General features: G+C 37.3%; 5 protein-coding genes across 8 annotated transcripts in view; 2 read left to right on the top strand and 3 right to left on the bottom strand.

Moving 5' to 3' along the window:
• Positions 1 to 23,040: 23,040 nt before the first annotated feature.
• ca5a (carbonic anhydrase Va) lies at positions 23,041 to 44,766 on the bottom strand. 2 transcript variants are annotated; one of them, XM_059334783.1, is made up of 7 exons: positions 44,339 to 44,766; positions 40,592 to 40,789; positions 38,999 to 39,117; positions 34,165 to 34,260; positions 33,890 to 33,952; positions 30,290 to 30,448; positions 23,041 to 26,663 (listed from the first exon to the last, which is right to left on the bottom strand). In XM_059334783.1, exons 1-7 carry the CDS (start codon positions 44,478 to 44,480, stop codon positions 26,493 to 26,495), a joined length of 948 nt encoding a protein of 315 aa, XP_059190766.1. In that variant the 5' UTR covers positions 44,481 to 44,766; the 3' UTR covers positions 23,041 to 26,492. The 2 variants fall into 2 exon arrangements, with proteins under 2 accessions (XP_059190766.1, XP_059190767.1); XM_059334784.1 differs by lacking the exon at positions 44,339 to 44,766 and adding an exon at positions 40,936 to 41,144.
• Positions 44,767 to 48,197: 3,431 nt separating this feature from the next.
• Positions 48,198 to 70,891, bottom strand: uba2 (ubiquitin-like modifier activating enzyme 2). The gene is made up of 17 exons (XM_059334398.1): positions 69,835 to 70,891; positions 68,718 to 68,801; positions 68,466 to 68,536; positions 67,302 to 67,366; positions 67,113 to 67,213; positions 64,511 to 64,632; positions 63,133 to 63,200; positions 60,393 to 60,514; positions 59,618 to 59,717; positions 59,251 to 59,402; positions 58,049 to 58,142; positions 57,841 to 57,953; positions 55,945 to 56,100; positions 54,678 to 54,774; positions 53,347 to 53,452; positions 53,070 to 53,212; positions 48,198 to 50,294 (listed from the first exon to the last, which is right to left on the bottom strand). The coding sequence occupies exons 1-17, from the start codon at positions 69,973 to 69,975 to the stop codon at positions 50,092 to 50,094; spliced, it is 1,938 nt and encodes a 645-aa protein (XP_059190381.1). The 5' UTR covers positions 69,976 to 70,891; the 3' UTR covers positions 48,198 to 50,091.
• A 2,536-nt stretch (positions 70,892 to 73,427) lies between these two features.
• Positions 73,428 to 84,936, top strand: lcat (lecithin-cholesterol acyltransferase). 2 transcript variants are annotated; one of them, XM_059334402.1, is made up of 8 exons: positions 73,428 to 73,536; positions 74,277 to 74,468; positions 79,184 to 79,340; positions 79,609 to 79,724; positions 79,937 to 80,032; positions 81,894 to 82,118; positions 82,329 to 82,524; positions 83,666 to 84,936. In XM_059334402.1, exons 2-8 carry the CDS (start codon positions 74,318 to 74,320, stop codon positions 84,027 to 84,029), a joined length of 1,305 nt encoding a protein of 434 aa, XP_059190385.1. In that variant the 5' UTR covers positions 73,428 to 73,536; positions 74,277 to 74,317; the 3' UTR covers positions 84,030 to 84,936. The 2 variants fall into 2 exon arrangements, with proteins under 2 accessions (XP_059190385.1, XP_059190386.1); XM_059334403.1 differs by lacking the exon at positions 73,428 to 73,536 and having other exon boundaries at positions 74,137 to 74,468.
• A 1,310-nt stretch (positions 84,937 to 86,246) lies between these two features.
• pla2g15 (phospholipase A2, group XV) lies at positions 86,247 to 111,687 on the top strand. The gene is made up of 7 exons (XM_059334404.1): positions 86,247 to 86,565; positions 93,633 to 93,786; positions 101,506 to 101,624; positions 102,656 to 102,754; positions 103,489 to 103,713; positions 106,618 to 106,730; positions 109,791 to 111,687. The coding sequence occupies exons 1-7, from the start codon at positions 86,415 to 86,417 to the stop codon at positions 110,190 to 110,192; spliced, it is 1,263 nt and encodes a 420-aa protein (XP_059190387.1). The 5' UTR covers positions 86,247 to 86,414; the 3' UTR covers positions 110,193 to 111,687.
• A 3,413-nt stretch (positions 111,688 to 115,100) lies between these two features.
• usb1 (U6 snRNA biogenesis 1) overlaps positions 115,101 to 119,047 on the bottom strand; it is a 9,339-nt gene continuing 5,392 nt past the window's right edge. For both annotated transcript variants that reach the window (XM_059334411.1, XM_059334410.1), the window contains exon 7: positions 115,101 to 116,485. In XM_059334411.1, coding sequence (XP_059190394.1) covers positions 116,378 to 116,485 — 108 coding nt within the window. In that variant the 3' untranslated portion in view covers positions 115,101 to 116,377. The remainder of the gene's footprint in view (positions 116,486 to 119,047) is intronic.

Here is a 119,047-nt window from a genome sequence, read left to right on the forward strand (position 1 = left end):
TTGCAAATTTACTAGATTAAAGGGGCAAATCTACGAGAAAAAAAGTCGCAGATTTAACAGATTTAAAGTGGCAAATCTGAACAAAAAAAGTTGCAGATTTAAGAGAAAAAAGTGTGTGTGTGTGGGGGGGGGGGGGGGGGGGGGGGGACTTTTTTCTCACAGATTCACCACTTTAAATCTCATAAATCTGCAACTTTTTTTCTCGTAGATTTGCCACTTTAATCTCGTAAACTTCTTTCTCAAAATATTAGGCTACCCCCCTCCCCTGGGTCCGTATGTTGTTGTAATTTTTACACATTCTGGCTCTATGTAATATCCTCCAGGGTTGAAATTTTGAATTTGCAAGTATTTCAATGAGTGCCCTATTAAGAGTTAAACAATAAACTGGACTGGACTAAGAACTCTGAAGCTGTCTACAGGAAGGGCCAGAGGAGGCTGAGGTCCTTTAACATGTACAGGATGATGCTGAGGAAGTTTTATGAGTCGGTGGGGGCCAGTTGTCTTTGCTATCGTGTGCCTGGGCAGCAGTTTGATGGTTGCCGATGGCAACAGGATCAGCAGACTTTTCCATAAGGCCAGTGATGTTGTTGGGGTGCAGATGGACTCGCTGACTGTGGTGTTGGAAAGGAGGGTCCTGTCTAAGGTGCAGGCCATCTTGGACAATGACTCCCAGCCACTCCATGAGGAGCTGGACAGACTCAGGAGCACCTTCAGTCAGAGACTGCTGGCACCAAGATGTTCCACAGAGAGACACAGGAAGTCTTTCCTACCTGTGAGCATAAGTCTCTCCAACCCCTCCCTCCTCCTCCCCATCAGACACTCCAAATCAGCTCCAATAGCTTCCATCTTGTTTGTGCAATAAAATAGGACAATTCCCTCACATGAATACTGCACTTTAAACAATCAGTGTCTCTGCTCTGTATAGTCTCCCATAAACACAACTATCTTATAAGGTTTTAGATTTATATATTGCTCGCACAGATTTTCTTTCTTTCTTTTTTATTTATTTAACAGTTACTTGGTTTTTCAGTTTAACGTTACTTTGTCTTTATTTTAATGTCACTGGTTTTATTTAACTGTTATTTATACCCCCATGTACATAGTGTTACATTTTAAAGTGTATAGTGTTAAAGTTTTTTCTCTTTTTGATGTGACCATATGTATGGTGTTCAAATGTTTTTCTCTTCTCTAGCCATTTCTGTCTGATTTGTAGTTTGGGAGCTGCTGTTACAAACACAATTTCCCTGCGGGGATAAATAAAGTATTTCTATTCTATTCTATTCTATTCTATTCTATTCTATTCTATTCATAGTGCGGTCTTGCAAATGTCCCACTATATTACAAAGATCAGAAAGATCAGTGCCGGCTTTTCGCCTTAGGGCGTTCATAGTGATCACGCAAAGGCGTGTTATCCGTGCCCTTTCATAGTGCAGTCCGACATCGCGAAACAAGATGACAGGAGACGATGGTGACGTGCTGCACAGTTGCACAGTGCTAATAAGCTGCACAGTTAGCTTTGTTTAACGGTTTGTTTACGATCAGCGGCGGACACCACATGTACAGTTAGCATGCTGGTTTGTTTACAATAAACGGCAGACGCTGTGCACAGTTATCAAATATTCCGCCTTGCCAGGATGTCCGGTTCATCATGGTCCTGGTTCCAACAGTCCCACCAATTTTCCGCCTCTGTGACTACCTCTGAAGACGGAAAATTGGTGGGATCACTTGATTCCGGCATCCCGCTTCTGGTGTGTTCACCGCATGAAACGGTTTCATGGCTCAAGGCCCATAGAGTAAGTGCAACAGAGAATCCCAATTCCAAAAAAAGTGGGACAGTGTGTGAAATGTAAATACAAACAGAATGTGTTAAATTCAGAACTCAGAGTGCATGTTTACAACATTGAACAGTCTAAACATAAAACACAACTTCTTTGTACAGCTTTTAACTGAATATATCATGACTATTAGCAAATGATCACATTCTTATTTATAACATTTTTGTCCCTACTGTTTTGGAATAAGGGTTTAATCCTCTTCTTCTGTGGCATAGAGCCTCATTGTTGGCCAAAAAAATGTAGTTTATTTGCAGTCAGTTCCAAATAGTCTCAAAGAAATATACTATTTATGTTTATTTCGGTAACGTTAGCTAAACACTACTGTGCCCAGGTGTTTTAGGAAATTCCTAAGCCTTTTTTAAAATAATGAAACCATATATTTGTTGTCAATGGAAACAAGTTCTCCCATTGTTTCTCCATTCCAGATTTTAGTCTTTTTGTACTAACCAAGGTTATAATAGTTTTTTATTTTTTATTTCGTTGTGAATTTTTGTTTTCAAATTCAGTTAGTTTTAATTCATGTTTAGAGTGAGTTGCTAGTTTTAATTTGTTTACATTTTTTTTGGAAAATGCTTAGTTTTAGATTTTATTAGTTTTAGTTTTAGTTTTTTTGTAATGGGGTATTTGTTGGGTGCGAGAATCAAAAAGGTCAAAATAGATGTTGTCTTTATTTTCTTTACCTTATCCATCTCAGCCCCAATAAGGTGATTAACTCTTGTAGCTCCGGGTAAAGTTCTGAACATTCTGAAGGCGATCAACTCACATAGTCGTGTAACTTAATATTAAACAATAAACATAGTTACCAATGCTTCCTGTATGAAAAAAGTCGACAAGGCAAAAACGAAGGACATTTTTATTTCAATTTTAGTTAGATTTAGTTAGTTTTGTAACCAAACAATATAGTTTCAGTTAGATATTGTTTTTTGTTTTTTTTTACTTTTTTTTTAAATTTCAGTTAACAAAAATGTTTTTTCAATTGTAGTTTTTGTTATTTCGTTAGTTTTCATTAACTATAATAACCTTGGTACTAACCAGTGGACTTGGGGCTGAGAGCTACAGACAGAGTGGGAACTACTGAGAGATGGTTTTTGTTTTTCATGGGATTTGCTGACAATAGTAATAGTAATATAGTACAATAATGTCAGATTCATTTTATTTATACAAACCACAATGTTCTAGATGGCTCATTTGGTTTCTGTCTCTTGCACGGACTAATGCAGTTTTTATGTAAGGGACAGTCTTATACAGTGTCTCACAAAAGTGTACTCACTCTTGTTGCCAGTGGGTTAGACATTAATGGCTGTGTGTTGAGTTATTTTGTGGGGACAATGAATTTACACTGTTATACAAGCTGTACACTGACTACTTTACATTGTATCAAAGTGTCATTTCTGACTGGAATCCAGAGTAACTTTGTTTCACTGCATGTGGCAATGCAGAAAGATTAAAATATTGTGGGAAGAGGTAAGAGCTATAGTTGAGAAGATAATTTCAAAACAAATTTTACTGGACCCTAAACTTTTTTTGTTTGGCTTATACCCAGAGAAACATAGCTATAGTAGGAATGAGTGGGCATTTATAGACCTCAGCTTGCTTTATGCTAAGGAATGTGTTGCATTATTGTGGAAAAGATAGACCAAGTACGACTCAATGGATAAGACAGATGTTAGCAAGCGAGAGAGAATAACTGACATATTAAAGGCTAAACAGCATGTATTTGAGGACATATGGAGCGTTTCATCAACAACATTAAAGACTTAGATTTAACAGATGAAGAAGTGGATAACTAGTCTTTGTGGACAATGCTATTTCTGCTGGGGGGTTTTTGTGTATAAATGTTTAAAAAAAAATCCATAGACACCTGCCTCTTTTGTTTGTATTTTGGGTTTCTGGCAGCTTTATACTTTTGTTAATTAAAATAAAATGAAAAATCTGACTGATTGCCAAGTTTGTGTTGAGAAAAAGGAGCCGTGCATGTGATGTAAGGACAGACTGAAAGATGCTAAACAGACAGAAATTAATGCATAGGAAGTTGACAAATTTGAACCAAAATCTCCTGGAGGTTTAAATTAGCCCTATTTTATTTTTCTAAAAAAGCTCATTTTAACACATCTAATGGATTATTGACTTTGACAGATGTAGGATATTTTTTTTAATTCTCTTTAAAAAAAAAATCTTTACATATACAGAGAACATGTAGGACACTAATGGCACTCTGAAGGACACTTTATCACATACAAGCTGGTATTTGGTTTGCCCCAATGAAAAATTCCTCTTTTTTGTTGTGTAAAATATATGTATAACCATTGTTATCTGCAAACAAGGCCAATTGTTTATGAGCTACATTTTAAATGGGAGATTCACATATTAGTGTGTATCCAAGTGTGCCAGAATGTGCATGTTTTTGTATTGTTACCAAACCAACCTTGACTGCAGATGCCACAAGGCTGCAACACATTCTGCAATACTGGCACTATTACAAGTGTTAGAGTTTGTCAAAATTGAGACCATATTTCATACATTGTTGCTTTATGATGCAAGATTTGATGGATGTTTCTTCTTGCAACTTTAGTTTTCCTTTTCACTGCAGATTTCCCCCTATCTACAGGTATGAAAAGTTTAGAAGTTTATCACTCCATATTGTAGTACACTGTAAAAAATGTCTCTAGATTTTACGGTGAAAAACTGCTAAACCATGACAGTAAAAGACCGTAAAATGATAGATGGGTTTATTAGTTAATCAGTTTCAGTAACAATGAAACATCATAAATGTATGTATCAGCTAAAACAGTATTTTTTACTGTTGTTTTATTTTGTTGAAAAATAAATAACTCCACTGTAAAATACACTGGCACCGTGTGTGTAACAAAGATCTCTGTAATATATATACAAGCCATCACTGTAATTTTTGCATTTATCTTTTGTAAAAAGTACTTTTTCTGTTTAATGTACTAAACACCATATCTCTAGCAAAAGTATACTGTCATATTTAACGTTAAAATCTTTAATTTATGCAGCATTAAGTATTTTCTTTTCAATTCTATGGTAGAACAGCGTTTCTTTTGATGGAAAAACTTTTTATTCATAAGGTGAAATATGGAATAAAATTGCAGTCTTAAATGTGAAATCATCAGTGCTAATATCTTTTTACCGTAATATTAAAAAAAGTTCTACTGTATTTATTACAGTAAAGTTCTGGCAACAGCTGACATTTTTTTACCGTGAAAACAACAGGGTTTTTTTTTTTTTTTTACAGTTTATGTTTTGTGTCATCAAAAAAAATGACAGGTTTCCACAAAGTCACACTGAATTGAGGAGTATCGGTTGACTGTTCTACTCATAATGGTTGGAACAATGGCTTGTGTTTGCTAAAATTCTTCACATGGGACCTTTTTCAAGAGTCCCAGATATGAGAGGGAACGCTGCTGATGGGAAAAGGTTTCTAAACAAAGCTGTGACTCTGTGCTGTGGGAGAGGTCCTGTCCTGGCAGCTATAGTAACATCCACTCTGTCCCCAGCTTCTCTCCCAGGGAATCTGCATGTGGGCTGAATTCAACAAACACAAACATATCAACCCCTCAACACAACTCTTGGCAATAGTGCAAGGCCTTTTCCTAAAACCGCTTATCACTTCTGCTGATGTTTTTGGAAAGCCTTAGATGCGAACATAGAAACAGTAGCATTTAATGTTCTTGCTGAGAATAAAGCGTTTGCTTTTTATAAGTCCACGTTTATTCAGTGATTTCAAGTTGCATTCATCAAAATGATACAGTAACCCTCCTGTTATGTTCGTTTCCCAGGAACAGCAAAATGTTTAATCATCCAAAAGTGTCAGAAACTAAAAATTCCCAGTAAACATTGTTTATATTTCATGATTAACTCCCTAACTAACCATTCCAATCAATATTTAGTGCAATGGTGTTATTTACCTCTCACAGATCAGGTTCAATGAGGAGAATTCACTTGTTTTTCTTTGGGGTTTTTTTTAAATGCATGTTAAAAAGAATTTATGTACACTGGAAGGACCAACATATACGTTTTTGAATAAACATTTTTTTTCTTTCATTGAGTGATGTTGAGTGAACACGAATCACCTCAGTATCTATGTAATACAAACATGCAAATATGTGAAATGAACCATTTTCATTTTGTATTTTGATTAAACTTATTAAGCCAAGCAGAATACATTTCATCCCAAAAAAACTACTTTTAAGTACTTTTATTTTCAAACCCTGAAATGGGTCAATTTGACCCACAACATAACAGGAGAGTACAGATCAAATAACTATGTGTAAAGTAAAAGGAGTTGTTCATAGTGAAGCTACAGAGATTAATCACTACTTCCCTAAGCTAAGTGTTTTTGCACCTTAAGCTAACTTTAACCTGAAACTTTCGTGTTTTCCACAAATAGCCAGCAGCGTGTGTGCACTTCTACAATTGAATACTGTAGTGCAGGGATGGGCAACTGGTGGCCCGGGGACCGCATACGGCCCGCACCCTCACTTGAAGTGGCCCTCAGTACAACTACATGCATTTGAGCATGAAATCTTAAAAGTGCAGTGTAAAAATGCACAAAATTACTTCTTATTATTAATGTTGGTCTGCTGTTCTTGCACTGAAAAAAAAAAAATCACTGTAAGTGGTTATTTTTTATTTGCTTCAAACCTTTTGTATTCCCATTTATACTGTCATACATGCATTTGAGCATGAAATATGTTAAGTTACTGCACTGTAAACATATTTAAAATTGCAGTTTCATCATATCTGGTTATGTGCACGGTGTCCATGAAATATTGTGGCCCCCTCCAGCATTTTAGTTGCCCATCCCTGCTGTAGTGTATGGCATAGTATTGCACGCTGCCAAAATCTGGGTTGATCGAATACTGGTAAGGGTGCTTTCACAACAAAAGCTTAGTCCGTTTCAATCGAACTCTGGTATGGTAAAATCTTTGTTAGGTTTGTTTGGTTTGTTTGGTTCGTGTGGATTGACCTAAGAACGTAATCCGACCCAATTACAGGAAATGTAATCAATCAAATGGTAAGGTCCCATCATAGCATTAAGATTAAACATGTGTCCTTCAGTTTCACTCTGTAGGCTCCACTGAGCTAAAGCTAATTTCAATGTCTCAATGTATTGCTCAGAATAATGTGATATTTTTATTTTTTTTTTAAACATTTGTTTATTGATTTTTCAGTGACATAACAAAATCAAGAGATGACATTACGAGAGTCAAAACAGTGTCAAGTGTAACAAGTAAAATAATAATAATAATAATAATAATAATAAAAATAATACATAAAATGAATATAAAATAATAAAATAAAATAAAATAAATAAAAATGGAAGCGAACAACAAATACACAGAACAAAACAAAAACACAAATAGGTCACCCACTGCTAAATAAAAGTCTAATAATATGTTCACTTAAGCAGAGATAAATAAAAAACATTCCCAGCATGCTACAAAATCACACAAGAAAAACTCACAACTAGTAGACAATCAGGGTGGTTACTCAGGAATAGCCGTAAAAATCAATCCCTCAACATGTGCAAAAAACGGACCCCAAGTTTTATCAAACTTTGCAAGAGAACCATGTATGGAGCACCTAACCTTAGCTTCAAAGCTAAGGTTAAGCTACAAAGTCTGCTTTACATTTAGGAAGCTGCAGGTAGGAGGTAAGACCCCAAACAAAGCGGTACATGCTGTTGGATCAAATTGAACCCCTGTACAAACAGAAATAGAGTTGAATATCTGTGTCCAAAATTATGTAGTGAAGGACAAGACCAAAATATATGGACATGTGTAGCTGGAGCCTGATGACATCTTATGCACGTGGGATCAACATCATTAAAGATTTTGGAAAGCCTTACTCGAGTAAAATGGGTACGATGTAGAATTTTGCACTGGCTCTAGCACAAATAGATGAGGAGTGAACACGATGCAAAATGGCATCCCACAGCTCCTCCGAGATCTCCTCCCCAAGATCCTCCTCCCATTGGGTTTTTATTTTGTGCTGCGGGGTTGAATAATGTGATATTTACCTTTGTGGTAAAAGTGCATCAAAGTTTGCCTTCTCTGATTATATAATACAGGTATCTGATCGCAGCACGCTGGAAATAATGGATTGACACATTATTGATGACCCGGAGCCTCAACAGGAGCTCCTTCTGACCATTTTTCTCTCTCTTTTTTAAAAAAAAGATTTTTCTTGGCCATTTTCAAGGCTTTATTGACAGTTGAGAGACAGTGTGAAAGGGGGAGACAGAGGGAAAGGACACCGAGTCGGATTCGAACCCGGGCATTTCTGAGCATTTCTTTCTAAATGTGTTTGGTAGGAACACCAGAGCAGGATTATGGTATAATTAGAGGTACTCAGGGTGCGTTCAGCTCCTTGTTACTTTGTTCATTTTAATTTTTCACCACCAACCAATCAGAAGTAAAATTGTGAGTATATTTCCAGCTCTCTGTCTTTGTACACGCCCCTCTGCAAAACTTTTTTTAAAATTTGGTCCGCTTACATTTTGCACTGTGAAAGCAAACCTGACTAAATACAAAAAGAATCAAAAGTATCAACTTTGCTCTGATTCGGACTAACCAAACAGACTTGGGTTGTGAAAGCACACGAAGAGGCCCACAGGTTGACCCAGACCACACTGGAGATATTATATATCTTGTCTGGCATGGGAACGCCTCTGGGTCCATCAGAGCTGGAAAACATTGCTAAGGGGAGGGACAACTGTTATACCTTGCTTAACCTGCTGCTCCCTCGACCCGGTGGAAGAAAATGGATGGATAGATGCAGTGGTGGACTCAGAGGGGGGCAGGAGGGGGGACCACCCCCCCTAATGCCTCCATGGTTGAAAAAGTGCACTAAAGTGCTTAGAGAGTGCTGAAAACGAGAGGAAGTGGCTTATTGGCTGTCCTTTACACATGCAAAAAATGAATGGGTGCCCTCTAGGGCAGTGGTTCCCAACCTTTTTCTTGAGGGACCCACATTTTTACCATTGTAAACTTTGGCGACCCCCCCATTGTCCATTGCTTCTATGAAACCGAACTCAATGTGACTTTCATGGTACCCTCTCTTTTTCTTTTTGAGATATTCAGCATTTTCATCTCCCTGACGCTTCGCCATTTTCCCTTAGCTCTGTGTTTCTGTTGTTAGGCGAGGTTACTGCTAGGTGAGGTTACCACTAGGTGAGGTTACTGCTAGGCGAGGTTACCGCTAGGTGAGGTTACCACAAGGTGAGATTACCGCTAGGTGAGGTTACTGCTGGGTGAGGTTACCTGTGTATACTGCAGGAGGGATGTTACACATGTCCTTATTCTCGCGATATAGCCTTTATTTTTAAACTTTTCTATAGTGATTTTTCTATTTAAATAAATGAATAAACGTTTAATGTAGCCCTTATTTAGTTGTTTTTGTCCCACTAATGAATTAAATGCTGACTCATCTATATTTAACACATTAGATTTATTACATCCCTTAAAATCAAGAGGGCTTCGCAACCCCCCATGGATCTTTGGGGCCCCCCCTGTTGGGAATCACTGCCCTAGATGGTTCAGTTCAATGGTTTTAATTGTCAGTACCATATCATTAATTACCCTGCCCTTCAAACTGTCTGAGTCTGCCACTGGATAGATAGATTGGTTGAGTGAATAAAAAAAAGTTTGTGCAGGATGTCCCATGTTGCTAGTGACAATTCACTCTGACCAATCAGTGGTCTGCAGTGTTTTAACTCCACCTTCTATCGACTCAGCTCGCTTGGATCCTAGACTGAGGTGATACTAAAACAGCTGCTGGGTACTTTTGACAACTTTTGCTCGTGAAAAACCAAAAGAAAGCAAGTTGAGCTGTCTTATACCATGCGGTGAAAATTCATTAGAGGCAGCTGAGTATGTGTTTGATTCTAAAATTAAATTAAGAGTAAACTGTCTGCCTATTAACTGTTTAAACCCTTTTAGGGAAAACTGAGAGCTACACTAGGTTTATCAGCTTCTACTTAATTACTATTTATTTATTTCAAAAACTCTCTCAACACAAACCACAAACTACATAATGGTGCATCAAGCCAGTTGTAACTCCATCAGACATTTTTACACTAATTTAAAACTGTGCAGACATATGCCTTTTTGGATCCAGGGAGTTCAGGAACATTCTGTACCGAGAACCTGGCAAGAAAATTGAACCTGAGAGGTGAAAGGACAAGTATTCTGTTAAAAACAATGGGTCAAAAGAAGACTGTAACTGCTCATATTCTGTCAGGTCTTGAAGTGTCTGGTGTGAATGCAGATTTGTCAAGAATTACTACTAACCATGCAGCCTGTGTGGACATGATATTGTGCAATTAGGTAAAATCTCAATGCATTCAAGCAAACCAGTTTAAAAGTGGAATTAAAGTCAAAACATGGATAGCAAGTCCTTTGTTTGAAATATCTGAAGCACCAAACAAACACATCAGAGAGGCTGAAGATGAGTAAAACAGGAGGAGGAGGAGCTGGCTGGGAGTTCAGAAGGAAAAGGGGCCTCTCATTGTATGTTCCTGTTTATATCTGTGGCTGTATGGAGGACTGGAGGGGATCTTGGGTTGTTGTTCCAAACGATTCCCCTCCCCAGAGAACAGAAGGACAGCAGGAAGACCAGCTCTCTAGAGTCTGGCTTCCTCATCTGCTACTTTCATCTTTCTGCTTCACCGATGGTCAGTAAACAGGTCACCAGTATAAAACGTACACATGTACGTATATGGTAAATGTAAATTATATAGCGATTTTATCCAAAGTGCTTTACACTACACTCTACGCTCATTCACCCGTTCACACACACATTCATACTGGTGGCTGAGGCTACCAGGGCACACTGGTGCCACCTGCCACTATTGGGAATTCATTCTCACACCAATGAACGCAGCATTGGCAGGATACATTGACATGTCATGTAGGCGGCCATGGTCGGGGATCGAACCATACTGATACCATTCAATCTCCTTCAAACCATTTCCTCGGCAGTAAATACCTCAATCACACACATCATCAACTCCTCACTTACAGCTGGCGTTTTTCCCACCACCTTCAAACGGGCCCAGGTGACTCTTGAACCAAGTCTCCAGGTTCCTTTCCGAGAACAACCTGTACGATCCAAATCAGTCTGGCTTCAAACAGGGTCACTCTACTGAGACTGCACTCCTGTCTGTAACAGAATCACTGCGTCTGGCTCGAGCAGCTGGTCAATCATCAGCCCTTTTGTTGCTAGACCTCTCTGCAGCTTTCGACACGGTTAACCACCAGATCCTCCTCTCTTCACTCACAGAACTTGGTTTCTCAAGTTCTGCCCTCCGATAGTTTTAGTCCTACCTATCAGGGAAATCTTTTTAAGTATCTTGGAAGGGAAAAGTGTCCAAACTACAAAACCTTTCCACTGGGGTGCCTTAAGGATCAGTGCTAGGCCCCCTTCTCTTCTCAATTCACACCACTTGGCATAATCATCCGCAATCATGGCTTCTCATACCATTGTTTTGCCGATGATATTCAGCTGTTCTTTTCTTTCCCACCAAACGACCCTACAGTCTCGGCTCGTATCTCTGCTTGTCTTGTGGACATCTCCACATGATGACAGAACACCGCCTTCAGCTTAACCTTTTAGACAGAGACGGAGCTCCTTGTCATCCCACCTTGTCCAACCTTATATCAGCCTATCAATCTCCTGCTTGGATCCATGCAACTTGTACCCACAAGCTCTGCACAAAACTTGGATGTCATGATTGATGACCAACTGACTTCCAAGGTTCATGTGTCTTCTATTGTCCGATCTTATGGATTCTCCCTGTACAACATCAGGAGGATCAGACCCTACCTGACCCAGCAATCGACACAACTCCTGGTTCAGGCCCTTGTGTTATCCCGTTTAGACTACTGCAACTCTCTACTGGCAGGTGTTCCTGCTGCACCACCAAGCCTCTGCAGATGATCCAGAACGCGGCTGCACGTCTGGTCTTCAACCAGCCCAGGAGAGCACATGTCACTCCGCTTCTCATCTCTCTGCTCTGGCACCCGGTCTCAGCCCGCATCAAATTCAAAGCCTTGTCTCTTGCCTACAAAATAGCAACGGGCACAGCCCCTTCTTATCTGAACTCCTTTGTTCAGATTCACAAACCCTCCCCTCTCCAGTGAAAGACGTCTGGCTCCTCCACCGCTGAAGGCCTCTACGTCTCAAACCAGACTCTTCTCCTCTGTAGTGCCCCAGTGGTGGAACCAACTTTTAAACTCCGTCCGTTCTGCTGAGTCCTTCTCAATCTTGAAGAAGAGACTGAAGACCAACTCTTTACTGAACACCTTCACTCTTGATCTACACTGACGACTATTACAAGTATCTCACTGACCGCTCAGATACCTAAAAGCACTTGTGTCCTAATGGACTCTGTTACGTGTCAGGCAGCAATGTGTGTTTTTGTATTTCTCCTCCCTCCTTTTCCTGTTTTCAGGTGATTCCTGTCAGTGATTGGGATGACAACCTGCAGGTGATTACTAATGAGCTGCTAAATGTGGAACCACGCTGTGCTGCCCATTGGCTCCCTGCATCCCCAGCTGGCCAGTCACAATGAAAGAGACCCTTTTAAATGGAGGACATCTTGGGCCTTCATTCTCTCTTGATTTTTCGATGCATTTGCTGACTTTGATTGAGAAAATTGGTTTGTGTGGTGGGAGGTTGGGACTAGGTAAATTTGGGGTACCCTGTACATTTTGCATCACGTAGATTATTCACACACAACACCCCTCCTCCGCTCCCTTTCACACACAACACCCCTCCTCCACTCCCTCCACTGGCTACCAGTGGCTGCGCGGATACGCTTCAAGACTCTAGCTCTGGCGTACTCTGCTGCTAATGGTTCAGGTCCTACTTACATCCAGGACCTTGTCAAACTCTACACCCCTGCCCGTCCTCTCCGCTCTGCATCAGCCAAACAGCTGGCGACTCCCACCCTCCGTAGGTCAACTTGCCTCAAAACCTCTTCCAGACTTTTCTCTGTCTTGGCTCCCAAATGGTGGAACGAGCTCCCCACCGACATCAGGACCTCAGACAGCCTGTACATCTTCCACCGCAGGCTGAAGACCTATCTCTTCCAACAATACCTCGGTTAAGCCATGGTCACCTAACACATATATATATAAAAAAAAATAAAAAAAAATTGCTCTTCTTCTTCTTCTTCTTTTCTATTCTTTTCTTCTTTAACATATAGCACTCCTGTAGCAATGACAGTTAGCTCTTAAAGTTATGTACTTACTTGATTCCTGTGGTCTATGTCTAGTACCATCAGGTTGAATGCACTTATTGTAAGTCGCTTTGGACAAAAGCGTCTGCTAAATGACATGTAATGTAATGTAATTATTCTCTGTTACTCCATTAGGTTATTGGTTGTGCCACCCCTGTATTGTTTTGAAAGCCTCTTTGTAGATAAGTTAGTTAGGCCTTTAGTTTGTTTGTTTTTCTTCACAGCTAGTTTAGATAGGCCTTGTTTTGTTATATTTGTTTCACCTTTCTTTTGGCACAATCACTTGTCTCATCCTCCCCCACCTTAGTGTGTCTTTGTTTGGTTATTATAAAATAAATCATCATTTGTTCACATCACTTTTGACTTTGTCTAATTTTCTGATTGTTGTTATTGTCTGCTGGCTGGGTTAAGTCAGTGGACGTAACAAATGGGGGCTCGTCCGGGATCCTTTTTTCCTGAGCTATAACAATCAAAGAATTGACGAGTTGTAGTGGTGTGACTGAGAGCAAAATGAAATTTAATTTGGAAAACTTTATTGATAACCCTATGATTATCATAGGGTGTGATGATTTGCTTTGTATTGCAGCACATTTTAACATCCCTGTACAGAAATATGGTGTGGAAAGGGAAATAAAAAATAAAGTTATTGATAAACTTATTGAGTTACAGGTCCTAATGGACCCTGTTGACTCTGTTCAGTCAGGGGCTGAGGTTTCTCCAGGGAGAGTTGCTGTGGCTGGACCAAGTGTTTCCCCTGTTCAAGCTGAAGGGGGACAGCAGGTTGTACAGGCCACACCCTTGGGGGATAAGGCTGTTCGTGAGGCTCTTCCTGCAACGTTGCCCCGTTTTGAACCTTTCTCCCCAGAGTCCAGTGGGTCCAGTGGGAACGCTAAATTGAAGGTTCGTTTAACTCGCCTACAGCTAGAAGCAAAAGAGAGAGAAAATGTGCGGGAAGCTGATTATGAATTGAAATTGCAGGTTTGCAAGTTAGAAATAGAGGCTGAAAGGGATATAAAGTTGCAGCAGCTTGACATAGAAGCTCTCAGAATCTCTTCTGGCCAGACTTCGACACATGCTACTGACAATTCTGCACCTTCATGTGCAGAAGGTCACAAAAACAAATTTGATGTCAGTAAGAATATTGCCCTTGTGCCAACTTTTCGGGAGACAGAGGTTGATTCCTATTTTAGTGCTTTTGAAAGGATTGCCACTGCATTGGAATGGCCGAAGGACATGTGGCCTATCCTCCTTCAATGCAAGTTGATCGGTAAAGCACAGGAAGTTGTGTCATCTCTTTCCTTAGAAAATAGTTTGAATTATGATCTGTTGAAAGAGTCGATTTTGCGTGCATATGAGCTTGTGCCAGAGGCTTACAGGCAGAAATTTAGGAACCATAAAAAGTCAAGTGGTCAAACCTTTGTGGAATTTGCACGAGAAAAGGGGGTTCTTTTTGATAAATGGTGCGGTGCTAATGATGTCAAGAACAGTTTTGAATCCCTTCTTGAGCTCATGTTGTTGGAAGACTTTAAGAATGCTTTGCCTGAGAAGATGGTTATTTTCTTAAATGAACAAAAAGTGGCTACTCTGTCTAAAGCAGCTGTCTTGGCCGATGAGTTTGTTCTTACACATAAAAATGTGTTCATGTCTTCTTCCCGCCCTGACAGAGTCTCAATGTCTCGACCGATGAGACCTGAGTCTGGCCACACTTCTTTTGAAAAGGCAAAGGGACCACAGTCACCTCCACGTGACACTTGTGAGTGTTTCTACTGTCATAAGAAGGGTCATGTTATTGCTGATTGTATTTCTTTAAAGTGTAAGCAACAGTTTCCCATTAGCTCCTCACAATCAAAAGGCATGGGGCTAATTAAGACTGTTTCCCTTCCAGTCACTGAAGTGGCACAAGATGATGCTGATGAAAATGATGACCCTGATCCTTGTTTTAAACCCTTTATTTCTGAGGGCTTTGTTTCACTGACTGGGGATCCAAAAGATCAACAGTCCGTAAAAGTTCTTAGGGATTCAGGAGGCGCTCAGTCCATTATTCTAGAAGGCATCTTACCTTTAACATCTGAGTCATCATGTCACTCCAGTGCAGTTATTCAGGGTGTTGAAATGGGTTTTGTACCTGCTCCTCTGCACAACGTTCATCTTCAGTCTCCCCTGATCAGTGGATTATTTAAAGTTGCTGTTCTTCCCGCCTTGCCCATTAAAGGTGTCGATTTCATTCTTGGCAATGACATAGCTGGAGACAAGGTTGTACCTGTACTAGATAGACCCGATCCGAACCTTGAGTCTGACAGCACAGCCCAGAGATCTGATATTTTTCCTGCTTGTGTGGTAACCAGAGCCCAGTCAAAGAAATATGGTGTTGACTTGTCTGACTCTTTTATGGTTGTTGAGCAGGATCCTAATGCTGTGTTAGCTGAGTCCGAAAGTAAGGTAACAGTCAAACCTACTGATGCTGCGTCATCCTCTTCCAGTTCGGAGGTGATGGACCTGCCAGCCACCCGAGAGGAATTCATTGCAGCACAACAAGGTGATAGCACACTTACAAAATGTCATTCTTCTGTTCTCGGCCAACTTGAAAATCAGATGAAGAAAGTGGCCTATGTTTATGATGATGGCCTGTTGATGCGTCGCTGGGTTAGCGATTCTTCGGAAGAAGATGCAAGCTGGAATGCAGCATACCAGGTCGTTGTGCCTACGGCTTATCGTTTGCAGGTGTTGTCCTTAGCTCATGACCATCCATGGTCAGGACATATGGGTGTAACCAAAACCTACAATAGAGTCCTTAAACATTTCTTTTGGCCAGGACTCAAATCTGATGTTGTTCATTATTGTCGTACTTGTCATGTGTGTCAAGTTACTGGGAAACCAAACCAGGTTATCCCCCATGCACCCCTTTGTCCCATTCCAGTTATGGGACAGCCATTTGAGAAAGTCATTGTTGATTGTGTGGGACCACTACCGAATTACTTAAAAATAGTAATAGTAAAGTGCGACGCTCACAGCCAGTTCCCAGTTCGCTCTTGGACATACAGTTCATTACGCATCAGCTGTAATGTACAAATTGAATATTAAGTAGCCATGCGGACCTGTCCAATGAATAAGGATGCTTTTTGAGTAATTTTATGCGCTTGGACATACAGTTCATTAAGCATCAGCCGAGGCGTGTACTTAAATTGCATTTAGGTAGACTGAAACAGCCTAAACTGTGTAATAGGTCTCTCTTGGTAAAACATGGATTGCTTTAATTGTGAAGCGAAGCGGCTGTTAAACTCAAAATTCGCCATCATAGTTTGATAAAAACATATTTTGTTACAAAAAATGTAAACAAGTATGTAAGAAAGGATATAAATGTATAATTGCATTTGTAACTCGGCCCTTGTGACCACCCTGGAACTCTTCGTTGATGGGTGGTCGTTATATTTGCGGCTCGCACCGCGTCACGCTTTATTTCTCACAACGGCTGGCGGCTCAACCTTAAACAGTACAAGTAAACACTGGCGTGAGACAACAGAAAGATTAAAGGGCGGTATTGTGTCCTTACTGGTTTCCACACTAACTGGTTGCTGTAGGATATGCTCTGCGCATGTTCTGTTACGCATGAGCTGTCCGTGGTACTGAAACAACAATCGCCGTTAATGTGAGGATTCTGTCTGATGTTGTGCTGTTCCTTAACACCTTATCTACTGTTTGGGTTCATCTGTAGTCGGCACTTTGTGCAATAAAATGATTTATTGTGCCGTGCGATAGAGCCGATACGCATGTTTTGTCTTTACTGTTGTATTGTGTACAGCCTTTATAGAGCTCTGTTGGGAGAGCTTGTGTACGGAAGCGCATTGCATTCACTGGATTGAAAAAAAATAGACACCTTTTCTCGTAATTACGAGATCCTGATCTCATAATTACGAGATCCTCGTAAGATAAAGAAAAAGGAAACGTCTGTTAATCCTCTCTCAGTGGCAATGATGGCGCGATCGCAGTTAATCTGCTACTACTACCTTCTCGGTTTGAGACACTGGGAAATACTGATGTTTCTTAAAAATGAGGATGGCATTAATAATAGTAGCCTATGTCAACACTGCGTGACAAAAAAGAGAGAGAGAGAGAGAGAGAGAGAGAGATTTCGTTAACAAGAAAATAAAAACGGGCCTGAAAATAAGAAATATCCTGACAGCTCTGTGGGGGCTTGGAGTTCATCTATAAGTTCTGCTTTCTTATAAACAATACCATATGAAGCTGAGACTCTGTGTAACAGCTGAACTGTTATAGGCGTACACGTGTTACACACACACACACAGGCGTCTGCTACGTTCGCTCATGGCAGTTTTCACCCCTCACCTATGTTATCTGGTGTACTCGCAATACGCGTGTCTGTAAGCACGCCTATTAATCAGACTTTATGCTGGCACAGGCGACGCATTCTAGGCGTTTAAGTATAGTGTGCTGGCATAAAATACCCCTCATACACGCACGCACGCACACACACAAAACATGTACATGTGAATCCCAGTGTAAGTCCCATTTAATTCAGCCCCTACAAAACCTCCTCCAAAGATACACGTGCATGCTTAGAGTCACATTGTACAGTTCAAAGCTTCGGGGTCTCCAGTCAGTCTGTCCATTCATACAATCAGGGGAAGCCCAGTAGAGAATGGTGTGTCCCAGTACACTCAGGCCCCTCTCCCCTGCAGCCAAGCACAATAAACACCCCCAGAGGTCGTTTCTGTGGTTTGAATCAGGTGGAGACCAAAATCACACCCGGCTGTAGTTAGCGTATAAAAGAGTATAAACAAGCCACCCTCCCTCAGGACCCCAGGTGTCTGGGTGGAGGCCACTAAACATCCCCTCTCCGTGTCAGGGGGCTTCAAAGGTTTGGGACTGGATAGGGTGGGGGTTGAGACAGAAAAGCAGTGGCCAAAGTTTTTTATTTAACTTGTTTTCGGCCCTGGTTCATGCTTGGAGAGAATTTAGGTCAAGTGGGAGTACAGGAGGAACAATGGGGAGTAAAGTACATTTTTGTTACAGTTTATATAGAAGCACATTTAAATGTTTCAGACTTCTGTTTGCTATTTTATAGCATTTCAGGTTTGCTTCCAAGTTTAAATGGAAAAAAAGGAAAATGTATCACACTGCATAGCAAAGCACTCCCACTTCATTTCTACAACCTTGACCACAAAAGAAGTTGGAAGAGTGTAAAATATAAATTAAACGGAATGTGAGCGTGTATCCTTTGTGATATATTCAACTTAAAACTGCACAAAGACAATGTATATAATGTTTTACCTCACCATCTTTATGGATGTTTGTAAATATATGCTTATTCTGAATTTGATATCAGCAAAGCATTTTAAAAAAGCTGGGACAGGGGCAATAAAAGACAGAGAAAGCTGCAGAAAGCTCAAAACACATGTTTGAAACATTCCACAGGTAAACAGGTTCATTGGTAACAGGTGAGAGTATCACTATTGGGTATAAAAGAGGCATTCCCAAAAGGCTCAGTTGTTCACAAGCAAGGATGGAGCAGGTTCACCACTGTGAAACCACAATTTAATTTAAGAGCTGATATCTAGACATTTCCCATGGTTTTCTTGATAATTATTTTGTTTCTTATCAATAAAACCATGTTAAATGTCTAGATATCATCTCTTAAATTAAACTCTTATCAGCTATTTGTCCAAACAAATGTAACTTTAGTTTTACCAGACATTAAAATGAAGAAATTGAAGAAAGCAATGGTCTAATCATTTTTGCATGACTGTACACTGTAAAAAAAAAAAAAAAAAAAACCCTGTTGTTTTTACAGTAAAAAACCGGCAGCTGTGGTTGCCAGAACTTTACCGTAATAAATATGGTGCAACTTTTTTTAATATTACGGTAAAAAGATATTAGCACTGTTGTTTCATGTTTAAGATTGCCATTTTATTCCATTTTGACTGTATAAATATAAAGTTTTTCCATCAAAAGAAACTCTATTCTGTCATATAATTGACAAGAAAATACTTTATAAATGCAGTATGAATTAAAGATTTTACCATTAAATATTACAGTATATTTTGTTAGAGATATGCTGTTTAGTACATTTAACAGTGAGAATTTTTTTTTTTTTTTTACTAAAGATAAATGAAAAAATGACAGTGGTGGCTTGTATATACAGTAGTGTTCAACATAACAGCAGTCCAATGTCTCAAAATAGTTTTGAGTTTTCAAAGTCAACAGCAGACACTGCTATATTTTTGAACACACCCCTAATTGCCCAATGTCACAGCCTTAAGAGCTGCATATCATGAATGCTGGGTCTTGTTGGTTTTCTGAGAATCTACTGCACCTACTGGTACCTTGTTAGCCATGTAGCAATAAAAAATATACTAAAAACCTGGATTAATCTGGTTTGTCACATTGGACTGCAATTGTTTTGAATACTGTATATTACATGAAATACATATTACAGTGAGTTTTACAGTGGAGTTTATTTTTCAAAAAACAAAACTGTAAAAAAATACTGTTTTGGCTGATATATACATTTACGGTGTTTCATTGTTACTCAAACTGAATTAACCCATTTATCATTTTATGGTCTTTTACTGTCATGGTTTAGCAGATTTTCACCGTAAAATCTACAGACATTTTATGTCAGACAGACAGTGTATGTCAAACTTTCTTAACAAATTGCACGGTTTTATTTATGTGTTAGACAACTTGGTAACACTTTACATTAACCCTCATTTATAAATGGTAAACAGATAGTTTGTTTAATCATCATTTATAAACCATATATAGGCCATTTAGAATGGTAAATACATAATTTATTAATGTTTAACTAACTACATCATTTATAAATGACAAATAGATGGTATATTAATGTAAGTTAATAGTTACTTTACCATTAACAAACAGTTAAATTATGATTAATAGTTTATCAATAGTTAAGTTGCACTCATTTTAACATTTTTAACACCATATTAAGTATGTTAATGATTTTTTAAATGATTCATATACCTTTTTGTTTTAAACCAATACCTAAAGATTAAATATGTATAGCACTTTGTAAATGGTTAATATTTGGTCTATAAACCATCTATAAACATCACTTAGTTGTTATTGTAAAGTGTTACCTTTGTTTAAAATCAGGGTTGTACTCCCGTCATGTGTCCAAAAATATTTAAAAAAAAACACACTGAGCAATACATCCTTTTCACATCACACAATACTTTATTGTTACATATCATCTATTAATATATCCATTTCTTTAAAATCATCTTTACATCTAGACCATGTGACCCCTTTGGGTGGTTTTCAACAATCCCCTGGTGAGGAGCAAGGGTCTCTGGGAGTAAACACATCCTGGGTCCACAGCTGGATGGAGCCTATAAGGAGCCATGCAGGTGGAGCAAAGTATGTTGGGAGGGGAAAGGGGCCTAGTGAAGCCCTGCAGGGCAGGAATGTCTTCAGCTAGAATATGTACTGCATACAATACACCTGCTAAAACATCACACTGAGAAGGCAAGGAGACATGTACCGAGGGAGTAAAACATCAGGAGGAAAGTACAGCACAAGGACAGTATTCTGGAAAACATTTATGTTAAGAAAGGCAGACAGTGACTTTAAGCATCACTCATTTCCAACAATCTACGAACATCTTAAACTGATTTTGGATGGCGTATCATTGAGTCCAGCTTTGACATAAAAGGCCATGTAGACGAACATTTTCCAGACTGAACATTTGGGATATAATGATATTCATTGCTTTAAAAGTAAAAAAAAAAAAGGCATAAAAAAGTAAAATATCATGAGTAAAATGCCATGAAACATGAAGGCAGATCATGGTGCACAGTTCAAATACATTAATAAAATACAGTTGTACAAGATGAAGGCAGCACTGGGTCCCTTGTCTCCATGTTAGTATCACACATAGAACATAGATTCTGTTTTGCATCATCTGGAAAGAAAAAAAAAACATTCCCCAAAATGATATTGATGCACATCATCAACTTCCACACCAAGTTCACTCCTTCAGCGTTAAACCTGTAACCCTGCACGCTGCAAAAAGGTGTGTCTAAAAACAAGATAAAAACACTAAATCTGAGGGAAATGATCTTGCTGCATGGACAGATAATTTACCTTGACAAGATTTCTTAAATGAAGATTGTTAAATCTAGAAATAAGCATGTTGAACGCTTAAAATAAGGAATTAACTCTTAAAACAAGATAACTTAAAGCTGCAAGCAGCAATGAACTGGCCCGAGCACAGTGCACTGACATTTATTTGTTTCTTACCAAGATAAAAAACGTTTTGTGTCTTGTTTTGGTGGGTTTTTTTTGTCTTTTTGTGTCTTTTTTGTGCTGTGATTTTACGTCTTCTGTGTCCTTTTTTTTTTCTTTTTATGTTTTTTTTGTGTGATTTTTTCGTCTTTTGTTTCTTTTTTGGTCATTTAATGTATTTTTTTGTCAGTTTTTGTGTCATTTTACATCTTCTTTTGGTCACAAAAGGACCAAAAAAGACAAAAAAAAATGTACAAAAAAGATCAAATTAAAGCTGCAAGCAGCAATGAACTGGTCCGAGCAGAGTGCACTGACAATTATTTGTTTCTTACCAATATTTAAAAAAAACTTTAGATTTAGAAGTGTTAGATAATGTATCTGTTTTTAAGAGTTAATTTCTTATTTGAAGTGTTCAACATGCTTATTTCTAGATTTAACAATCTTAATTTAAGAAATCTTGTCAAGTGAAATTATCTGTCTATGCAGCAAGATCATTTCCCTCAGATTTAGTGTTTTATCTTGTTTTTAGACTCATCTTTTTTGCAATACAGCCTTCTACATGAATTAACATCACTCAGAGCACATGGCATAATGTCAAATCCTTTCAAAAGACATCCAGTAAGTCTATTGAGTGTGTGGCTACGTGCTGGGACTCCACAGGGGAGGCGGAGCAGGGCGTGTATGCTTGATGTGAGCGTCTGTGCAGAGGGAGAGGAACGGTTATTCTAAAGAGGTGGAGGGCCTCTTTGGACAGTTGCATTGTTCCTCTGGGATTATATAGACAGCCGTGACCTCTCACCCCTGCCTCAACTCCACTGTATGTCCACAGAGGAAACTTTAACAATTTCTTATTTTAAGCGTTCAACATGCTTATTTCTAGATTTTATAATCTTCATTTAAGAAATATTGTCAAGTGAAATTATCTGTCCATGCAGCAAGATCATTTCCCTCAGATTTAGTGTTTTCATCTTGTTTTTAGACACATTTTTTGCAGTGTAACTTTTTTATCTCTTCCGTGTCTAATCCTCAAACCTCCCATTCTCTTTCTAACTGTGCTGCATAGTAAGAATCACCAACCATGCCACAGCTACTGGACGTGAGCCAAAGCAAGAGGACTGCCAGACTTTTTATATGGTGCAAGATTGCATCATGTAACAGTGGTTGCAGCGGTGTTGGATTAAGTGAAAACACACAGAGGAGCGCTTCATTTACCTTAGGAAGCTCTGGATATGGTACAACGAGCGTATGTTAAGTAGCTGAATGAAAGGTGAACATCTGCTCCAGGAGTAAGAAATCCTCAGCCAAAGCCCCACTGACATTTGGAACTACGCTCTGAACTAAAAACAGGCCTTACAGCTTTTAAAGTGGAAAATTCAAGCCGTTTTCAAACATTGTCAAGGCACCCAAGCCAAAACCGAAGCCTATATCATCACTTTGAATTTCTTTTTACAAATTCCTTTTGCCTTTTGTCACCCTGTCATCTATCTAGCTCTGGTCTGCTCTGGAGTCAATTCAAATTCAAGCATATTCCTCATCTTGAAAACGTAACTGTTTATCAGCTTCTTCCAAACTTTGACGAACTGTTAAACCCAACTTCAGAACAGGGGCTTCCTATAGTAGGGGCCTTTAACGGAAACCATTTCCCATAAGCCCTCAGCTCACACATAATTAAGAAGTGGAAGAAACTTACTTGCATGTTGTTGTTTATTTGCTGTGCTAAAGGAAGACATTTAACCTTAATACAATTACACAGGCCTTGATTCCTGAAAGCAGCTGCTGTGGTGGATGCCAATTTGACTTTGAATGTGGAAAGTAAACAGACTTAATTTTCATGACCCCATGACTTCAGCTCTCTATAGTGAAAGCCAAACATATTTTTAGACATTACTAGACAGGCGACATGACACACGAGGCTGCTGTTTGTTAACAGTATTTGGAACTCTTGAAGCACTTTCCCAAACCAAAACAGTAAAAGTTGATGTCTTATAGTGTTATTTTGATCAACATTAACACACAAACAGACTAATGAAGACATCAGTTCCCTCCACACATGGTTTAGAAGTTGACTCGGTATGTTGTGGAAGCTCTGCTGATGAATCAGGTGAGGGAAATAGTAAACGTCAGCTGAGCCTTGGCTGTTACTACGGGCAGCCACAGCTTTTTGCAACAGTCGTGGCTCGGAGATACTTTTCGTGCCTGAACATGCGCTGCGACCTGTATCACGGCTGTGCCAATAGCAGTGAGTCACACAGAGAATATTTAAGGCACTGTGGGTATAGTGCTCCTAACGAGAACTGCTTCCATCAATCACAATATTCTTAAAATGAGTGTGCTACAGAAACCTACCCTGTGTGCATATTAGTACCATCTATTATCCCATTTAGCCCTAAAAACCTGTAAAACCTCTGGGCGATTTTCTTCCGCCATGATTTATAAGTTCCCATGTTGCATTGCGACACTCCCACATGTATTCTGATGCATTTCATTGACCAAGAGACCGAAAATAGGTGGAAAAAACTACAAATACTACAAAACGACGTATCCGCTTTCCCGGCTTTAATGGTAGAATAACACAACAGCGCCCCCGGTTTTAATGGTAGAAATGAGATAATGCTTTCCCGCCTTAAATGTGTTTAAGAGGAAAGTAGAAGAGCCAAGGCTCAGTAGAGCTGCTTTGAAACTCTACTGTATGTGAAGGATGTTTGACACATACTGTCAAGAAACAATGATTCATGAATGCTCGGATGGTGTATATAGAAGGTGTGTAACAGTTCTGAAACAGAGACATGGTTCTCAGATGGTTGTAATCCCAAGCTCTTTACTTTTCAAGAAAGCCTCTGTAAAAGGAGTATTGAACACACTCCATCCATATTATCTGTGGACGGAGATTAAATGCACCATCTTTGTTATTGTTTATATCCCATCATCAGCTGCCGTATATGTAATGTGTGACTAGGCTTGGGCGGTATCACAGTATACCAAGATATTATAGGAATGATAGGATATTATTTAGGAATACAGACGCTGCTCCTTCAGTCTGTATATCGACACAACTGCACCCACCACCAGAGGTTAGTCTCTATACAGTCATGGACAAAAAATATTAGACCATTGTTTTCTTCAGTTTCTTGTTCATTTTAATGCCTGGTACAACTAAAGCTACATTTGTTTGGACAAATATAATGATAACAACAAGACTAGCTGAGAAGAGTTTAATTTAAGAGCTGATATCTAGACATTTAACATGGTTTATTGGTAAGAAACAAAATCATTATCAAGAAAACCATGGGAAATGTCTAGATATCAGTTCTTAAATTAAATTGTGGTTTCACAGTGGTGAACCTGCTCCATCCTTGCTTGTGAACAACTGAGCCTTTTGGGAATGTCTCTTTTATACCCAATAGTGATTCTCTCACCTGTTACCAATGAACCTGTTTACCTGTGGAATGTTTCATCAACATGTGTTTTGAGCATTCTGCAGCTTTCTCTGTCTTTTATTGACCCTGTCCCAGCTTTTTTTAAATGCTTTGCCGATATCAAATTCAGAATAAGCATATATTTACAAACATCCATAAAGATGGTGAGGTAAAACATTATATACATTGTCTTTGTGCAGTTTTAAGTTGAATATATCACAAAGGATACACACTCACATTCTGTTTAATTTATATTTTACACTCTTCCAACTTCTTTTGTGGTCAAGGTTGTAGAAATGAAGTGGGAGTGCTTTGCTATGCAGTGTGATACATTGTCATTTTCCTTTTTTTCCATTTAAACTTGGAAGCAAACCTGAAATGCTATAAAATAGCAAACAGAAGTCTAAAAACCTTCAAATGTGCTTCTATATAAACTGTTAAAAAAAAAAGTACTTTACTCCCCATTGTTCCTCCTGTACTAAGAGCTGATATCTAGACATTTTTCATGGTTATTTTTATAATAACCAAAATCATTATCAAGAAAACGATGGAAATGTCTAGATATCAGCTCTTAAATTAAACTCTTTTGAGCAATTTTGTGTCATTATATTATCATTATATTTGTCCAAACAAGTGTACCTGTAGTTGTACCAGGCATTAAAACTAACAAGAAACTGAAGAAAACAAGGTGGTCTAAAATATTTTCCATGACTGTAGGTGTAACAGGCAGATGACCTGAGGAACGACACGCAGGACTATTAAAAGTAAAAAGCCTCTGTCCCCGTTTGGAAGTATTGGGTTATTCCTGATGATAAAGGCTAATCCAAAATGAATCTGCCTGAGATTGGGGGTTCTTTAGTGTTGTTAAAGTGTCTTGTAGTTGCCTTAATAACTCCCCCTCCCTCATTTGCCAAAAATAAAATAAAATAAAAAGATATGGACCAAACCATGGCTCAGGGTCTGAGCTGGGGTTTGCGATTGGAGAATCATTCCCCCCCCTTGCCTAGAATACAGTATAATCTCTTTGTGACAGATTAGGAAAATATACATTCTAATCATCGTATTAATGCATTGATGAAAATAAAAATCAATGATAAACCCAACAATCCACCATGCAGTATTTTTTTAAAAAGCCCTTGATGATTGAAGATATATCATGTATTGTTGTGGAGAGACACACTCCAGTCTGTTCAAATCTCCTGTGCTTTCTGCTGTAAACTAGCAGCAGCTGCAGCCTCCTTATATGGATAAAAACATCCCCATCACCGTTAAGAAGTCAGAGCAGTAATACTGACTGTGGCCAGCACACAGTGTTGTTCACTTACTACCTCAGTTCAGCTCTCCTCTACACTGAGCTGCAGCTACACACTCCATGTAAAGTACCTACATGAACTGTAAAATGTACAATAAATACAATGAATAAAGTCAGTAAAACTACAGATTTTCCCCACAGCACCCATCCCTTATTGGTTAATCGCCAGCAACACTCAAACCAAAATCTGAAATAAAACTCTTAAAATGACTCAATTACCCAGAACCAGAAGAATCCCTACATCCTCCTTGTAAAATGGTTAACTTTTTGTTAAAATAAATACAGTTTGTTTTAATTGCAGATCTGCAGTAAGTGAGGGGGTCTGGACAGTTGTGGTACGGTCACTGTGTGTAGCGGTGGTCATGCTGTGTGTTACTGTGTGTTGTGGCTCCAGCAGGTCAGTGTGTGTGCTGGTCGCCTTCAGCTGACGGCATCTCCTGAAGGAACGGAGAGAAGGAAGAGCGGACGGTGCGGCCGCAGAGAGACTGCTGCACACGGAAGTTATTCACCATGCTCTTCTGTACTTCCTCCTCAGCCGAGGTGAAAAGAAGGCTCCGGAAGACCGCCAGCTAAAGGCCAGGGCAGAAGAGACAGTCAGGAAAAGGGATGCTAAGTCTTAAACTGACAGTAATAATAAAGGCTGCAGTCCTTGAGGTAAAAGAAGTTGCCATGCAGGTTGGTTCAGCTTTCTGAATTGTTCAAATAGTTTGACACAGGGTACTGAAAAGGACTGTACTATAACAGGCAAAAGGAGCCCCCTTGTGGCTGGTCTCAAGTCCAGCTCAGCTTAACTCTATGGAGTTTTGGGCTATTTTGTCCATTTCTGAATCCTTTTCATCCTGCCTGTATACACCACTTAAACAATGTTTAAATGCCATGTTGGTATATTTTTTTCAGCACAACTTCACCTATATGACCTAATAATAATAGATTTTTTATTCTGACTTACTGGATCAACAATTTGAACCAAAAAGAAACAAAGAAAAACCAACATAAATGTGATCTTGTGATTATGTGTGATCCTGTCATCCAACTCTGGTTTTTATTCTAGTGGGACTCTATTTTATTTGTGTCTTGTGTGTTTAGCCTATCAATTTTGGTCATTTTGTGTCTTTGTAAGTCATTTTGTGTCTTTTTTTAGTTATTTTGTGTCTTTTTTTTGGTCATTTTGTGTCTTTTTTTTGTCATTTTGCATCTTTTTTAGTTATTATTTGGTAATTTTGTGTCTTCTTCTGTGTGTTTTTGGTCATTTTGTGTCTTTTAGTAATTTTGTGTCTTTTTTTGTTATTTTGTGTCTTTTTTAGTCATTTTGTGTCTTTTTTTAAGTAATTTTGTCTTTTTTAGTCATTTTGTGTCTTTTTTGGGGCATTTTGTGTCATTTTTAGTCCAAAATAAAATGTGATTTTTAATCTTTTTTTTGACTTTCTAAACACTATCATGCTCAATAAAGAATTTTAAATGTTGCAAATGTGAACAAAGGTTGCAAATATAACATATAAGAGGGTTACATCCAGTTCTATCATTTTATACTAAATATATTTGAGCTTGTCTCCAGTTTTACTTGGTATATCATCATCAAACTGAAACTGGCCTCATGGAGTTTACAGCCAGAACTTTAGAGGTAAATTTACAGTAGGGCTCCACGCTGCTTTGTTTTCTAGTATGGATGGAGTCAACAAGTCATGATTTGGTGCTTTTGGAGACTCCAGAGGGTTAAAACTGCATGAAGTGATTTCTTTGGCCACTTGGGGGCAGCAGAACAACATCTGATATAATCCTCTAAATCAATAGTTCTCAACCTTTTTGAGTCGTGACCCCCAATTTAACATGCATGTTGTCTGCGACCCCCGCTCACTGAAGATAATCTCACACGCACAATTCAGATCACCCAAAAAAGAAACAAAATGACCACAAAAAGACACAAAATGACAAAAAAAAAAGACACAAAATGACCAAAAAAAGGACACAAATTGACCAAAAAAGACACAAAATTACCAAAAAAAGGGACAAAATTACCAAAAAAGACACAAAAAGACTAAAACACATGAATACTTTCACACAGTGGAGACAGAGCTGGCTTCCAAAATAATTTGGCGACCCCCGAAAAATCATCTCGCGACCCCAACTGGGGTCCCGACCCCAAGGTTGAGAATAGCTGCTCTAAATGATGGTATGTTATGGTGAATGTGTTAGCAAATGGTTGTCTATTTTAGCTCCACTAAGTCCATCTGCTGTTTGGTGTGTAGAGGGTTTATCAGAGCGTATAAGCTGAACGCAGCTCCCTCCTGTGTCTGGAGAGGTTGATCAGAGACAAATAACAACAATTCTACTCCTTAAAGTATTGTCACGAGCACTTATTGCTGCACTAATGGCTATTATCACACTATAGCTTGATTGTTTCCCCCTTTTCTGTAAGTTGCTTTGAATAAAAGCGTCTGATAAATGACTTAATGTAAATGTAAATGTTAAGACAATGAGCTTAAAAAAGGCTGAAATCCCACAGAGCTACAGACAGCTACCAGATTTTTCACATTACACATAGTCACTTTATCTATTATTGATATAAAAAAAACCTTTAAGATCAACTAAACCAATAATATTAAGGATGTAGCTCAATAGTAAAGGGGACATAAACTCCTTTTCAAGTTCATACTTTCAAGGTTCATACTTATTTTTCGTTTTTTCTGTGTATTTTTGTGTCCTTTTTGGTCATTTTGTGTATTTTTGTGTATTTTTTGTCATTTTGTGTCTTTTTTGGTCCTTCAGTCCAACATAAAATGTGATTTTGAATCTTTTTTTTGCAAATGTGAACAAAGGTGTCAAATATAACATATAAAAGGGTTACATCCAGTTCTATCATTTCATACTAAATATATTTGAGCTTGTCTCCAGTTTTACTTGGTATATCATCATCAAACTGAAAATGTCCTCATGGAGTTTACAGCCAGAACTTTAGAGGTAAATTTACAGTAGGGCTCCACACTGCTTTGTTTTCTAGTCTGGATGTGATGAAGAAGTCATGCTTTGAAGCTTTTGATGACTCCAGAGGGTTAATAGAAGTTACAAACTCTAGCTTGAAGTTCCCCTGTTGAAAAAGACTGTTCTCTGCGCTGTCATTGCAGCTGGGCAATGACTGTAACCACACCGTAGCACTTTCTATACCTTCTACATAAACACATGCATATGCAAACTTTTGTCTGCTTTGAGTTATGTTATCAAAATAATATTAGTGTATGTTAAATCTAAAAAAATATAATCATAACACATGTAATGGAATAATCAAAAATCTGTATAAACCCACCTAGTAACATATTTTGGTCTGCATTTTAAATTATTATTTTGCAGCCCACACGTCTGTGACCTCTGAATCTCTGTAAGGAGGTCACATATGTGTGTTAATATTGAGTTTAATGTTTACTTGTTGATAAGAAGTTTCTCTTGATAAGATAAATATTTTATTAATGTCCTTGAATTATTTCTATGAGTGTATTTTGTACACTAGTGATAAACTTCATCTATATACAGTCATGGAAAAATTATTAGACCATTGTTTTTTCAATTCCTTGTTCATTTTAATGCCTGGTACAACTAAATGTACATTTGTTTGGACAAATATAATGATAACAACAAAAATAGCTTTAGTTGTTAATTGTTAAAGGAACAAGAAAGCAAGGAGAAAACAAGAGTGGTCCTATCATTTTTCCCATGACTGTAGATGCTGATATATCATAATCCTGACCCTGAATCAGTATCATTCTTTTGTATGGAGGTAAACAAGGAAAAATGTTAACTTAATGTTTAATGTTTACATTCTCGATAATTTAATGTCCTTGTATTATGGGGGAAGAAAACAGAAGACAGTAGTAGGGTCCAAGCAAAGTTGGGAACTACCGCTGTATAGTATAGTATAGTACAATATAGTATAGTATAGTATAGTATAGTACAGATTTTAGTATATATATATATATATATATATATATATATATATATACTATAGTACAGTATATATACTATAGTACAGTATAGTAATAGTAGAATTAGTAGAATAAACCCTGTGTAAACCCTCATTAATGTATGTGTCATGTTAATTATAAAAACCCAATAAATATAATTTTCAACACACACACACACACACACACACACACACACACACACACACACACACACACACACACACACACACACACTCACTTACCTGGTCATGGCTGACTTCTATATGCTGCTTCATAACGATCCAGGACACAGACTCTGTGAGGGGGGGGGTGGTCAGAGAGCCGTGGTAGGTCCAGTAGTCGTCAGTGTTGGTGGGTAACAGACAGGCCGGGTCGAACCTGTTAAACTCCACCACACTGTCCTACACACACACACACAGCATGTTTTATTATTTTATGTTACGAATAAAAGGTAAACAAGACCAGCGCCTACATTTTCTGCAGTTTACACAAGTTCATATATTTTAAACATCATACAATTATTTATTTATAATAAAACATTTTCTAAAACGTGAAAAATATAATTACACCGACTAATACAAGAATTTTGTGAGAGTATATTATCTTAATACTACAACCATCGTTATCTAATCATTATCCAATATAAAATATGTCATATACACATTACACAACTGTGGCACTTCCTCTTATTGGACAAACACAAGCACTATCAGACATTATTAGAGATAAGCAGTGTAGTAGCAGTGATGTGGAAGAAAGGCAAACATTGACATTCAGTCAATCACCTTAGCATGTACAACCACTAACCAAGGTTACAATAGTTTTGGATTTTTCATTAGTTTTAGTTTTTAATTTTGTTGTCAATTTTTGTTTTCAAATTCAGTTAGTTTTAATGAGTTTTTAGAGTGAGTTTGCTAGTTTTAATTTTTTTCTTTTTTTTTGGAAAATGCTTAGTTTTAGTTTAGTTTTTATTAGTTTAAGTTTTTTTGTAATGGGGTATTTGTTGGGTGCCAGATTAAAAAAAGTCACAATAAATAATAAAGATTATTTTCATATAACCTCTATTAGTAACTAAAGCATGACTATTTACGTTTACTTTATATTTTTGACACAAAACATTACATAGTCGACCAAATGAAATGAGTGAATAGAGTAAAAAATATGGATAATATATATAAATGAACACCAGCAGTGCATTTTCAGTATCAGCTAACCATTTAAATAAAGAATAAATACAAATTACATTATTCACACACTATTTCAAAATCAGCCAAAGCATTGTTTTCTGTACTAAATACTGTAGAAAAAATGTTTTTATTCAAGTGCATAATGGATGTGATATGCCAATATCAGCCAATGGTCAACCAATAAATCAGTCGAGCTCTATTAGTAACTACCAGTGGTGAAAGAAGTATCCAGATCTCTAACTTTAGTAAAAAGTACTAATACCACACTGTGAAATTACTCCACTAGAAGTAAAAGCCCTGCATTCAACTACTGTTTTTTTTTGTACTTTTACTTTTTTACTGAAGTAAAAGGACAAAAGTATCAGGGTCAAAATGTTCTTAAAGTATCAAAAGTAAAAGTACTCGTTATGCAGAATGGACCCACTCAGATTGTTTTATATATTCTAAATATTAGAGGTGGGGGGAAAAATCGATACAGCATAGTATCGTGACATTTTGCGTGGCGATATAATATCGATTCATGGCCGCCAAGTATCGATACTTTTTTTGTCATAATTAATGGAAAAAATGAAGTGAATTCTTTGGTACTTAAAATGAAATCAATTGCTTTTTTGATCCACTAGATGGTGCTGTTGAGTATTATTCTGGTGAGGTCAGTAGAGGTGATGGTCAGCGTGACAGAAGAAGTTGCTACAACAAAGATGGCGGCACCGGAGATAATAAATAAGGAGAGCCCCGTCCGCGTTAATGTCAAGCGTGTGGATTTATTTGGGATTTTTTTTTGACAAGGAAGGGACGAATGAGATAGAAATGACACATGGAGTTTGCAAGGAGTGCCGCATGAAAATAAAATACTCGGGGAATACAACGGACTTGCAGGCTCATCTAACTCGGCACCATCCCGAGATCTCATTAACTGATGACGCCAAAGCTAACGCTACATCAGCGCTACCGAGAAACCAGCCGACAAAACTGCCTCTCAATTCAGAACGCGCAAAGGAAATAACACAATCCATTGCTTGCTTCATGTGCAAAGACTTGAGGCCATACAACGTTGTGGAAACGATGGTTCTAGCTACATGGTAAAGACACTGGAACCAGGTATGTGACTCCGTCGCAACGTTATTTCACGGACACAGCCGTATCAAAGCTATACACAGCAGTAAAGCTTGAAGTTGAGGATAAGTTTGGGAACAGCAGATATACTTGCGATAACTTGTGTTGCGTGGACGTCGCGGGCAGCAGATTCATATGTGACTATAACGGCTCATTGTGTGACAGATGACTGGAAGCGTCTGTCTCACGTTCTTTAGACTCGAGCAGAACATGAAAGTCACACCGGAGCAAACGTTGCACTGCATGTTTGATATCAGTTCAGTTCAGTTTGACTGAATACTTTGTTGGTCAGTCTGTGGGTTTGACTCTCATTGTGGAGAAATAAAAAGACTGTCTTATTTGACAAAACAATTATTGCTTTAATTTAATTTTGTGGACACAAAATGCAGTTAAATAAGTAATTTTAAACAGTAAAATCGCAATATATTGTATCGCAATACTCACCATATCGCGAAATGCTTAAAATCACAATAATATCGTATCGTGACTCAAGTATCGCGATAAAATCGTATCGTGGGGCCTCTGGTGATTCCCACCTCTACTAAATATATTATTAGATTATTATTATTGTTACATTTATGTAAGCAGTATTTTACTGCTGTCAATGTAGTGCTCAGTTTAACTATTTAATATACTGTCATGTGGTTTAATTTATAAACATGAGTAATCACTTTAAATGTATCATGTTGTTATGTTGAATCTCAGACTGAAAAGTAACTAAAGCTGTCAGCTAATTGTAGTGGTGTAAGAAGTACAATATTTGTCTTTAAAATGTAGTGAAGTAGAAGTACAAAGTTACAAATGTGGAAATACTCAAGTAAAGTACAAGTATCTTGAAATTGTACTTAGGTACAGTACTTGTATTAAGATGTGTCAATCCTAAATAGGAAAATTATTCAGTAATAAATGTACAATAATGTATGTAATATATCTTTAGCACTTTCCTTCCCACTACTGAGCTGGGACGCTGTGTAGCATGCAAGATTTACATCTCAAACATGTCATGTTTTTTAATCCATGGTTGATCTAATTTGTCTCATCGTAGTTATGGAAATTGGATTTTGTTTGATAATGATTTAGGATTAAGTTGGTGGACAGGTGTAACACACCAGTCCTGTAGTTTCTCTACTGAACCACTAGAGGGCGTCAGTTTATTATTGTGTACATTTTAGGGATCAGCAGGTCGCAGGTCATCTGTAAGAAAACAAAAGGGGTGTGTGTGTGTGTGTGTGTGTGTGTGTGTGTGTGTTGTTGTACATTCTACATAGTGAGGACCGGAACACGTTTTTAACCAACAAAGTGAGGACTTTTTTGTGAAGTGACGACATTTCGGCCGGTCCTCTGGCTTGTTTTAGAGTTCAGTCTTTGTTTTAGGTATAAGGTTACAATTAGGCTTATGTTAGGGTTAGGGTTGGGCATTTAGTTGTGATGGTGAAGGTTAGGTTAAGGGGCTAGGGAATTCACTATTCCAATGAGGGCCCTCACAAAGATAGCAGTACAAGGATGTGTGTGTGTCTGTGTGTGTGTGTGTTGACCAACCTTGTGTCTGATAGCAGGCAGAGCATCTACCAGTTTCTGCAGCCCCTCGTGCCTCTTTCCCACCTACACACATACAGATTAGACATTAATCGGGACTCACAGTTTAATCTGCATATACAACACATACCATCCAGCACTGCCTCACAGAAACAGGTCAACAGACTGTACATGTCCATGTGTACAGTGTCAACAAGGTAATACAGCAATCAGTGTTTCTTCTGCATTATGGAAAGGATTTAAAGTGTGTGTGTGCAGTGCACTAGTGTTTGCTGTACCTTGAGAAAGACTCCGATAACAGCCAATCCGTTCTCCTCCATCACTGCCTCCTCAAACAAACTGTACTTGTCAGAGTTCCAGTGGACCAAGTGGAGCTGAAAACATACACAGTGAACAAACACATTATGAGACTGTGTGTGTGTGTGTGTGTGTGTGTGTGTGTGTGAGAGAGACTGTAAACCCTAACCTTGATCTTTTTAACCCCTTCTGTCATGATCCCCGGCCCACTAATTCTGCCCTTCAAATGACCCACTAATTCCTTCTTGCCTTCATTTTTCTTTTCAAACAAGTTTATTCTTTTGCCTGACTATTTCTAAGTGTACACAACATAGAATGTGATGTAAACTAAGAAAAAAATTCATTTTTACTTTTTTTTTTAACAAGAATTTTAAATTTTGATACAATACTAGTACAACGTCTTTAATTAACAACCTGCACATAGCGTGGGTCTAAAAGCCACTGAATACATACGGAGTTGAGTTTCTTTGGGGTAAAAATCTGATTGTAGATCTGTTTCTTTAGAGCTTCAGTATTTCTGATATTGTATCATTTTAAACATGTGGCATTGAAAAAGTATTAAAAAATTTGACAACCTGAGTGCAAAATTGTTGAAACACGTACAGTCATGAAAAAAACATTAGACCAGCCTTGTGTTCTTCATTGCATTTGTTCATTTTAATGTCTGGTCCAACTAAAGGTACATTTGTTTGGACAAACATAATGATAACAACAAAAATAGCGCATAAGATTATAATTTAAGAGCTGATATCTAGACATTTTATATGTTGGTTTTTTTGTTGTTTTTTTTTCAATTTTAAAAAGTATGTTTAATATGGAATTTGGAATGGAATTATTTCCCACATAAAGCACTCACATAACAAACCACAGAAAAGGGGGAAAATAAACAAATAGCACAGCACACAGACAAGTAATACACCAAAAATAAAAATAAAAAATAAAAATATGTATATATATATATATATATATATAAAAATTAAAAATAGTAAGTTACCACTGTGTTACCTATACATCTTTCATTTACTGTCATGGTTTTCTTAAAAATGATTTTGGTTATTATCAAGAAAACCATGGAAAATGTCTAGATATCACCTCTGAAATTAAACTCTTATCAGCTATTTTTGTTTTTAATCATTGTATTTGTTCAAACAAATGTACCTTTAGTTGCACCAGGCATTAATATGAACAAGAAATTGAAGAAAAAGGGTGGTCTAATAATTTTTCCACGACTGTATATTAGTTGTGGGGCATTACATACACAAACTTAAGCTTTGTGGTGCTTTATTTTGAAGCCTTAACTCATCTAATACGCGTTAAATGAAGAAGTGTAAATGAAAAGCAGACATTTGGTGCATATTCAAAACTTTCTGCGGCTGACAAAACAGCTGAAAATATTAATAAGTCATTTTCTCTGATCAGAATGAATACATGGAGTTTAACAGGTTTAGATCCAACCACAGCTTTAATCATTTGCAAATTGTCACTGACAGCAACAAATATAGCACAGGGCTGTCAGTCAGGACTGTAACTTGATACTCTGCGCACACACACAACACAACCACACACACACACACACACACAACCACACAACCACACACACACACACACACACACACACCACACCACACCACACACAAAAGACTGCTGAGTGGTGACAACAATGACATGAACACATTCCAACCATAACCAACAAGGGCCTGGCAGAGGACACACACACCCACAAAGAGTCAGTGGAACCTGTTGTTACATAAGTGTGCTGACATTAATGGAACAACATAGAAATAGATGGTCAAACGTGAGGAGGGACAAGGATACCATTTTCAATTCCAAATATACACTGCCCGTGTTTGAATTTAGCTTTAATGACAGAAAGAAAGAGAAATGGAGACATGCCTCTGGATCACAGACCCTGGCAGCATGCCTGACACCAGCTATACCGTCCTACAAAGTCTAACTGCAGTAACTACATTTTTGGTCGAAATTGAGTTATAACTAAAAATTAACTCCTTGATGTCTGTTTTATCTTGTGATAAAACCTGGCACGGCATGTTTTCTTTAAATCACAGCATGTTAGACAAAGGTAAGGATTAGGGATGGGGATAATTAATTGATGATCAAATTTTTAATCAATCTGTGAATTTTTAAATTTTAACCCATAAGAACCCAGACCCAGTTATCCTTAGAGGAAAATTTTGGGAGATATACAACAGAACAAGTGGACCACATAGAATACATTTATGATGGGGTTTTTTAAAATACTACCCCTAAATGTCAAAGATCTGTGATGTGACATATACCTTACATTGGGCGTTTATGGTATTTATCTTATATTTCTTATTTTAAAATAATACAAAAATAGACAAATTTTCTGCTGACAGAAACACAAATTTGTGTTTTTCTTTGCATCTCCACAATATTTATCACAATTGTGGCATTAATAGTGCTGTTCAACAACAAATTATTTTTCAGATTTGTTTTTAAGTAACAAAATAATAATACAATAATAAATAAAATCTCCATAACATATCAAAATTGTGACTTTAATTTGTTCAGGAAATATGGTCAGAACAAGTTAAATGTAATACAGGACATCCTATTAACAGATTAGAATTGTTAAATGGGTTTAAACCTCGTAACAAAAAATAAGCTTTCTGAAATGAGCTACTTTTTCACATTTGTTTCCAGTCACACAGACATTTTGGAGAAGTCACTTCTTGTCAAAGTCACATGACCACCACACCAGGGTGTTGAGTATACGTCGCTTAGGGATTTAATGAGTTAAGGTGAAGCATAAAGCTGAACATGGGAGATTCTAGAAGATTTAAAGTGTTTGTTACACGGGTGTCACCCTGGGTTCTTATGGGTTAACTGTCTCTGACTGTGTATCAGTATCACTGAACTGAAACACACTGAGTGTTCAGTTCTGTGGTCGTACGTCAATCAGCCAATGAGCTGAGAATGAAGTTGATAAAGCTACAGTTTGCAAACTGAAAGTTGCAATAACAATTATAGAACACAGATAAATAGAATAGTATCAATTTGAGCAGAACTACCTTACATTATCAAACCTTGTTAGCATGAATTACTAGGTTTAATTTTACCCAAAACTTATTTAAACACAAAACACATTTAAATATGAAGATTACTGTGAAAACTAACCTCATGCCTTGTAGAACCTGATAATGTAATAACTTCCCAATAATGTAATAAAGTGCATTTCCCAATAATGTAACAATTTTTACCAATAATGTAATAAAGTAAAACAACAAGCACCTTTAGATTTCAAGAAGCTGTTGAATGCATCCGTGTGTCATGGATACCTCGTTTGTGAAAAACGGATGAACGGATCAAAAGTTAATAAACATTCAACTTTGACCTGTTGGTAGCGCTAGAGCTCTTGAGCTAGAGTTGCCTACACAGTATTGCTGTTAAGTTATTACAATATTGGGGAATTATTACATTATCAGGACTTGCGAAATGAAGGCTAACCTGATAATGTAATAACCTCCCATTAATGTTATACTTTATTACATTATTGGTTAAAAAAAAAGTGTATTACATTATTGGGAAATGCACTTTATTACATTATCGGGAAGTTATTACATTATCAGGTTTTATTACATTTTCAATGGACTCAAGTGCAGATTTTTATTACATTATCGGGGTTATTACATTATGGGGAATTTATTACATTATCAGGTTCTACATGCCTCTTCAGGGGCTAAAACATAAAACATTGAACTCCTTGACGTTATCTTTACAGTTGTATCTCACTTTAGTGTTACGATCACCAGGAAATCTTTTTTCGTCCTTTCAAAATAAAAGTGTCCCTTATCAAAACAGGCTTTTACATAGTACTGTATAGATATATTTTATTTTGCCCATGTATGCATGCAGCGAATAACTGATTAATTAATCATTAACATTATAGATGCTCCAGCTGGCAGGTTTCTTCCAAATGCCCATCCCTAATAAGGATACCAAAATACTGCGGTTACATGTTGTGCTGCACCATCAGTCAGCCTTGTTATAAAATAAATATTAAAATATATTATATGTGGGTTTTCTTTAATAGTAATACCAAGTGGCAACCTCGGGGGGTTAAAATTAAGCAAATGCGCATGAGTCAAAAACAGCAATTCTTCGATTGGCCACTTGGGGCTGGCTCCAAAAGCTAGTCAATCCCTGTAGACCTGATATTTTGTCAATGCATTACATTGTCAGTCAATTCTATAACTGAGAAAATAAATGAGTAGGAATAAAATAAATTGCTAAATAAACATCATTACTGTTCAGTTTCAGTCAATTGCTGACTATTTTATAAAAAAGAATAAAAAATGGATAACCAACACTGTTTCTAAGCAACATTTGCTGCATTATTTTTATATATGTATTTATATGTTTTTATGTATGTCACATTATTTTATGGTTTATTTTATCTGTTTTATATATAATGTTAATGCAATGTTTAGTGTATGTATATTGTATATTTCTGTCATGTATGATTTTTACTTTGAGCACATTGAGTATATGCCTGCTGTATGAAATGTGCTATATAAATAAATCTGACTTGACTTGACTTACTTATTGTGTTAAAAAAGTCTTCATAATGGCACATATTGGACAGCATAAACACAAAGCTGGCTTTGATAGACCGATAGTAGCCGATAATATCTGCCGACTGATAAATCTGTTGGGCTCTAACAGAGATATTCCTCTTCCTGTCTCATTTATGTTCCTGACAATAATACAGAAATATGCAGCATCCCATTTTCCCTGCAGGAATGATTTAAGTTTCATGTTACAGCACAGTACCTCTGCAGGGAACAGCTTCCTGTCCACGGTGTGCTCTGACCCCCAGGCGTTGCTCTCACCCCAGTGAAAGTGGAACTGGCACAACCTGTATTTGTCTTGCAGGGGGCCTCCTTTCAGCGCTGCACCAGGAAAGCAAAAAAGCACATAAAGATCAGTGTATCATTACTGTGACTTTCTCAATACTTTTAAAACAATGACATGTCTGTCCTCCAAAAGAATCAGATTACATCTCTGTCTAGTATTTGTTTCCTCCTTCAGAAAGAGGAAATGACACCACAGAGGACATCTTGTTCAGGTTCTTCAGGCAGTGACACTGACCCAGAAACAACCAAGAAACATTATAAAGCTATGCATTAATTACTATCTTTTTATTACGACACTTTATAACCCTTTATCAATGCCGGTAACTCTACTTAGAGATAAGTAAATGACACGGCAGCATAATATTGTTAGAGTGAGAATCATCCATCTGAAAACTGAATCTGTACGTGCCGTACGTTCTGTTTATTTTATTGGTAATTCAATACTGGTCTCAACACTTAACCCTTTATCGGGCGAAGAACTATATTTGGTAACTTCAGTGGATATCTCTGGGGGGGGGGGGTAATATTTCGAGAAAAAAAGTTGCAAATTTACTCTAAATCTAAAAGAAAAAAGTCGCAGATTTAAGAGATTTAAAGTGGCAAATCTGCGAGAAAAAAGTTGCAGATTCCCGAGAAAAAAGTGGGGGAAAAAAACAACCTTTTTCTTCCAGATTCACCACTTTAAATTTCATAAATCTGCACATTTTTTTCCTCGTAGATTTGGCACTTTAATCTAGTAAACTTTTTTCTCAAAATATTACCCCCCTCCCCCGGGTCCGTATGTTTTTTGTTTTTTTTTACACATTCTGGCTCTATGTAATTTCCTCCAATATTCCCTAGGGTTGAAATTTGGAATTTGCAAGTATTTCAATGAGTGCCCTATTAAGGGTTAACTGCAATAAACCTGTTTTTGTTCTCTTACTGACAGACTAAGCTCAAAATAATACAAAGACTGAGGGCATGTGACTATAAAGTGGTACATTTTTACAGCTTTAAAACATTTGAAATTTATTTGGAGGCTTTGTAAAGTTATATTGTTGTGTAGTTTCATTTTGGTGTTGCCCAGTAATTATACCAAGATGACCAACACTTTAAAAACAGACTATATAGTAGGTGGTAGCAGTAAGAGAGGCACGCGAATCACATGACAGTCACCAGATCCATGACTGTTGTGGTTTTTATCAGCAGCTCTAAGTGTAGCATTGATTACAGGATTTACCAGCAGACAGAGGGCTCTTTAAGGAAGAGGGCTGGACGTGTACTGAAGGGGATAATCTCCTTGTGTAGATGAAAACATGCATTCCCCTCACTGAAATAACTTCAAATCCACTCAGATTTCATGGGAAACTACTCACTTGCTCCATGTCTAGTTGTTAATAATGAGGAACTTACATGGATGAAACCATTCTTTTATTTTTTAGCTTTCCCCAGGGCAATTAAGAAAAGACTAGAGTTAGAATTTGATTTTCTCTGACCATAAAGATATAGAAAGACATAAAAGAGTACTTACTGGACTTGTCTGTAGTGTCATCATACTCCACCAGAAAGGAGTAACCGTTGTTCCAGATCTGTTGGCAGGTGTAAGGGTCATAATTGGTGACCAGAGGCTTCAGCTCCGAATCGAAGACGCTCTTTCGCACAACGATGTCGATGGGAGACTGACAAGCCCCTCCTGGTACCGCGAGGGGTCCCTGCCACATGGGATGCACTGGAGAAAGGAAGGGAGGAGAGGAGAGGAGAAGAAGACGGAGGAGAGGAAGTAAATCAAAGAGAAACTCAAACTCTCAGAATTTACACTGCAAATGTAAGAAAAAACAAAAAACAAACTGGAAACTGGAAAATGCTGACACCTACTTTTCATGTTGTATTCTGCTGCCTCCTGCATTTTAAGACAGTCCATTTTGAAACAGAAAAATCAGTTGCCTTATTAAATGTATACAAAAGCTACACGTGTAAGTGCCAGGGTGGCACACACTATCCTTCTTCCTTCAGCCGTTTCAAGGAACTGAATGAAAAAGGAGCAAGTGAGCAATTGTACTTCCTTCTAGTCCTGTTACTTTTTTTTTCCTAAAAGGAAATTACAAAATATGAGGGCTGGCTGTACAGAAAGTGACACGCGGAATGTCCTGGCACGCCCCCAGCTCCCCTCCACAGCGGGGGAATCAGACCAGGACCTCTGGCCGGTCAAACCCCCAGCTAAGGCCAACCACTGTCAACCAACCTGACTTATAATTACCCCAAGTTCCGCTGGCTTCCCTTCCCTCCTTCCTTCTTATTTTTCGTTTACCCTTGAAATCCACCCAAAAAACATTAACTGCACATATAAAATGTTCTACTTATAAAAACTGGAAAAGCTTAATTATTTAAAAAAAAAGGTTTTCCACCCCTCATGACCAACATCTAGAGAAAAAAAGTGTTGTTGTCAAAGGGCACAAAAGCAGCGCAGTCTTTTGTTTTCCTCTCCATTCATCCGGCACGGGGCTTAAGGTTTCCAGTGAGCTAAGCTGAACAGGTCTGACTGGGAGATGACCTTCATCTTCATCAGATTTCAGCGGCTCCTCCTGGGGGAGTTGGCTGCCTGACTCTTATTGCATGGACACACAATAACTACTTTCAAAGCCACTCATGCTCACTCACTGAGAAACTGTCAGCTGTGAAGTTATTGTGATTCGTGGCAAGTCACTGTGTCACTCTTTAGTGCTACTCAAAGTGTCACATAATCACCAGATGTAACCAATCAGATAATGATGTGTTAGATGTAGGGTTGCCAAAAGTATCGATACTCAAAAAAGTATCGATACTAAAACGTTGTAAAGTTTGAAATGATGCCAGTATGCCTCACTATGCACTGTATCACTTCCCTAAATTTTCTGCGAAAGAACATCCGGGTAGTTGAGGCAGAGCAATCGAGCACAGATACACAGAGCGTCTCAGTTTTCTGCCCTCGATTGCTCTGCCTCAACTACCCGGATGTTCGTGGCAGAAAATTGAAATTGAATTTTGCTAACTGAATTTGAATTGTGAGAACTGAATGTTCAGTTCCAAACTAAAAAAAGTAAATTCCAAAATACTATTCAGATTCAGTTTTTCAATGCAATGATTCGAATTGAACAATTCAAATTCAAATTATGTGATTCAAATTCAGTTTTTTAATGCAATTATTCGTGTTAAGCAATTCAAATTCAGATATAAATAATTCAAATTCAGTTTCTGGTGGCACATATTGCAGCCCATAAATTTACCCTCTAAAATTGGTATCAGTCTCAAAAACCCCATATTGGTGGGCCCTAGTTTTTACCTGGGGGATGGGGAAAGCAGAATGTCTCCTTACAAAGAAAATTAGCATGAGGCCAGATCAAAGGTCAGTAGGTTGACCTCGTTTTTAATTGACCACTTCAATGCAAAACCAAAAGCTCTATCATAAAGCCTTGGGCAGACAGTGAATACAAGCTTGTTAAAGTTAAATATGAACTCTGTTTATTGTCATGGTTGAACATAACAGCTCTACTGCCCTGGCCTATTTTTCCACTTTCAACCACTTCTTTGGCATGTCAACTCTGAGGCTGATGTTTCTGGGTGTGGTGAGGAAACTGTTGGGACTCGTCAGACAGGTTTGTGTGTCTAGATTATTCCATAGGCACATCAAGCTCAAGGGGATGACTCGGGATTGTGAACATGTTAATTAATCCTATAGCGACTCACTAATACAGCAAAGATGGCCTAATATTGATGTCTGACAAAACTTCAGCCTACTCAAGTACTGTACTAAGACATTTACCAGTTTTTTTACTTTGGAAAGTGAGACAAACAGAAATTCCCAAAATCATCGTATGTCAGAACTCTATTCTGTGTGATCTTCTGAACTAATTTAATATTTTTTCACTTCCAGTCACTAAGCTACCCCCTTTAACAGCCTCCCACTTTGGAAAGCTCTGATCTATTGATGACCACATGTCCCAAATTCTGGAGGGTCACAAACTGTGAGCAGTTGTCCTGAAACTGGAATTCTGTCAGTTTGTCCAGAAAATGAGACTTAACCAAGTTTTGATAATATGACTTAATAACACATCAAATTGCCCAGAGATGGACACTGTTATGTCCTACATGAATTACAGATTCAGTGGTGAGTTTTACATTTGACTGATATTATTTGATGACCTGTAATGTACTGGAGCTCTTTTCTCGTCTGGTCACCTTAGGTTTACCCTATAAAATTTTATGTTAAATATTTTATGTTGCACCTATCATATGTCAGTCTGCTGGAGACATGTAACAGACAGCAATAAGGATATAACAGTGTACAGTCATGGAAAAAAATTATAATATATATTACATAATATAATGATATTAGTTATCATTATATTTGTCCAAAATGTACCTTTAGTTGTACCAGGCATTAAAATGAACAAGAAATTGATGAAAACAAGGGTGGTCTAATAATTTTTTCATGAGTGACACAAAAACTACTTACAAACTGAGAAAAACAGCTTTAAAGTTCTTTAACTTGTTTTAACTGGCCAGCCAAGTTATATGTAGATAAGTGATATGACACTTATTTCTACATGTATTGATGATGTCATTTTTATGCTCAAAAGTCATGATGATTTATTTGACCTTTGACCGCAAAAAAACGTTGTTACTGCACTTTGGTTTTGCTGTAAAAGGTTCTAATAGTAATGATAAACAGAGTGCAGTAATTACAATGTTGTGGGTGGGCTAATCATTTTTTCCCTGACTGTAGATGTGATGAAGACAATAAAGGCGATTAAAGACACAGTCTGTGTGGAATGGATGTATACATTATGTACACACCTGTACATATGCAGTGACCTGACATAGCCTGACATAGCCTATGTAGGTCAAAGGACTCCAATAATCTCAATGGCCCCTATAGTGATATCACTGTGGAAAAACTGGAGCTGGTGGTCTGTCTCAAAAACAGCCCACTAAACTGAATGTGTTTGATCCAGATCCAGTGATGACGGAATCCAGTCCGGGCTTTCCAAAGCTCTCCATGCACGTTTTCGGACGACAACAAAAGTGAACATTAACAAATACTGTGTGACCCATAATGAGAGGCCTGGTAACCTCAAAGGGACCCAAAACCAACCCGCAGCCGTGCTGACACACACACACAGGGGACATTTAAATGTTTTAGCCGTTAAAATGTTCCCTTTGAGGCTGAATGACAATGAGCTGCAGTGTGGACACGGTGGAGACACGATAAACAGACACACAGCTGGGACACAGTACTCACTCTGAGACAGGACATATTTGCTGGAGCACGCCGAGAGGTTGCATCTCCTGACGGCTGTTATCCGGTGACTCCTGGCCCGTCTGACGAGCTGTCGGTGGAGCTGAGCAGCGAGGGGTCTTATTGCGGATGTCAGAGACACCATGGTGGTTAAGCTAACGTTCAGAGCGGCTACACCAAGCGTCTTTTCGCGGCACTGCTTTAGATAAGCTAGTGGTTAGTAAAACCTGTTTAACCCCTTTTAAAGTTGGAGGTAAAGAGAAAGTTCCGCGAGGAGCCTGTTCAAAACAACTATCGGCGGCTGGATCTGCTCTGTCTCTGCCCTCTTACCGTGAGCCTGGAGGCGGGGAGGAGGGGGCAGGCTTTAGTTTAGCACACATTCAAAATGTGACCGCAAAAACAACAACGTTCCTCCTGAAGCGATAGCGTCACTTTAACCCGGTTAAATAGTGCCCCTGCCTGCGTAGACACACGATAAATGATAAGATGGGGTCGCTGTTTGAACACTGTTGACTCTGCAGGACTGACGGGGGAGAGGGGGGTCACAGCGCCGACCAATTAGCGGCCTCCTCTGAGGGGCGTTAGCGATGATGATGATGATGAGGATGATGATGGGTCAGACAGACTTCATACATCTGTGACAGACGAAAACAATCACATTTTGCAATGATCAGTGGCGGTTCTAGACCCGTTTTACTGTGGGGGACAAGGAGGGGGCAGTGTTTAATCAGAGGGGCCCATTAAAAAACGGCAAAGATTATATTTAGGCATTCATAGCCTTTATTTTAGCCTCACATAAAATTTATAAAACAGAAATTATCCAAGTCTAATTCTATCCTTTACAAAAACAAGTGATTTGCTAAATAAGAACTGCCTTCATTTGCCTAGGCTTCAGCCTAGTCCTTTTTCTGTTGCTGTCTGATGGATTCTTTTGTAAAAAACATGGTTGTATTTATTATTATTTTTTTAACCAAAATAAAGCATTCATTTATTCATTCTTTCATATATTAGCAATGTAATGATAATACAAAAGGAAATGTTACAGCTGTTGTAATGAAGCAAATCTGATCTACGTCGTAGATTAGAGGGCAGTTCAATCAAAATAATAGAATATAGTTGTAAAAAGTATGAGTACAAAGTAGTATAGCATATAGTACTATAATGTAGCATATAGAGTACAAGTACCTCTAAATTGTACTGAATGACAGTACTTGAGTATATGCAGTGCTTCAGAAAAAGATTGGCCAAATTTATATCATAGGCTATTTTTAATTTAAGATATGTTTTTATTTAAATGTGCAATTTATGGAGCTTTGATTTAAAAAAGGTACGACTGTTATACAGTATTTATGTTCACTTAAATAAAACAGTTTCAATAAAACTACTTGTGACATGTCATATTTGGCTTTGACTTTGACTGAAAATTTGCTCTTACTTTGTGATAAAATATCAGGATATATATCTTATATTGATATTCAGTGTAAATATATCAGCATATGACTTTTGGTCCATATCGCCCAGCCCTAACTCAAGTACTGTACTCAAGTACAGCTTTGAGGTACTAGTTCTTTCTTGAGTATTGATAGTGAAGTGACATTTGTTTAAATTAAACCTCATAACAGTATGTTAAGAATATAATGCTGATTGCCGGCAACTGTATGGTAAGGCAACAGTGCCTGCCATGAAAAAGGTCTTCTCTGAATCATGTTCTGCCTGGGTCTTTCAACTGTTCATGCAGATGCTGCACCTTTAAACTTCATTTTTGCTTCCATCATCTTCATTCTGTATCTTTGCCCATCATCCTTTGGGGATCATTGCACTTTCATCTTATTCAACATTTCGACATTCAGCTTGTTAGTAAAGTCCTGTGTGTGTCTCTGTGTGTGTGTATAGTGTTGCAATATGGTTACTGTTGAGAATGTCACATTGTGTACAGAGCTGACCACATGACTGCCAGACTAAAACCCCTGAACTGGGAAAACAATATAAACAACAACATGGGACATGGATTTTCTATGTAATTTAACCCTTTGATGCACAACATGGGTCTAAAGTGACCTGACTAAGTTTTTATATTCTATATCTTTGCAATAAATTAATTTCATCATTCAGTATTTCAGGTTTTCCTCAAATTTTTGATCATCATAAATCCAAATTTTTTGTTTTCATTTCTTACTTTTTGAATAAAAACCCTTTTTTTTTAACACTACGCTTCTAATGCACAAGTTCATTTTTGACCCATGTTGTGCATTAGAAGGTGTTTATATGTTGTCACCAATTCAAAACCTGACAAAGAAGACACAAATAATAACTATCCTATTTTGTTAAATTGGTGTTTTTCCAATGGAAATTATTATTTGGTGGCTCTAATAAGTCTCAAATGTTAAAATATGTGATTTTCCAATGTAGTCTGGTGGTTCTAACAAATAAGACAATATAGTTACACAAATACTCAAATTGTTCATTTAATGTATCACTTTTTGTATCTCTACGCGTCTAACGCAATCTAATGTCATTTTTGACTCGTGTGTAAACTTGATGTAATAATAGAAAAACTATTTTTCTTCATAAAGTATGAAACTAAAATTGATATAATGATCTGTTGTCATAAAAAAAAAAGATAAAGATATTCAAACACACAGCCAGCATTAAATAACATGGGGAATGAATGCAGGGCATTTTTTACCTATGTTGTGCATTAGAAGGTGTTTATATGTTGTGCATCAAAGAGTTGTTAAGTGTTAACTTAAGAGGATTTTGTAAACTTTCAGATATTCATGATAAACAGGCCCTCAAAACAATTCCAAACCTAACATTCTAAAATTATATTAACTTAACATATAGATAAAACATTTGTTTGAGTTATTCCCCTTATACAGGCTTCACACAGGGTTCCTATGATTTTTCAGAAGTGTAACTCCAGCACTTTTCAGCCATTTTATAGCACCTTTCAGTTGTGGTAGATTACATATCTATATACAGTATGAACAATAAACGGGTGATTCTCATGAACATGGTACAGCTCATAGCAAAATTCCAAGAGCATTGAATACATATTTTCTTTGACCCTTTATAACATATACAATCTAAAGTCACTGTTTAATATGAATTTATAATTATTTAAAATGATTTAAGGTATTTTCTGACATTACTGTTAAAATTCATTACTGTAACACATTTTTAAATAAAAAAGGAAAGGTTTTTTTCCTTGGCAAGCACTTAAATATGTTAAAGGGTAGCTGTTATCACCAAAATGTATTTTATTAAAATATACACATATTTTAATTCAAAAGATTCTCATCAATTTTTCATTCAGATTTTGTTCTTTATACATTGTTAAAAAACATTGTTTGATTACATTCTGTTCAATTATAAATGTTTAAACAAATGTATAATTATTTTTATGAAGTTTATAAAATATGTATTGTATACGAGTGTGGGGAAACCATGATATTTTTATCTGGATGCATTACAGTAATGAATTTGTGAATCAAAAATATGTTAAAAAATATAGAAAATATTTTAACACAAAACAATGAACTATGCCTCATTAAGGCTATATTGTTCATTAATATAAAAGTGAAATATATTTAGTTTAATAAAGTATGTCCTTATAATCTCCACAGACATAACTTAGACTGGCTTCATGACAATCACCCAAACTGAACTTACCACATAAAATTAGATGTTATTGTATTATAAACAACCACAATTATGGTATGTGACATCATTCTACAGAAGGGTGACAAATTAAAACTGTTTTATATGTTCCACCTGTTTAAGTAGACTTAACATGCAGAATGATTGTATGCAATAATTTTTTGAATCAACACGAAAGAAAAATAACAAGACAACACAAAAAGCCTCTGCATTTGTGAGTTTATTGTCTTCACCAAATTGGTCCAAAGGGCTCTCATAGCCTTTCAACAAGTCAGATCACAATGAAATATGCAATATGGACACTGACACAGGAGTTCGACTGGTGTAGTCAACAGGAGCCCAACTGCTCCACTTTGTGCAGGAGGTTCTCATGTTATTTCAGTGCAAGACTCCACTGCCATCAGATTAACCTCTGCTCTATGAAAAAGAATGTCTGGTTCTGGTCAAACCACTACTCCATCTCCGTTTCTGTCTTTAATAGTCTTAATAAACCGTGGCCTCTTTGCTCAATCATACTAAAGCAACTGTAACATGTAATCAGGCAGCTTAGGAACAGATTTTAGAAGAAAAGGGGACATGCCGGACAAAAGCACCACACTTTTTCCACATGCTCTCTATCACTATAGATTTCAGTTTTTGGTAGGAGCCACTTCATCAAGATTGCAGATCAGAGATGGCAGTCATATAAAATCTATGAGAACCAATCTATCTTCCAAGCCACTTTGAAGGTCAATTTTAGTGTCAAAATATACTTTATTTTTTTTTTATTTTTTTATTTTTTTTAAATCAAGGAATCATTTAAAGCTATTTAAAAGACCACTAGATGATTATATGATCAAATAGATATGTTCATTTTGGCCATGTATTAACTTAATTTTCAACTCAGTTTCTAATTGGTCTGACATATATTAATATAGTTCATATACAGTGCATGTATTCTGAAAAATTGATAACATGAATACATTTAAACTTTATTAGCTTCACTTATCATTTATTACATTTACAACCACAAAGATCTTTGTAATTCCAGTGTGCCAGTGAATACATGCACTGTATGACCCATTATAATAATCATCTAGTGATATTCTCAATAGCTTTAAATAATACTTTGACCCAGAAAATGTATATTTTGACACCAAGATTGACCTTCTAAGTGGCTTGGAAGATATATTGGTTCTCATAGATTTAATATGGCTGCCATCTCCGATCCACATTCTTGATGAAGTGGCTCCTACCAAAAATTGAAACTTATGGTGATGGAGAGCACATGGAAAAAAATTGGTGCTTTTATCCGGCGTATCCCCTTTATTTATCCAAGCCGCCTGACTTTGTTATTAAACTACGACTAGCCTGGATCTAAGCAGCTTGTGCTTAGCCACAGCCTTGAGGATACAGTGCAGTCATTGCAGATTCAAAGGAAGCCATCGAGTGACTTTTTCTTCATTCTCTAAGAGCTGGTCGCCTCACTGTGGCGGTGTTATGGAGGGCATGGTTATGAATTTGCAGCCAAGACATGTTAGTTCTAGAAAAGAGGTAGCAAACTAACCCCCATGGCACAATGTGGCCGAACTCTCCATCAGTGCCTCAGATCACAGACAACAGCATCTACAGACAGACACGTGGGTTTGAGTACCACAAGCTGCAGACACCGCCTGTTAGCTTCCCTTCATAATGACTGCGCTCAATATTACAACCCAAGAAAATGTTTTGGTTTTTAAAACTTCTGTTACCTGACCACAAAGCACAAAAACACCCTGACTTGTATAGCATGAAAAATACAGTACGTTTATAAAAAATACAAAAAAAGCACTTTTTTTTTAACCATCAAGAGAAGCATTTTATAGGGACCAGAACTGAATAACAATAACAAAAGAAGTTGTATGTATCTTTTTCCAAAACATTTTAAAATGTAGAATCTATTTACAGCAACATGTCAGAGCAGAGGGAGTATGAAAGCACAGGGGGGGGGCAGGAAGTGACCAAAGACGAACCAGGGCAGTAAAAGAGGCGTTATATTTAAACCTACTGTCAATCTTGGGTCAAAACGATAAGCGTTCAAAGAGTTCTCAGTCCTTCAGGAGGCCAGGGAGGAGGGGTTAGTCCAGAGCAATGATGTCGTCATCAGTGGGGGCAGCTGCTGCACTTGATTGGTCCGTCCGTGGGCGCTTGGTGGAGGTCTCGCCAGTTTCGGCATCTGAATGCTTTCTCTTAGTGCCGCTGGACGCTGCTGCAGAACTAGACGACGCCCCTTCCTCTTCATCCGAGTCAACGATCATAACATCATCCTCCTCTGCTGGAGCTGAAAGAAGGCCGACAACATCGTTTACAATTGAAAAAGAAGCAGATACAAATTCAGTTTAGAACAAATATTCACATCAAGGTGAGGTGAAAAACTGAAAGAAGACAGAAAACATTCTGAGCTATGATTTTGTGTCGATCTTATAGGTAACTTAAAGTGGATGCAAAGCAGCAGGCCCAGCAAATATCATGTAATAAAAGAGCTGGAGAACCAACAGGTTCTAACATGCAGGTCAGGTCAAACTGCACCACCTACTGGCAATGAAAGTTACTGCAGCAGCATTTTAAAACTGCACCAACTAAAAAGATTAAAGGCTTTTAACTCTATGTAGTTTTGGGCTATTTTGTCCATTTTTGAATCCTTTTCATCCTGCCTGTATACACCACTTAAATATATAAATGCCATGTTGGTGTATATTTTTTTCAGCACAACTTCACCTATATGACCTAATAATAATAGATTTTTTATTCTGACTTACTGGATCAACATTTTGAACCAAAAAGAAACAAAGAAAAACCAACATAAATGTGATCTTGTGATTGTGTGTGATCCTGTCATCCAACTCTGGTTTTTATTCTAGTGTGACTATTTTATTTGTGTCTTGTGTGTTTAGCGTAACAATTTTAGTAATTGTCTCTTTTTTAGATCTTTAGTCCAACATAAATTGTGATTTTGAATCTTTTTTTTGTACTTTCAAAACACTATCATGCAGTACAGTAGGGCTCCACGCTGCTTTGTTTTCTAGTCTGGATGTGATGAAGAAGTCATGCTTTGGAGCTTTTGGTGACTCCAGAGGGTTAAAGAGGACACATTATGCTTAATTCTCAGTTCATGTATTCAACGACTGCTACAATATGAGTAACCTCAACAAATTCAGCCCAGAGTCACCAGATAACACTGTCACTCACCGAAAAACTGGCCAACATTGTACACGTTTTTCTTTGTGATCTCGATTGATTGGTTTATTTTGTGGTCAATAGACTGCCATTCTTAGAACTATTACATTTCACAATAACCCCACTGTTAGTAGACTGAGTAGATTCATTTTGTGAAACTCAAGGAAGCATCCTTGACTTCGAGAAGCACCAACTGTCTCAGGGCTGCTTCTCTAAGTCAAGGATGCTTCCCTGACTCATTGGTATAACACACAGATGGAACGAGTGTGCAGGTGTGCATCATTGCAATGGGACAGGTCCTATGTTCAATTCAGCTCTACAATTTCAAAACCAGTGCATGACATGGATGTGGCTTTGGCATCAGTGCTTTTTAATATTCATTATCTTTAACCACTTATCCGCACTCGGGTCACATGGGGCTGGAGCCGATCCCAGCTGACATTTGACAGAGACGAGGTACACCCTGGATAGGTCAGCAGACTGTCAGAGCTGACACATAGAGACAGACAATCATTCACGATCTCATACACTCCTACGGGCAATTTAGAGTCTCCAATTAAACTTAGGCTGCATGTCTTCTGAATGTGGGAGGAAGTACCCGGAGAGAACCCACTACTTTATACATGTTTTTTACTAATTAAATTCTAAAAAATTAAAAAATAATTATTGTTTTCTTAATAGTATGCTGCGCCAATTTGTCGGTGGAAATTTTCTAAAAACTCCCATGAGATCATTGTGCGCAAAGCATTATGGTACACAAGGCGAGCGGAGGATATACATGAGCATCCTTGGAAATTCCTCGAAAGAAGGACCTTGTCCGCTGTAGAATTCAGAGGATCCTGGACCTGGGAGAAGTCCTTTGGCGGATGTCGATGACTTGGCAGGGGCTAGGCTAATAACATGTTGACACCTCTCCAGACATAGTTATCAAAATCATAGAAAGTAAACATTACATGGAAAATTGTACACTTTTTCGGACAGCTTATTCTTTGCATCTTGTTCACTTCTGGTGCTTCATCGAATTGGTCTATAACAAACACGTCACACGCAGCTGGCTGATGTAAACATGGAGGCCACTGAAGTTAGCATTTATGGTTTCATTTATGGAAACTGAAGTGAAAACCAGTATATTTGTGAGCAGATCATAACGAGAAAAACCAACTGACTCATCTCACAAGAGAAAATTTTGTCTTTGGTATTATTTTGAAAGACACCGAATGTGATTTGATTGTAAACAACCTGATTATCCTGGCAAAATTCTTCATCCACACATCCAAATGGAGGAAAACAAAACCACTTTTTTATGTTTTTAAAAAGACTCTTGTGGACAATCACCTCAGTGAAACTAATGAAACAAACATGCACTGTCTCTGCTTGCAGCATATAAAGATCTTAAAATATTCATAGAGCCCTAATTGTTATGTGGGATGTAGGATGTATTGACCCGTTTATTTCTTCTTTTTTTTCCCTTAAAATATTTTTTTTTTTACATTTTCTTTAAGCTATTGTTTTTTCTTTCTTCTCTATATTATTCTATATACATTATTTATTATGTGCCCTGCTGAGAGGTGTTACTTGTTGTGAATATGCCATGACGTTTTGTACATGACTCTTTGTGAATACATTTTTTTTTTAAGTTTTTAAAAAAAGATTGTGCTTAGAGGTGTGTGTGTGTGTGTGTGTGTGTGTGTGTGTGTGTGTGTGTGTGTGTGTGTGTGTGTGTGGATGCAGCATCAGAGCCAGTGGTGGGATCGTATCAAGCAATAACTTAACAGAACAAAGACAGTCCTGCTCAGTATTTAACAGAGACAGGACCGCATTAAATCAGAAGCAGTGTGAGGTGATCTAAGAAGAAAACAAAGGTGTTTCTTCTGCTGACCTTTAGAAGAGGTGGATGGCTGGGCGGAGTCCTTATTGCCGTTGGTGATACTGTTAACCTCTTCCTGGTTAGCCTGAGGGGGCGGAGCTTTGTCTGGAGCCTCACCTACAACTTCAAACTCCACATCCCGCTCTAGTTCCTCACTGCCAATGAAGCCACACACAAACAGCCTTTTTTTAAAAATTTTGTTCACTTGAGAGTCACCATAGAGATATATTAACATGAGTACATTAAGCTGTGCACAATGGATTTAATTAATACAATCGTATGTACGTACATGTGCAGGACATTAACAAGGAGTGTGTAGTCTTGGAGGAAGTCATCAACTTGGAGACGGCTGCCGTTACGAATCCCAAAATCAGCAAGAAATTTGCTGTTGTTGGCTGTGGAGGGACGGACAAGGTAGGAGTTACACACACACACCTGATTACAAGTATGTGTTTGTAGCACTGCACATTTGTGGACAATCCAATCATTCAGAACTAACACTTACTCATACACACCACTCACATATGCATTAAAGTTATTTGTTTAACTGTTGCATTTATTTCTTATTACTTTCTATGTAGATGCACTCCCCTACAAAATCCTCATGATTATGATTATAAAAATGATTAATTATTTCCAAAAGAGCTATTTAAAGTCATTTGGTGAAAAATCCTGTATTTTTTCACATCACACAATATCACAATTTCAGGGTATTTAGTTAGCCTGGCTAACTCCAGACTATATCACAAATGAAATATAGTCTGGAGACCACCTATTCATTTTTTGGAGGCGTGGTTTACGACCCTCCAGAGGCGTATATTGGGCGCTAAGAATGTCTATCATAAGCGTCTGTACGTAGCTCTTAGCCAATCGCATCAATTATACCAGATGACGTACGTTGAGACCACAACGACCAGGGTCTCGCTAAACCCCATTAGCTTAGCCACTAATGGGGCTAGTTGGCGGATTAGGCTTTTGCCAAATCCTGTTTCTCAGCAAGGCTAAAACATCCTTTTTGGTGGTGATAAAGGAGTGTAAAGCTAAACGTTCTTCTTTTAAAAAAAACTTTTGCTCTAAACTATTTAAAACGCCGTCTACAGCTAGATCCAAAGAGAGCTTGGCGTCTGCTGCTGCCATGTTGGATCCGTAAGCAAACTACAAGCTTCTGTCTGTCCAGTAGTATGCGTCATCGTCTTGCTGTCCCTCCCCGTTCTGTGATTGGATACCAAAAGCAGGGCTAAGAATTGGCCATGGACACCATGCCACCTTGCAGTTCAAAACGAAATTGAGTGTGCAAGGCAGCATGGGAATAGCCAGATTAGTATTTAGTAGGGGTGCACAGTATTGGAAAATACTGTCAACTCTGCATATTATCCTCTCTGTTGTGAATCCCATCCACGTAAGCACTATGACAAAATGTTGCAATCTGAAACTGCACATCCAACTCACAAAACAGAACATGGAGGCACAGCTCACTAATCGTGTCAACAGAGGTCATTTTCATTAAAAGCTTCTTTAATCTCTCGTCTGGCCAGAATGTATTCAGACTAGATGCTGTAATAGCAACCCCCCTCTGTCTGAATGTGATTCACTGCTTTCCATGTCCCCCCCCTACCTTACCTTCTGTCTCTCCTTCCTCTGAGGAGATGAGGATGGTCCCTTTTCCATCCTCTATCTGAACATCTGGAGCCACCATGCCGAACCGCTCCTTCAGGATCTGATCAAAACAACATGTAAATGAGGCGGTAGTAAACATGACACCAACTGAGTCCATAGGAAAGCTTACAATACAACTAGGTGTCAAAATCGGCTCTATGGGGTTCAGGATTTTTGTGAAAAAATGACACCAACATGTCATTGATGCAGGTGTGTGTGTGTGTGTGTGTGTGTGTGTGTGCGTGCGTGTGCGTGTCAAGGTTATTATAGTTAGCGAAAACTAACAAAATAATGAAAACTAGAAATCGAAAAACCATTTTCGTTAACTGAAATAAAAACAAGAGTTTAAAAAAAAATAAAGATCACTAACTAACTGTATCTTGTGGTTACAAAACTAACTAAAACTATAGCGAAAATGTCCTTCGTTTTCGTCTGTCAACTTTTTTCAAACATAATCCAGTCTTCCGGGAAAAGTGCGAGTGAAATTACCGTAATGACACCATATTGGTTGGAAAGAGAAACTTCTCAGCTTTCAGAAAACATTGAAATTTTCCCGATAGCGCAACCCGTTTAGTTATTATGGTAAAAGTGTCGCCGGCGCCACACTCTGTGAACTTTGGATGTTGTGCTTTCACTGTGTTCAAGTGAAAGTCTTCAATTCAACCATCATATTACAAATCACATGTTTTTGCGGTGGTGCTGAAAATCCAGCAGCAGCAGCAGAATACATGTAGGGAAAACACTGCATAATCCTTTTTGGTTGATATGAAATGTATTTATTTAGCTCCAACTAAACAGCTGCTGGTTAGTGAACATACAGGAACACATGGTGAATATGTTTACTGAGACTGGGACATCTACACTCCAACCAAAATTCAAAACACCCAGAACTGTAAGAGTTAATAACCTTATTGGGGCTGAGATAGATAAACCAAAGGAAATAAAGGCAAAATTTATTATGACCTCTTTGAATCTCGCACCAAACACATAGCCCATTACAAAAAAACTAAAACTAACACTAAAACTAAGCATTTTCTAAAAATAAAAACTAAACTAAAACTAGCAAACTCACTCTAAAAACGGATTAAAACTAACTGAATTTGAAAACAAAAATTCACAACAAAACTAAAACTAATGAAAAAAACATAACTATTATAACCCTGGTGTGTGTGTGTGTGTGTGTGTGTGTGTGTGTGTGTGCGCGTGTTCAAAAACAAGCTTATCATATTACCCTGTCCTGCAGAGAGAGGACCATGGTTTTGTGGACGTTGAGTTTGACTGTGACTTCAGGTTTGCTGGCGCAGACGTAGCAGTTGGCGCTGGGAGGATCCAGGATACATGGGACCAGCAGCTTCTTCCTGAGGTTTGGACACTTGTTCAGGAAGATCTGAAGGCAAGGTCAAAAAGAAAAGGAAAAAAAGACCGGCATGAAATGCTGAAAAACAGAGCTAGCAAAAAGAGTCTACGCTATATCCATTTTCTCAAGTGACAGTGTTGTATGTTAAAGCAAATAAGCAAAAATATGAACAATGTGCTTTGTTTATTACCAACTGCATCAACATCTTTTTTATAAACCAGAAACCATATGGGGTCCTTCCTACATCAGCAAAAGATGTGGCAGCTAACATCGCTTAATATTGGCATTTCATTTACCATGTATGAGAATATTCTTATTAATACTACTCAGTGAACAAGACCACGTGAAAGCCTAGTATACGGCTGCCCACGCTTGGTCAATGTGATTTTGTGAAATGTGATTTTGTTTTCGGTAAAGATTACAGAATAGTACATAACTTTCAAACCAAAGTGAGAGCTGTGTCCGCATACTCAGCACAACGTCAAACATGTTCCCCGGTGGGTGTTGGCCTCCGCCAGGGTTGCCCCTTGTCTCCGATTCTGTTCGTGGTCTTCATGGACAGGATCTCAAGGCGAGAAGAGATCCGGTTTGGTGACCTTAGAATTGCATCTCTGCTTTTTGCAGATGATGTGGTTCTTTTGGCTTCATCAGACCGGGACCTCCAGCACTCATTGGGGTTGATACAAGCAGCTGAAATGAGCTTCCTCCGTAGGGTGGCTGGGCTCAGCCTTAGAGAAAGGGTGAGGAGCTCAGACATCCGGCGGGAACTCGGAGTAGAGCCGCTACTCCTTCACGCTGAATCTGGTAAGGATCCTCCTGGGCGCCTCCCGTTAGAGGTGTTCCAGGCACGTCCAACTGGTAGGAGGCCCCGGGGAAGACCCAGAACACGGTGGAGGGATTATATCTCTCGCCTGGCCTGGGAACGCCTCGGGGTCCCCCAGGAGGAGCTGGACGTTGTGGCTGGGGAGGGGGCTCCTGGAATGCCCTGCTTAACCTGCTGCCCCCGCGACCCGGCCCCAGATAAGCGGACGAGGATGGATGGATAGATAACTTTCAAGCCAACTGTGTAATAGGCCCTTGTGTTATCCCGTTTAGACTACTGCAACTCGCTACCGGCGGGTCTTCCTGCTGCACCACCAAGCCTCTGCAGAGGATCCAGACGCTGCAAGTCTGGTCTTCAACCAGTCCAGGAGAGCTCATGTCACTCCGCTCCTCATCTCTCTGCACTGGCTCCCGGTCACAGCCCGCATCAAATTCAAAGCCTTGTCTCTTGCCTACAAAATAGCAACGGGCCCCTTCTTATCTGAACTCCCTTGTTCAGGTCCACAAACCCTCTGGCCCACTACGCTCCTCCAGTGAAAGACGTCTGGCTCCTCCGCCGCTGAAGGCCTCTACATCTCAAACCAGACTCTTGGAACCAACTTCCAAACTCCAGCCGTCACGCTGAGTCCTCCTCAATCTTGAAGAAGAGACTGACGACCAACTCTTTACTGAACACCTTCACTCTTGATCTACACTGACGACTATGACAAGTATCTCACTGACCGCTCTTGCGACCTATAAAGCACTTGTGCACTCACATAAAGCACTCGAACTTGACCCACAGCACTTACTCTTGCTATGTTTCTTGACTTCATCCTTGCTTGTGTTGTATTAACTGTCATTTGTTTGTCACTTTGGATAAAAGCGTCTGCTAAATGACATTGTAGAAATGTAGAATTGTATAACTGGAAAGTAAAGCAGTAGTAGTAATGGACACTTGGTACTAACCGTGCGACAGGACTCCAATTCTCCAGAGAGGATCTTCAACCCCTCCAGCACGATGAGTCCAGCGATGACAGCGTTGGTTGTAGCAATAGCTGGGATGATGTTACCCGCCATGGCTGAAACAAACAAAAAACAAATACACAAATTTAAGGGAATTTATCTGAAACTGCACTACAACTCCTGGTTGAAAGACGCGAGACAACCAACTTACACTTTACATCGAAGAGACTCTTCATGTTCATGCTAAAGATGTGCATCCGCAGGTTGGCTGCAGCAGTAACAAAGTTCATGGCTGGAGGATCGTCCTGACAACAAGAAGAGACGGTGAAGGCCCCAAACACACCACAATCTGTCTCAATTAGGGATGTCACGATAACAGATTTTCTTGGTGCAATTATTGTCAGAGAAATAATCACAATATTACGATTATTTTTGCATTAAATAATTTCACACTACTATGAATAAGTTAAACCACATGAACACTCCTTATAGGTTTTTTTTTTTATTTCCCTCTTTGGATGCTCTCATAACAAAATAATATAGCAAGAATGTAAAGTAACCAAAAAGTCATGTTCAGCTTTATGCAACGTTACGTGAACTTGTCTCGTTGCACTATATGCCAAATCAGTGTCACGCGCAAATAATGGCAAATGACACGGTGAGTATTTTCCACCAATTCATTGTTATGTTAGGTAAACATTGACATGACTTAAACCAGTTACTATTTACCTTTACGTTGTCGTACAACGCCAGGTGGTTATCCTGCAGGTGTTGAAACATGTTGGATGTGTTGCCTGTTTTAACGGCAACTTTTTTGTGGCATTTTTTCCACCTGGGCAGACCATTTCAATAATGACACCTTGATCATTTTTGGGTAGCCAAAACATTCCCACACGGAGGATTTTACATTTTTTTGGAGGGAATAGCTCTTCCCCTTCCATGCTTTACCTCCTGTCACCTCCATCTGCAGCTGCACCGACCCAAAACAAAGCAACACAAGTGGTGACACGCGGTTGTTGTGCAACTTTATTTTCGTTCCGGGTGAGTTGCGCTGATGTACCAAAGTGGTTCCAGCATAATCTTTTCCGGAAATTGCCGGTATTTAGGAAATGTTATGATTAACCAATTGTAACGTTTAATACCGCGATTAATGGTGAAAACGGGTAACCGTGACATCCCTAGTATCAATAACATTTTACTTCTGCTGTGCAGTCTCTAACAAGAAACCTGAAAAGGTCAACAAACTCAAGAGGAATTTCCTCTTTTTTTGTGTTTGTTTTTTACACCATTGAGTTTTTACAATCACAGACATCCATGTATGTGGTTCTCAGCATTTTCTGTAAGAACATTATATTCTTCTCAGATTTTGATGTGTACAAATATCCCTTCTAGCCATTTATGTTTCTGTTGTACCTTGTCCCACACAAGCTCAGCTCCTTCCCCCTTCTCCTGCAGCTGTAAACGGAGAGTCTCCACGCTGTGCTGGAACAGCTGGCAGAGGGCCCAAACACCAAGGACCTGCTGGTCCTTCAAACCTGAACCCACAGACTCTTCCTGGGGACATGCTGGGGCACATAAACAAGCAAAATTGAACATAAAGACAGTACCAAAGACAGAAAAGGGGGATACAGGCAGACCATGGCTATGCCTTTATACACGCAATAATATGACGAAGGTTATTGTAGGGAGATAAGGTAGATAAGCAAGCAGCAATCAGGCCCAAAATTAATTTATCTAAAAGTTAAAATTATCTCTGACATAAATCTTTAAACAGACCTACCACTGTTCTTTAGCTGCTGCCAGTCCAGAGGTATAGGAGCTTTCCTCTTCTTCCACAGCTTGTCCATGGTCAGCAGGTACATGATGTCATCTTTGAAAAGCTGGGACATGGAGCCAATCAGTAACAATTAAACAATCTTGTTTATCTTCGTCTTTTAACATACTAACACGGCACTGGTTAAATCACTCAAACTGATGTTAAATGTGCAAATAGAATCCATTTCCCACAAACACTGTTAATTTCCATCTGCATGTTACTACAATGGATGAAAGGGAAACAAGCGATTTCCACTCCTTAAATGAATAATCCCATTTATATGTTGTCTTTAAAAGTAGTTTTCATGTAAAATGATGCGCTTTGGCTCATCTCCAGCAAGACACAATGGAAACAAATTTAAACTCCACTATGTACGAGTCAAACAGGGAAATAGGCGCACCGCCACAGAATGGAGACCAACCGCCACAAAATGATTGTTTTTTTTCCCTCTCTAGGGGATAAAAAAAAAAAAACATGGTTGGACAGAAGAGCAGCGCTGCTTTGGGATCTATAACGTTAGCCTATGCACAGAAAACACCACATTCACAACAAAAAAATGTTTTACAATGAACTCTCCAGTAACGTTAAGGCATATTGAATGGTTGCCGCAAATGCCGTTAGATTAACAGTTTAAAACCACAGGTGGGGCCCAAAGTTTGGGTATACTGCACATTCACAACATCTGCATTTAGATTTCTGATACAGTTCAACATGTGCGATTTGTCTGACTGACTGGTACCTTGTTGAAGAGTTTGACAGCATCGTATCCTGTGGAGCGGGCCCATTCCTTGGTGGAGACTCGCTTGATGTCCCCGTCCTTTTCTGAGGCTGTGGCGCGAGCTGCCGTATCTTCAGGATTCCCTGTTCACACAAGAATGGATAATGAAAAAGCTTGAAATACACAAACTTTTGCCAGGAATGTAGCATATATAAGACCTACTGAAATTCAAGCTGGAACTAATTTGTGAAACAAATGTATGGGATTAGAGCGCCGACATAAATTGCACACTTGTAATGCGACCTGCGCAAATCAAACATCCGTTCGCACTAGGGCTGCACGATTCTGGAAAAAATGTGAATCACAATTTTTCTGCTTAGAATTGAGATCACGATTCTCTGGCACGATTTTTTTTCACAAAATGTTTATTGCACTGATGAACTTTGACAAAACAAAAAAATTTGTGCTTTGGCAAGGGCGTAGTATTTAAATCATTGGAAGATAAATTACTTTAACAAAAATAAAAAATAAAAATTGAGACATGCAGTCACTTAACAGTCTGATTTCCTTAGAACGTAGAGTGTATGTTGTACAGTGTTTATTGGGGCCATATCTTTGGCTAGGTGATATGTGATAGCTGTTGTGATCTCCTTATGTCTACTGGAGTTTGGTGGGTATGCCGTTGCATTGTACAAGGTTCCGGTTATTGATGTCTGTGTTTGTTTCTTGCCTTGTACGGCTTCATCATGCTGTACTTTGTGGTGACGTTTAAGGTGATTGTAGAGATTTGTAGTGTTGCCTTGCGGCGCCGCAACGAGGGCAAAACTCACTTTACAATGCACCTCACACTGTTTGTCATCGTCTGGCTGAAATCCGAAATACTTCCACACCGCCGAATATGAATTTTGGGCACGAGGTCGGTTCGGGACGGTGGGTGACTCTCGCCACTACAGCTTGGGTTTTCTTCGCCATCCATTCAACCCTCATTACCGGTGACTTTCCTCCGCTTTAGCTAACTCTTTCCAAAACACTGCAGGCGGGCGTCCTCCACTGAATCACGTGTTAACGTAAAGATGCTTTACCATTGGTTGAGGGAGGAGGCAGCGGCAGTGCTGCGTTTGGGGGCGCTTGAAAAAATCTGGGAGATAATAGGAGCATTTGTTTCTGATGCAGCTCCAGATATAAAATGCTTCAGAATCAACGTGTGTAGAAATTAGATCACGTGTATGTGTGAATCGAGATCGCGATTTTTTAACAATTTATCATTCAGCCCTAGTTCGCACATATTGTTTTTTGAACGCTTTCAAATCACTCGTGACCTATTTTGTATCCAATGCTGAAAAAAGATGAAAAGCCTATGCTATCTCAATGTATTCAATATGGACATTTACCAAATCAAACACTATGAATACAGGATCCAAGTTACAAAAACATATCAGTTAATGTAGGCAATAGCTTATATTTTTCCTGCATGAATGCTCAAGCATGTATTGAAGTGTTTTTAAAAAATATAATTTAATATAGTTTGAAATTTCCAGGAACAAAGAATTACATCTACAGTATGGACAACAGTGGTACCAAAATAAAAATTGTACTGTCTATGTGTCCAAGAGGATCCAAATAACAAAAAATGAGAGCGTTTTATCAGATTAATGTCAACGATGGAGGAAACCAAAGACAGCACTCAGACAAGCATATTGAAGTACATTGCTGTGTGACATTTTGCAAACATTCAAGTCAAGGCAATATAATTCACAGTCCATGCTATTTAGACATTCAGGGCTGTGTGGTTTGTCCTGTTTGTCCTAGTGGTGCTGCCTTACTGGGGATTTCCACCGGGCTCGTTACAGCAGCGGCACGGCTCCACCGCGGTTTTGCTGTGTCTTCTGCCCGGCGTCAATTCACACCGGGCGTTACAGCAGCAGCACGTCAGCTTAGCGAGCCGGTCGTATACACGCGAGATAACGAGATCACGCGATAATCCTGACCATACGGGAGACCGCGAGATCCCGTGATAAACTCTAAACTCTATTTCTAAGATCTGTTGATCTGACCATCTATCCTTATAAAAACAATATGTTATGTCATGAATGATTGTATGATGTTCCATTTCAACAATCAGTCTCTTGTGGTCCATGTTGCCAATCCTCTGAGAGCCTTTGATTGATTGATTGATTGATTGATTGCTGATCTGGTGCCCCGGTCATAACATAATGTTGATGTGAAGTAGTTTTAGGCTGCATGAACTGCATATTGTGTTTTATTTTGAAAGGGGGCGGAAGTGTTTTACATTGATTCTGAATCGGACTTCCTGTCTGGTGCGATCTGCTCTGTTGAGATTTACGCGGTTTGGCAGCGTCTCGCGGAGAAATAGAAGTCCGACCTAATGCTTGCGTAGAGACGCTGCTGTAACGTTCCGCAGCGCGCCCGGTGGAAATGCTCTCATTGATTAGAGTGTAACCTATTTGCAACTGCGAACGTGGCTGCTGTAACGCGCCCGGTGGAAATCAGGCTCTACTTTGCCGTCTAATCGGCAAAGTTGCTCAACCAATTATATTCGGTACAATGGTGATTGGCATGTTCCCCCAGGCCCGCCCCCTTACTGACAAAAACCGGCCAGTAAAAAAAAGACTTGCGCGCCAGCAGAAGAAAGTTTTGCGAGTGTGTTTTTCTCCTCGCAGGTTACATTATTAGAGCATATAGGGAGCAGAGATGTCAGTGTTCTAATCCCATACAAATGCAATGCCGTGCTTTCACTCACATGCAGCCTCCGGGTCCGCTGTGTCGGGTGACACCTCTTGATCTGCATCCTCTTCTCCAAATAGCTGACTATGACGACAACAGACAAACAACGCAAGATGATCATTGGAATTAAGCATACTGGCCTCTATTCAGGCCAGTATAGTGAGGGGTTTTTGTGCAGTCTACCTTTGTAACAGTTACAGTTGATGATTTCTCAAAATGGTCTGACAGCAGCCTAATTATTCTACATGAACACATAAAATATGGACAGCAGACAACAAAACATGCACCCCAAAATTAAAAATACTTGAATATACAATGCATTTGGGCTCTCCCGTAGCAGCAGCATCACGCCAACTCTCAGATGGTCAATAGAATATTTCGCTCAAATTGGGCTATGATAAATGTACTGCAAAGCACAGTGTAAGACTTCTTATGCTTCAGCAATATCTTAATGATGTGTATTCAGCCCTACAAAGACTAACTACAGTATCTACATATTTGGTCAAAATTGAGTTATAAATAAAAATGAACTCCGTGATGTGTGTTTTATGTTTTTTTTTAAGAAGTTTTAGACTTCAATTGGCTTTATTTCAGAGAAATAATTATATGAAAATTGCAGTAACTACAAAATCCAACTTAAAACCAAAGCAGACTGCAGTAATTGCACTTACCACTGTCTGCTTTTTAATATAGATTTACGCATCTAAACATAAGCAGTGTAGCCTTGTGTTTCTTCATTGTGTTAAATAGTGAAGACAAGAATATTAGAAATGATAAGTTTATTTGAGAGGGAAATTATTATCTCGATAGTGATAAAGTTAAAAAGTTAGATAACATGATATTCCGACTAAAATATAACATTTCTTTATAATATTAAGTCTAAAATACACAAATATTTGAATAGAGTTGTTAAACACTTTAAATACACTGATAACAAAATCAATTTGAAAATGTTTATTCACTGAAAACAAAATATAAAAGGTTGTTTGTTTGTGCATTACTATAAGAACCTTTTATAGCAAAACCAGCATGCAGTAACTACATTTTTGGGGTCAAAGGTCAAATAAATCATGATTTTTGAGCATAAAAATTACATCATCAATACATGTAGAAATAAGTGTCATATCACTTACCTAGATATAACCCATTTGGCTGGCCAGTTAAAAAACATTAAAAACTTTAAAGCAGTTTCTCAGTTTAACCTTTTGCCTAGTTACTGCAGTTAGACTTTGAATACATCTAAAATATAAGATAACTAAAAATGGCAACCCTACTTTCAGTTTTAGCAACCAAAAGCTGCCTGGTTGACAGACTGACTGGTTGACCACTTTTAAAGTTAGTGTTGAACTCTGTGAAACCAACTTGAATGACTTGGTGATAAGAATGAGCCTTACTTGAAGAGGTACTTGGCCCAGACGATGCAGTGAATGGGCTCAGACGGTGTGTTTCTGATGGTGCATCCTGGGAAGGTCTTCTGGGTGGGTTTAGGTTGGCACTCGTAGCACTCCGTCATTCCCTGAAGAAAGGAATAAAAGAGGGGACAAGGGCAATAAGACACAGTGAGATAGTATAGTCACTGACCATCAAGCCATTGCTAAATAGTAAATCTATCCTATCTAACAGATCTTGAAACATGTATTTGTTTTAAAATAAACATTTTTTTCTTCTTTAATTCTGAAAATTTGAATCCTCATGTCTGTCCTATTGATACATGGGTGTTCACTGCACTTTTTGGTATCTCTTCTCAGACAGGGGGCTCGTACACACACCACTGCACTGCCCAAACAGCCCCCCCTCTTCTAAGGCCCCGCTTACACGAGGACTTTTGCAGGTAAAAATGACAAAATATTTTAAAGGAAATGCCTTTCGTTTAGATGGTGATGGCGTTTTTGTTGCTTAAAAACGCAAAAATGTGAAACCACCCTCCAGAGTGTAAAACTGTAATCCACTCCACCGTAGCGTGTCCGTCTACACTGCCAAGACACAAAACTCTGCTCAGATCTGCTCACATCACGTACACGTTTACGTCACATACATGCTCCAGTTCAGGGAAATAAACAAACATGTGGGATTATTTCCATGCGTCAGACCATCAACCTGCTCTGGCAGCTCTAATAAATTTACAGGATTAGAACCCTGCCCACTGATATCCATCTTTGGGGTATCTCCCGTTGTTTTTACCTCGCTCATAGCCCGCAGACGTATTCTATTACATTGGAAAAGCCCAAACGCTCCCCCTGCCTCTTCATGGATGAGTGATTTTCTGTCTGTCTTTTTTCTGTCTTTGGAAAAAAATTAAATATTCCTTGAGAGGCTCAGCAGCCAATTTTTATAAAAGATGGCAACCTCTCATCACATATGCGAATACCCTCACCTCTCTGAACCCCAACCAAGTCGATTTGATGCATCCAATTTTCATTTATTTTATTAAGGTTTTTTTGTTATCTTTATTTTCTTAATGAGCACACTTGGCATTCTGTGTTTATGCATTGCTTTTATTAGTATACTTGTTAATTGTTTCTCTGCTCTTTTGCCTCTCTTTATATTATTATAATACTATGGTTTTTTTTTTATTGTTTTGTAATTATTTTTCTTTTTGTTTTGTGGGTTGTCTTTTTTGTGGTTCTTTGTTCTAATGTACCCTTTAAAAAAACAAAAATGTGGAAACAGCTTTGGTATAAGTTATGTCTTGTACTGATACTTATGAATGCTAATTTCCAATAAAAAAATATATTTAAAAAAAAACTTACAGGAGTCTTTCCACCAAATGTTCAGGATATGTACAGATAGTATCAGTGAACAGAGAAGGATCTGAAATTACCTCTGTCACATTTTGGATGCACCAATTGGTGGGTGGCGAGCCAGACGGCTTTGGACGAGACCTGGGAGATCTAGTGGATGGTGGAGAACTTTGTGGAAGGAGTAGCTGATGAAAATGCGTGTCGTGAAAACGTCCACATGCCCAAAGATGCTCTTATCTCTTTAAGCCTGGCATGAAACCCAATCCAATTCACACACTTTAGAGTCACCATATGCACGCAGATTTCCTCCTGAAAACGCTCGTCTAAACGTGGAATAAAAAGTGAAGGCGCAACGCCACTTTAGTGTCTTCTGTTCAGACCGTCATCATGTAAACGGAGCCCAACTCACTCACAGTACTGCCTTCCTGTCACTTGTCTCAATTACTCCAGTCAGATACATACACTTACTGGCAACTTCATTATGTACACCTGCTCGTTAACACAAATATCAGCCAACCACATGGCAGCAGTCAATGCATTGAGGCTTGTAGACATGGTGAAGACAAGCTGCTGAAGTTCAAAGCGAGCATCAGAATGGGGAAGAAAGGTGATTTAAGTGACTTTGAAGGTGGCATGGTTGTTGGTTTGAGTATTTCACAAACTGCTGATCCAACAACCATCTCTTGGGTTTACAGAGAATGGTCCCAAGAAGAGAAAATATTCAGTGAGCCAAAATGCCTTGTTGATGCCAGAGGTCAGATGATAATGGAGACTGGTTCAACAGGAACTCAAATAACCACTTGTTACAACCAAGGTCCGCAGAAGAGCATTTCTCAAGTCCAGATGGGCTACAGCAGCAGAAGAACACGCCGCCACTTTATTAAGCACACCTCTCTAGCTAATAAAGATCCCGTTGATTGAAATAATGTGTTTTGTTATGGTGTCAGCTAATTAAAAGGTGGCAGGTGCACAGCTTAGTGATTTATAGTTGACAAAGAAGTAGTGCTGTGTAGAAATACTTAATATTTGATGCTAATGAACGAGTAAGGGCAGGATACTAGATACAAACAAGCCCATATACAAACACACACAGCAGTGCTAACGAGAGGTGCTAGCACAACAATTAAGCAAAGCACGTGAAAGACGTGGTATTAAAAAAAAAAGGATCAAGTGTCAATATCTTATTCAAAGTATCGTATTGAAGTTGGAAATTCCAACACTAATAACAAGTCAAATAATGATGTGCATGGTCTACCTTCTTGATGACTGTGACTTGTCCCAGGTATCCAGCAGTGCCACTCTCTATCAGAGGGATGTCTGCTGCCAAACACATCCTGTTCACATGGTTACGGGCCGCTACGGAGACACAGAGAGTTTCATTTTTCTAAACATTTGAATGTGTTGCCAGTTGGAAGTAACAAAATGAGTACTGACGTCAAAGTACCTCTGTTATCCAGAGCATTCATCACCAGCATGAACTTTCTGAAGAACTCCACGTTGTAGTCAGGGCTGTTTGGGGGGGAAAATTACACAATCAGTTCCAAATGAAAAGCAATGTGTAACAGTATTTTTTTCTTTACGTATGCTGGGCTTGGACCAAAAGATTTCCCCCAGTCCCAGACTAAAAGTCTTTAGTAAATTTAGTAAAAGCTCTGTTTCATATCAGTCTTTTCCTAGTCTTGGGTTTGGATCATATCAAACATGTTTGATATTATCTCAAGTCTCAGTGACGTAACACAATCACCAACCAATAGATGAGCGGGGGAAAGGTCCCCGGTTCCAGACCGGCCAGTAAAACCACTTCCACAGGAAAAAGGAACATCACAATAATGTTAGTAAGCTCAGTCCTTAATAAAAATATAGTGATGTCATATATTTACAGCCACAAGTGGGATTTTGGGGGCGCTGTTTCTTAGTAAAGAGAACAGTAAAGAGACCCAGTTAAAATGTATAAATAAATGTAGGCCGATACATAAATAAGTAAGAAATAATCTATAATTAATGTATGATTAACTAAATTAAAGTTGATAGAGCTGATAAATATAACTATTCATTTAAACACATTATAATTAAATAGGACATAAATGTATATCATGAATTCATTTCTAAATGTTCCTTTCCTTTATTCTTCCATCTATTCTTACTGTCAATCTATTTTTACTGTAAAATAGTCAAGTGTGATAAAAACAGAAACCCCTTTTCAGCTTTGTGAGGGGCATTTTGTGGAGTCTTCTCTTCTTTTTGTTATTGTTTTCTTCAATACAAACCACTGAGTCACACACTAGAGTAGCTGGAGCCAAAAGCTGCTTCTCCTCCATTAAGTAAGATTTACTAAGAGCATGATGGGGAAAAAAATGCTAAAAGAATCTAGTTGTAGTCTTGTAAATAGTGACCATGAAAGATTTACAGTCTGTCTAAAACCTCAGTGTGAGACTAAAAACTCTAAACACTTGTCTTTAGACGTGAGCAGGTGTGAACTGATAGTCTTCCAGGAGTCTTCTGGTGTATAGGTAGCATTACCAGACTCTACTAACAAAGTCTGCATTTGGGTCTGATATGATTCTTTGTTTAACAAATTAAAAAGAACAAGAAACAGAAAGAAACTCACTTCATGATGCTGTCATGGTAGGCAGTGATATTTGCAGTCGGACAAAACTGCAAGGCGCTCTCCTTGGCCACCTGCAAAACAACAGGAACAAAGTAACCAACTGAGCCAAAAAATGTACAAAAAGTACACTCAAAATGATTGAGTATATGATGAGGTATTAAAGCAAACAAGCATTTTGCAACATTAACACACTTGCTGGAACAAGACGACAGCACTCCAGTGTCGGAGGAGAATTCCCTGATGTTTACATACCTGGGATTTAGACTTGCCAACATGCTTCTTCTGAAAGAGGAACTGGCGGTTCAGGTTGCTTACATCAATTGTGTCCAAGTCAATCTGCCAAAATCAATCCGGTCATAATGTCAATCATGTATCATGCAATGTGATATGCCAGCCAAATACAACCGGTCACAGCTATACACATAAAAATATGTTTGCATTACATTTTAGTCTGTCTGATGACAATGACAACAATAAATGAGAAAAAAATCGACTACATAACTCGGGTATTCTCCATACATCTTTAAAATACAAACAGGATCTCCCTCTGTTGTGCTTGCAAAATGTCAATTGGTAATATGTTTACTGTGATTGACTGTGTGTGTTGACTTTTACTGTGTGATCTGGGCAATATACTGGTTGGGGAAGCGCTCCTTTTCTTTCTTCTCTCTCAATTTAAATTCAATATAATTTATTGGCATGAGAACAACAAAGACCATAGACAATCTTTTTCTTAAAAAAAAATAAAAGGCACAATTAAAAAAAAAAAAAAATCAAGAAAATAGCAGAAAACAATGAATGCGATGACTAATTCCCTCCCCTCTATGCTTTAAAATTGGTCTTTTGTTTAAAATAAAATTAATAATAATAATAATAATTTAAATTGAGACACTAGATTTAAGGTCTTCATTAAATGTAAGCTATAATCATTAGAATTACAACTAACGCACATTATAAAAGCATGCAACATAACATGAGCAGACTAAACAAAACAAAGGGGGGCATAAAGTATGCCTGTGCTGGTAATTAGCCAGACGACTGTCCAGGTATCTGTCATCACAAATAAGTTATCTAGATAACTAAGCAGGGGTAATGGCGCCAATTGCTTCAGCTACAGTTGCTACAGCAGTGTTCATATTTCTGCTACTTCATACCGCGCCAGACCATCTAACTCTGCACTCTGAGGAGGTACCAATAAAAAACTAAGGACTATGAAGTTTTACTCTTTGAACGCCACGTCCTGGGAATTATCCCGAGCCCGCACACCTCCCGGCGCCGTCTGTGCAGCACAAAGACCTAGCATGCTAGCCATCTAGCTAACAGACATACATACACACACACACACACACACAAACAGAAGTAGACGGACCACTTCGATGTTTTTGAAGCCGGTGAGGACGAGGTTCTTCAGGAGCTCGCAGCCGATCCCTCCCGCTCCCACCACCAGCACCTTACAGGTGGAGAGGGAGTCAGCCAGTTCTTTCCGGAGGGAACCCACTAGTTGGACCATGTTGCTCGGCTAGAAATAGGACCAGAACCTGCTGCAGCAGAGACTAGCGGCTAGCTTCTTCTTCTACAGGACCGAAGCACCGCCCACTGCCGGGTCACTCTTCTTCTTCTGTGGTTCCTGAGGCGCTTGTTTTGTCGCATCATCGCCCTCTTCTTGACGGTGGACAACTCAACGTCAAAATAAGTTTGAACCATTGAACCACCTACATGTGCATTTTAGGGCTGGGCGATATATCGATATAAAACATATATCAATATATTTTTTAATGTGATATAGAATTAGACCATATCACATATAACGATATAGTTCAATTTGTTTTCTTTCTTTATATATAAATGCTGCCCTTAGCCTGCTAGGGTTTGTCATATTTTTTCATCTAAAAAAATTAATCATAAACTCTGGGTCATATGTTCTGGAGCTGTCCGAGGTTATCAAATTACTGGGACAATATCTTTCAAACTCTATCAAATATCTTATATAGACCTATCAATGTAGATCCATTGGTGGCGGGTCTAGGAATTATTGATTCAAGCATGACGAAAAGCAATATGGAACATAGTATGGTTTCATTTGTCAGCCTACTTGCGCAAAGATTGATATTACTTAATTGGAAACAAAGGCAGCACCAACTTATGCAAATCTTATGACAGATTTTATTAGACATTTAGAGCTGGAGAAAATCAGACTCTTACTGAAAAGTCAGGAAAAAAAGTTCTATAGAATTTGGCAACCATTCGTTGATTATTTTAACCAGAACACATAGTATAGTATAGTCTGAGGGCAAGTTAAAGAAGTGCTCTTAACAGAAGGAGAGAACAGTTATTTATTTATTTCTCTTTTTTATTTATTTATATATTTTTATTCCTGTCTCTGCCCATTTATTTTTTTTTACTTTTGAAGAGTGCATACATGTTTGGGTACATATATAGGTATAATATTTTTATTGATTGATTGATTGATTGATTGATTGATTGATTAATTGATTGATTGATTGATTGATTGATTGATTGATTGATTGATTGATTGATTGATTGATTGATTGATTTTATCTCCTACACCTCTTTACTTTTCATTTTGAGATATATACGTTAATACAACTTAAATGACCTTTTTGTGTAAACGTGTACTTGTAAATGTGTATGATATGTTTTATGTTCGAAATGAGGAATATCAATAAAAAGAGTTGAACAAAATGAATAACAGAAAAGTTCATTTATGTCAGTAATTCAATTCAAAAGGTGGAAACAGAATGAAACATTTCATGTCTTCATTTATTTATTTTTTTGTAATTATAATGATTATGGCTTACATTAATGAAGATCTAAAATTCAGTGTCGCAAAAAAATTGAATATGACAAAAGACCAATTTTAAAAAGTATATTCAATATGTAAATGTTTTCCTCTGAAAAGTATGTCCATTTATATGACTCAATACTTGGTTGGACCTGTTTGACTTGAACTACTGAAAATGTACTTTTCATCATATTCTATTTTTTAGTTTTAAGAGTTAATTTCTTATTTTGAGCGTTCAACATGCTTATTTCTAGATTTAATCATCTTAATTTAGGAAATCTTGTCAAGTGAAATTATCTGTCCATGCAGCAAGATCATTTCCCTCAGATTTAGTGTTTTTATCTTGTTTTTAGACACATCTTTTTTGCTTCATGCCTTCAGGTTCAGTTCAAAAATGTTCTGAAGTTTAATGAAACCCTAAAGAGCAGTAGAGTCATTTTGATGACGTGAGTGTTGAAAGGTTACTGGGGGAAAGGAAAGTTAAACTGTGCCAGGGAGTCACACAGATGCTACAAAGAAAAGGGCAGATGACAAAGGCTAGGTTCAGAGTTTGTGTGAGCTACAGAGAAAATTATTTTTCTAAATATTTCTTCATACTATGGCCCATTACGGGGCTAAATATTGTTTTGCAAGGATTTTCTCTCAGATCGATATGGTTTTGATGGAGTGGAGGAAATTCTAGGTAGAAAGATATATGAGGCAATGTGTCCTATTTACAGTCCAGTCCAAACATGTCTCATAAGTAAATGCTCTCTGGTAACCCCACCACTGAGCAGATAACAGGTTTACTATGGTGTGTACAAGTGAAGCACAACAGGTAAACAGAGAGGGTCAGGATGATGTTATAGTCTATAGGTTATCACTCTCTGTTGACCCTTTGATGCACAACATATAAACACCTTCTAATGCATAACATGGGGCATTTCCCATGTTATTTCATACTGGCCGTGTGTTTGAATAACTTTTTTTATTACAACAGATCATTATATCCATTTTCCTTTAATACTTTATGAAGAAAAATTGTTTTTGTATTATTTCATCAAGTTTACACATATGGGTCAATAATGACCTTGTACATTAGAAGTGTAGTGATGCAAAAAGTGAAACACTAAATTCACAATTTGAGTATATGTGTAGCTATGTTTTTAAGGTTTAACTTTAAAAGAGTTGTTAGAACCACCAGATTACATTGGAAAATCACATATTTTGATTTCATTTTGAGGCTTATAACGGCTACCAAATAATAATTTCCATTGGAAAAACACCAATTTAACAAAATTGTATAGTTAATATTTGTGTCTTCTTTGTCAGATTTTAAATTGGTGACAACATATAGGCCTAAAAGCCTTCTAATGCACAACATGGGTCAAAAATGAACTTGTGCATTAGAAACGTAGTGTTAAAAAAAGTTTTTTTTATTCAAAAAGTAAGAAATGAAAACAAAAAATTAGGATGTATGATGATCAAAAACAAGTTATTTGAGGAAAACCTGGAACTGAATGATGAAATTAAATTATTGCAAAGATATAGGCCTAAAATATAAAAACTTAGTCGGATCTTTAGACCCATGTTGTGCATCAAAGGGTTAAAGAAGCAGCTAATAGATATTTTCGAGGGCCTCTTGCGATGTATTTTCTTTCAGCAACTTCATGTAACAAACAGAGAAAAACTTGTAACATGTTTTAATTGAATGTTTTTGATGAGATCATCAGTTCACCTGCTGTTCTAGCAGTGTCGCCACTCCGTATCCATGGTTACACCAAGGTACGTTGACGTTTCAACATGCTGCCTTCCAGGACTGTCTACCGACGTTGTAATTTGGAATTGCCAGTTTAGACTTTAAAAATCCCGATAAAGCGTAATGTGTCAATGATGAGTACGACAGGTAAAATGTCAGGCCTGAATTTAGGATAGTGGTTACAAAGCATACAAGCTCCTGTAACAATTCCTAGTTTTAATCTATAGCCTAGAAAGATTTTCCGCAACATTTTCAATTCTGGCAATGCAGATCAAAATAAAGTCTATACGATGATTTGTGAGACAAAATACTGCTAGTTAATAAGTTAATAAAAATACATTCCGTGTTAAAATGATGTGACAAGTAAGAGTATATAATTGTCACAAATAGCCTATTAGCATTTCCACACAAAAAAGCAATGTTTTTTACGCGGACCTTGAAAGCCGCACCAGTTGACCGAGAGTCCTCTGTCCGGAGGCTCGCAGCTGGACTTGGCTGAGTGTGAATCAAGTGGAAGTTTTACCTTTAAAGTAAGTTATATCACTCAACTGTTTAACCCACAATATAAGCATCTGTTGTCATGTGTGTAAACCGGTATTCTATGAAAGTATTATTGGTGCAAAAGATTTGAGCACCTCTAACACTGGAATCTTTGATTGTGTATGCGTATCAGTAAATTTGAAGTCACATACTCTATGAGTTTTTTACGTGTAGATTTGTTTTTCTCCGCAAGTAGAACACAACACTTACACATTCACTAATTCTTAATTACAGGTGCACAAATACTGTTTTAGAAGTCACAGATTACTGTTGCAAATTCATTCGTCGTTCATTTAAAGCGAATAACTAACAATAAGCGAAATACGAGACATGCCTTCTAACGGCTGGATATGATGGATTAAATAACAATAATAATAAGCTAATAATACCGTTACTTACAGTTGACTTGGTTTTCTGGAAACATGTTTGTTTTTTTGTCTCAGAAAAATTGCGTTCCCTTACCAATGCTCTTTGTCAATCATTTACATGCTGAAATAAATAGGTGATTTGAAAGAATCAATAGGGCAATGGGTAAACTGTTACAGGTTTTGTTTGCCTGACTCTGTCTACACCCTTGTGTTCGCGTGAGTGTGTTCATGGGCCGGTGACAGTTTGATTAATCATCTCATAGTAAAACCAGGTGTTTCAAAGCACTTTAAAAGTTTGATATGTGGCCAGGTATGTAAGGTTTCCACTGGTCTGAGCTCAGTTTGTCGCCTCTCTCCTGCAGATCGAATACACACCGACATAAAGCAGCATAGCACCAGAAACATGGGCTCCACGGGACACCTCTGCTCGCTGCTGCTGCTTGTCTGTCTGCTGGGAATCCATCACTCCTCAGCTTTCTGGATTGTCAATGTTGTCTTCCCTCCAGAAGCCAAACCCAGAGTACCAAGCAACAGCACTCCACCACTCATTATCGGTAAGCTACGGCCTCTTATGGTTCATTTAGTCACCTTTTTTCTTTTTTTTCCTCTCTTTTTTTTCTTTTTCTTTTTTTACATATCCAGAATATCAAATTGTCTTTGTGCACCAAGGCTTGATCAGCAACTCAGCAAACAGGCAAAAGGGCTCCTAAAAGCTCCATGATAAATAGTGTCATCTGGTTTATGCTAATTTGATTGAAAATCAATTTGGGGAATGTGCAACTAAAGTACAATACCGACTGACTCGATAAGGGTTTTAACCCTCTGAAATCTTTGGTTATGTCCGTTAAATATCTTTACCATGCCATGTTGGTATCAGTTTTTTCAGCATTACCTCACTTATATGTCCTGATAATTAATTTTTGACTTACTTGATCAAAATTTTGACCCCAAAAGAAACAAAGGAAACATAAAATTTGATCTTGAAAATTATGTTTCAAAACACAGAGTTTTAAATATTGCAAATATACAGGAATACAGGTTGCATATATAACATATAACAGGTAAATGAGGATAATATCTTGTTCAGTATTTTATACTAAATATATTTGACAATATCTGCACTTCTACTTGGCTGAATATCATCAAAAAAAATTTTGGCATGGGGTTTCAAGCCAGAACTTTAGAGGGAAGCTGATGGAGAGGCTCAATGTTCATTTCTATGTCGTCTTCATTTTTATGTCATCACATCATGAAGAAGTAATGTGCCAGTACTTTTAATGGACTCTAGAAGGTTAAAGGGGTCCTGCTTTATATTTGAATCTTGAGGCCCTTACCTTGTTATTTTTATGTACTTACTTATTGCATATTGCTAAATAGGTTTGTTTCAAAAGACATCATCAGACCTGTGTTCAAGTAGTACCATAAAAGAAGTGTACACTGTAAAAAAAAAGTCTGTAGGCCTAGATGGTTAAAAATCTGCTAAACCATGACAGTAAAAGACCGTAAAATGATAAATGGGTTAATTCAGTTTCAGTAACAATGAAACACTGTAAATGTATATATCAGCAAAAAAAGTATTTTTTACAGTTTTGTTTTTTGAAAAATACATTACTCTACTGTAGAATACACCGTAATATGTATTTAATGTAATATATATAAAAGCATCACTGTAATTGTTGCATTTATCTTTTGTAAAAAAAAAACCCAACCCTTTCTCACTGTTAAATGTACTAAACACCATATCTCTAACAAAAATATACTGTAATATTTAATGGTAACATCTTTCATCTTTAATTCATGCCGCATTTATAAAGTATTTTCTTGTCAATTATATGGCAGAACAGCGTTTCTTTTGATGGAAAAACCTTTTATTTATACAGTAAAAAAATGAATTAAAATGGCAATCTTAAATGTGAAATCAAAAGTGCTAATATCTTTTTACCGTAATAAATTTAATAAATTCTACCGTATTTATTACGGCAAAGTTCTGGCAACCACAGCTGCCGGTTTTGCTTGTTTTTACCGTAAAAACAACAGGGTTTTTTTTACAGTGTAGGGGAGACCAGGGTTGGTTGGCCCACAGCTATTTTCTGGTCATTTGAATTACACAGAAATAAAAATGTAACATTAAAATATTTGTTTATTTGACTAGCAAGCCTGTGAATTTTGTTAAAACATCTGTAAGAGGGCAACATATTGGTTTGGAACTAATATTGGAAGTAATAAATGTGGACTTAATGTAGCTATTATAAAAATGTGTTGAAGAGATACTGGAAATGTGTTGCTTCTAGATAACAGACATTGGAATCAGCTACACTTTGACATTGAAAGTCTGTGATGAGTGATGGAAGCCGGCTAACATTATTTCATCACAAAGCATGGATCAAATGTGAGCCAAGTTGGCACACCGATCACACAACTGTTAAACCTCTGAAGTCCAGGAGATTTTGGTTCAAATTTGTCAACTTCCTCTGCATTAATGTCTGTCTCTGTTTAGCATCTTTCAGTCTGTCCTTACATCACATGTATGGCTCCTTTTTCTCCACACAAACTTGGCTATCAGTCAGATTTTTCATTTTATTTTAATTAACAAAGTATAAAGCTGCCAGGAACCCAAAATACAAACAAAAGACACAGGTGTCTATGGAAATGTACCATTTTTTTTTTTTTTTAACCATTTATACACACAAAAACAGCAGGAAAAAAAATTAAATAATAAAACTGCAAAACAGTCTATTCGCATATAAATTAAAAATAGTGATAGTTTTCATTGAAGAAAGAAAATTCACATTTTAAAAATGGTCTAGAAACCAATAAATAATAAGTTGCACACTGTGAAAGCTCCTATGATTGAACTTTAACTGGCTTTCTCAGCTTGTCTGCATATTATATATAAATAAAGTTATTACTTTAAATAAAACGTGTATTTTCAATAAATAGATGGACTCCAGAGGGTTAATGTATGTTTATTCGGGGTATTGTTTCTATTGGTTGTTCCATCTTCTTGTAGCTATAGCATATTAAGAAAGCAATAAGTTTAAACTAATATTCAGTAAAATGCATTATCAACAACTGGCCTTCAAATGATTACATGAATGATAAAATCATCACCCAGCACTATGTCTGTGACAGTGACAGAATGTCTGTTGATTGTGAGACAGTGCAGTAAAAACTTATACCATCGGATCATCCTTCTTCATCTTCTACTCAAATATAGGATGTTATAAAAGATTTGGGGGAAAATTTTGTGTGAACTGTTGTTTGTCCTCCTTCGCAGTTTCTTTTGATTCCATGCGCAACATATACTATTAGTCAAAGATTAAACAGATTTGTTATTCTAGACATTAGGTTTATGTATGCTGACCAACTTATGACTCATTGTTTGCAGGCAAAAGGTCATTGTCCAAATTGGGATCCACGTGGTCGATTGCAGGGGGGCCCGAGGTTGAGGGTTTCCACATAATGAAAGTTGAGAAATCACCTGTTAATAATGAAAACCTGCTGTTCAGCCAAAATAAACTGTACTGTGAACTTTTCTGATTTTAGATCCACTGTAATGTTTTATTTGGTTATATTGTATATGGTTTTATAGGTCACCCATTCGTTTTTGGTGTCCAGTTTTGAAGCCCCGAGTTTGGCATTTTTGTTGACAGTTTGTCATCTTGCTTATTTAGGGCCAGAAGTGACCATATTTGAACGGGAGAGTGGAGCTAGATAGGAGCAAAAGGTGGATGTGACTAACAATCCAAGGACACCATGCACGCCCACACTGCAAAAAATGTGTGTCTAAAAACAAGATAAAAACACTCAATCTGAGGGAAATGATCTTGCTGCATGGACAGATAATTTAACTTGACAATATTTCTTAAATTAAGATTATTAAATCTAGAAATATGCATGTTGAACGCTTAGAATGAGAAATTAACTCTTAAAACAAGATAAATTAAAGCTGCAAGCAGCGATGAACTGGCCCAAGCAGAGTGACCTGACAATTATTTGTTTCTTATCAAGATTAAAAAAACTTTAATAATAATTTATCTTGTTTTAAGAGTTAATTTCTTATTTTAAGCGCTCAACATGCTTATTTCTAGATTAAACAATCTTAATTTGAGAAATCTTGTCAAGTGAAATTATCTGTCCATGCAGCAAGGTCATTTCCCTCAGATTTAGTGTTTTTATCTTGTTTTTAGACACACTTTTTTTATAGTGCACTAGGTTAACAAAGGTTGCTAGCAAACACTAAGTAAGCGGCTTAGCTAGCACTAGCTAGGTTGGTAAGCAAGGTACATCTATAATTATGCTGACCATGATATTAAGTGGAATGCTCAATTTGGCTAGTGTGAAAACATGCGTCAAACCAGATTTAACCCCATTAAAATGATAGATAGCCAACACCTTCAGTGTTGTTTTGTACAGCCTAACATTGAACAAGACATTTTTAGGCGACTACAATGTTACAATTATCTATTTTAACTGAAAATACACTGTGAAAGGGTCAACGTTCTAAGACAGAAAGAAAGACAACACCCAAAAACAAGTTCACAGCTATTTAAATGTACACAGTGCCTTGGATACACATTGGTATTCCTCTGTCCTGATTTACAGGTTTCCATGGTAGCAACTCCCTAAGGCATACCCTGCTTTATAGACTATTTTACTGTAAATGGGACCATAATTTATCAGGACTATCATGCTGTATTGAAGAAGATTTGAAACTAGTGATTGAAACTGTAAACTCATGAGTTTGACTGAAGTAATAAAGCAAGCGGTATCAAGAAGTAAGATCATCAAGACTTAACAACATCTCAGTCAGGAGAAATAGCCACAGACCCCTCTCCCCCCTTTACTTCTTTTTCTCTGTCTTTGGATACTGTCTTGATGTCTAATGGTGTCTAACATTAATCAATTTTCAATGTATTAATGTCACTTCCACTGACTTTCATCATTTAGCACTGACTTTTTATTTTTTGTCTATTTTATTTATTATCTATCTATCTATCTATCTATCTATCTATCTATCTATCTATCTATCTATCTATCCATCCCTCTTAAATTGGGCTTCTTTTTGCAACCAATGGAGTCTCCCCCTGCTGGTTGCTAGAAAGTATGCAGGTTCCGCATCAACTTCTCTTATACAGTCTCTGGTGACATCTCAGATGTTTCTTGTTAGAAATACGGTTGGGAACTACTGACCCACAGTATACTGTCAGTGCTTACCTTGTAATGTGATTAACTTATGTAATATGTTTGTGTGTGTTTCTGTGTCTAGTGCCAGGGAACTTGGGAAATCGTCTGGATGCAAAGATAGACAAGCCAACACTGGTCCATTGGTTGTGCTACAAGAAAACTGAAAACTGGTTCCCCCTGTGGATTGACCTCAACATGTTCATGCCTATAGGTGTAGACTGCTGGATTGATAACATTAGGTAACTCTGACTACCCTTTAATGTCTTTCCTCTTCTGTATTATATATTACCGTTTAGCAAACATTGTGTCCATACCTCTGCTGATTTAAATCTTAAGTCTAAGCAGTCAATATTAGTGTTATCTAATGTGGATATAACAATATCTGAAAAAGAATAGAAATGTTGTGCTTCCCTCAGTATAACTTTCCTGTCTGATACTGACTGCTTGAACCAGAGTTATTGCCCAAGTCGACTTACATGAATGTCCATGTCCATTTGCGTGCCCCAGACTTGTTTACAACAGGACGACTCGGCGATCATCCAACTCACCAGGGGTGCAGGTGCGGGTGCCAGGTTTTGGGCAGACATATCCCATTGAGTTTCTCGACAATAACAAACTGGCTGGTGAGAAAAATACATTTGTACTGGTGGATTTGTTTCTTTTTTGACTAACACAAAAATGTCAAAAGATTTCATGAAGGAAATGTTACCTAGGAATTTATCTAACATATTTTATAGATCTACACAAGATATCTTAATTTATAGCTTAGCTTTTTTGTATCAACTAATGTAATTAGCCATTTGATATTGACTGAGCTTTCTACTGGTTTTCGAAGGTTATTTTTTCACTATGGTGCAACATTTGACCAATGTGGGCTACATCCGAAATGAGACAGTCCGAGGAGCACCGTACGATTGGAGATTAGCTCCCAGTAAGTACCAAAACTACTCATGCACTCACAGTGTAACTGGCTGATTTAAAGAGCTTAGTATGGTATTTGTTTATTTATTTGTTTATTTATTAAGGATCCCCATTAGCTGGTACCTTAGTAACCAGCTAGTCTTCCTGGGGTCCACAGGAACAACACAGAATATACAGAAGAAAAACATATTCTCAACATATCATACATTTGCAGGTAATGTCAATCACAATAAACCTAAAAAGGGTAAGAAAGGAAAGAAAAGGTAAGAAAAACATTTAAAAATGTACAGCTTGTTTAAAATAAGATTTCAGTTTCTTTTTAAATACCTGTTTACTTTCAGTGCAACAGAGGTAGTGAGGCAGATTATTCCACAGAGTAATTGCTCTATAGATAAAAGATCGCGATAAGGCCTTTGTTCTTGGGTGAGGCACTTCAAGCTGACCCTTGCTGGACCCTCTAGTGCTATAGTTGTGCAAGGAATTTCTACACACAATTTGATTAAATAAAAAGTCAGGCGCTTCATTTATCAAGACTGACTGAAACATTACAGCAGTGCTTGATGCTAACCTGTTATCTACCATCAGCCATGAGAGGGAATCATGCATGCGGTTAACATTTGATCGGGTGGAGCAGCCCAATACCAACTGTGCAGCCTTGTTTTGGGCAATCTGCAGCTTTTTGAGCTCAGTTTTGGCAGCAGATGCCCAGACCAAAGAACAATAATCTAGGTGGCACAACACCAAACTCTGCACTATGTGACACATGAGGGGTCGAGCAACAAAGGAAGCACATTTCCTAGAGATACCAACAGCTCTTCCCATTTTTAAGATAATTTGATTAATGTGATTACTGAAGGAAAGCCTAGAATCCAACATTACACCCAGTAGTTTTACAGCCTCTACTTGAACATTATTTAACTGTAAATTCAGCTTTGGGCTACAAGATAACTTATGTCTTGTACCTATTAAAATGCTTTTTGTTTTGAGATTGTTAAGGACTAACTTATTACAAGAAACCCAGTCATGTAGAATTTGCAGTTCCTTATTAAGAACATCATTCAATTCACCAGGTGGAAGCTGGAGCCTGGAGTAGGCAGAGGAGGGGCAGACTGTGACAGTAGAGGCCATTTGCTGCATGTCAACCTCTTTCTCCCCCTTTTCCTGTCTATCTCCAGCTTTCATGCCCATTAAAGTCAAAAATGCCCTAAAAATATAGCCATATTGCATTTAGCTGGACACCAAAACAACATTGAAGTCATTGTTCTGATGTCAGTGTTCCACACTCTGGTGAGTTAAGGTCTTTTAAGGCCTTTGAAGAACCGTAGAAATATAATATTTACTCTTGGTGCAGGAAAGGTAGCCGGTTCATCATAAAACAGCTGCCTGTTGCAACTGAATATTAGATTGATAAGAGCGGTGAGATTGAACCAGCCCAGCTGTGGGCTACAAAACCAAAAAGAGTGAGCTGTGAGAACTTTGACGTTACAAGTTGCCATCTGATGCTTTATTGACACAAAAAATATTGATTAGAAAGTATTATCAATCTGACTCAACTCTTATTAGTCTCTTTTATAGCCTCATTTTGTTTTTTTATAGCAGGCAGACTGGGTGGCTAGCTGGCAAGGAAAGCCTAACATCCAGCTTAAATACTTTTTTTTCTCAAGAGCTGTAGGAGACCAAAACAGAGCTAAAAGGTGGCCATACAACTTGACTTCTAATATGTACAAATGTTGCTTTTTGTCTGCTGGATGCGTAAATAAGCAACACCAAGCAAGTATACTGACAATGAAGGGGTAGAGGGTGATAATAATACATTATGCACACTTACACATGGACATATCTGAGTTCCTGCTGTCATCTTCCGTCCACAGATGAAAATGCAGAATATTTCAGAAAGTTGCAGGACCTGGTGGAGGAGATGTATGACCAGTACCAGCAGCCTGTTTACCTGCTAGGACACAGCATGGGCTGCCACTACGTCCTGTACTTCCTCAACCACCAGACACAGGACTGGAAGGACAAGTACATCAGGGGCTTCATTTCCCTGGCAGCTCCATGGGGGGGTGCTGTTAAACCACTTAGAGTCCTGTCGTCAGGTAATGGCAAAGCACTTACAATAGATTACAGTGCAATAAAAGAGGCTGTTCAATGGATCTGTCGCTTTCAATACAACATAAAAAGTTTTATTATGCATCTTTTACATATTTTGCTATTAAAAACTTCACATTGTCGTGTTAACTTTAATACAACCACCTGATTGGATTTTAATCAAGCATTTCCCAAAAACCTATACATTCTTGCTTCAGGTGAAAATGACGGCATCCCGATGATTTCCAACATCAAGATCCGTGAGGAGCAGAGGATGACAACAACAAATCCCTGGATGCTGCCATCTGACATAGTCTGGCCAAAGAACCATGTGTTCATCTCCACACCGACCGTTAACTACACCAACCAGGATTACCAGCGCCTCTTCACAGACATCAATTATGAGGACGGCTGGTAACTAAAAACATTAATATTAGTACACGGCATTCCCATTACCCACTTAAATTTTAGTTGTTCTATATTCCCGATTATTTAGTTAAACGCTTTGGAAACAATTTGCAAAAAAGTGACTACATCATAGTAGTAAGAGTGTATGATCCTTTTTACCATGTAAGATACGAGAACTTGATCAAAAATTATTTGGTCAGCAGTCATACTACTATTGCTATTACTAATAGTACTACTACTTAGCATTCCATTACTTAAGCTAACTATTGTAACTGTTTCTCCATTACATTAAGTTAAAGTTTATCTTATATTATTTAGATTATATAGTTTATATTACTTATGTTGTTTATATTATATGTATATTATATATTTATATTACTTTAACTAACTATTGTAACTGTTTATCCATTACTTAACTAACTATTGTTATAGTTTATCCATTACTTAACTAACTATTGTTATAGTTTATCCATTACTTAACTAACTATTGTAACTGTTTATCCATTACTTAACTAACTATTGTAACGTTTATCCATTACTTAACTAACTATTGTAACAGTTTATTCATTACTTAACTAACTATTGTAACTGTTTATCCATTACTTAACTAACTATTGTTACAGTTTATTAATTACCTCACTAACTATTGTAAATGTTTATCCATTACTTAACTAACTATTGTTACTGTTTACTCATTACTTTAAGCTAACTATTGTAAATGTTTATTCATTACTTAACTATCTATTGCAACTGTTTTTCCATTACCTTTAGCTATTTCTACTGTTCATCCATTGCTTTTAGCCAATGGTTGCAACCATTTAGACACGCTATTAACTATTGCAACTGTTTGTCCATTTCCTTTGGCTATCCCTTTCTACTGTTTATCAATTACTTTTAGTGAATTATTGCAACTGTTTAGATACTTTTAGCTTACTACTGCAACTGTTTATCCATTGCTTTAACTATTGGGACTGTTTAATCATTTCTTTTAGCTTTCTATTGCAACCATTTACATTTATCCATTTCCACTGTTTATTGTGGAGTACTCAGCGGATACGTTTCTGCAGGTTCATCACTACAAATGACCTCTTAGTCAAGTAGTCATGCCATCCATTTTATAACCCCAGTATCCTCTTGTTCGTTCCAGGCACATGTGGGAGGACACCAAGAACCTTACTAGTGATCTCCACCCACCTGGTGTTGAGACTTGGTGTATGTATGGCGTGGGGCTTGCAACACCAGTGACTTACATTTATGACGAGGACTTTCCAAACTCTGACCCAGTGGACTTTGTTTACGCCGATGGGGATGACACGGTGGACAGCTTTAGCATGGGTCTTTGCAAACGTTGGGTAGGGCAGCAGGAGAAGCCCGTCCATGTGACAGAGTACCGAGGGCTGGCTCACCTGGACATAGTGTTCCACGAAAAGGTGCTCGACCAAATTGAACTTATCTTGGAGGGCAAATCAGAAATACCCAAAGAGATTGACGTCCGCTTTGGATCTAAATAGAAGACCACAGCATTTAAGAGTTTGAAAAACAAAGACACATGGAGTGCTGGATTTTTTTTTTTGCATTATTGACTTCTGAGTCTGTTCAGCTGTCAAGAAAAAAACCCATTCCACCCAGGTCCAACATTTATTAACAAAAACAATTCTAAACCAATCTTGACCAGTAACAAATCTAACCCTGACCAAGCAGCCCATAACCATGACCCCCTTATCTAAACTAAAGGCTGATGACTTGCAGCGACCCTGTTCTGTTTATGTCTGTTTCTAAAATGCTTAGTTTGTTGTATCTTAGTAATCACGGTATAAGTATTTATCACAATAATTCAAAAATAGTAATAGGGATGTGCTTATGATGGTTCATTTGATGTTAGCATATTATGTTTTCTCAGTCCAGCTAGGCGACTTCAAATTCTGTTACATACAAATTTACAAAAATACACAATCCTGCTTTGTTTACTTTTGGTGGATGATGAATTAATCATCACATCATTATTTTTAAAGTGCACATGCACACACATACACACACCCAATGACACACATTTGTCATATTCTGTAGATAGAGTTTGCCTGTAATAAATAAAAAGGCTATAGGGACCTCACAAGTAGCCTATGTTATTGTGTATCTTGTCACTATAATATTTTTATACATATATATATACATATATATATATATATATATATATATATATATATATATATATATATATATGTATATATATATATATATTAGTTATCTGAGTAAAATCTTTTGAAAAATTATGACAAAAAAATCGCGTTTCTCCTCGGGCTCCTATTAATAACAGTAGCTAATACATTTAAATGACTGGTGATGTGAATTTTTACTGTACTGTTCTTGCCAAATGTATTTGAATTGTTCCACTTACAATAAAGCACCTAATACCACAATCACACGTGCAATTTTTTATTTATTTTTAAAATGTATTTATTTGCACCATAAGAAAAGACAATTACAAAAAACAGAAATGAAACAAGAATAGTAAGTGCGGGAGAGGTTGAAAAAACCCTATATGGGCTTATAAAATGCACCTCCCCAAGAAATATACAAAAATTCAAAAATAAATCAACAACAACAATGAGAGAAAGCAACAACAAATAACAACAAAAAAGAAAGCAATACAAGTGCCATTTTATAGCACACACACAAAAGAGTCAGAAATAAAAAAAACATGGGTGTGTATAAACGTAAAATAATTGTGTATGAGTGCATGGGCATGTATAAGAGAAGAAATATTTATCGTCACACTGCTAAAATAATCACTTTAAAAGTAATTTAATTGTCAATTTAATTTTTTTTTTTTCTGCCTGAATCATCTCATGACGCCGGCCACTTATGGTAAAATCACCTCCATCCTCAGTTGATCAGATCATGTGATTTTACCCCTTTAAAATCATCACTTCTTTGACAATTTGCCACATTCATAGGCATCAGATAAGAACCCAGCAAAGGAGAGCTAGAGGGAGATTGTTTAGTTATCAGTTTAGTTTATAGAATAATAATATTGGTAACACTTCACTCGAAGGTGTCTACATAAGAGTGACATGAGCGTGTCATGAACATGACATGGGATGTGTCATGAACATTAATGACACTTTGAAGTAACATTAATGCTCATGATACTTGTCATGTTTCTGACAGGCTTGTGTCACTCTTTTTTTATGATTACTTTATTGCAGGTTATGAGATTACAAATATTAGCTGCTTCATCACATATTCAATTCATCATGCCAAATTTATGCATATTTACAAGAGGCAGTGCCAAAAGAATTAATAAATAAGTAAATAAATATTCATGTTTAATTGTTTGCTTATTCAATGCTGTGTCACTCTTATGTAGACACCTTCATAATAAAGTGTTACCATATCTTGCTTAAGTGTCAAAGGCATGTTCAAAAAAATTCAAAAGTAATTTATTTCTCTTAAGTTACATAATTTACACAGTGTTATTACTATGCCAATAGCCATCCTTTGTTACATCATTTTAGAGTGAAATGATCAATAAATGTCATATGTTCCACTTTTGGTGAAGTTGCTTGTGTTCCTGCAAAACTTGAAAGAACGAGTTATGTTGTTATTTTAACAGGGTGACGATATGGATTAGTTGCAGTATGTCAAACTTATCTCTCTGTCCAAGCACATCTGCGGTCGATGACTTTTGACTTGATAGCTGAAGTTGCTTCGCTGGGTGGATTGCTCTGTAATCTGTTCCTCGTGATCACCACCTTCTTTATCGCTGATCAGCATCCACCACTCTCATACTGAGGTAGATCTGATCAGAGGCTTTCACAGCAGACCAGACAGACTCCGCTGCATCTACATCTAGGAGGAGATCACCATGACCGCTTGGCTATGAGACATCTGGAGCCATGGCGGCTTGGCACCGGATAACCGCCCTTTCTTCACTGCTCCAAGTCGGTTTGTTGTTGTTGCTGTTGTCGGCTCGGAGCAGTGGGAAACCTCTGGAAAAATGTCTCGGCGACAAGTCCTGTCAGCCCCCGAGACCTCCCGTGGTCCTCAGTAAGTCTTTTACAGTGCTTGTGTCTTTTTCAATAACCTGTATGTTGTTAAATAATTGCGCAATTTGTTGCCGAAGGATAGCCAACATCAACAGCTAGCTCCAGTCAGCGATACGCCAGACTCCCTTCAAAAGTCAACCAATTTCATATATCCTTGTCTATCGCAAAGCATGTAAAACAGATAAAGCTTAATGTATATCTAAACACTTGTCAAATCACTGTTGGGCAATTCGGCTGGGAAATATTCCTCCATTTTGCACATACTTGGTTTAAATTTGAACTTTAATGTTTTGGCCTGTCGGTCCTTTACGTCGATTTCCTTCCTCCAAAACCTGACAAAAACACCCAGTCAGTCGTCGTAGAGGGATTTTAATAGAAGAAAAGTCATGTTGGCTTTGGTGTTTCGGCTTTATCGAAAACGGGTTCCCAATGATTCCTGAAAATATATTTGGTTATCGTTTGTTGAGGGATAAATGTCACTTTTTAAGGAAGCCGTGTTTACATTGCTAAATTGTGAAAGGAGTTTGGCGGGCATTGTCAAGGGAAATGGCTTTCCATCAGAAAAATGTCCTTATTTCCGCACTAATGTTGACATGTATTTGCGAGATTAGTAGATATAGATAAGTAGTAGTAAGATATTAGATAAACCTTCTCGTCGGCAGGCAGCCTACAAGTGTGTGTGGTTTAGGTTGATTGTTTACAGTCAGAGCAGTCACTGGTCATATGACTCAGCTGGAACTGAAAATGACTCTCCAGCTCTGAGCCAATCAGGTTCCCAGAATACACTGCAAAAACAGAACTCTAAGTAAGACTAGAAAATTTTCTCAGGGGAAATTCTGAAGGGGCTACGGGGGCTACTGCACTATGATGAGATGCCGAATGTTCCAAGACAGAGGTGGACAGACTGGAATTTCTGGCCTCAAACAGAAAGTATTTTTGGCAAAACCATAATACCTATCACTGATCCGACTTCACGTTGAGCGTCCTGGGTTTTCCCTGAACGTCTACATATGGTTTTTTTTTTTTAAGAAAAAAAATAGCTTTGTTAGAGCGATGTAAAAAAACTGTTACATCTCCCTTTTTCAGAAATCTTCCTGCGTTTTTGATATGGGAGCCAATGAGGCTGTTGGTGCGTGTTGGTGGCGCGTCTGTGTGTCCTACGCCCAAACTATAACTCTGACAGCTTTACCAGGGGATTGTGAGTGAGACAATTTTTTCTCTCCCTCTACACTCTTGCGATGATGTCACACACTGTGACACGAACATACTAGGAAAAACTAGAAAACAAATTGAGAAAAAAGATCTAGAAATATCTAGAAAAGCTTTAGAAAAATTTAGAGAAGGATCTAGAACAATCTAGAAGGTGATATCTAGAGCTTTTCTAGATTTTTCTTGATTATTTTCTAGATTTTTCTTAATCCTTCTCTCAATTTTTCGAAAGCATTTCTAGATATTTCTAGATCTTTTTCTGGATTTTCAAGATTTGTTTTCTAGATCATATTCTAGATTTTAAAAAAAATAATTTTCTGGATTTTCCCCTAATTTTTACAAGAGCGTTTCTAGATCATTTTCTAGATTTTTCTAGATCCTTTTAATTTTTCAAAAATCTTTCTAGATATATCTAGATTATTTTCTAGATTTTTCTTGATCTTTCTCTAGATTGTTCTAAAGCATTTCTAGATTCTAGAAAAAAAAATCCAGAAAAAAATCTAGAAATATCTAGAAATACTTTCAAAAAATCTAGAGAAGGATCAAGAAAAATCTAGAAAATAATCAAGAAAAATCTAGAAAAGCTCTAGATATCACCTTCTAGATTGTTCTAGATCCTTCTCTAAATTTTTCTAAAGCTTTTCTAGATATTTCTAGATCTTTTTTCTCCATTTGTTTCCTAGTTTTTCCTAGTATGTTCGTGTCACAGTGTGTGACATCATCGCAAGAGTGTAGAGGGAGAGAAAAAATGGTCAAAAAATAAATTTGAAAACTGCGCTTAAGGGTGCAAATTCCACTCCACAGAAATAATTTACATAAAAACGTAGGAAAATGTGTCCTCTCACTCACAATCCTCTGGTAAAGCTGTCAGAGTTATAGTTTGGGCGTAGGACACACAGACGTGCCACCAACACGCACCAACAGCCTCATTGGCTCCCATATTAAAAACTCAGGAAGATTTCTGAAAAAGGGAGATGTAACAGTTTATTTACATCGCTCTAACAAAGCTATTTTTTCACTTTTCTTAAAAAAAACCAAACATATGTAGACGTTCAGGAAAAACCCAGGACGCTCAACGTGAAGTCGGATCAATGATAGGTATTATGGTTTTGCCAAAAATACTTTCTGTTTGAGGCCAGAAATTCCAGTCTGTCCACCTCTGTCTTGGAACATTCGGCATCTCATCATGTAGGAAAAAAAACAACAGAATATCTAGAAAAGCTTTAGAAAAATTTAGAGAAGGATCTAGAACAATCTAGAAGGTGATATCTAGAGCTTTTCTAGATTTTTCTTGATTATTTTCTAGATTTTTCTTAATCCTTCTCTAGATTTTTCGAAAGCATTTCTAGATATTTCTAGATCTTTTTCTGGATTTTCTAGATTTGTTTTCTAGATCATATTCTAGATTTTAAAAACATCCTTTTCTGGATTTCTCCCTAATTTTTACAAGAGCATTCCTAGATCATTTTCTAGATTTTTCTAGATCCTTTTAATTTTTCAAAAATCTTTCTAGATATATCTAGATAATTTTCTAGATTTTTCTTGATCTTTCTCTAGATTTTTCTAAAGCATTTCTAGATTCTAGAAAAAAAAATCCAGAAAAAGATCTAGAAATATCTAGAAATACTTTCAAAAAATCTAGAGAAGGATCAAGAAAAATCTAGAAAATAATCAAGAAAAATCTGGAAAAACTAGGAAACAAAAGTCTCGAAATATCTAGAAAAGCTTTAGAAAAATTTATAGAAGGATCTAGAAAGTGATATTGGAAAAAAAAACCTAGAGATCTAGAGCTTTTCTAGATTTTTCTTGATTTTTTTCTAGATTTTTATTAATCCTTCTCTAGATTTTTCAAAAGCATTTCTAGGTATTTCTAGATCTTTTTCTGGATTTTCTAGATATTTGTTTTCTAGAGCATATTCTAGATTTAAAAAAATATATTTTTCTGGATTTTTTTCTAGTTTTTACAAGAGCATTTCTAGATAATTTTCTAGATTTTTCTAGATCTTTAAATTTTTCAAAATATTTTCTAAATGTTTCTAGATTTTTCTTGATCCTTCTCTAGATTTTTCTAAAGCATTTCTAGATTCCAGAAAACTAATCTAGAAAACCCAGAAAAAGATCTAGAAATACTTTAGAAAAATCCAGAGAAGGATCAAGAAAAATCTAAAAAATAATCAATCTAGAATCTAGAAAAGCTCTCAGAAGAACTAGGAAAAAAAATCTAGAAAAAAGTCTAGGAATATCAAAATCTTTTAAGAAAAATTAAAAGGATCTAGCAAAATCTAGAAGATGACCTAGAAAAAATCTAGAAAATCCAGGAAAAGATCTAGAAATATCTAGAAATGCTTCAGGAAAAAATGAGAAGGATATTAGATATTTTTTACTTGTTTTGGAAAGTCTTGACAAGCCAAATTTTCTTGTTCCATTGGCAGATAATTTTGCTATTTTAAGCAAAATACACCTATTTTTTTTTTTTTATTAATTCAAACAAAACACAACATAAACACCAACACCAATTGACAAACACAGTAAAAAAAAGAAAAGAAAAAGAACAACAACAACAAAATCACAAAACCAACCTATATAAGTAAATAAATAAAACAATAATAAATAAGAACTTTAACACATTAAATAACATTAAAACTATTACTAATTACCACATAAAAAATACAGTATATCAGTAAACTTAATAACCTAAGAGAAAATAATAAAGGGTTAAGTTAAATACACCTAATTTGTGTACTTTTGTTCTTCTTTTTGAGAGGTGGCTTTTTGCAGTGTACTGACTTTTAAAGACTCTAAAACAGTATGTGTGACTCTTTATGTTGTACATTAAGACCAATACCTATTAAACGTTTAAATATCTGCGACTCCTCTCCTCATTCCACTCCATTACTGAAAGGCTCTTGGGTCTAGAGTTGGGTTTCTTATCTGTGTTTGACCAAGTTCCAACCACAGCTTCTCACATGAGTCAGTCTACATGAGTGTGTGATAAGAGCTTGTGTAGCAGGTTGACCTATAGTGATCTCTCGCTGTTTGTTTGTGCTTGTGGTGAACCAGCCGGTGTGTCTGTGTATGCACCAACTGTGTGTATATACTTTCAATAATTCTTACTTATCATCACAGTGCTACTGAAATAAACCAAGTCTCTACAGATTGAATAAGTAAAATATTGGCTAGGTGTTATGACACAAACACATCAATGTGGCATTCCAAAAATATGCTTATTATTCTGTCTTTCCATGTGTCTGCCAGATGCAGCTGACAGCCATGTGCTTTATATTATTGACAGTGCAGTACTGCAAACTACCATTAACCCGTGCACCCCTTTTTGTATCCATCTAGTAATTGTAAAACTTTTTTTTTTAAATTACAAACCACATTCTTTTACAATTGTAAAAATATTAGTATACCAGTATTTGTCAATTTGTTTAAAAAATTGAAATAGTTATGATAGTCATGATTTCCACATATTTATTCAATATAATTACCATATTTACTTGGAAATCATCTCAGAAAGTGACAAAAACTACATACTTAATTCATTATTTCAGCATATTTATGATGGAATAACATTAAATATTTATATTTACATCAATGAATAATCAGAAGTTATGATTTCATAGCATGTAGTTTATTATAATGACATTAGCTGAATATCGATAAGCTAATCATAAACCATTTTTTAAAAAGTATTATACATTCATTACAGTTTTTTTGTGGAATCATTTAACATTATTCTGTTCAGTAAGGCGTCTGACAGCATGATATGTCAAATAAATGTACCTACTTTTCAAAATTTCGCCAAATGTCTGGAGTGATTTTCTTGTTTCTGATTTCCTAGTTGGAGGCGGGACTAGGAGTCATACTATTTAAAGACACAGTGACATCTTGTAGATTTTTTTTAGAAAAACAAACCTCAGCCAAGTGGTTGAGATGGCTCAATCAGGTGGATTTCAGTCACTCCTTTCATTGAGATATGGTTACTCAAAATGTGCTCTACCATATGGTTGAGCAGGCAGTTAAAGGGTTAAGCAAATCTGTAAATCTGCAAATCTGAATGACTTTTGACACTTAAATTCATTCCACAAACAACCAAAAGCAGTGGTGAGGCAACGGGAAGGAACTGTGTACTAACTATGTGTTAATCTCTGAAAGAGGCACAACACTGACCATTTAGACATTATACTTGCCTATTCTGCAATTTGAGGCTGTTTTATTAAAAGAAAAGCAAACTAAAAACAAAAACCTTTTTAGAACCCTTATTTACCCCATGTCATCTGCCATTTTCTCCCTGTCACATTGAACTAACATCAGGAAACTGATATTGTTTTTAGCATTTAATCAAGTATTTGTAGGTTATATTACACATTTATGTCCAAAGATTTTTTCTTCACACTTGTTTCACAGTCTCACTGACACTATAAATGTCCACTGACTGTGAGCCTTTGTAAAAGACTTTGTTGTTCACTTTCTTCATTGCATCCATCATTGAGAATTAGCCTCATAAATAAGTACCCAGTGCATAGAGTGAGTTTATCCATTAGGCGAGACTCATTTTGGTTATTCTGACTCATTTCCTGTTGATTCAGCTTCATTAAGCAAAATCTTTATATTGTTATGGCAATTCTGTGGATTGCACTAAGTTTATGGGTGAGCTGGCCAAACACAAAGCACTCAATACTCTCACATTCATATTCCATACACCGCACAATCCCAAATGGCTCTTCTACAGTACAACAAAGTCCTGTACACCCTTCAACTTAATTTCTCGAAAAAATAGATGTTTATATTTTGGTGTTGTTTATTAATTTAGACAGGCGCGTTGTCAGCCACAATATGTGACATTTTCAGAATCAGAATCGGGAATACTTTATTGATCCCTGGGGGGAAATTGCTTTGTTATAGTTGCTGCAATATAAAAATAGAATAGAAAGTAATTCTGTAATAAAATAAAGGTAAAAAAAAAAGCAACAATGTAAATAAAAATGCAATTCTTAAGTAAATAAATATGCAATATATAACAAATTTCAAGTAAATATAGATATGTACAGTATAATAAAATTGAAATATGGAAATGTAGAAATAAAAAATAGAAATATAGATATGTACAAATATGTACAGTCGTGGAAAAAATATTAGGCCACCTTTGTTTTCTTCATTTCATTTGTTCATTTTAATGCCCTGTACAACTAAAGGAAAATTTCTTTGGACAAATATAATGATAAAACAATAATAACTGATAAGTTTTATTTTAAAGCTGATATCTAGATAAATAAGTATCCAGTGCATGGAGCGAGTTTATTCATTAGGCCATGCTCATTTTGGTTATTCTGACTCATTTCCTGTTGATTCAGCTCCATTAAGCAAAATCTTTATATTGTTACGGCAATTCTGTGGATTGCACTAAGTTAATTGGTGAGCTGGCCAAATACAAAGCACTCAATACTCTCATATTCGTGTTCCATACACCGCACAATCCCAAATGGCTCTTTTACAGTAAAACAAAGTCCCGTACACCACTCGACTTATGACTGTTGTATTTCTCAGCATTGATTCTTCAGCAAGACTCAATGTGGCTCTATCTTCCTGCCCTATACATCACATCAGGACAGACCTCACTAATTTACCCTCTCACATGGTGTTGTCAAAGTTAAGTTCACAGTTTGAGTTCCCACAATGCCTTGTGTCTTGAATATCAAGTAGGTCGCCGCCTACTTCATGCCCCACCATGACAGGAAACACCAAATTTCCTTCACAATATACGTATATAATATATGTCTTTATATTAACAATGTGTCATTCTAATACCAGTGATGTTGCAGATATTTTACTCATTGCTCATGTGTCTCCTCACAGTTCCAGGGGATCTGGGAAACCAATTGGAGGCGAAGCTGGATAAACCCAGTGTGGTCCACTACATCTGCTATAAGAAGACTGACTTCTTCACTCTGTGGCTCAACCTGGAGCTGCTTGTCCCTGTAGCCATAGACTGTTGGATAGACAACATACGGTATGACATGTCAAGTCAAGTCAAGTCAAATGTATTTACATAGCACATTTCATACAGCAGGCGTAAACTCAATGTGCTTAAAGTAAATATCATACATGACAGAAATATACAATATACATACACTAAACATTGCATTAACATTATATATATATATACAGATATATAAAGTGACATACATAAAAACTAGGGCCGGGACTTTAACGCGTTAATTAAGATGAATTAATTACACAAAAATGAACGCGTTAAAAAATTGACGCATTTTAATTGCACTTATTTTTGCACCGCGGAACGTTTCTCACTGGAAGAGTTTCAGGCGGACCGATTATACTGAAGCACCAACTAGCGTTCATGAGTTCAGACAACAACAAACCACAGTGAACATGAACAAAGAAGCTGATGAGACCGCTTTGGTTGGCCCCGTGGATGGGAAATTTTATGTTTATGTAACTATGTATTATGTTGTTGGTGCAACTGGCACGTTATGTTGAACTCTTTATTGTTTTGGCCAAGGTTATTGAGAGAGTTGGACTGAAATTAATTAGATTTTTTTAAACCATCAACAAAGTCTGTTATGGCCTCTGAAGCAACAGAGAGATGTTTTCTAATAGTCAGGGTTTCCAGTGATCTGAATATACTTGAAAGTATTGTGTTTTACTTAAAAAACCAAAGTATTCTAGTTTACAGAAGGTCTACCTACCTATAGGCTACCTGAATTTCTGAAATGTACTATATTTCTAAATATGCTATTGCTACACTATTATCATTGTTAAAAGAAACAACAATAGTACTGCTTTTAAAAGTGCCTTTTACCCTTTACCTAACTAAAAGCTTGAGAAAAAAGACGTGTTTTTAGTCTGTTTTTAAAGGAAGACACTGTTGTAACAGACCTGAGTTCATGTGGTAAAGAATTCCAGAGAGTAGAACCATAATGACTGAAGGCACCATGAGCTGCTTTAGTGTCTCTGTTCACATCAGACATCAGTCAAGTCAGTGAGGAATTTATCCACCAGTGTTGTATTTTTCTGTGGTAAAGGTGACCAGATTGTATTTATTCTTTGCTGTTTTTATGGGGAATGCTTTTTGTTTTTTGTTTTTTTGCAACATGCAAATCCCTGGAGGGATATGGGAGTGGGTCAATGGGATCAACAACCTTGTTGACTTTGTGTGAACAGTTATCGAAAAACTGACTTTTGAACCCTCAATTTATCTACAAGGTACACAGGTCAGGTATGAAATGAGGCAACGTTTTAGCCATTCAACTCATTCTGTCCCATTGATCGTCTTCTGCTGAAACTAATTTCTCGAAAAAATAGATGTTTATATTTTGGTGTTGTTTATAAATTTAGACAGGCGTGTTAAAAATAGAATAGAAAGTAATTCTGTAATGAAATAAAGGTTAAAAAAAATAGCAACAATATAAATAAAAATGCAAGTCTTACGTAAATAGATATGTACAAATACAAATATGCAATGTAGAATACATTTGAAGTAAATAGAGATATGTAGAGTATAATAAAATAAAAATATGGAAATGTAGAAATAAAAAATAGAAATATAGATATGTACAAATATGTACAGTCGTGGAAAAAATATTAGGCCACGCTTGTTTTCTTCATTGCATTTGTTCATTTCAATGCCTGGTACAACTAAAGGAACATTTCTTTGGACAAATGATAAAACAATAATAGCTGATAAAAGTTTAATTTAAAAGCTGATATCTAGACATTTTCCATGGTTTTATTGAGAATGATTTTGGTTATTATCAAGAAAACCATGGAAAAATGTTGTTTTTATCATTATAATATTGTCCAAACAAATGTACCTTTAGTTGTACCAGGCATTAATATGAACAAGAAATTGAAGAAAACAATGGTCTAATATTTTTGTCCATGACTGTATATATGCGTAACAAATGTATTTATTGCACATGATTTCTATACAAATTCGTATTGCACAAATATTTATCATAAATAAAGTTTTAAAGTAATGAATTATGTGGTCATAGCTGCTGACGGGTGAAATAAGCCTGTTAACTCAGGGCGTCTGACACTCTGATGGAGGGATTGAAAAGTTTGATGGCCACACAGGCAGGAATGACTTCCTGTGATGCATCTCATGCATTATTTTGCAATAATGTTGCAGTAGATATCTGGTATAACTGGCCCTATCATGTGATTGCACTCGTGACTGGCTGGCAACAAACAAGACTCTTTTTTAACAACAACAGTTGCTTTAGAATGTTTGTAGAGACTTGAGTCAATAAAAAAGGTCATACAGTCTAACCGCTGGTTTTATAAAATAATACATTTTATTCCAGCTTAGCTAAGCTAGTTAATAGCTAGATAAGTCCTCTGTTGATCCCTTCTCTGAAAACTGGCAAACATAAAAATATCATGAAAATGAATATACAGCAGGTTAAATAAATAAGTACCAATATACATTGAATTGCTGTGTGTATAGATTAATTATGCTAACTTTATTTTTTGCCATTGCATTGATAGTAACAGTTTAGAAGTGATGATAAAGGCTTTGAGAGTCTGGACATTTTTGGTTTGGTACCTTGAAAAGTGCTTGAATTGTACTCTTTAAAAGCTGTTTAAAAGCTGTTTGAAGTTTACATAAAGCTTATTTAAAATCTATGGTGTTTTTAGAGAATCACTACTAGAGCTGCAACAATTCCTTGATTAATCGAACAATAATCGATGATTGAATTAATCATCAACTATTTTGATAATCGAATAATTGGTTTGAGCGTTTTTTTAAAGACAATGGGCCTCATTCATGAAACGTGAGCAGAACGAATTTGTGTGTAAACCGTTCGCAAACGGAAATTTACGTGCATCTCCGCATTCATCAATATTTTAGTAGCTCCGATCTTTTCGTAGCTACTAACAAAATCTACACATGCTGCTGACCACACGTAGTGCTTGTGTAAATTTAAGAACGCATATAAATAATGCTCGTCACTGTTGGAAATTACAATTTTAATTCATAATGCGTTCTGTTATGTACACAATACGCAGATGCCTTTGAAACATGTGATATAAACATGGCAAACGATTAAAAATATAACATATTTAGTTAAATTAGTTGGCAATTGGCGGGATTAAGATTCAGATTAAACTCATAATTGTGAATTATCTATGTAAATTGACGCATCCTGCCTGCAGTTCTCAGAGGTATCATTAAATTAATGCCAGAGTATATCCAATTTCCGTACGGCGCACAACGGCAGACAGAAGTAATGCAGGGGTTCAGCGCAGTTGCAAACATGCCAGGTGTTATCGGTGCCATAGACTGCACACACGTACGCATCAAGGCTCCATCCGGTGATGCATTTGCTTACATTAACCGGAAAAACTTTCATTCCGTGAATGTGCAACTGATCTGTGACGCAAAGTGTGTGTTGTTAAACGTTGTGGCACGGTGGCCCGGTGGGACGCATGACGCATTCATCCTGCGTAATTGCGCAGTTGGCACGCGTTTGGAGGATGGAGCTGTGAGAGACGGCTGGCTCATTGGTAAGAATATAGCCTGCATAATCACATGTGTGTGTTATATATGGACTTACCTTTCTATATCCATAGGGGATAGGGGTTACCCACTGACGCCGTGGCTTATGACCCCACTGGCCAGCCCGCAGACACCACAGGAGCATACAATGAGGCGCACGCGGCTACTCGGGCCGTTGTAGAGTGCACCAACGGGGTATTTGGACTCTGAGCGTCCTCCTCCTGTGGCAGATGTACTTTTTTTTGTGTGCGCTAATGCGTTTCTTTGCGTCAAGTTTAATGTCAAACCATTTACATTTAACCTCGGACGTAGTTCTTTGCACTACAGAAACCACATTTACTGCGTCCGTCACCTCCCTCCACGCTTTCGCTTTGCCTGTCCCTGTCACACCACTACTAACAGATGAAAATAAAAAATTTTTTTTGGACTCCACTTCTCCCAAAATAACTTAAATCTCCGCTTCGGAAAAATTCTTTTTTCTTTCTCGTTCTTTTTTTCTTTGTGCCATGACTGACAGGTTGACAGGATGCCTCTACACACCTCCTTATATGGTGGTCATTAGCAATTCATGGGCGGGGTTCATGCTAATTGCTGATTATCGGGAGCGCGCTGCCACCTTACGATGGATTGGCATTCATGATCATACACACGTGTTTACGATCAGATCTGAGTTTCCCGCGGCGTTCATGAATCCGGAGTAGGTTTTTAGTAGCGTAGGCTTTTATGTGCAAATCTACGCACAAATCTACTAACGTTTCATGAATGAGGCCCAGTAAGTCCAAATTCTCTGATTTCAGCTTCTTCAATGTGAATATTTCTGGTTTCTTTGTTCCTTTATGACAATTAACTGAATATCTCTTTGGTTTGTGGACAAAACATGCATCCTTCATAGATAATATAAATTTCAACTTTCTTCATACATTTTTACATGTTTCATAAACATGTACAAACATTTTTTATCAAAAAGGACCCCATGACATTAGACTGAGTTAAATATAAGAGCAGATATCTAGACATTTTCTACGGTTTTCTTGAGAATGATTTTGGTTATTATCAAGTAAACCATGGAAAAATGTCTTCATACATTTTTACATGTTTTATAAATTTGTATAGCATCCATGCTCCTCAGGGGTCATGACATCAGACTGGTTTTAGGACATGTAGAAAAAAATATTACCAACTTTTTTTCACATTTTAGGGCAACTCATGACCAACACATTGATATATAATTTTCATATTTTTTCATTATTATTAGTCAATTTTAGCATTGTTCATTTTTGGATGACACCTTTTAAGGCAACTCATGACCATTTTTTTCGTCATGAGTTGCCTTAAAAGGTGAAAAAAAAAAGTTGGTAATAATTTTTTTCTACATGTCCTAAAACCAGTCTGATGTCATGGGGTCCTTTTTTTTTCTGTTATTCCTTTTTTTAATTCTTGCTGTCGTCAAAACACAAGTTTCAGTAAAAGTTGACACAACCTACTCTGTACATTCCCATCAAGAAATTATTATTTCACTATAACTATTGGGAAAAAAAGTTTTATTACTTTTTTCTCTTGAAATTAGGCCTAATTTTGTATATTTGACGAAAATTGACCAATAATAAGGAAAAAAATATGAAAATTAAATATCAATTAGTTGGTCATGAGTTGCCTTAAAAGGTAAAAAAAAGGTTGTTTTTTTTCTACATTTCCTAAAACCAGTCTGATGTCATGGGGTCCTTTTTGACCCTGAGGAGCATGGGTGTTATACTTTTTTTAGGAGTACACAAGGGTTAAATTCATTCCACAAACAACCACAAACAGTGGTGAGGCAACCAGAAGGAACTGTCTACTAACTATGTGGTAATCTCTGAAAGAGGCACAACACTGACCATTTAGACATTATACTTGCATATGCTGCCATTTGAGGCTGTTTTATTAAAAGAAATGCAAACTGAAAACAAAAAATCCCACTTGCACTTATTGTTGGGCCATTTTTCATCTTCATGTAATTTCAGTAGCTATTTTCCCCATGTCATCTGCCATTTTCTCCCTGTCACATTGAACTAACATCAGGAAACTGATATTGTTTTAGCATTTAATCAAGTATTTGTAGGTTATATCACACATTTAAGTCCAAACATTTTGTCTTCACACTTGTTTCACAGTCTCACTGACACTATAAATGTAGGAAGGAACTGTGTACTAACTACGTATGTGTTAATCTCTGAAAGGGGCACAACACTGACTATTATGCTGGCCCATGCTGCCATTTGAGGCTGTTTTATTAAAAGAAAATCTCACACTCAAAACATTAAAATAAATAAAAAATCTGACTTGTACATTTTTTTTATCTTACTAGTGTTCATCATGTAATTTCAGGATTAATCTGCCATTTTTTCCCTTTCACATTAAACCTGTGAGGTCCAGGAGATTTTGGTTCAAATTTGTCAACTTCCTATGCATTTCTGTCTCTGTTCAGCATCTTTCAGTCTGTCCTTATATTACATGTATGGCTCCTTTTTCTCCACACAATCTTGGCTATCAGTCAGATTTTTCATTTTATTTTAATTAACAAAGTATAAAGCTGCCAGGAATTCAAAATACAAACAAAAGACGCAGGTGTCTATGGAAATGTACCATTTTTTTTTAATTTTTTTTACCATTTATACCCACAAAAACAGCAGATAAAAATAATAAAACTGCAAAACTTCATCCAGAATTCATAGAGCAGTAGTTACATACGTAACTCTCGTTTTACACTCTGGAGGGTGGTTTCACATTTTTACATTTTTAAGCCCCAAAAACGCAGTCACCGTCTAAACGAAAGGCACTTCCCATTAAATATTTTGTTGTTTTTACCCGCAAGCGTCCTCGTGTTGGAGTTTCCCCATGGGCGGGGCTCAGACTTCTCCTCTGCACGCACACACAGTTCAAGTTCACTGCTCTTCGAAAGGCTGTACTTGCATTGTTTTGCTATTTTACAACCAATATAGTAGTGGCATTACATTTTCTGAAAATGACAATGATCATTGTTTATCGTAATTATTTCTGGGACAATATATCGTCCGTTACAGGCCTACGCTCAACAGATTGATATAGTTTTTTTGGCTGGTGAGTGAAGTAATTCCAGCAGGTGCTTACATATTTTATGAGCATTTGGCTGCTAACTGGTACAAATTACCAGCTCTGTTGAAACATGCTCCAAGTTTGTACATGTTTAGATGTGTCGGGCTTAATGGACACATGTGACTGTCTGAGTTTCAGGTAGTAAACATTCTGGTAAATGAGGCTCGAACTAAATTTTCTATCATAAGTAATCATATACATCTAAAATAGTAGAAAAAGTAGAAATTGCTCTATTTTAGAAAATTGCCTGGATTCATTAGAGTGCTTATCTAGCCCATAAGAAGCCATGGTGACACGCATGTAACAAACACTTTAAATGTTCTATAATCTCCCATATTCAGCTTTATGCTTCACCTTAACTCATTAAGTCCCTTAGCAAGACTGTTTGACTGTTTGACAAAAATGGTTATAGGCCACTCAATTATTTTCACTGTTTAAATTAAGTTAATATATGCTCTGCTGTTCAATTTAAAGTACATTTGACCAAATATGACCAAAAAATAATCCTATCCTATCCTGTCACAATTTTGAAAAATGTTGTGGAGATGAAAAATAAAAAGGCAATTTTATGTTTCTGTAAGCAGAAAAGGTGTCTAATTTATTTATTTTTAAATAAGAAATATCATAAACATAAATTCCATAAACGCCCAATGTAACGCTTATGTCACATCACAGATCTTTGACATTTAGGGTTAGTATTTTTTTTTTTTTTTTAAAACCTCATAAATGTGTTCTATATGGTCCACTTGGTCTGTGGTATATCCCCCATAATTTTACTCTAAGGATTACTGGGTCTGGGCTCTTATGGGAAAAATATTTATAGTTTTTGAAAAATCTAGATATCAGTGTAGTTTAAAACCTTCTGCTTGCAAACCGAAACCTCTTTTCTCACATCTGCACAGACGTTTAAGACTTAGGGAAGTTGTTGTAACACCAACGGTCACCCGGCTGGTTGGGGTGGTGAGGTGATACTGATTTGAAATGGGAAGTGTCTCCTTTGACTTGTGGGTGACTGCGTGTGTGCAGTTTACCACAGATGCAGAACTGATGCAGATCGAATCCTGCTTGTGAAAATATGTACGTTTGTGTGTGCAGGCTGATCTATAACAGGACCACACACAGCACCTCGTCCCCACCAGGTGTGGAAATCCGTGTCCCCGGGTTTGGACAGACGTATCCACTGGAGTATCTGGACCCCAGCAAACGCAGTGTGGGTGAGTTAAAGGTCCAAAACCAAACAGTTCATTGGAGAGGAGGGCGAAATGTCCCCACTCTCAAAGTATACAGGTGCATCTCAATAAATTAGAATATGATAGAAAGTTTATTTATGTCAATAATTCAATTAAAAAAAGTGGAAATAACACATTATATAGATCCATTACACACAGAATTCAACATGACCCCAGAGAATTTGTTTTTTTAACAAAAAGCCCAAATTTGGTGCCTCTTGCACATTCTAATGTCACTATTCCATCATATACACTGATCTTAATGATTGCATATTTTATTAATTATTGTAGGGAGAATAAGGGTTCTTCTTTGTTTTATGTAAGGCATCATATTTTGACAGTCTTCTTGTAAATTCTGTGGTGGATTCTGTTAACACAATGTGCTCTTATTCTGAAAGCCGCATGTGTTTCGCGACAGGAAGTAATTCAGATCGTTATTCACAGTTAAGCTTTTTGTGAATGAAGCAACATTAGTTGTAAGCTAATGTTATCTTGCGGCTACCAAACGGCGTACGCAACAGTGTGTTTGGACCAAAATTTAATTTCTTCTAATTATAATGATTACGGCTTACATTTAATGAAGACCTAAAATTCAGTGTCTCAAAAAAATTGAATATGACAAAAGACCAAATTGATGTTTGTTTGTGTCTAGTTTAGTTTTAATGTTATTTAATGTGTTTAAAGTTCTTATTTATTATTGTTGTTTTATTTATTTACTGTGTTTGTCCATTGGTGATTTATGTCGTGTAATAATAATTAAAAAAAACATAATAATAAAAAAAGACCAATTCTAAAAAGTATGTTTAATAAGTAAATGTTGTCCTCTGAAAAGTATGTCCATCTATATGACTCAATTCTTGGTTGGGCTGTTTGAATTGAACTACTGGAAATTGACTTTTCATCATATTCTAATATATTGAGATGATCCTGTATATGAGTCCTCAGAGAGACACATAAATTCTGCTCTATGTGTGACACTTTATTTTCTTCTTATCTTGTGTTTGTTTCTCTCCTAGGTATATATTTCTTTACTATAGTGCAGGCGCTGGTAGAGTGGGGCTACACCAGAGATGATGATGTCAGAGGAGCTCCATATGATTGGAGGAAAGCCCCTAGTAAGCAGCCATGCACATGCACTACATTCATCCCCTGAGCAGTTATTTAACCCAGGAACGATGAGCCTTCACCTGTAAAACCCCAGATACATTGTTTCATTCTTTTCAAGTCTTGTAAGATGATGGCTGGCATTATCTGGAGAACCTGTCTGTGGTTTGTGTGTTCAAGCAACATGCCACACACAGAAACAGAAAAAAAAAAAAAACAGAAAAAAGCCAGAGTTAGCCAGAAGGCTAGTTTTCATCTGTAGTCCCCTGGCCATGATGTAAAAAAAGCAGAGAATTACGAAACAAAAAACAAACAACAACAAAAAAAAAACCACGTACAATATATAAAATACATATACAAACACTTTACGATACAATTAAGAAAAAATACAACATCACATACATCACAACATAACATTTTAAAATTCAGGAATTTTTTAAATTCATTTAGCAGCCATGTTGGTGGTTTGCAGCCTTAAGAAACACTTTTTTGAGTAAGTATTGATTGTTTAGTCCAATATGAGGAAACAAAATAAGTGTTCTTGTCAGTCAGGAAATTTGCGGGTTTTTATTTAGAAAACTTTCCCCATCAGGCTACACATTTTAATAGAAGCCTTCTTCTCAAAACCAAGAAGCAATCAAACATTTGGAAGAGCTCCATACTAAAAATGGAAATTCAGTAAATTACCAGCAGGGCCCGTAGGGGAACTTTGTTTACAAATTGTCTCTGTTGTGTTTTTTGTCAGATGAGAACAAAGATTATTTCCTGGCGCTGCAGAAGATGATTGAAGAGATGGCGGAGAAGGCCGGTGGGCCTGTGGTGCTCATCGCTCACAGCATGGGCAACATGTACACTCTGTACTTCCTCAACCAGCAGCCTCAGGCCTGGAAGGATAGATACATCAAGGCTTTCATCGCTCTGGGACCACCGTGGGCAGGGGTGGCCAAGACCCTCCGAGTCCTCATCTCTGGTAAGAGAGTAATAAGCACTCAAGCATTAAAAAAACATTATAACTAGGGCCGGGACTCGATTAAAAAATTAATCTAATTAATTAGAGGCTTTGTAATTAATTAATCAAAATTAATCGCATTTTAATCGCATAAAAATATTTGACCTGAGAACAGTGAGAAGTAACTTTTTTCACATGGATTTTTAGTATACCATTGAATAATGACTGAATACATAAGCTTAAGCAACAAAAATATTGTTTATTTTTGTTCAAGTCCAACAGACCAGTGCAAAATTTTGCCATTAAGTGTAGCAATAGCATATTTAGAAATATAGTACATTTCATAAATTCAGGTAGCCTATAGGTAGGTAGACCTTCTGTAAACTAGAATACTTTGGTTTTTGAAGTAAAACACAATCCATGCTAGCTACCACACTAGCCGCTAGCTGCTATATGTTTTGCATTGAGGTGATACTTGAGGCTGGATGTGCTGCGGTGATATGTGAATTCCTTGTTGCATAGCAACACAACCATGCTCTTATCGACGCTTCCATCCGTTATTTTTTGTAACTAAATGTCCCATCATCCAGGGGGCCAAACAAAGCGGTCTCATCAGCTTCTTCCTTCATGTTTACTGTGGTTTGTTGTTGTCTGAACTCATGAACGCTAGTTGGTGCTCTCGTATAATCGGTCCGCCTGAAACTCATCCAGTGAGAAACGTTCCGCGGTGCAAAAATAAGTGCGATTAAAATGCGTCAATTCTTTTAACGTGTTAATTTTTGTGTAATTAATTCATCTTAATGAACATGTTCAAGTCCCGGCCCTAATTATAACATTTTTTCTAATACATGAAAAACAAACCACAAATCCAAATACCTGCAGAAGTAGAAGCACTCGCTTCTTCTTTCTCGCAGAAATTGTCTCTGCCTATGTAGCACCATGAACGAAGCCACAATATTCTGCACAAAAGTTAGTTCCTACAGAAGCCCCTTTCATAGTGCGGTCCTGCAAATGTCCTGCTATATTGCCAGAAAGATCTGTACTTTTCACCTTAGGTCTTTCATAGTGATCCCGCAAAGGCGAACTGCAAAAAAGGTGTGTCTAAAAACAAGGTAAAAACACTAAATCTGAGGGAAATTATCTTGCTGCATGGACAGATATTTCGACTTGATGAGATTTCTTAAATTAAGATTATTAAGCATGTTGTACGCTTAAAATAAGACGTGAAGACGTGAGTTCACACTACATGTGAACTTTCATTTATGTCAGGGATGGGCAATATTTCACGGACACTACCACAGGGCCACATAACCGTGCACTTATAAACCACTTAAATATATTTACAGTGCAGTAACTTAACATATTTCATGCTCAAATGCATGTATAACAGAATAAATAGGATTACAAAAGGTTTCAAGCAAATAAAAAATAACCACTTACTGTGATTTCTTTTTTTTTCAGTGCAAGAACAGCAGACCAACATTAATTGCAAGAAGTCATTTTGTGCATTTTTACACAGCACTTTTAAGATTTCATGCTCAAATGCATGTAGTTGTACTGAGGGTCACTCCAAGTGAAAGTGCGGGCCGTATGCGGCCCCCGGGCCTCCAGTTGCCCATCCCTGATTTATGTACATGGAGATTTACACATCTAATTACAATACGAAAGTAACTCTGATGAGAGAAAGCAGTAAGAACGCTTGGGTGACACTCAGCGACGATCTTAACCCCTAAGAACCCATGGTGACACCCATGTAACAAACTCTTTAAATCATCTAGAATCTCCCATATTCAGCTTTATGCTTCACCATAACTCATTAAATCCCTAAGCAACACATACTCAACATCCTGGTGTGGTGGTCATGTGACTGTGACAAGAAGTGACTTCTCCAAAATGTGGCTGTGACTGGAAACAGAAATGTGAAAAAGCAGCTAATTTCAAAAAGCTTATTTTTTGTTACGAGGCTACATTTAAACCCATTTAACAATTCTGACCATATTTCCTGAACAAATTAAAGTCACAATTTTGATAAATGTTATGGAGATGAAAACAAAAAGCCTAATGGTTATTTGTTTTTATTTATTATTGATGTATTATTATTGTCACAATTTTGATAAATGTTGTGGAGATGCAAAGAAAAAGGCAAATTTGTGTTTCTGTAAGCAGAAACTGTGTCTATTTAAAAAAAAAAAAAAAAAATATCAAACATAAATACCATAAACGCCCAATGTAACATTTATGTCACGTCACAGATCTTTGACATTTAGGGGTAGTATCTTTTTAAAAAACATCATAAATGTGTTTTATGTAGTCCACTTGGTCTGTTGTATATCCCCCATAATTTTCCTTTAAGGATTACTGGGTCTGGGTTCTTATGGGTTAAAAGTACATCTTTATTTTTACTGTGCTGTATTTTATTGTGGAGGACAGAAGTACGGTTTGGGTGGGTTGATAACGGTGATATTTATTTGTATTACCCACAAACATCCAATATTCCCCCAAAAACTCAGCAGCCCCATTGTTTTACAGCGAGGAGATCCAAGTGTCCCAAGTGATTTAGGATACAGTTAGCTCACGGCTAATTCCTTTTGCCGAACCTTGTAAACCCGAGGCTAACGTACACGGTTAAAACTATATACGGTTCGAAAGATAAGAAGTTAGCCTTTGTTTGACACCATTGAATTAGTTGTTAGCATAACAAGATCACTTATATTAGTAGTTAATGTGAAATTTTGATAGAATCTTAGCCAAACGGTGTCCGATTTGGGATACAGTTACGTTAATCATTACACTCTATATTTGTGTGTCATGTGTTTCAAGACACAAGTAGTTTTTTAGGAAGTCACAATGAGACTCTTCTTGTTAGTTTTGGTTCTGTGGCTGGAATCTCTCAGCTCAGTTTCAGTTCTCCGTCTCTGCCAACAGGTGATAATAACCGCATCCCAGTGATCAGTCCGCTAAAGATCCGCTCCCAGCAACGCTCTGCTGTCTCCACCTCCTGGCTGCTCCCCTACGCCCACTCCTGGCCCAAAGATCAGGTGTGTGTGTGTGTGTCTGTGTGTCTGTCTGTCTGTGTGTGTCTCCTCACTTCTTTAAAGGCTTTTTTGAGACTTCAGACTTTGTTTTAAGGGTTAAAGGTTACATGATAATGATAATTAACTGAAACTGTATTTTGTGGTTACAAAACTAACTTAAATTATAGTGAATATAGTAAATGTCCTTCGTTTTTTGTCTTTGTCAACTTTTTTCATACATAATGAAGATGGATAAGACAAATGAAATAAAGGCAAAATTTACAGTGACCTTCTTTTAATCTCCCACTCAACAAATACCCCATTACAAAAAACTAATAAAAACTAAACTAAAAGTAAAGCATTTCCAAAAAATAAACATTAAATTAAAAATAGCAAACTCACTCTAAAAACTAATTAAAACTAGCTGAAATTGAACACAAAAAATCACAGCGAAATTAAAACTAAAACTAATGAAAAATTCAAAACTATTATAACCTTGCGTGTGTGTGTGTGTGTGTGTGTGTGTGTGTGTGTGTGTGGGTGGGTGTGTGTGGTGTGTGTGTGTGTGTTCATTCATCAGTTCCCTACCAGGGAAACTTAAATTTCTTCCTTTCGTTCTTTGTCAGGTTTATTTTCTCTCTCCTTTCTTTTGTCCACTTCTCATTTCAAATCAATATTTTTTTTCTTTTTTACTGTATTTATTAATCATGACAACCAACTGACTGCCCTTAACTCTATGAAGAGTTTTAGTGTTTTCTAGCTAGACGTTTTGGTTTTCCAGTGAGCAAACTTAACTGTCATCACCTATGATACCAGCTGCAGCAACCAGTTTAGTTTAGTTTTAGATTGTTTTGAGTTACTGGGAAAGAGACATTAGCCACCTTTGCATCAACAAATTTCAATGCACATTTTGAAGATTCACAGGAGAAAAGCTTGAATTTTCTCCTGCGGACGGCCAAGGTTGTCCAATAAGCAACCTATTTTTTTATTTTTTATATTTTTTTCCCTTGCTCAATCTCTTCTTCTTCTTCTGTTTTCTTTCTTGCATAATCTCTTCTTCTACTAATGTTTACTGACGGATTAGCCTACAGCAATACATTACACTGCCATCTTCTGACCAAAGTATGTTTATGCAGCTTTGTTTATTCACTCTAAACCAGTCAGTGGAAACATCCTGTATTCACCATAGACTGTATATAAATAATGGACACACCGTGACGTCACCCATTGGTTTGTGGCCCATTGGAAGCATCAAGTTCATCGTTACACTCGTCGCCATTTTGTTTCTGATACGAGGAGCAGACCATATCTGGACTGTGGAGCAGCGAGAGGGATCTGATCACTGACTACAGCCTCTCTACACCTCAACCTGACTGAGAGAAGCTGCTGCTAATTCATGCTAGCATTAACTGGGATGTTCGTTTTGGCTAGCAACAAACAAAAACAAAATGTATGTAACTGACCTCAGAAAACTGAGCAGCGACTCCTTGGAGTGTCTGTTAGTCCAACCAAACGCTGAACAAGGAAAACAGGAAAGAGGAAAAATATGTATTTATGACTTTGGGTGAACTGTCCCTATATGCTTTTGGTAGGAGTAGCCAAGTCAAACAAATATTTTATTTTTTTTCATTTATCCTTTATTTATTTCTCCAGGAATCCTTGAGGGCAACCCCTCATTTACAATGATGTCGAGAGTACAGAGAAAACACAATGAAGAACCAACAGCACAGACCAAGAAAATATTAAAAACAGTTACAGTAAAGGGTAGAGTTATTGGTTATCATAGTTTTAAACTGGTTATAAATAGTTATAATTGTGTTGAGTTTGAGTGAATGTTCCAGGTAGATGCAACAGAAACACTGAAAGCAGTTTTTCAGTATTAGGCCCCGTTTACTCGAGGACGCTTGCGGGTAAAAACGACAAAATATTTTATGGGAAGTGTCTTTCGTTTCGACGGTGACAGTGTTTTTGTTGCTTAAAAACGCAGAAATGTGAAACCACCATCCAGAGTGTAAAACTGTAATCCGCTCCGCCGTATCGTGTCCGTCTACACTGCCAAGACACAAAACTCTGCTCAGATCTGCTCACGTCACGTACGCGTTTACGTCACATACATGCTCCAGTACAGGGAAATAAACAAACATGTGGGATTATTTCCATGCGTCGGACCTTCAAGCTGCTCTGGCAGCTGTGATAAACTTACAGGAGTCTTTCCACCAAATGTACAGGATATGTACGGATAGTATTAGTGAACAGAGAAGGATCTGTAATTACTTCTATCACATTTTGGATGCACCAATTGGTCGGAGGCGAGCCAGACGGCTTTGGACGAGACCTGGGAGATCTAGTGGATGGTGGAGAACTTTGTGGAAGGAGTAGCTGATGAAAATGCGTGGTGTGAAAACTTCCACATGCCCAAAGATGCTCTTATCTCTTTAAGTGATGCAGCCTGGCATGCATACCCAATCCAATTCACACACTTTTGCATCACTGTATGCAGCAGATTTCCTCCTGAAAACGCTCGTCTAAACGCGGAATAAAAAGTGAAGACGCAACGCCACTTTTGCGTCTTCTGTTCAGACCGTCATCATGTAAATGTAGCCTTAGTCTGGGGAACATTGAGCATTAATTACTAGAGTATGTAGGATAATTACTATGTGACCAGTTTAATAAAGTGCTGAGGTATGGAGGCATGTCGCTTATCAAGACTTTATAAATGAAGAGGAACCAGTGCATGTATTCAAAATCAGTGGTTCCCAACCGTTTTCTTGAGGGACCCACATTTTTACCACTTTGGCGACCCCCCCATTGCCCATTGTTCTATGAAGCCAAACTCAATGTGACTTTCATGGTACCCTCTCTTTTTCTTTTTGAGATATTCAGCATTTTCGTCTCCCCGCCATTTTTCCATTAGCTCTGTGTTTCTGTTGTTAGGTGAGGTTACCGCTAGGTGAGGATACCGCTAGGTGAGGATACCACTAGGTGAGGTTACCTCTAGATGAGGTTAGGGGTCGGGCCCCCCCTGTTGGGAATCACTGTTCTAAATAATATATTATTGTTATTTTTTTCTCCATCCATCACCAGGTCTTGGTGCAGACGCCCACCACCAACTACACTGTGATGGACTACAAGCGCCTCTACTCCGACATCGGTTTTGAGGACGGCTGGCTGATGCGGCAGGACACGGAGCCCCTGGTGGAGGAGCTGGCGCCCCCCGGCGTGGCCGTCCACTGCTTGTACGGCACCGGCATCCCCACATCGGAAGGCTTCCAGTATTCAGACAAGTTCCCAGACGTGGAGCCCACGGTGTTGCTCGGCGACGGGGATGGGACGGTGAACCTAAAGAGCGCCATCCAGTGTGGACGCTGGGTGGGGAAGCAGAAACAGCCCGTCAAGTTACAAGAGCTGTCGGGGAACGAACATGTCAACATGTTGCTCAACATCACCACTGTAGCTTACATCAAGACTGTGCTGTCCTCACCCTGATGGCTTTACACACACACACACACACACACACACACACACACACACAGGACAGACAGAGACTGGCTCATCTCGCCTACCTCTCTGAACATTGACTGCCAAAATACATGAACATGCCACATAAAGACGTTAATTAAGTATTTAAATTTTGTTGGAAAATTACACATTTAAATTAATTTTATAGCTGTAATTATACAACTTATGTTAATGTCAGGTTGTTTACTGTTGACCAAGCCTAATCCCAACTACTTTTATATTGATCGCAGCTTTCAAAGAACCAGAGATTTTACCTACTAAACCCACATTATTATGATCAAGTCAAAAAGCAGGGATATACTGTATGTGCCACTTTCCTGAGTTATTAATCAAAGTCAGATCTTTTATTAATGTTGTTAAAGAGATTTCTAATGTTGTTAGGCAAAATGATAAATCATAGTTTTTGTATCTTTCTCAGTGCAACAGGTCACATGTTTCAGTGCTCAGAATATGTGGATTTTTACCAAAACTTGTTCTTTTTTTGTTGCATGCTGCCAAGCTGTAAGTCCATTATGCTCTGATGGCTTTGTTTTTATTGTGTTGTTTGTATTACATGTGCTAAAGGACTAAAAACATAGTTTGGATATGAAAGTTGGGTTGAGTCACGTTTAAGCTACTCAAGGGGCAAAGAAAAACATTAAAGATGTTTTAGACAAATCTTAACTCAAAGTCCACTAACTGGCCTATTCAAGAGCTTTGAATCGCATTTTGGTCTAAATTATATAAATCGTCTCCATTCAATGGTTTGCTCTCAAGACTAGAGGTGCAGAAATGCAGTTGAAAGACCCAGAAAAAGTCAGCAAGTGAACTCTTTGTTGGGATTTCTTTTGTTAAACAAAAAAGACATTAAATTACGAGCCTCTCCCTGGCTTTATCTGCAGCATATTTAGCCTTTTAGAAACTATTTCTGAGGTCAAATAAGAGCAAATAAGCTCCTTTGTCTCAGAGTTTAAACAAGTTAAATTCATTTTTAAATTCTGCTCTTCGTTTTGAAGCATTGGAATCAGTATTTTTAATAATAATGCGTAATAATCTTAAATCCTTGCATTCAATTACCTGCTATATTAGGTTATTTCTCTTCACTTTCCATGCCTTATACAGTAGGCTACATTTTGGGTGGTTCTGTATATTTTGTCCCCAGGTGTCTAGACAGACTGGATTTACACAGACGGGTTTTTCTGTTGTTGTTTTTATGGTAGAAATCTGATCTTTTCTTTATAGTTTATGATTTTAAAAAAAAAATCTCTTACCGTTTTGACTGCCTTTTAAAAGTTCTGACTGCAGAGTTTCAAAGCTGGGTTGTTGTCAGAATCTCTGTGAGCTGAGTGATTGTACTGTGCCATCCAGACCAAGATGATATTATACAAGATGATATATGTAGGATCATATCTGCTGTCAACTATCATAAGTGTATGTCATAATCATGTGTTGCCTTCTATCGAGTAAAATATTTCAAATATTACATTCAGACATTGACTTTTCTTCGTCCCCTGGTTTAATGACACTCACCGACCACTTTATTAGGTACGCCTGTTCAACTGCTCAGTAACACAAATATCTAATCAGCCAATCACATGGCAGCAGCTCAATGCATTGAGGCTTGTAGACATGGTGGAGATGACCTGTTGAAGTTCAAAGAGCATCAGAATGGGGAAGAAGGATGGGGAAGTTTGGGATTTTTTAGTTTTAGTTTTAATTTCGTTTTGAATATTTGTTTTCAAATTCAGTTCGTTTGAATGAATTTTTAGAGTGAGTTTGCTAGTTTTAGCTTAGTTTTTATTAGTTTGAGGTTTTTTTCAACATTCAAGATTCAAAGAGGTCATAATAAATTTTGCCTTTATTTCCTTTGGTTTTTTCATCTTAGCCCCAATAAGGTTATTAACTCTTACAGTTCTGGGTGTTTTGAATCTTGGTTGGAGTGTAGATATCCCAGTCTCAGTAAACATATTTACCATGTGTTCGTGCATGTTCACTATCAGAATCCTATTTCTACTAGTAACACTGGATTATGTATGAAAAAAGTTGACAAAGACAAAAACATTTTCACTATAATTTTAGTTAGTTTTGTTACCACACAATACAGTTTCAGTTAGTTAAAGTTTTTTTTTTTAAACTCTTGTTTTTATTCTTATTTCAGTTAACGAAAATGTTTTTTCAATTCTAGTTTTCGTTATTCCGTTTGTTTTCGTCAACTATAATAACCTTGGTGTCTGGCGGCCTTTTGTAGGCTTACGTGATTTACTGTGTGCAAAAGAGGATGAGACAGAAAGAAACAAAATCTCAAACTCAGCAGGATCAAGACTAGTTATGAAACTTGGCTTGGGCTGGGCGATATGGACCAAAAGTCATATCCCGATATATTTAGCTGCATATCGATATGCGATATATATCCTGATATTTTTATCGCTAAGTGAGAGCAAATCTAATAATCTAATCTTTCTAATAGAAACACTGGATTATGTATGAAAAAAGTTGACAAAGACGAAAACTAAGGTCATTTTCACTATAATTTTAGTTAGTTATGGGTTTTTTTTAAACTTGTTTTTATTTTTATTTTAGTAATGAAAAAAAAATTCAATTCTAGTTTTCGTTATTTCGTTAACTATAATAACCTTGCTTTGAACGTGGCATGGTGCTCACAGAGAATGGTCCCAAGAAGAGAAAATATTCAGTGAGCCTTGATCCCTTGTTGATGCCAGAGGTCAGAGGAGAATGGAGACTGGTTCAACAGGAACTTAAATAACCACTTGTTACAATAAAGGTCTGCAGAAGACCATCTCTGAACGCACAACAAGTCCAACCTTGAAGCAGATGGGCTACAGCAGCAGAACACACCGCCACTTTATTAGGTACACCTCGTTAGCTAATAGTGTATGTTAAAAGCATCATTTATTTTTGTTCTCTAATCCTTGTGCCTCAAGAGGGACATTTTTGCCTCATTATGTTCAGATAATTTGGGCTGTGTTAATGCATATAGCCAATATATACATTTTGGCAACAATGTGAGTTATTACATTATAACCTCAGCTCCTATAATAAGGTGATAATAAACACTGTATCCAAATGACAGGCATTCAGTCCCTTAAGGACCAAAAGGACAAAAAACTTTTAACCGCGCTGCCATTACAGCATGAAATCATGCATTCTGTTTCATCATACTTTCATTTAAAAGTCCTGGATTCCAAACTTTAGCTTGTACCATTTTTCTTATGTTTGCCCTATGGGGCAGATACAGGATCATCTCAATACATTAGAATATGATGAAAAGTCAATTTCCAGTAGTTCAAGTCAAACAGTCCCGACCAAGTATTGAGTCATATCGATGGACATACAGTAGTGTTCAAAATAATAGCAGTCCAATGTGACTCACCAGATGAATCCAGGTTTTTAGTATATTTTTTATTGCTACATGGCAAACAAGGTACCAGTAGGTACAGTAGATTCTCAGAAAACCAACAAGACCCAGCATTCATGATATGCAGCTCTTAAGGCTGTGACATTGGGCAATTAGTTGAAAGGGGTGTGTTAAAAAAAATAGCAGTGTGGCATTCAATCAGTGACGTCATCGGGTTTTTTTAAAAAACAGTTGTGAATCAGGTGGCCTCTATTTAAGGATGAAGCCAGCACTTTTGTTCAACTTGTGATTCACACCTGTTTTTTAAAAAAAACGATGACCTCACTGATTGAATGCCACACTGCTATTTTGAACATGAACATGCATTTCTCTTTGAAAGCCTGAGGAAAATGGGTCGTTCAAGACATTGTTCAGAAAAACAGCGTACTTTGATTAAAAAGTTGATTGGAGAGGGGAAAACTTATAAAGAGGTGCAAACAATTATAGGCTGTTCAGCTAAAATGATCTCCAATGCTTTAAAATAGAGAGCAAAACCAGAGACACATGTTTTTTTCCTCATAAAAAGCGGAACTTTATAGTGTTTTTTGACATGGACATTTTTGTCCTCTTAGGACATCAGAGCAGCTTTTTTAAAGTGAGGCACCTTCATTCATTCATAATCCAGCCAGAATATTGCAGGGCTGTCACACAGAGACAGAAGTCATGAAAAAAAAAGAAGAAAAAAGTAAAAATAATGAGAAAAAATCAAAGTCACAAGAAAAAGTCAAAAATAATGAGAAAAAGTCAACGCCATGAAATAAGTCAAAATGACAAGAAAAAAGTCAAAGTCACAAGAGAAAGTTGACGCCATGAAATAAAAGTAAAAATGACAAGAAAAAAGTCAGTCACAAGAAAAAAAGTAAAAATGAAAAGAAAAAAGTCCAAACAAGAAAAAAGTCAAAATGAGAGGAAAAAAGTCAAATTGAGAAGAAAAGTCCAAATGAGAAGAAAAAAGTCAAAATAAGAGGAAAAAGTCAAATTGAGAAGAAAAAAGTCAAAATAAGAAGAAAAAAGTCGAAGTCACAAGAAAAATGTCGACGTCACAAAAAAGTCAAAATGAGAAAAAAAAGTGGAAGTCACAAGGAAAAAGTCAACGTGACGAGAAAAAAGTCGAAGTTACGAGAAAAAAATTCAAAACGAGAAGAAAAAATTCAAAATGGAGAGGAAAAAAGTCGATGTCACGAGAAAAAAGTCAAATTAACGACAAGTCTCAGTCACCACTTTAACTGTATTATGTGATGAGTAATTCCCTCCTCTGTGCTCAGTCATGGAGCTAAATAAGATAGGACTGTGTGTTAGACCAACGGTGAGGTTTCAATACTGACGTCAACAACTTCCTTTGATGGAGGCTTTGTCTCAACCGTTTAAACACACAGCTTCTCACACATGTATCACATGAATCCTCTAAAGCTGCTTCTCTAAAGCTGACACGTCAACCTTTATGGACCCTGATCACTAATAATGCTGCATGGAAAAATAAGTAGAAAACCAGTAACAACTTTATTTACATACAGTATTAAAATACAATCCATATTTTTTATTATTATTTTTGCCATTAAGCCTTGACTTTCTATGTTGGGACATGCCACAAATCTGTGCAGTTAATAAAAAAAATTGCACTAAATGGGTCATCTGCAGGTCATCTACGTGGGTCAGAGGTATACTGCTCTACAAAGTCTAACTGCAGTAACTACACAAAAGGTAAAACTGAGAAAAACTGCTTTAAAGTTTTTTTTTAAGTTTTTTAACTGGTCAGCCAAATTGGTTATAGGTAGATAAGTGATATGACACTTATTTCTACATGTATCGATGATGTCATTTTTATTCTCAAAATCATAACGATATATTAGACCCCAAAAAAGTTGTTACTGCACTCTGGTTTTGCTGTAAAAGGTTCTAATAGTAATGCACAAACATAGTGCAGTAACTTTAATTTTTTTAATTTCAGCGAATAAACATTTTCCAATTGATTTTGTTAGAAGTGTATTTAAAAGTATGTATATTCAAAGATTTGCGTATTTTAGACTTATTATAAAGAAATGTTATGTTTTAGTCTTAATATCATTTTAAGTCAATCAAGATAATATTTCTAGATAATCTAGATAATATTCTATACTATATATTCTATTAAATCTAGATAATACTTTCCCTTTCAAATAAACTTTCTATAAATTTCTATTATTTTTATGTTTAAATTAGTAAATATATCCAAAGCAGACTGTGGTAAGTGCAATTACTGCTTGGTTTTGAGTTGGATTTTGTGGTTTTTATATTATTATTTCTCTGAAATAAAGCAAAATTCAAATCTAAAACTTTGTCACAAGAAAAAAACAGACATCAAGGAGTTCATTTTTAGTTATAACTCAATTTTGACCAAAAATGTAGTTACTGCAGTTAGGCTTGGTAGGGCATATACAGGTGCATCACAATACATTAGAATATGATAGAAAAGTCCATTTTGAGTCATATAGATGGATATACTTTTCAGAGGCCAACATTTACATATTAAACATACTTTTTATAATTGGTCTTTTGTAATATTAACTTTTTTGAGACACTGAATTTTAGGTCTTCATTAAATGTAAGCCATAATCATTATAATTAGAAGAAATTAAATAAATGAAGACATGAAATGCTTCATTAATTGTGTAAAGGATCTATAAAATGTGTTATTTCACCTTTTTGAATTGAATTACTGACATAAATAAACTTTCTATGATACTCTAATTTACTGAGATGCACCAGTACGTGTCAGATTTTAGAGCTCCAGCGGGAAGTGGAAGGTCTTGTTTCCCGTCCTGCAGCGAAGCTCTATGCCGTCCAACCTGAGCTCAAACTGTCCTTCTTCATGGTCATCAATCAGACTCTATCAATAGAAAAAAAAAACACAGAAAATCAGCTGATACATTTTTTGTAAGTGATTCGGTCAAAACTCCTGTAACTGTGAGTCCAAGTGGTGTCCTTTGTACCAAACGTCATCTGAGCTGCTGTCAGAATGCAACAGTGCACATAGAGGAAACAACAGACTGCTGGATGACTTGTTTTATCTAAGACATACGTGCAAAACCTAAACCCAAACTACTACCCCACTGCTAGAGCTTTAAAATTGGTACAGTACATTACAGTATATTAGCTGATATTCCATTTTTGACATAAACACAGTTTTAATAGGATGCATTAAATTTATTATCAAATAATTGTGACATACAATCATGGAAAAAATGATTAGACCACCCTTGTTTTCTTCAATTTCTTGTTCATTTTATTGCCTGGTACAACTAAAGGTACATTAGTTTGGACAAATATAATGATAACAACAAAAATAGCTGATAAGAGTTTAATATCTTTTGCATGGTTTTATTGATAATGACCAAAATCATTATCAAGAAAACCATGGAAAATGTCTAGATATCACTTCTTAAATTAAAGAAATTGAAGAAAACAATGGTCTTGCTTTTTTCCATGACTGTATTTAGCAGGGTATTTTAACTTGAGGCCATTAATAGATCTGCCTGTCAAAGCGCTCTGTAGGGATGAGTGAGCGTCCAAGACAGTTGTGCTTTTCTATTCTATTTCTATTCTTTCTTCTATCTGTTGTAATTATTTCTAATTGAGATAAGTTTCTTCAATTAGCCTTTAAGCTTTCTTTTAATCTCACCTGCACAACTTACTGTATTTTTTTTAAATTTCAGTTTCTGTGTCTGTGGTCCTTGTTTTATTGTGCCAGGGTTGGAGTACTCGAGTCCTGGACTCAGACTTGAGTCGGACTCAAAGCCCAATTTTTGTGGCTTGACTCGGACTTACACTCTGATGACTCGGACTTGGACTCAACAACTTTTTTCATTTCTATATAAGCTTGAAGGAGCCAGAATGAGGAACTTGAGGCAAAAAAACAAAACCAGATCCATCCATGTCACACAGGCAACATCCAGCTAGATGACTAACTTACGCCTGGTTTAGGGCTCCTAAATACTTCTCATGCATACTTTCCCCTCCCACATGACCACAGCTGTCTATGGACTCACATTTGGTTCCATTCAAACTACAAGTGAGCACACAATAGGCGAGTTTTCATTAGGTACTTTCCCCTCTAGTGAGCCGCTATGGGTGTGGCTTTGAAGAGAGGATTCGCCTAAGATCCTCAAAACTTTTTCGCACCATTGGTGATTCATCTGCAGACTAGTGCAAACTGGATGCTGAGGGATTAACATCTCCTGCTCTGACTGCAGCTGGGAGAGACTGCTGCTGGAGGACTGGGCCGATTGTGAGTGCTTTGGGACGGCGCCTGCTACACGTTAAGAAGAGCAACGAGTCTGGGGCATCTCCAGTGGCACACCTGGTAGATCGCATACCATAGAGCAGTGATTTCCAACCGGGGGGGCCCGACCCCCCCAGGGGGGCGCCAAAGATCCATGGGGGGTCGCAAAGCCCTCTTGATATTAAGGGATGTAATAAATCTAATGTGTTAAATATAGATGAGTCAGCATTTAGTTCATTAACCCATTGACGCCGGGAAAGCATTACCGCATTTCTACCATTAAAACCGGGAGCGATGTTGCGTCACTCTACCATTAAGGCCGGGACAGTGGATATGTCATTTTGTAGTATTTGTATTTTTTCCACCTATTTTCGGTCTCTTGGCCCATTAAATGCATCAGAATCATGATCAGAATACATGTGGGAGTGTCACAATGCAACATCGGACTTTTCCAGAACTTTGAAATCATGGAGGAAGACGACTATAGTGGAGGGAGATTAGAAGTAAGTGACGGAAGCGATCTGATAAATACAGCGCCGATCATTTAATTGCTGATCCAGACTTTGAACCCTCGGAACCAATCGACCGGCATTTAAGGATGAGGAATGTTTTTAGACGACATATTTTCACCGAAGAACAGACAGATTTGTGACCATCTGGAAATAATAGTTATATTATTAATAATATATTAATATTAATAATAATAATAATAGGCTAATTGATTGTGATGATGATATAAGAAACTGTTTATGTCTTATATTACTTTATGCGTCGTTGAGTACCCTGAAAAGTGCAATATATAAAATGTATTATTATTATTTATTATTATTATTATGATAATTTTTTTTTATTATTACAGTAGGCTAATGAGAACTATGTCTATTTCTTCCAATGGTCATATCATGTTTGCATCTTGCTAATGGGCATGTATTAGTATTATGCATAGGATTTTTTATTCAGTCAAATGTAATGTAAATTTGCTGAGTTTGTTGATTTTTTAAAAAACTTTATTGAAGGTTTGGACAAATAAACTCAACTTCGTATGAAAGCCACGGGTATAAGCTCTCAAATACTTTTTGAATTTCATTTTTATCTGCTACAGAGGCTGAAAAATCTATTATTTAGTAGGTGTTGAATTTCCAGAAAAAGTTCAGGTTTTAGGGGGTCATT

The sequence above is a fragment of the Centropristis striata genome, chromosome 6 (assembly GCF_030273125.1).
Source record: "Centropristis striata isolate RG_2023a ecotype Rhode Island chromosome 6, C.striata_1.0, whole genome shotgun sequence".
In the NCBI taxonomy this organism is placed as follows: domain Eukaryota; kingdom Metazoa; phylum Chordata; class Actinopteri; order Perciformes; family Serranidae; genus Centropristis; species Centropristis striata.

Coding starts and splice junctions, on each gene's coding strand:
- ca5a (XM_059334783.1), bottom strand. CDS start 44,480: ATGGTGTCTCTGACATCCGCAATAAGACCCCTCGCTGCTCAGCTCCAC. Junction 34,261..38,998: donor GGAAGCTGTTCCCTGCAGAG/GTACTGTGCTGT, acceptor GTATGTTTTCAG/CTCCACTTGGTCCACTGGAA. Junction 26,664..30,289: donor TAGAAGTCAGCCATGACCAG/GTAAGTGAGTGT, acceptor CCTGGCCTTTAG/CTGGCGGTCTTCCGGAGCCT.
- uba2 (XM_059334398.1), bottom strand. CDS start 69,975: ATGGTCCAACTAGTGGGTTCCCTCCGGAAAGAACTGGCTGACTCCCTC. Junction 58,143..59,250: donor CTGAGCTTGTGTGGGACAAG/GTACAACAGAAA, acceptor TCTTGTTGTCAG/GACGATCCTCCAGCCATGAA. Junction 53,453..54,677: donor AGAGGAAGGAGAGACAGAAG/GTAAGGTAGGGG, acceptor GTCCCTCCACAG/CCAACAACAGCAAATTTCTT.
- lcat (XM_059334402.1), top strand. CDS start 74,318: ATGGGCTCCACGGGACACCTCTGCTCGCTGCTGCTGCTTGTCTGTCTG. Junction 82,119..82,328: donor ACTTAGAGTCCTGTCGTCAG/GTAATGGCAAAG, acceptor TTCTTGCTTCAG/GTGAAAATGACGGCATCCCG. Junction 82,525..83,665: donor ATCAATTATGAGGACGGCTG/GTAACTAAAAAC, acceptor TGTTCGTTCCAG/GCACATGTGGGAGGACACCA.
- pla2g15 (XM_059334404.1), top strand. CDS start 86,415: ATGGCGGCTTGGCACCGGATAACCGCCCTTTCTTCACTGCTCCAAGTC. Junction 86,566..93,632: donor GAGACCTCCCGTGGTCCTCA/GTAAGTCTTTTA, acceptor GTCTCCTCACAG/TTCCAGGGGATCTGGGAAAC. Junction 101,625..102,655: donor CCCCAGCAAACGCAGTGTGG/GTGAGTTAAAGG, acceptor TTTCTCTCCTAG/GTATATATTTCTTTACTATA.